This window comes from Maylandia zebra, linkage group LG5 (genome assembly GCF_041146795.1).
Source record: "Maylandia zebra isolate NMK-2024a linkage group LG5, Mzebra_GT3a, whole genome shotgun sequence".
In the NCBI taxonomy this organism is placed as follows: domain Eukaryota; kingdom Metazoa; phylum Chordata; class Actinopteri; order Cichliformes; family Cichlidae; genus Maylandia; species Maylandia zebra.
The window spans coordinates 8,486,104-8,630,282 of record NC_135171.1 but is presented as its reverse complement, the minus strand read 5'-3'; the positions used below and the strand labels follow the sequence as shown (position 1 = coordinate 8,630,282).

Genomic DNA, 144,179 nt, shown 5'->3' with positions numbered 1-144,179 from the left:
CATACTGCATAGAAACGTAAAAACTGTGCTGACAAATCAAGCAGCTCATTTGTCAAAGTGAGCTGAGTGAGTTCTGATCCTTCAGCTCGACTCAACATTTGGTCGTTTTCCATTACGGTCAGTGTTGGGAAGGTTACTTTTAAAATGTATTCCATTACAGAATACAGAATACATGCCCCAAAATGTATCCTGTAACGTATTCCGTTACGTTACTCAATGACAGTAACGTATTCTGAATACTTTGGATTACTTAATATATTATCATGCTTTTTACAACAACGTGAATGTACTATTGCTGTGTGATTTATTACTATTACTGAAAGTCCACGACTCCGAACTGTAGTAAAGGGACCTCTGACTAATACGGCGGGGTCCCTGTCAGCTCGTAGCCGAAAAATAGCTTTACTTTGTTGTCTGGGTCAACTTTTCTTGCGAGAGACAGAGAGAGGCGTTGAAAGGCTGCTCCAACGGAAATTATTGTTTCGGAGGAAAACACGAACACGGTGTACAGTCGAGTCTTAATAGCTTACTTACAACTGGGCTCGTCAGGCACTCTTCTTGGCTGCAGTGGTTATTATTATATTTACATGCTTCCAGCTCCCGTTTTTCCTCGATGACAACTCGTACCTTTCCACTCCCCTTTTTTCTCCCTCCTCGCGCTCACAGACCCATAACGTGTATGGCAGTCCATTCTCCCTGCAGCACGGACTACACTGCCCATGATGCTACATTCTTTAGAGCAGGGCTGCCCAATCCCAGTCCTCGAGAGCTACTATCCTGCAGCTTTTAGATGCATCCCTACTCCAACACAGCTGAATCAAATGAATGGCTTGTTATCAGGCCTTTGCCAAACACGATGGCATGCTGAAGAGGTAATCAAACCATTTGATTCAGCTGTGTTGGAGTAGGGATGCATCTAAAAGCTGCAGGACGGTAGCTCTCGAGGACCGGGATTGGGCACCCCTGCTTTAGAGCTATGCTTGTAGCATTCTGCCTGTTAGCTTAGCACAACAACAACAACAACAACAACGAAAAGGCGCTCTCTCTCACCCAGGAAACACACAGTCGCAGAGAGAGAGAGAGCGTCGCCCTGTAACCATGGCAACCGTAACGCTGCCGCCTGGAACAACAGAACGTAGCTGTCAAACAAAACCCAAACAGTCCTGACCCGCCACAAAGTGAAACAGGGAAGTACCGCCGTGTAATCCATTTATTTCAACAAAGTAACTGTATTCTGAATACCACCCTTTTAAACGGTAACTGTAACGGAATACAGTTACTCATGTTTTGTATTTTAAATATGTAACGGCGGTACATGTATTCCGTTACTCCCCAACACTGATTACAGTTGAGTATCACCTCAGTGTGCAGGGGCTTGTTATAGCAAAGTCTGTGACATCGTATGCATGTGACACAAACACAACACAACACAACAATGGAGGACGACGAGGCGACGGTACACCTGCTGCTCGGTCTTGGTTTGGCAGATTTGGGTGGCAGTTTTGAATTTTCTGGAGTCATTCTCACGACTCATCGACTGACATCTCTATTTGGTCAACTTGTGTCATGTAGTCAGCTGACATCACATTTTTGGATTGACTCAGCTCCTTTGGAACCCTGGATGAGTATGTACTAAAAAGTGCTCCAGGTAATACCACCTAGTGAAAACTGCAAAAAGCTGAGCTGAGAAGGTACTAGTGGAAAAGAGGCAGATGTTATACGCCTGCGAAGCTAAGTCGTGGACATGAAGTGAATAAGAGTGCGGTGTTTTGTTGGGTAACTTCAGGTCCTTGGTTTTACACCTTAACATTGCCGGAGACCAAACACCCACCTTCCAGGAAAAATGTTGCAGAATGGTTAAATTCTAATGAAGAACTCAAAATGGTTACATAATCCATTTGAGCATCCACATGACAACCCTGATTCAGGATCGAAACTCAGCTTCATGATGTCAGAACAGAGGGGAATGCCAACACATGCATCTGTCAGGTTGCTATTCTTTTATTATAAAAATGCCTGACAATGGAATCAGGAAGTTCAAACAAAAGGAAAGCTAAATCACAGATTCTTTTCAAAGGTTTTTTTTGTTGTTGTATTTTTCACTTACAAACTGCGAAAGGGATTTTCCCTTTAGTGTAGAGGTTTTGCTACAGGAGGTTAGGGTTTAGTCAGTTTTACAGCTGAAGTCTTTACTTGCTTTGCCACATTATCTATTTCCTTTATCCAGCATCTGAACCTGCACTTTTTACAGCCACAGGTGACACTGTGGTAACATTGTGCGACCCACATTTTAGTCCCTGACATGTGTCACAGTCCTGAAACACAGAAGCTGTGCATCATCAGTGAAAAAGTGAGTGGACAAACAATAGCTCCCCCCGCATTCAGAGACCTCAGCACAACTGCAGGGTAAACCAGTTCGAGTCCCTCAGTGAATCTGGCATAAAATATCTGTCAGTGTCACTACTTTAAAAAAAGGTGGTGAGTGTGTGTGTGTGTGTGTGTGTGTGTTAGGAGTCTGTGGTTCTATTTGGCTTTTAGTTGACCCTTGGAAGAACATATGGGAGTGCAACGCTAAGCCTTAACCCAACTGCAATCAATACTGATAGTGCCTCACTCCTCCTCTCCAAGGTGAACAACAGGACACTTGGGTTTGCATGCATGAGCGCACGCACACACACACACACGCACACACACACACACACACACAATTTTAGATCTCCACCTCCCCTTTATTTATAGCCTCTTGTTGTTTCTTCCCATCCTTTCATTTTCAGATCAGGTCCTTTCACCCCGAGCAGGCAGCAGCTGGAGGACTGTCTGTCAGAGGGGGGCAGGATGACAGCAGGACTCAAGGGGGGGTCCTGCTGTCTCATATTAACTACTAATTACCCCACACAAACACACACATGCGGCATTTAGCTCTATCAAAACACCTATTATGCAATTTATTTAAGCTCCTTCTCATATTTTTTTTTGAAGCATCTTTGATGGAGAAACACGAGATTTAATTAAACAAAAACAATGCGTGAGTTTCTCACACAACACAACTTGAGTTGTCTCTGTGAAAATCCTCATGACAAGTTGTCTGTTTTTTTCTTGTTGGATGCGTGGCCACAGGTTTGAGCTGACAGCTAACAATTAAATGTAATACTAGCACCAAAGGACACTTTCACACTCTGTGTGTGGGCTTTTTGTTTGTAGCATAGTGCAATATGAGCTCACTTTAACATATACTTTTCATGAGAGAAGAGCATTCATGCATTTACATTTAAATAGTGTTTACTCAGGGTTAAGGCCCACCCTTAAAACCCCCCTTTTATGGTCCCCTTTAAGCTGATTATTAAACACACATAAAAAGTCATTTCTGCATATAGTGTTCTTTTTTCCTTTCAGTTGAACTAAGTAGTGTAACTAGTGTAACTAGTGTAGCTAATAACCAGAATGGGTTATTAGCAACCAGGTTACTAATAACCAATTCATTTATTTCTATTCCATAAATAAAATCGGTGCTGTTTAACGTTTGCCTCAGTTTGTTACCATCATGCATCACACGTGCATCACTGTGCAAAATGAATTATAATGTGTTTCAAGTTTCAAGATCCACAAAGTTTGTTTAAGTCACTGAAAACTTTAAAAACTTCCATCAACGAGGTTTTTTGGCCCACAGATCTGGCACTTGGCGGATATTCTTTTCTTTTTTATACAATTTGCAGCAAGCCCTAGAAAAGCACGTGTGGATAAAATGCCAGCCTGGCATCAACAACCACTTCATGTTTAAAGTCCCTTTCTTACCCATCCTTAACTTAATTCCAGCAAGTTATCTTGACTATATCTACATCACTAAATGCAGTGAGCTGCCATGTGATTAGCTGACATTTGTCTTAATGAGCACTTGAAGACATGTTCCTAATAAAGTATCCTCTAAATCTGTGACACTTGATTTGAATGCAACATTGTCTAGTTTCTGAAAATCTGCTTATTTAGAGTTATTATAACCGTAGACAGTTAGGTAATCAGAAAACAACAACTTTAGTTGTATTATTATTTATTGTTTATAGCTTTTGATTAAATGTATGACAAACTGTTACTATTTAGCAACAGCAATAAAATACATTATTTACAGTTTAATACATTTAACTCTGTGATGGAGGTCTGCCAGCCAACAAAGAGATTATAGCTGCCGGTCTGCTAAACCAGCTAAGGGCCTTTAGCTTGTTGTGAAGATTTCATAAACTTCACATTTTAGGTTTATAGATATAAAACTAGTGAAAAATAAGAAGATGAAGTTGGTTTTTTTTTGTTGGTTTTTTTTTAATTATTATTATTCTTTGACTCAATAGGTATCTTGCTCCAGTGCTAACTTTAGTGACTAGTTTTTCTTTATCTGAAGCTGTGCTGTTAGTTAGTATCTACAGCAAAGCTTTGCATCTATAGTTCAGGCTTGGAGTTCAAATTTGGGGTTTACCTAACGAGATATGATATATAGTACCTTTACTGACTTTGCTTTTTCCACTGTAAAAGTACATGTGTGGTGTGTAAAAGTAATGTGCATTAAACTTGACATTCTTCTTTCAGCTGCTTTAGGGGTCACCACAGCAGATTAACCCTCTTCATGTTGTCCTTCAGTCGTCTTACCCTTCAGTTTCTGCCTGGCAGTTCCATGTTCAGCATCCTTTGTCTAATATCACTATCCGTCATCTGTACGTGCCCAAACCATCTCAGCCTTGTTTCTCCAACATTGTCTCCCAAATAAAAGTAATATGTGCCTGTTTCCATATCAGTAGTGCATGCCCCAACCTTGACTGCCTTGGAAGGAAAAACAATGTTTCTGAGACACAATCAAAGGACTTAAATTGGCTTCTATTATCCTGCATGCCTCCACATGTTTGTGCCTGTGGCCTCAGGGGATAATTGTCTTTTATATTTTCTGGACACTTTTTATTTTTGCCTTTAAATAGCACTGACTGAAACAGAACACCTTTCCAGGGTAAAAGCCTCCGATGAGTCACTGCCGAGCACTGTCAGTCAAGCATTTTCAGATTACAGCTGGAAACCAAAACAGACTAAACAATATCTGGGATTTTCTTGTGTGAGCTTTTATAAGTTCTATTAACACACCAACTAGCCCGTACGTTAGTGTGTGATTTGCAAATGAGAAAAAGTACTGGTCTTTATCTTAAATGGTCTAGGCGTGATGATTCATTTAGAAATATCCTTCTTTAAGTATCCGAGTATTCTTCGTTCCTGTTATGCATAAAAGGTATTTGCGTTCACGAGTCTCAATCCTCTCCTGCAATGTCAACAAAACTCATTTCTGTTGACTTTCACTTTAACAGTATACTTATTTACTGTCTTGTTGAGAGTTAGAGAATAGATTAAAATCACTGTTATGTCTGAAAGCCAAAGGTAGAGATGAGGTGATAGCCAAAATGCAGGATGCATTTGCATTGCTTTGCTAAGCGGCTGAAAAAGGTTTCAGTTAAAAGCGGCTCATAATGTTCTCGTTTGGTCACATTGCCAGATTGTGTGTGAAACATGAAATGCACTCTAGTACAGCCCAACCTTTAGTGGTAAACCATAAGCAAAAATATCTGTTATAAAAGTACCACAACTTGGCATTATGAGTTTCCTAATGACAGATGCTATGGCAGGCCTGTTATGTTAGATTGCATAATGGCAAATGTGTCTCTACACCAGTGACTCCTGAATATCTATGTAAGGATTAAATGTACTGAGAACATGACAACAGCTTCCATCCTGAATGGATCATATTGTAGTTTGAAGAGGTAAAAGGGGAAGGGCTTCTGTTGAGTCAATAAAATGTTCACAAACACAAAGTCGGCTCCATCAGAAGTCTTTTAACACAGCTTTATCTGTGTCTGTGTCGAGCAGCAAAGAGTACTGAGTACAACGTATGTTGAAATAATGTCTGTCTGACTGTGCTTGCATGGAAACGCACTGCTTTTGTCTTTGCTTTAATTGCTGCGTTTGTGTAAACAAAGGGCAACATTTATTGGGAAAAGCCTTCGGAGCCAAACAGGACATCTTTAGATGAGTCTTTGTGAGTAACTAACCAAACACAGAACTCAGTGACCACAGCTGAGAAGCTTTTTTGCTTTTCTGACTGATAAACTTCCTAAATGTCAAACGCATTAATGTTGGTTTACAAATTGTTTTGGCACTAGTTCTGAAGAACTGATTTCTTTTCTGTGTGCCATGTAAGTGCAGCAGAGGAGTGTGATTAATGTGGAATCTGCGCTTTGTGGTGCAGTCATGCCCAGGTAAGTAAACTCAAAAAGCCCTCTTTGTTTTGGCTGTCAGGTGGGTGATAAGTGGTGAGGTCAGGGTGTGGGAAGGTATTTCCGGTTGACGTTGCTCAGCTTCCCAGAAACAAATTCACATTTGACTTCTAAAGGAAGGTATGTTTGTGAGATCAGTGGACAGAAGATCCAAAAGGAGTCAGGTTACTCGTCTTTAACAGGCAGCCCAGTGAGACCGATGCAGAAGAGAAACCCGCCATGACTCATTCTGGACGCGTTGTTGTCACAAAATACCCTGCAGATCACAATTTAACTGAAAAACGTGCAACAGATTCATATATGGAAATCTTTTACTCTTTGTTGAGATTTCTTCTACCTGACATTTGATCCACTTTCATGACAGGCATCAAACACCCGGAATGCTTCGCAGTAAGCGGTTAAAAACACGTATTAACGCACTCACACGCACGCTCATGCGGTCACTGTATGCACACAGAAGGGTGGAGCCCTCCCTTAGTACTTTTTTCCCCTTACCGGCGGGGATCAGATCTTGACTTGATGCGTCGCTGTGAGGAATGTAAAGTGAGGGTTTTCAGGGAAATGCGCAGGGGCACACCAACCCGTAAATCGTCTTAGCCTCACACGTTTTTAGATCTCATCCAGTGCTAATTTCTCCAGTCTGCTTCCGTTTGATAATATCTTTTAATTTATGTGCACTTCACCGGCCATGCAGCGCGTACAGCCCTCACCGCGTGCAGCGCGTAAAAGCGAGTGGCTCCGGAGCGCCCTGGCACATCACCACTGCTCCGATCCTGGAGTGGAGAACGAAATCGTTGTTTTGGCCACTGGAATAGACCAATATCTGCAAGAAGTCTTCCACCACCTGGCCTTCCCCAGCCGGGACGATACTGTGTCGGCGAAAGATTTCACTGCGCTCTGTGCCGTTCTGGGACTGAACAGAGCTGAGGTAGGAAAGAAAACTGCGACCGTAAAGGAAACAGCGGGAGCTGGAGAACGAGAAGAGGAAGATGAAGAGTTTAGAGATATATGCTCTGGGCTTCCCAGCCAGCTCTCTTTCAAAGAATTTCACTCACGGCTCTGTGGGTATTTCCGTGTGCGCAGTGCGCGTAGAGGTACCGGGGAGTGTGCCTTGCGTCTGCCCGTTAGCGAGGATACAGAGCTGGTAGAGAAACAGATCCGGCTTCGGTGGCCGCGAGTTAGGCGGAGAAAGTGTGTCAGTTTTGATCTGACAAAGGACCAGAATGGATCAGTCAACACATCTGTGAAAGATCGGACCTCAGAGCACCGTGAACCAGGTACTGGAGAAGGAGGTCTGTCTTATATGTGCATTTTAATAGCTCGATGATGGAAGCCAGAACATTTCAAATCCCTGTTTAGAATGTGCTCTGCTGTCTCACCTTTATTAAATTGTGCAGGATGACCTTATAATTATATACAACCAAACACTATAATATCACTACTTCATATACCAATTGTTAGTGCAGCATAATCCCAGGCTAATACAAAATGTATTATTACACTATCAAAGACTCTTATTTAGACTTGACATCTAGAAGAGCCCGGTAACAGCTGTCATGGCGGCGGGCAAACTGGGCTTTTGGGCACAAGCGTTTTAAAATTGTTATCTTTTTATATGTTTTACTAAAGAAAGTTTAATTTGCAGCTTCATTCAGGGTTTCCTCCACTGATCTTAATTGTCACCTTGCACACAAAAACTCTGTAACATTATTACAATGTTCATATTATAAATCAGGCTTTAGTTAGCGTAGGAGACATGGTTTATGTTCTGTAATCTGTTCTTAATCTGAGGTACTGGCTCCACAAGACAGAAGATGTCATCACTGTTGTAGATAAGAAGAAAGCATTTATCCATTGGGATGTTTTTTTCATTCTTCTCTTTATGTTTTTGATAAAGTTTTGGAACATTCAGCTTCTTTGTGTCTCAAACTGTTATAAAAATGAAATTATGAGAGAAGTTTAGATTAGATTAGATGAAACTTTATTAATCCCTCGGGTGGGTTTCTCCGGGAAATTCAGTAGTAGTTTAGTAGAACTGTCATCCACTTATCGGCATATAAAACATGACAAGCAGCTCAAACTAGATGCTGAGTATCTAAAAGGATGAAGAGAATCTGTCTTAATAGTTATCATGTTTATATCTTCATTTAAAATCTTCTACATATTTAGCGTTTTTGCCAGACAGGTATAGTGGAGTAAAAAGTAAAATCACTGAAATCTAATGAAAAGAAATATGCAGCAGAATAAATGGTAAATGGCCTGTATTTATATAGCGCTTTTCTAGTCCCTAAGGACCCCAAAGCGCTTTACATATCCAGTCATCCACCCATTCACACACTGGTGATGGCAGCTACATTGTAGCCACAGCCACCCTGGGGCGCACTGACAGAGGCGAGGCTGCCGGACACTGGCACCACTGGGCCCTCTGACCACCACCAGTAGGCAACAGGTGAAGTGTCTTGCCCAAGGACACAACAACCGAGACTGTCCAAGCCGGGCTCAAACCGGCAACCTTCCGATTGCAAGGCGAACTCCCAACTCTTGAGCCACGATCACCCAAAATGAAATAAAATAAATAAAATAATAAAATAAAATAAAATAAAATAAAATGAAATAAAATGAAATAAAATGAAATAAAATGAAAATAAAATGAAAATACACGCATTTCACTTTTAAAGTTCACCTATAAAGGTTATTAATGTAAAACTATGGATATATTATTATGCACATGATCTGGTTTCACTTCACTTGTTCCTCTTTCTTCTTCTCCAGATGAGGTGGCAGCTCTAAGGGAGCTGGTGGAGGACCTCCGCTCAGCGCTGCAGGGGAGCGATGCCCGCTGCCTGGCCCTGGAGGTGGCGCTCCGACAGGAGAGGAGCAGCACCCTCCCTTCTGCATCCTGCTACAACCCTACGGTTTCAAAGCCTAAGACTTCCATCACATTTATCCAGGGAAAACTAGTTCCAACTCAAAGAATTAAAGGACAGTTAAGCAGTGCTGCAGGAGACTCAGCAAGGAGAGTGGCAAGGAAACGAGATATCAGAGACCCACTTCTAAGGGAGCTGAAGCTGATCCGCTCCTCACGTGATGGGCAGCTGGAGGAGGCCATCAGATTCAATAAGCATCTGGAGGAGGAGCTGCAGTGGGCGTACCAGGAGGTGCGCAAGTTGCAGGGGGTGGAGGCTGCACTGAGGAAGGAGAACACTCAGATCAGGTTGGAGTTACTATTCATCAGTGGAAGGTTTTTAAAAGCTTGCTGGATGATATTTGAGTGGATGTAGGAGACTAGTGAGATGATCTTTGGTGATCTCCATCAGGAAGCGGGCAGAGGAGGCCAGGGAGGCTCTGAGCTCGGGGCTGCAGCAGGTTCGGCTGATCCAGGAGCAGGCCCGGTCTGTGCCCCAACTCCAGTCCAGGATCACCCAGCTTGAGACTGAGCTGCACAGATACAGGTACCATGTGTGGTCATGAGCAGGTGAAGGAATTCAGTACATGGGTGTGTTTGTGCATCTATTTACACATCATTTGCTTGTGTACTCTGCTGATTTGAAACTTGATGCCACAGGGTGCCCAGGTTAAGCTGCACACAAGTTTGTGTCTAGGAGACCTTACGCAACCCCTAGAAAATAACATTTAATAAGCAACTTAACTTAGTTATGCAAAACCTGAGCATAGCAATAAAATGGACAGTTCTGATTATTATGGTACATGCATCACTTAGTTATTGCTATGCTATTAAATTTGAAATGTAATTGGTAAAAACAAAACAAAAAAACATTTACCTTAAAAAGGCATTTAAGGTATGGCCTCTGCCTTTTACCACCCTCAGAACCAGCTGCACGTGTGTCCTCAGCCCTGGAAGTCAACAGAACCACCCCGAAGACACTTGCAGCAAAACAGGTGAGTAACTGAAAAAACACAGATCAGTATGAGAGTGTTAGTGTGGTCTTATTGAGGCTCCACTTAAACAGGCCTAGAGACTGCTCAGTAACTCTATGGACATCACTGGTCGCTATGGAAAAGTATGTATTCTGTAATTGTGGGAGGTTGTTTGCTGTCGCTATGTGAAACCGGTCACAAAGAAACCAAAACCTTATTCCTTTAACAGTTGCCACAGAAGAGAAATCGTCAGTATTCTGCAGTCTTGGGCCCTAAGCTGTCTTTGATGACTGAACTATGCAGTTGCTCTGTCTGCAGATGCTGAGTGTCTACAGAGGGCAGTGGAGGGAAGAGCTGCATCTGATGAAGAGGAGGAGGACAGTAGGATGAGAGAGGAAGAACAGTGCTGCCTGATGGAGGTGAAGAGGCACATTGGACGAATGCACGGCTGTAGCAAAGGGTTAGCTAACATCTTGTGTTCATACTTGGCATTTTCTCTAATGTTAATCTGACAAATTGATAGCAAAAACAAAATACAGCTGGCTTTCTCACATCTGTTCTACTGTTGAAGAATTCAAAAAACAGTTTTCACGACACAAAAATGATTGGTTTATGTTTAGGGTTAGGCAACCGAAGTCACCAAAGATGTGTACTTTTTACTTTGCACCAATAAGCTCAAACACATATCTTAACATTCACTCTCTACACAGACAACACTAATGGTAAATGGACTGGTTCACACAAGCACTTTTTCCTATGCAAGTGCTTTTTATCAAACATTCACACACATTCATGCTCTGATGGATGCATCGGAGAGCAGCTTGGGGGTAGTAACTTGCCAAAAGATAGTTAACATGCAGACTGGAGCAGATAGGGATTGAACCACAAACATTCCCATAAGTAGGTGAGCTGCTCCTCCACAGCCTGTTTCTTTGGCTGGATTAAACTTTGGATATCTCAGTGTGGTGTGCATTGGGTCCTTAAAAAACTGAGAAAACTGGAGAAGTAGAGGGCAAACGAAGAGGTGGGAAGCCTACAAACCTAGAGCAGATGAACAGTCTCTGAACATATTCTTGAGGAATAGGAAAAAATCCATCCATGTATGCATCTGGTCCTTCAGCTCATCCATCTGCTTTTTGCTGAAGCATCTCCAGTGGTCTAAGTGGTAGGGTGGGTTTCAAGAAGCCTTTCTTAAGGAAGAGAAAGAGGGAGAAAAGGCTGAAGTATGCCAGGTTACACAAGAACTGGACTGAAAATTATTGTAAACAACTTTTATTAAATGATGAATCAAAATTGAAAATTTGAAATTTTCAGTTTCAGCAGCACTTCTAAAGACAACAGGGGGCACTTCTGTCAGAAAGGACCAAACCAAGAGCGGCCGCAGGGAGGCTTTAAACAAGCGGTGAGGAAAAGATGCTCTTGCTTTTTGTCAGTTTGACATATAAAGTGTCAGAAATGTATTAACAAAAGATTGTCTTTTCCACCGTTTTTTCTTATAAATCATAATTTTTGACATTTGCGTTTCTAGATTTTTTGTTGTTGTTGCTATAAATACACTTTAATGTTGGAGAATATCTTCTTATCAATATAAGTCTTGAATGTCCTGACACATCCTTTTCAGCTGGCTCATACTCATCTAGCTCCTTGAGCCTGGATGTCTCTTCCTCTTAAAAGGGACTTTTTAATTCTCACTGTCGCCAAGTGCTGCTCATAGAGGATCCTCTGACTTTGAGGTCTTTAGCTTATAAAAAAATGCACCTGGAAGCACTGAGCTTTTTTTGTTTTTAAACCCACCCAGTTTGAACAGGATTGTAATGGACGCATGCATTTCGTGTTCACTAGAGTCCTGAGGAAGAGGAGGAGAGGACACAAGAGGAAAATGCGAAAACACGTCTGTCTTTGTTGGAGGGCAAACTCACTGATTCGCTCGCGTTGCTGCTGCAGCTACGTAACAAGGTATTCGTGCATTGTTACACCTCATCAGCGCCATCTAGTGGTTCCTCCATTTCATTTTCTGTTGCTTACATTTTATATGTGTATTTGTGATGCGTTAAAAAGCCTCTGCTGACAGAGGTGCTGCTCATAAAAATGTATATAATAGTTTATATATAAATATTATATTCACTGTGTAATTAAGTTCATTTGAAGTAGGATTTTGGACCTCATATATAACATTACTACGCTTCCACCCCAACAAAACGAGCCTGTCATTAACTCGTGTTTATTCTGTTTAAAATTACACACAAAAAAATCAGGAATCTGTGATTACTTAACATTTAAGTGATTCAGACCAGGGTGTAATCAATGTGCCAGTATACTGTGCTAAGCACTGGTATGACATCATGCTGTTTTGGCTTAGCAGTAGTCTTACAATGAGTGAAAACGTTTGTTTTTTCTTCTAGAACATGTCCAGCAGGGGGCTGGGGAAGATGGTGATGGATACTTTGGATGTGTGCAGCAGGGGTGGAGCTGGTGCGTCTGCTCTGAGCTATCCAGTTTTATCCAAATGCTCTTATTTCTTCATTTTTGTTACTTTTTCAATAGCTTTTATTCCCCTTTCTCCGGGACCGTCCCAGATCCTGCAGGTCGCTGATTCTCTCTCCGTCCACTGATCCACAACTGCTCAAAGATGGAGGAGAAAGGATGACGGAGGAGGAGGAGAGACAGAGAGAAACTCCTGCTTCTACCCTCAGGATATCAAACTAGCAGTGTCAACCCACTGCTCATCTCCTGCTGAGTCAGCTGTAACACATGTGCTGTATTGCATGATTAGCTTGTTTGCACCATGTAATTTTTAAAGTATTTAATAATGAAATAATTTATGTAATTTAGTCTGCTAGTGTTTTATTCCGCATCTGTTTAGGTTGAATGATTATTTGTTTTTACTGGACTTTTCTTCCATTTCTGTGAAGACAGAAATTCCAAGGCCATCTGATCTGAAACACACTCAAGCTGAAAAGAAAAGCACATCCAAGAGACTCTTCAAAGAGACCAGTTCATCCAGCTTTCATTTACTAGTATAGCAAACGTCTACTAGACACGTTTGGTGGAATATATTGTACTTCAGTGATTCTTGTGTAATTATTGTCTCATTAAGTTGTGTTAAAATATATCCAAATACCTTTATTTTTTGAAAAGCTAATGTTTTCCAGGTTTCATTCTAATCAGATAACACTGAAAACCCCCATTAAACTGCACTGCTATCCTTGTGTCTCTTCTAATGTATCCGTTTTGAGTCTAAGCTTTATTTGGATGATTTGAGGATAGTCGGAGAATATCAGGTCATATCTCAGGTTGTGTCAGCACACATGAGGTGTTATTCAAAGAACATCCCTCTATTTGGCAGCCTTCATTCACCGTTTACGTCTGATCAGCCTCCTCATATGTGCTGCTAGGAAGTACCATCATCACGTGATGCCGTGTGTCATTGTTCAGATGTTTTAGGTAGCAGCTGGACAGAAATAATGCTTGAAGTTATGGCTAAAGAGTTTATGCACCAACAGACTTCCAGATGTTTTAAATGCTGCTTGCCAAACTACCAGAGAGCTGTCAGGCAGCCTCTTACCTCAAGGTAAAGCTCAAAGCAATGTAGTGCAGCTGAGATGGGATGTTCTCCGGACACTGCAGAGAACTTCTAAATGTCTGTTAGAGTCATCTTAACTCTCTGTGGTCGCTTCCCTACTTGCTTAGTTACGTTTCAGGCAAAGCGCGAGTACTGTTGGTTTAAACACAATTACTGTTCACAATTATTGATGAACTGTGCTTCCTGGTACGCTGAAAGCTTTAGAAACATTTGAGAGCCTGATCTGATGTGTGATTTGTCACAGTTTTATGGATAGCACCTGCAGACATCATTGGTCTTTATGGCTTAGGTTTTGTAAATTCTTCTTCTTCTATATAAAAGAGCTTCATTCTACACTGTCCAATCAGTCCAGTTCTAATAACAGATCAAGAGTAAATATAGCACCACAATTTACTGCAGCAAAGAGTCTAAATGTTTTTGTTAAGGAGAACTGTGTAACATTATCATTGTAGGCAGTGTAGTTTGGATTAATGTGGAAAAATGTCAGTTTTAGCCGTTTCAAAACAAATGTCTGCAAAAATTGGAGAGATGTAGGAGGTCTGAATACCTCCTGAAGCAAGTATAAAATAAATGCATGTTCCTTGATGGCTAATTAACTGTACTAAATGATATGCTGCAATATTAATAACTGCTAAAAATATAAAGATACACATCAGTGTGTAAAATAAAATTATGCAATTTAAATAGATTTTTGGCCAAGTTTAGCAACCATTATATTGACAATGAATTGGGCAAAAACGCGCGCACACACACACACACACACACACACACAGGGATGGTATGAAATAATATAGTTTATTTATTTCCAGCAATTTACAAAGACCTGCAGGAAGAAAGCCTTCCTCCTGCCTCACAGAGGGAGGCTTTTACAAAAGGAACACACAGAGAACACAAAGACCTCAGACCCAGTAAGACTGTCCATGTGTTTAAAATAATTTTGACATTAAGAGTCAAAAGCTGATATTTAAAGTCAGCGATGGCAGTCTGGGGGTCAGCGTGGTTCCCTGTGAGTTCAGGGGTTCAACAATTCGAAGCACTGAGGTTAACAAGGCAGCAGGTGGGTGGGGGGTTTTAAAGGCTGGATATGTAAGATAGAGGGAAGGATACATCTGGATTCATAAGAAGACAAAGAACCAGAGAACTCTGTGTTTTCTTTAGGTGTGTTGGACTCTTTATTTCTAATCCCAGACTTCCCAGATGCCGTGTAAAGCAACTTGCTGGGGGGTCTACCAGCTTCCGAACTGAACAAGAACTGATCTCCACTGCAGCGTCATATAAAATCATTATTACATTACACATAATCAACATATTGTACAGTTGTTTTTTTGTTTTTCAAAATCAGAGCTAAATAAACAGACACTACTCTGTGGTGAACCTAGTTCCTGATTAGTTATTCTGAATAGAGCTTGGCTCTGATAGGTTAAGGCCATTCTATGTCTCATAAGTATGCTTTCCCTGCGCGAGATAGGGCGCGTGAGCGTGTGTGTGAGGTGTGTAAGGACAGATATTAGGCACTGTGCTAGTCATTAGCCTCACTGCAATTCTATCGCAGAGAGTGCAAAAAAGCTCTACTGGCCTTCAGCAAAGAATAGAACGAAGACATGGTGACCGTGATACTGAGCCAAAATTAAAAATAAACAACCTTATATATAGAATAAATATAGTATGTACAATTTGCTTTGTGTGTTTCTAAAAATAAATAAAGCATTACATGCCCCATTTTTGAAGTATTCACAACTTTCCATTGACGTCGAGGCAGAATGCTGGCACCTGGTCAGTAAGAGAGTGGAGGGTACAGACTGAGTGGAGGGGTGCAACTCTTACAAGTTAAATACTGTAGAAAAGCAGACAAAACCAATGATGTCACTCCAGCTGAGGATGTGAATCCAGAGGACACACACAGGAGATGTACAGTTAGGAGAATCCCTGCAGTGCCCTCTGGAGGCGGTTTTGCAGATTACAGTACAATGTTGCATTTGACCAGCTTGGAGACGTTTACAGTGGTTGTTTGATCAAATTCATGACAAAAAACTATAATGATGAAGCGTTAAGAAGAAAGGAGGCAAAGAATTAAAGGAAAACAAAGAAAAAAAATATCACAATTTTAACATAATTGACACTTTAAAAAACATCATGAGATCAAAGATTTTAAACAGATACAATAATCAAGTTTTGCACATTCACACCATGTTCCCTGCACATGCATTCTGCTGGCCCCCTTTGGAAACAGTTAAGTCAAGCATCACATGCAGGTTTCTCCTGGACTGACACCGGCACTCGATACAGTCTGTCAACATGGCTCACCACTTCCCGTTTCATTCTCCTCCTCACCTGCGAGCCCTTGAATACAGAGTTAGCTGATGGCAGATCAGTTGTGTGGATATGGGGCACACGCTAAAGTTATCTCATTATGTCAATGATGATTAAAATGTGGTTAAATAGTATTCAGTTACTCCTATGAAACACTTTCCTCCCTTATTATCAGACATCATTTCAAAAACAAAAGGGAAAATACACACTTTGGCATAACTGGGGAAAAGTAACAACTAATAATGAATTCTGCCTCGGTGCTCAATCACACCAAGCAGTAGAATGGTAACATTAGTCTGTACTCGAGAAAAAAAAGGTGGAAGAGTTTGGCATTTTGCAAACCAATGCAGTCAAATCAAAAGAAACAGAGCTACTATGTTACAAAGGAGTTAGTCAGTGCAAATATACTGTTTACAAGACCGGAGAAACCTGCAGTCAGCTGAGGCTGAAGAAGTCGCCGTTGATCTGAAAACACTACGTCCAGATCAACAGAATCAACGTTCTGGGATTTGTTAAAAAGCAGTTTCCTATTGGCAATGTGATTTCATACCCAAATCCTATATTTGTAGGAAAGCTACAAGCTATACTTTCATAAAACAGCTATCTGCTTTGTGACTCTGTCCTATATACTAATAACTAATAGTAATAAACATAATTCCTGACAGTAAGTAAACAGGTTCTTGGAAAGGGGTAAAAGTTCCCAGAGATGGGGTTAAGGTTAGTGTACATACATGCAGCCTTATGACCTCACATGTCATCCACGGTCTCTTTCCATCATTTCCTGTCACTTATTACTGACATAGGAAGCTTTTGAGAGTCTGAAAGAATCTGAACTTTCTTTCTTTTAAACTAAGCTAACAATTGCTAACTGACAGCTTAGATGGCTTAGTGAACTTTTAGCATCATGACAATAAGTTAATTAATTAACTTATTGTAGTGTTAAACTCTTTTTTTTTTGTCTTGAATTACTCTTTTTTTTTTTCTCGGGGGGTATTAACCTAACTGTATGCATGTATTTCAATGGAAGGACAAAACCAGGTCTCCTGGTGAAATTTGCCCAAGAACAAGGAGCACAGGAAACTCCACAATGGCCGTATCAGTGTACAAAACCAGTTCTACTGTTACTATTCTATACTACAGAAATCTCCAAACCACATTTTTATTCAGCAATTTATAGTAGCAGAGGGTTATTGCTGGTTAGTGAGCTATGACTCTATCTGGGTCAAGGGTTAGAACTCAAATTTGCTGCACCTGATTATTGCAATTCTGCAGGAGATTTAACTGCTACATGTGGGACTTCATTGTGTAGTCTCACCGGGTTTTCAGGCAGACGAATTTAGAATTACAAAGAATTTGGAAAATTATGTTGACATTTGCATGAATCTGAATTGACTAAAATTCTTCCCCATATCCTCCTATGACCTGACGCAGTTCCTTGAGCTGTCTCTTAATTCACTACCCTAACGTGGCCTAATTGCTCTGTGGGAACCAAACATTTAGTACGGCCAAATATTCACACAAAATATCTGCCATCATTACCTTTCATCTGGTGCCAGACTGAACACGAGTCAGCATAACCTGGCGGCCTGGCTAAGACAACTTAACACACTTTCAGACTCTGTCCCAACTCTGCAGGCTTGTTCCAGTGCACTACAGCGTGTTGAGCCTCTTGTCACTTACTGAAAGCCTGGCTTGGGATACACAGCAACAACCGTTTTGTTTGTTCAGTAGAAAGTTGGCAGAAGCTTACATACAGGGGCACTGGTGCTGTTCTCACCTGGAACCGCTCAGGGTACAGTTCGACCTTTGCTGACTTCTTGGCACCACAAGTGGAGCTCAAGCTCAGAGGGAGTCGAGTTTTGATACACTCCTGACTGACAGTCACACAGCCATTACACACATATTTATTTTTTCTTAAGTGTATTTGCTTGTTTTTTCTGTGAATAAGGATGTTTTATGAGCACAGTTGGCCAACAATGGAAGCAGTGTAACCTGTGAGGACAGCACGGCTAAATAAACTAATTATGTGATTTCCAACACATCATGTTAAAACTAAGAGACGAGTCCATTGTTATAGTGACTGTCTGAAGTGCTGGACTCCCCTCAGGTCTGGTAGTCCTTATTTTAAATGCCAGAAATGGGCGTGAGCAGCTACGGAAAACAAAGCCTCACATCTTCATTTTCATACCCTGACTCAAATGAAGCCATCCACCCATGGAAACAATGTTAAAAAGGGATTTAGCTAGTTGGTGGTCCAGTCTCCTATAGTGAAACCCCCTAAAAGAGCTCCCTACTAGGAGGACAGTCCTATAGGTTCTAGTAAATCAGATTTTCCATTAGATCTCATATAATTATCATTCTATATACGTGAAGTAGCACTTGGTGATTATGCATTCTAGGCTTGTTTGGATGTTTTTTCTTTTTGCTGTCTTTTTTCTGTCAAGGTTTCAAGTGTTAAATGTTTTTAAAAACAAGACGGCGAATGTTCCCATTGAAAATAATGAGGACTGGCCGTGCACATAGAACAAATATCCATTCATATATCAGCTATCAAATGCATCTTTTTGAACAATAACAATCATTGTCAATGGTATGATAACAAAAGTGGCAGGACTCATTAAGTAAAATAACGGTGGAGTAATGAATCCATCACTGGTGGGGTTTTGTTGCGTGGTTGAGGTGAAGACATTCCATTTTCTCTAAGGTGGATTTGTGGGCTGCTGCTGAGCAACAGTGTCCTGATATCCTGAAGATGAAATGCTACGTGCACTATATGCACCGTCAGTCAGAGCCTGACAGGAGTTTAGCCCTTTCGTTGTAGATGTCCAGTTTCAGTGTTCAGACAATGCGAGTGATGTTCGTCACTGCTCGAGCGTGCAAGGATACAGTAAGGATTTAAGTTGTTTTTATGTGTGTGTGTGTGTGTGTGTGTGTGTGTGTGTGTGTGTGTGTGTGTGTGTGTGTGTATCTGTGCATGCATTCAGTTGCCCACGTTAGTGTCTCTGTCCCCGATGAACCAGCGCAAGTGGAAGCACAGGGCTAGGAAGCCAGTCCCCAGCAGGTCACCCAGGGCGGTCAGGTACGGGATGGAAAAGTTGTCAGGGTCCATGCCCCGACCCCACATCCAGTGGACCATCCAGTCTGCCAGGTAGAGGAGGATCATGACCTGAAGAAAGCATAGCCAGATTTAGTGAACAATGATTTTTACATAATATTTGTATGTCATAACCAAGACGCAAGTATCAATATTTCGGAATTCCTCAACGACACCCTTACAATGTTGTAAAATGATGTACAAACATATCTGTACCTGCAGTAGTGCAGCAAACAGGTAGAAGGTAATGAAGATGGGTGTGAGGGTGGTGTGTCCCCCCCTCAGGGAGTTGATGGTGTAGAGGAAGACGAGGTGCCCTGGGGCAACCAGCAGGAAAAGTACACGGGCTGAACGGGAGTTCACAGCTGGAATGGAAAGAGACGAACATGAGTTACATACGAGGCGATAGCATGATGGAAAACGCTGGACAACACTGGAAAAGACTCTCCTGTGAAGCAGGAACAGGACATGCCAACAAGGCTGTGTCATTAAGGTTATTTTTGTACTTGTTTTCTTTGAAATTCTTTAAAATAGTTTTGTTTTTCATAGTTGGTTTGTCTTTTAATGGTTCTTTGACACACTGTTGTGGTTGTTTTGTCTCTGTTGTTGTTTTCTGTCTCTGTTGTCAATTTGTGACTTCGTGGTTGTTTTCCCTTTGTTGAGGCTTTGCCGTTTTCTTTGTTTGTTAAATGTTTGTAGTTATTTTGTCTCGCTGTTCGTGCTTTCTCACTTTGTCTGTTGTTGCTTTGTGGGTTTTTTCGACCTTTCCTCTGTTTTGCCTCTTTGTTGTCATTATTTTGACTTTAAGTTACTTAAAATTTTTTGGTGGTCATTTTATGTCTGCAGTATTTTTAAACTCATTGTTGTTTAATTGCAGTCATGATGCACCTCATTATAATTATTTAATGGATTTCCTGATATCAAATAGTAACATCAAACTGGGCCCTGCACGAGCTGGCTTGAAGGATAAACTATGAAGAAGGATTTCTTTGTATTTGCTGGCTTGATAAAACCTCGAGCCCAAGTTGTAGATGACGGGTATCACAACAGTGGTAATCAGCTGTCTCTGTTAAGCCGGGTTTTCTGCTTCAAGCTCCGTGTGTGTCCATATGAAAACATGCATTTTACAGGTTTTACTCTTGTTTTGCACAAATATCCCCATGAGTGCCACCTACATGAGTAAGATCTAGTAAAATCTATGAAGTCATTGCTGCAGATAAATGTTAAACTGATGATTAACAATTGTTTTATGGCTGACTGCACTGTCTGTGCTGCTGGTTATTTCTGAGCGGATAGACCTGTGAAACTTTAAACTGGACCCATTTAAAGATTAAAGATTACTTTAGTGTGTGAGCAGATGAAAGTGAAATAACGTTATTGATTGATTGATTCCTGGTGTGTGTTTTCTATTTTAGTAGCTGCAATTCCAGCGGTGTAAATAAGACTTAACCGCACATTAGAATAAAATCTAAAATCATTTTATATATTTTCTCTATAACCAAATGAATACATGCACATTCCTGTGACAATGCAACACACGGTTTGCACTTCATTCAGTGATTTTTACTAAGGTAGGGCTTAACAACTTCTACACTTCCCCAACAAAGAATCAGTATTGCTTTTAAAATACGCTGCAAATAAAAGAATCAGTAAAATCGCAGCACCTCCACCTGACTTTAAACTAAACTCTGCGTATAGCCTGCTCCCGCCCAGGTTACATTGTCAGCATAATGTAAAAAAGAGTGGCTCTTATCACACAGAAAACACTTTAAGCTCAATATAGCCAGTAGTCTCACTTGTAATACACCCTCCGTATGGAAAAAACTGTTTGTATGAGATAAAGAGTGGGCGGGGACAGTGGAACATTTATTCCACTGCTGCCTGATAACTTACTGGAACCAAAGAAGGAAGTGCAGGGTGTGGGACACTTCCTGGGGGCTGGGTTGGGATCCCCCATGGGTATACCGTTCATGTGTAGATAGGTGGAGATTCGACTTGCCTGAACTGCTACCAGGTTACCTCCCACACCTGGCACATGAAAACATGACAAATCAACCTCAGTACTAACAAAAACATTTCTCCAGTCGAGTATTGTGGAGCTGGCCTTTAGCCGTGCAAGAGCACGGCGCCATGCCAGCTCCATCGGTTAGTATTACAGCAGTGCACATATGCTTCCTCTGGCAGGCATTAGTCAGTGTGTCACTGTTACATGACACAGATGGGTGAGCACAGCAACAGCTCTAAATACACAATTTAATTGGTTCCAACAGATTTCTCTGCATTTGTTGTTTTACTAGTTGGCATATTGAGGGTTGTTATTTCCACCTCTTTTGTACACTTTTGTTCTCTGACTGCTCACCATTGATGACTGGAGTGAAGACAGCCATGCCAGCAAAGTTTGGGTTGGTGACAGTTTTGTCGAGGATCAGACCACCGACACTGAAAGACACACACAAGCAAAAAAGTGAACAAAAAGTGAACATACTGCTATTTACCATACAAAAACATGGGTAAACTGAGAAGAGAGAACTACAATCAGACATTTAAAACACTTAAGGACCCATCTGTAATCTCGTATACATTATAATCCGTTATCCCGTGGAACACATTGGAGGAATCTTGAGGAAACCCTCGTTGTGATTTAGCACTGTATAAATAAAACTGACTGTAAATGTACTCAAAAACATATTTAAAGTTTTATTTATTAATTTAATATATTCTGATGGATTCAGCCCTGAGCCTGAAAAGAAAACCTAAGCACCCTAACTAGAGGCTTCCTCATGGCCAGCAGGGGGAGACTCCTGCGTGTGCAAAAAGATGCCTCATTGGGTTTTCTCCTGTTCTGAGGATCGGGGTCTAGGATGGTGTGGAGCCTAGGTTGTTGGTAGGCTCTGTGACATCATCAGTGAATACAGCAATAGTAACTGAGAAAAACAAAGGCAGCACTGTGAGTTAAAAATCCACATAAGCAAGCACATCCTACCTGCTGATGGCCATGGCGATGATGACTGGCTCCCAGCCGCAGTAAAGGACCTCTCTGGTGGATGGGATCTTCCTGGCTATCAGCACCCATAGTGGGCACATCGCCACAAAAACTGCACACACTAGAGGGTTGGCATAATCATTGTACTCTGAATGGGGGGAAAAAAAGATATTGATGCTTTAGCAGGAACATCTTTGTCATATTTTGACATAACAAATTTTTCATTTTTTCATTTTCTGAGAATTCTATAAAAAAACCACCTTGGACGTGACTGAAACGCAACATAAATCACACACTGGCAAATTTTGACTGTTTTCATTTGGATTGCCGTTAAATCATGGCCTTTCCTGCAGAAGGCAGTACTGCAGCTTGACTAACAAATGCAGGAGATTACAAAGCACCACAAACAGCACATTAAGTACACGGGCTGGTTACAACACCCAGACACCAGCCGTGTTTGTGAGTGTCTAAGCCAAAATATCCCAAATAAGCTCAACAAGCAGCAGTGAGTAAGACTATAAAGTCTGTAGATTCTCTGACAGACTAAAGAGCTACAGGATTACTCCACACTCTGCGTGTCAGTGTTTGTCACTGTCTGTGGTGTGCAAATGATGGAACAGCAGGGAGCTCGATGGAGCTGGGTGTGCTGCCGGTGAAGATGCTATCACAGCGCTAACAATACAGCCACACAGCTGTGGAGTTTCTTGCCCCGGAACACAGCGAGAGTAGGTGTGGGCGGCTTTCATCCTTATTTACCAAAAGCAGAGCAACATTTCATACATTCTACTCATGCCGCTCCCTTTTCTTTAATAACTTCAAAGGTAAAGAAGACTCTGGAAGCTGTTTGATGGATCTACCAACTATCAAAATAATGTTGAAATGATTCTGTCGGAATTTGGGAGTTACCTTCAGTTGCGAATCAGAGGCTCAGTTTAAGACATGCGAGAATTTGAGACGGCAAGTATCCACTATTCAAACCACCTAATTGAGCACATCCAGGTAAAATAATGGATCGCACACCTGTTTTCAAATGGAAAAAGCAAAAAGATCTGTGGGTATGCTCGTCATTTCCGTTACCTAGCTCTTTGTAGAGTCCTGTTGAGATGCCTGCCAGCAGGGACAGGGTGATCAGATCTCCTAGGCTAGCAGCGATTGGCGTGGCCACATTGTCAGGGTTGATGCCGACTTTTCTGGATGCAACAATCACGCCGATCATGATGAGACCTGTGAGATTTTAGATCAAAGGCATCACAACACAGAAGGCAACAATGCTCTTAACTGTCCAACAGTACTCACTTAAAAAAACAAAAAGAGTTATTTTGATGCTTGATTGCTCAATTGGGATTCTTTTATTTCCCTTAAAGGAACTGACTTTGGCAAATACAAAGCCTGGTTACAAACAGCATGTGGGAGTAAGAGCCAGCACAATGTTTCCGCATATCTAAAATGTTTAAGGTTCTTTCCTACAGCAACCACAGACAGCTCATGTTGGTTTATAGCAAAAACAAAACAGCAACAAAAAATGGTTTTGTCTGAAAAACAGTTTCGAAAACAGCTTCACTCAAACGTAGTTGTTGAGCTGATGAAAGCCAGTAAAAACATGACGACTGCACCTATAAAGCAATCTGATGTTGTCAGCGTGGTTCCAGGAATGTGTGATCAGTCCACCACTGTGGTTCAGACTGAAAGTTCTCAACAACAACTGACATCCGCTGTCCCCAGAGTAAGAAACCTACCGAAACCTATCACCCAACTTGTCAGCTGGTGCTACTTTAAAGTTTGTGGGTTTTACTGAAATGCTCTTATATTTGCTAGATGGAGATTTGTGGTGCACACAGAATGAACCCTGGTGACATATGAGGTTGGACATATTAAAGGTTTTTGTTCAGATATAACAAATATGGATACGACTTCCATGTACCTGGGTATAGATACCTCAGGATGAACTGTCATGTTTGTCACTTAAATGTTGATCTCACCAAAATTTTCAAATGTTTTCCATTTCACACTTTGTGTTTAGTACTAATCTGCATATAGCATGCTAACACACTGAGCCATGATAGCATGTTGGGACTATTATAGCAGCTACATCCAAATATTACACATTTAATCCTACATACTACAAAGGCCAGCAAAACATTGACCAGTTCAATCTATTAGAATTATCCAGATAACTAATACTTTAGTTTTATTTTAGTTTAAGGCATTTCATTGATTAGAGATAAGAGATTCTTATTTCTTCTGTGGATGCTTATTTACACACAATTTATTTGCAAAGCATGTTTTCATTGCACTTTACTAATGCATGTACCATATTATACACCTTAGCCAAAGGCAATATTTTTTGTGAACTTTTGGCACATCATATTAAAGAAAATAACATAAAAAAGTACCATAAACTACTACTAAAGGGGCTAACACTAAAGACATCTTATCTAACTGATAGCAAAATGAGGTTAACTTATTTATCAACTCCTTTTTGTGTAGATAACTATGGTATATGGACTGATTCTCATATAGTGCTTTTCTACTCTCCCGGAGTACTCAAAGCGCTGTATACAACATGCCACATTCACACCAGCATTGTCTTCTAAGTTTCTTAGTGCTTCCTAACTACCATTCATACTCCGATGAACACATCGGAGAGCAATTTGGGGTTAGCATCTTGCCCAAAGATACTTGGCATGCAGACTGGAGGAGCCACAGATCGAACCGCCAACCTTCTGATCAGTAGATGACAAGCTGAGCTACTGTATAGCCACCCTATAGAGTGGTTCACACGTTTGCCTATCAAATAAAGAGCTGAGGTTCAAGAAGGAGGCACATGTGCCTTACGGTGGTGCCACGAAGGGCATCAGGTACTAAAGAAATCTGTCAAATCAAACTCGTGGAGCTACCTGCTGTGGTGACCACTTATGAACAAAGAGGCCGCTAAATGTAGCTTCTTCTTCTTCTAGTTGTAACTATCAAGAGCTTAAACAGCACTTGAGTGAAAAAGACTTGCTAATGATGGCAAATTAGCACTGAGAGTTACATAAAATCCCGACGTGACTGATGAGTAGCACTGTGAACACCCCTCACTTCCCAACTGGTGACCATACCTAGCAGCAGAGAAGCGATGAAGGCGGTGGCCACACTAGAGGCACACAACAGCACTGCATGGCCCAGCTTGAAGTGTCCCTCTGGGATCCAGCCAAAGATCACAGCAGCTATGGAGGCCAGGAACCCCACTACTGTGGCTTGGACCTGGGTGAAAACACACATATACAGATTTACCATAAGATAGTTCTTGTTGCTATGACTCACAGCTAACATGTAAACTCCTGATGAATGATATTATTATGGCCCATATAAGCATATTTCAGTCAGTCCATATACAATTTTTGACCTCATCTTCTTGATACATACAGTAACATTACAGGCTGCTTCTCAAAGTCAAGGAGGGATTCTTATCATCATCACCATCATCAAATACTGTTGAAGGGCTGGTCCATTATCTACCATCTTTCTAATTCAACCAAGGACTGCGTGGGAAGGAAGGTGTGTATTATTACTATTCTTACAGAACAATAAGTACAGTTATCAAAAAAAGAAAGTTTTCACAGACTACACAGGACTATGTAGTCTGTGAAAATCTAAGATCACTCTTCCATAGGAATTAAGAGAATAACTAGCAGCCAAATACTGCCAACAGAATGGACTTGATTAACTGACCATCAGCAAATGTGAAATGTACCTCCATATAAACAGAATCTCTGGCTGTTTGCTGGTTTGGGGCATTCACATGTATGTTAACACAAAGTTATAACCTTCCCAGGAGTGGACGTTCCTGCAAATTCATCCCAAGGTCAGACCGTGCAGGGCTCGAAGAAACAGCAAGAAGCTCTAGAAGGCTTCAGTTTGCATGTTAAATGTTACAGCTCGTGACGGTACAATTGAAAAAAGACTAAATAAGTATGGCTTGTCTGGGAAAGTTGCCAGGACAAAGCATCTTCTCTCTAAAAAGAAAATGGCAGCGTGGCTTAGAGTTGCAAACCTGCATCCAAACAAACCACACAACGCAATGTGCTTTGGACAGAGCAGACAAAAGCGGACATGTTTAGCAACAATACACATTGCTATATCTGGGAAATCTATCTGTCCGTCCACCAGATAAAACTTGGTCAAAAACCGGGTCTTGCAACAGGAAAATCATCCCAAGCAAGCCAACATATCTTCAAGAGAACGGCTGAAAAGAACCCAGTCAGAGCTCAACCTGACTGGATGCTGTGGTGGGACCTTAAGAGAAACGTGACAAAGACTGTAAGGAAGAATGGTTCGTGACAGACTGTTAAATTTACACAGAAAACAGTTACCTGAAGTTTTTGCTGCTAAAGGTGGTATCTTCACAATGCTAGTATTATTGTTAGCGTAGCATGCCTCCCTCTTGTCTAAATATGGTCACTTCTGGCTCCAAAAAAAAAAAAAAAAAGATAGTGACTGCCATAAAGGTAAAGTGGAGGCTTGAGTGTGGAGTTCACAAATCAATGAGTAATGTCACGGCGGCTATGGTGCACACTCGCTATCTGTTTCAGTGTGAGTTCTCAGAATCATATGAAGCAGTTTCCAGTGTAACCGCCTTCAGAGAGCACCACTGTGACCCAGTGTGAGTGCAAGATAACCCTAGATAGAAAGTTGTGACAGCATCGGCCAACACTGGCTTAGTGTTCCAGGAACAAGGACTCACCAGGTATTATATAACTATAAGCTCACATCACTGCAAACTACTAGGGTCGGGGTCTGTGTCAAGAGAGACCAAACAAAGACTTTAAGCAATAAAGAGATTTTCATGCCTTTGTTTGTGTACAATAAATAAAACACACTGCAAACTAATATAAAGAGCCGAGTACATGCAGCTTGGCTGCAGTGAGAGCAAGTAAATCAAGCACAAAATAGACCATACTCGACTGACATGTCTGTTCTGTCTCGATCCTTTTGAACGTGAGGTCAGCCCCTATCTCTTTTACAAATGTTACTATGCTCTGTAGTGACTGGTCAGTGTGTTTACTGTGTGCAATAACTCGTGCAACAAGCTTTTCCAGACAGGCTGGTAACTGGCTTCCTGAAATGCGACATAAATGTGAAACACTGTACATTTGGGCTAACCCTCTCACGGCAGACGATGCAGATTGGCAACAAGTAAAAGCTAACAACCTGATTACCCCACATACATATTTTATGAGGTTTTTTTTACTCAGACGTACCACTGCAGGTATTCTTTTGTGCATTAGCAACAAAAACTTAATTTGAGCCTGAGAGGGTTAAAGGACAGACTGTATTATGGGGACCACAATTTACAAAACGATCATCTTGCTTTATACAGTAAGGCTTTAAATCAGTGATAGGGACCATAAACACATCAGAAAAGGGTTTACTGAGGTAGCAGAGCAAAGTACCTAGGAGCCTTTTTCCTCTGAACTCCCAAATAATTTGACTTTCAAACTTGACGGTGACAGTAATAAAATTTGGAATACTTGCTGAGAATGCAGATTTTGACTTGTTGATTAGGACGTTTTTGTTAATGGGAAAATTTTTTATTCACAAATGCAGATACTTTAAAGCTAAACCATGTATAAACAGATGGCTGAATGACTTTAAACTCTGGGCTAAATCGCTGAAACTTGTGAATAACAAGAAAGCTCATAAACTTGTTGTTTTATTTAACGAGTTTAATCTATGTTAAAAAAGAAACCTCCCTATTTTATAATCATGACTGAACCTTTTTTGTTCATGTTATTTTTTGCCTTTGGTTCAAATTCTTCAATGACTGTTCTTTCTTTTTGTGCTAACTCTTTTGGCTTTGTGTTTATTGGTTTTTGTTTGTTTGTTTTTTTCTTACTATAATGCTCAACCGAGGATATTACATATTCAGATTAATGATGGTGCCTTGTATGTTATACTGTTGTTTGTAAATAAAGTTCTTAAAAATAAATAAATAATAATAATAAAAAAATAGATAAAATTTTTTTTGACCTTCAAGCAGAGAAATCTACCCCCTGGTGGCCATCAGAAACACTGCAAGCTTAACCTGTTAACATCTACCAGTCACCTGTGACCTGTTCTCATCTAGATGCTTATATAGATTTTTTTTCCTGCATGGCATTAGTCAGTGGTAATCCTACAACTTAGTTTAGGTGCATGCAAAAGGGTTGATTTTAAAAGTTACAGCTAGTTTTGGTGCTTGTTTAGCATGTAGCTAAAATGCAAGCTAATCCTAGTCCTACCGCGAAGTGGTTCAGCAGGGACCTGATGAATGTTAAGCTGTTAAGGCAGTGCACTGACCTAATTTTAAACCCATCTTTTATATTCTGTTTCAAAATATTTTGATTTCAGTTTGAGATTTTTTAAAACTTTGCTGCTGCTTTGAGTATTACGACATGATTCCACTAGTACTATAATGCATTTCAGTGGTCTCGTTATGAGACTGGTCTGTTTAATGGATGTAAACATGGTTGAAGATGCTCCGTGACAGCAGTCTTCATTGTGTTTCCTGTACCTGGATGAGGGCCAAGTTCCCCATGATCATCTTCCACATGTCCTTGGCTGTGTCCATGTGCCCAATATTAGCCTGAAAAACACATAAGAACGAAAACGTTATCATGACCATGTGTAAGTAGCTGTGTGTGTTTGTGGGTGCGTGGGGGGATACAGAGTGTTCACAGTCTGTTGCCTCTTGGTCCCATCAGAACAATAGGGCGTCAGTTCTCTGGACAAAGACACTCTGATCTGATCCCCCACCCTGCGGCCGACTCCACTTATCTCATCTCTGCTCTTTCACATACACACCCTTAAAAACACACACACACGCACACACTGATGGTCTTGTGTATCAAGTGGCTACAGTGGGCTACTGTGAACCCAGATCAATGATCCTAATGCCCATCCACAGTGAGAGGACACAAACAGACAATCTCCTCTTCCTCTTTGTCCTCGCTCGTTTGCATATGCAGAAGGAAGGGAGACAGCTGGATACATGAAAATCGCCCGTGAGGATATCACTTCATCCTTGGTTCTTCATTGAAAAGTGTATGAACTGCATGATCCCACTGCATGACTCAAGACAGCTTCCAGAGCTTTAAATATTTTGTGTTACCTAATCTGTGAATTTAGTGTAATGCCACGTGAGATACGGCTTTCACCTTTAATTTTGTCTCTAACGTTTATCCTCTGCTAGAGTGTTTGTTAATCACTCGTTAAAGTGATTTTCCCTGAACTTGTACTAACGTTTCTACATGAATATAGTTAAATGATTGGTGAAGATCCACAGCCGAACCCATAGAGATGCTTTCACCAGTAGGCGTGTGTGTGGTTGGTATTGTGGTGGTTTGATTCAGACAACATAGCTTCACAAAGCGCCTGTGTATGCTCTTCTAACTGACTGATTAACTTTTAGGGTTGTTAGTAGGGGTGGGGGAAAAAAATCGATACTGTGTAGTATCGTGATATTTTGTTTGCTAATAATGTATCGATACAGGGACAGCAGAAATCGATATTTTGTTACAAAAGTTTTTGTGGACTGGAACTCTGACTTCAGAGCATGTTGATCCTTTTTCTGAGCAAGAATCCTGACATTCCTTCACTGTCCAAATGTGTTTAACTTTTTTTTTTGGCAGCAATAAACATGACAGTTTACTTATTTTAATTTAAGACATGTTTTATTTTAATTAAGTTTAAAACTTTTTTATTTAATGTAAAATTATATTTTGTTTTATTTTACTTTCAAATTCTTCAGTTGCTGAAGGGGCTGCATAGTTTTCATAAATTGCATAGTTCAGAATAACTATAATTGTACCAGATGGTTGCATTCAGTTAAGTTGGACTAGACTGTAATACAAACCGTTCAGTTTGTCAACAATAAAACTGAAATGAGAGAAAGACTGAGTGTGAGACTTTGATATTAGATAAAATGAATATTGATAAAGTTTACCTTTATGTACAGAATTTGAATATAGCAAAATATTTTAAAAAATTGCAATAATATCGTATCGTGGGATGTATGGTGATTCCCACCTCTAGTTGTTAGAGTTGTCAGGTATTTCCTTTATAAGTGCAATCTGTTCTACTTTCTTTGTGTCCCGAGTGCGAACTTGTGAGAACAAATCAGAGCTCGGAGATTTAAATAGACGCTAGCTGTAATAAATCTAAAAAAAGAACATTTTCGAAGAGCTACTCAAAATGTTTTTTAACAGAAAATAGCATTGTCCAGTGGCTGGTGGTGTTATTCTGGTGTTGCAGACAACAAAGCACTGTTTTATCAAAAGCATTTGCGCGATTGGTGTCTGTCTTTGGCTAATGATCCACAAAACACCTCACAACTTTTGGTTGAGATCAGGCAACTAAAAGTTCCAAACACCGGAACAACTCTCGTGTTTGTGGCTGCTAGATTATTTGACCTAACAAAACACAGACTGGAATTCACCCGCTCTGCCTATCAAAGGCAAACCCACATACCAAAGTATTTAAATGAAAAAACAAAACAAAACAGCATTGAGAAACAGCAGGATGGTCTCTATGCCTCAGTGCGTACGTGTGAAGCATTACTCATCCTCTTACATTTCACGTAGTCTAGCAGCATCCAGTTAATCTGGCACTAAAACAACTAGTCTTACATGACAATCAAGTGTGCAGCAATGTACGTCAATATAACTCGTGCATCTGCCAGATACAAAGCATTAGAGTCACGCCACGCCCATCAGTAAGTATGTGCGTGCACGCCTGCTGCTACGACAGCCGTGCTGTCACTCAGAGTGGGAAGATTGCCACGAATGCTGATAAGAAGGTTTAAGGGAAACGGATAATACTGAGCCAAACAGCTGTGCAACTCCACATATGACTTTCTTTAAAACCTTGGAGCGTAATATAAGAGCCTCAGTTTCAAAGAATATATCTTGATGCAATAAAAAGGCTTTTGAATTTCCTAACCACATTTCCCTTTAGAACAACATGTAAACTGACAGAGTACACAGACGACACACAGAAATTCTCAGAAACATAGCCTGGCGTTATGTGATGATGTGTGATAATGATGCCAAATCCTTAGCTCTGTGTGTGTGTGTGTGTGTGTGTGTGTGTGTGTGTGTGTGTGTGTGTGTGTGTGTGTGTGTGTGTGTGTGTAGGAGGCTGGATTAATGGCGTTGGGATCATCAGAGAGATGTTGTTAAAGTGATTCATAGATGACATAACATGGATATCCTAAAATTCAAAAGCAGCACCATGTTTTTCAGCTGCTGGCATTCACTCTTATTTAATAAATACAGAGCAAGTCTGCAGTTTCCAGCTCTGAATCCTGAACATACATGAGTTGAGTATACAGGGAAACAGCGACTGTTGTTGCCATTGTAATCTCTGATAACACTTTGCTATTTTTCCCAACTTTCTTTGCAATGCAGGTGGTGCTGGCAATCCATCAACAATCATACATAATCAATTAGGCCCAATTATATTCAACAGAACTGAGAAAACAGCTGCTTATTTCCTCATTCCTTAAACGCCTCAGTAAATAGGTTAAAAAAGTCCAAGGGGAAAAAAATCAAAAAGGAACCACAGTCATGTGAACTGAAAACTCCGACAGCCAGCCAGTACTGGGGATTACATGATTTTTTTCAGTTATAAGCGCATTAGGAAACTTACAGTGGTCTTAATCTGCTCATAATTAGCGGCGGCGTGGAAAGAAACGTGGTCCTGCTGAGGCCAGCCAGCAGAGAGCTAACAGTAATGTCTCAGGACAAGCACCAGGGTCGGGCCTACTTTGTGAAGATGGTTGTGAGAAAAGTGAAAACTTTGCAGACTAAAGAAAGAATTGATGCAAAAGTCTGTTTTATTTATTTCCATATTTCCACGTAGATGCATGTAACGTTATTATGACTAATGCATTTTGTGTTTTCATTCCTTTGAATACAGCCAATCGAACTACACAACGTTGGTTCAATCAGTGCTGAAGCTCTGACAAATCATTACTACTTCCACTTCCCAATCTGACAGTTATTAACCATTATACACTGGGCTCTGAATTAAAACAGAAATAAAATAGAAAGAAAAGCAAATCATTACAAAAATCTGTTGAAGTTTGAACCTTAAATCAGCATCAACGGTGTTTCCTCAAATATTCAACTTTTCCCGTTTGTTTTCCTCTATCGTTGGGCTCTTACTGAGAAAATATGGAAATTATAAATATATAAAATCTCTGCAAAGTGCAGTTTTAAGTAGTGCACCTGAAAATCATATTCAACATTCAATTCTGCATCTGAAACCTTTGCTGTAGCCACCAATTCACAGGTTAAACCAACTGGTGTATTTAGGAGGTGATGACATAAACAAGATTTAAAGATTTACCTTTAGCTTGGAGCAGAATGAGTTGGTACACTGGAGCAATTTTCCAGAACAAATTTGCAAACATATGACTTTTTTTTGCAGCACGGATGAGGAGTCACTGGTTTCACACAGGCTAGTGGAAAGAATGTGAGGATTGGTGCAATTAAGAGCACTACTGGACTAATTAAAAAAAATGTAAGTTTTGTTGCTAACCCCTGGTTACCTGTGCTGTCAGGTCATCGACCCTGCTAGCTATGTACAATGTGAAATGGTATTGTTAGCTCACAGATAGCAAAGCCGTAAGAATTGCCTCTAGTATCAAACTGCAGTCATAGAATCACTGCACCTTCACAAACAAAAGCATGTGACTGTATACATTTGGCTATGAATGGCTAGATGGGTAACTAGCTGAAATTAGAGCTACTAAGAACTTTGGTATCTGTGAAACACTATAAGCAGCTAATAGTTAACCAAATGTTATATGACAATATGTTATTAAGGTTTCATGTTATGTGACTCCTAACAATGTGACGTTAACTGTCGAGCAAATAAAGTAGCAGTCACACAGGCCTAGAGAGCAGCCCATCACCCTCCAGCAACTGCTGGTTACAAGGAGCAAATAAGTGTTCTGCAACCAGTTGGAAAGTGGTTGCAGAACAATCAGTGTGTATTCCTGACCGGTTGGTGAAAACTTCTTACAGTTGCTATCGATTTCCGTGGTACTGACTAGAGATGGACCGATCCGATATTACGTATCGGTATCGGTCCGATACTGACGTAAATTACTGGATCGGATATCGGAGAAAAATAAAAAAAATGTAATCCGATCCATTAAATATCAAAAAAGCACCTCACAAAACTTGCGACATGGCGTAACTCGGCTCATAACCGTAGCACATCCAGCAGTACGGGTCACGTGATAGAGCGGCTGTGTGTATTTGTAGCCTCGCTAGCAATCCGGCATTTCATCTCCGAGGAATTTATCCCAGAGAGAAGTAAAGCAAGTGTGTAAATTCATCTCTGAATGTTTGTAAAGCATTCCAGCGTTAAGCTTAACAACCGATATATGGAGCAACTGCCTCTTCTCTCTCCTCTCCCTCTCTTGCTGCTACTTCAATCGAAACTGATCAATGATCAGCTGATCGGCTTTTCTGTCGCGAGTCCGTCTCTCTTGTTTGTTTATCGCTCACTTCGCGCCAGAAAGAGGAAACCAGCGGCTGAACAACAGCAGCACGTTTAAGCTTGATAAGCTGTTGTTAGAATTTATTTACATTCTACACCAGGATCCTTTTCTACGTAGCTGACGGCTGGTAACTGTGCAGGGGCGGATCAAGCAAGTTTAGCCAGGGGGGCCGATAGGGCCCGGAGAGAACCCACGCAAACACGGGGAGAACATGCAAACTCCACACAGAAAGACCCCGGCCTGATGGTGGAATTGAACTCAGGACCTTCTTGCTGTGAGGCAACAGTGCTAACCACCGTGCTGCCCTATATAGTAACTATATAGTAACTATTAAGTCCAATATACCCTAGTAAGCTATAGTATATATAGTAACTATTAAGTCCAATATACCCTAGTAAGCTATAGTACTTTTTCCTTTGGGAAGATACGATCTGTGCAGTCTGCAATTCTGTTGAAGAAAGATGTTGAATCTATTTAATTATTCTTGAAAAATAACTGATTTCTGTGTATTTGTTTTTCACACTGCATCAAATTATAGTTGATTATGTCAATTAAGCATCATGAGGTGGAGGGTGGGTGGTTCCCTATTTTGTTTTATTTATTTATTGTTTTGCTGGGAGTTTTAGAACCCTATTAGTTAGGTTGCTTAATATTTATTCTAAGTACTCTTTAAAATACCAGAATAGGGAGGATGGAGTAGGTTTAAGTTTATTAGATTGATCAGTATTGCTGAACTATGAAATATTTTGGGTGCAGTGTATTTTTTACATACAGGTATAACAGAATGGCTTTAGTGTTTTTTTTTTTTAACTTGAGTATGAACTTATACAAAAAGCAGCAAGATATTAAAAAAAACTGTTTTATTGATTTAAAAAAAACACTATATCGGATTCATATCGGTATCGGCAGATATCCAAATTTATGATATCCGTATCGGTCATAAAAAAGTGGTATCGTGCCATCTCTAGTACTGACTCTGTGAAAATTGCGACACAAACAGGAAATGAAGACCATTTGCCTTCAGCTTAATTTCACCTAGCGAAAGGCAGCAACCTCCAGCAATAACTCCTCAGACAATTGGAAATACTCATTTTTCCCTCACAACTGGTGGTTTTATGAAGTCCAATATGACAGAAAGTTCATGTCGCATTATGCAAGAAAGCTCTTAAATTATCTCCCAGCTCCAACAGTGATGTGACACTGGGTTGAGCTATACCAGCATATTCTGAGAATTCAATCAATTTTAGCTACTAGATCAAAGGAAAACACTTTTAGTTCAAATTACTTGATATTTGGAGTTCACGTCTTCAGGCAGAGGTAAATAAAAACTTCCATTCACCTTTAAACAACCTGCTAACCCAGGTGAACAAGCTAGATGGGGTCAGTGGAAATATTTAGTGAGGAATGTGAGGAATCAGTTTGTCTGAAACCTATGTCACATAGGCAATATAACCTCTGAACCTACGCACAATCAGCTTTGAGGGGTCTGACAGTGACCATAGGTCTGGCAATAGATTGAAAAACTATTAAAGAAAATTCAATGCAACTTAAAGTAAACAAATCCAAAATTTATACCTCAGTTACTCATCACTGCTAGGACAGCCTTTCAATATAAGATAAAAGGTCATGGAAGACGTGTAACCTGTAACAGGCTAGTAGTCTGACAAGTTTCTTACCGCTGTAGAAAGTCTGGAGGCCAGCGTCATCTCCAAGTTGCCTTTAAGCCCCAGCAGTGCAGGAACTAGGATGAACACCTCAGACACATCGGTGAACACCGTCCAGTGCTGCAATGACATAGCAAAACATTATTATCAGCACCACAACATTAACAGAGCGCACACTCTGCCATACTGAAACTGGTTCACAGCCACACAGAATGCTGTCACCCGCATAGATAGAGGTTAGCTGCAGTTCGGAGCAGACTGTCTCTGGGTCTGTGCAACCTTTAATATTGATTTAGAGGTGAAACCACTCCTGCATTAAAGAGCAGAAAATCTGCCTCTATAGACCTTTCACACTATGTATCATGCCAGCTCCCTCTTAACAAGAACAAGGGCAGTAAAACCTAAAGCTGAAATGATTGATCACTCTCCTACTTTAGCTTGCATTCTGTTTTCCTTCTCTATCACCTTTACCCACCATCTCCTGTAGTGTAAACACAGGGACTGTCTCATGTCTCTGTGTAATCATAATACTATACACATTTATATTTATATCGAAATCTGTACTGTACAAGATATTCCAGAATAAAAGCAGACTGCAATCTCGGTATTCTTTCACCCCAACCGGTTGCAGCAGATGGCCCCGCCCCTCCCTCAGCCTGGTTCTGCCGGAGGTTTCTTCCTGTTAAAAGGGAGTTTTTCCTTCCCACTGTCACCAAAGTGCTTACTCATAGGGGGTCATATAATTGTTGGGTTTTTCTCTGCATCTATTATTGTACGATCTACTGTGCAATATAAAGCACCTTGAGGCGACTGTTGTTGTGATTTGGCGCTATATAAATAAAACCGAATTGAACTGAATAGTTTTTGATGGGCGGAACCAGATCTTGTTCTCCACACGGCCGTTTCCCCATCCAGTGCCACACAAATGGAAACACGGCACAGCTAAACAGCATCAGTAAGATAGATGGGACTGAATATTTAGAAGCCAAGTGAACTAGATGATTAGCAACTCTTAAAGACAAAGCATTATGTTAATTTCCAGTTCAATGTCTGAAACAAGTCGTTTTAGCTCCCTCACACCTAAGCCAACTCTCTTCTCATTGGTTAAAGATACCCAATCTCATTGATATCATCAAGCAAATGCTAAACCTGAACTCTGTTATGGCTTATAGGATTACTTGTACATATGGTACTCTGATTATCTGAAACTTTGCCCATGTTTAATATGAGCATCCACCACTGTAATCTATTATATAGTATGCATACGATAGAAAATAAGGAAAAGCAAAATATTTCTCAGTGCTCTGCCCTCCTCATGGGGACCCTCTGTGACACATAACACAGCATGAGTGTACAAAACATCCGACTGAATTAATAGAGTAAAGCCAAAGCCCAATGCATCATGTACCATAGAAAAAATAGTTTGATATTACTCTTGCCTACTTTAGTGCTTCAGCATCTGATCATTCATTGCCAGGGGTGCGCTTGCTTGCTCAGCTCTTACCGCAGCATAAAAAAAAGCTACATTTTGCTGTACACACTACTCCGAGAAAGTCAGCCAGCAGCTCATCTATCTAAATCAGCTTTGAAGGTAGTGGCCTAGCTGGACAGAGCCACAAATAAGGGAACAAGTAAGGGAACAAGACTGCTCAGCTGTGTATCCAGTAGATGGTCTGAAATTACATTTACAGCTAGTATTATTAGGCCTGACCTTCGATAACCTGGTCCCTGGCTGCTGGCCAGTCCTCGAGAGGTGGGTTCCCTGTAACTCCCTCTGTGAACTTCTCCCTCCATTAGACTTCATGCAGCGATAGCAGATTTGCGGTCTACTGTGGCCAGAAACAAAGCTATTGCTGAAGCTAAGGCCATCGATTTATCTCCAGTCAAAGTGCTTATCATAGGTGCCGGTCCCACTGGCCCCCAGCACTTACAGTCCAGTCTAACCCGAGCGGAATCAATATTCACTGAGGCTGGCACCGAGCAGAAAAGAAAGAGGGGAAAACAGATGCTGAAGCTACAAGACAACACTGCTGGCCTGCATTTCTCACACAGAGGTCTAATGTGTGTGCTTGCTAGGTTGCTCCCACCAGATGTACAGCACTGATAAGGAGTGTCGGCTACACTCGTGTTGTCTTTAGAGGTGGTGGTTGAACTCTTTCTGCCTATCCCTTTAGCTGTCGTTAAGCCAAGCAGAGCTCGTTTCCAACAACCAGCCTCTCAGCTTGGCTCACTGCCCTCTGCCAACCCGACAGCCTTGTGAGCACTTCTCTCTTCTTTCATAGCTGTATGTTTTCAAGCTTTCCTTCTGTCTCACTGGCCTATCTTCCTCTTTGCCTCCCCTGTGGTGATATATGTTGTTGTCTCCATGGAACGCTGGCTCGGAGCCAAACAAACCCTCCCTCCTCGCTTCTAAGAACTCGACTGGAGAACTGCAGTACCTCTGTGTACAGACCTATAGGAGCTCTGGTATGCAAGCCCCGCAAGGGTCAGGATGCCCAGTTGAGAAACGTGACCTTTTATTTTATTTGTGATAATTGCACTTGCTGTGTTGAGCGGGACGCCGAACCCCGATGGCATGCAATGTCAACGCAACTCCAGCAGCGTCACAGACACTACAGCAGGTGGTGTCTGTTTCATTTTTCTGTTGCTGCAGCATGGATGGTACAGTCAGGGTCTAGTTTATCTGTATAAACTAATATCTGCATTTAGATAAGAAGAATATGTAGGGCAAGCTACCAGAGGAATCTGTAGTCTATATGTAGTTTTACCGAGCAGGTTTTGGCTGCATGAATGGAAAGAGTCCAAGTGGGGAGCTAAAGAAAGTCAAAACTCCATCTCAAAACCATCAGCTATCATCACATGGTAATTTACCTCTTTTTAGATTTCTATGAATTTATAAGGAAAATCAAACACTGTCCCTACAGTTCAAGTCGGCAACCTAGATAATGCGTTCGCAGGCCTGAGCCTGGTTCTGCTGGAGGTTTCTTCCTGTTATGAAGGGAGTTTGCTGCTCATACAGGCTTGTATGATTGCTGGGGTTTTCTATCTACTATTGTGGAGGCTTTGCCTTATGATACAAAGTGACTTGAGGCTGGTAATGTTGGGATATGGTGCCATATCAATAAAACTGAACTGAACTGAATTGTTTGGGACCAGATAAGAAGGGCTGGGGTGGAAAGCCTGAACTCTGTGATGAGGGGGCAGCCTAGGATCAAAGGTTCCTCAGGATCTTTCACACTGTGAAAGATTAATCAGAGCATGGGGCAACACAAAGGCACTCTAACCCACTAATCCTGTCCATCCCTATCACTCACATCCTAACCAAGCAGCTATCTGAGATATGGTCACGTTTTAAGAGCTGCGAGGTGATAACATTGTTAATGACCGTCACGTCATCAACGTTACAAGCAGAAGTCACCAAAATAAAACAACTACTCATAACAAGCAGTCAGTCACTGCAATAGGGAGGGCAGAAGTTTAGAAACTTATCCTTACATGGGGTTATTAAATTGTGATTTTTAAGATTTTGGTGATTTTGTTCAGACAAATTCTGGAAAACATGGAAAAATAGCATACTGTGGTGTGAATTTAAGTGGTGTCTGATTAAGCTATGGAAACCAAAGTCTGGGTATGAAGCTAGAAGCTGAAGAGACAATGCAGTTTGAGGGAATTAAGCCCACGTTCTGGTTTGAAAGTGACTCCTGAGTGAAAACCAAGCACGTGGATGTGGTTGGACCAAAATGGTATCTGGTGGGTAGTGAAGGCTTGGCCACAGTTAAACCTTTGTGTGGACTATGATTTCCTGTTTACCGGTTGCTGTATTTTTAGACCGTGTGTCTTTGAGGCTGAAGCTGTGTTCTATTCTTTTTCCTCTTTTTTGGTGTTTCAGTCTACAGACACCGCACACCAGGCCAGACGGCTAACTCTGAGGCAGACAAACACACGCGGATGATTATCATAACATACAACACTGGACACGCATATTTGCTTTTGTCTTTTTTCAGCTTTTTGTTTGTAGATTGATTGCACAAATGATGAAATCTTATGTGACTGTGAGTAAGTGTGCGTGTGTTTCAAAATAACAAAAATCACCCATTTGGCCTTGGACTCCGACATCCCCAAGAAAACTAGCACTGCGTGACCTTTCCAAACCACACGTAACCTTCAGTCCAACTGAGCAGGTCAGTCCTGGGTTCCCGGCCCTGCCAATGAGAGACTGACAGTTTTAGGTCATTTGCCTGCCAAGTCACTAAGCACAACTATGCAGACGTCTCACTCCTCTATACCAGTTGGACAATCCTTTCTGGGCCAACCTTGTGAGGGAAAAAGGCCAGAAAACTCTGTGCGTGTGTGGTAGATGGTCAAAGTGACCAGGATTTAAGAGGTCAAAGAGCCAATATAGAAAGTGACACAGAAAGTCGAGTACACAAGTGTCCAAACCACAGCTTTTAAACTCAGGCCAGGCAGACACATTAACTAAAGGTTCAGGCATCCCAGAAGAAAAGCTTGCTACTGGCTATAGTGCTTTCTTTGTCTCATAACCAACATATCATCTTTGGAACTGGAGATTACTGAGTCCTGACCTTTTTATTCTAACCTCCAGGAGAAATAAGGGGTAAACAAATGAACCAAAAGAACAAACAAATAATTCTGTCTAATTTGAGAACAATCCAAGAAACACAAGAACAGCAAGACCCAAATGACTTTGAATTTTATCCATAGAGAGAAACTTCTGAACTCAGGAGAGCTAGTTAAGTTCTCCTGGATCACTTTATCTCATCTGATAATCAAATAAAGATCTGTGCTTTACTTGTCTGCATAAATTAGCTCCTTATTTAGCGAGACAAATAAAGATCAGTGCAGCAAGAAAACAGACCTGCCTCGTGTTTTAGCATCAAGTTAAAACTTGTTCTATTCACGTTTTGGCAATCAGGAGACAAAAAAAAAAAAAAAATAGAGTTTTCCAACACGAGAAACTACATCTACCTTTTCATCAGCTTCATATACATTAGGTATTGGGGCTCGACCTAACCCTAAGCACGTGACCTCAGAAAGTTATGCTCACTTATAGCCGAGGATCAACTGCAGTCCCAACGGGAGAGAGAGAGAGAGTAAGATCGAGTTAGACAACTACCTTCCTGCAAGGACAGGGGGGATTAGCTGAGTTAGCGTTTCATGGTGTCACGGGGGGAATTAGGCAGCCAGACGACCTGCTGGATGCTCAGCCGACCTCAATGGAACTGCAGTAAGAAGCCTCGCATCTTACTGCAGCCATTTCTTTCAGCTATTTACTCTCAGGTACAAGAGTGCTAGACCAGCAGGGAGGGATACGGCCCTCTACCTTCTGTGTGAGCTTGTTTCCAGTCACACCTCTGAAAGAATGGTGCACTGAGTGTTTTGGAAATTAAAGAGAACGCAGCAGCATGGTGCCTAAGTTGAGGCAGCATGAAAACTTTTTTGACCTCAAACCTCTGCATTCCTGGTTTAGCGAGGATACCTAACCACATGGCAATAGAGGCCTTGGCGCTGAATTGTATTTTGTTTTTACTCCGACTCTAGCTCAGCTGTAGTACGCTGCCATTTCAGGTGCTCAAAGAAAGTAAACTTATTCCCCCGCCTCCCCCCTCCTGTCTGTTCTGAGTTTCTGGGGTCCACCATGTTGGCATCAGCGTATGTGCACACAGTTTGCCCAGACCTGGCGGACTGACATGGCCGGCTTTATCTGCATTCCAAGCGGACTTCAAATAAATATATAACATTTCTACAGAGCACACTTGGATCCTCTCAGAGCAAAGGCAGTGACTCATCAGGAAATCAAGTCCTATTCTCCTTTAAAGGCCAAGTGGATCATATAGCTCCCTGGCTATGCACTGCTATGCAAATACCGTCTATTGTTTCTTGTACTTTATGTGAGATTTTGAAAAGAGGTGTGTGTGTGTGTGTGATGACTCGTTAGAAGACACACCAGTGTGTACCAGTATGCGCCAGCCACAGGGACAGTCAGCCCAGCCGCTGAGGAGAAAATGTTATGTAAATACCCCCATGGTGTCTGATAACTGCCCCATACACACATCCCCAAAGACAGGCAACCAGATAGGCCACCAGCACGATGACTGACACACGCCAAGGCAAACCGGCCTCGGTGCACTAGATCATTCAAATGTTTCACGAGCCTATCCCGTAAGTGTGACTACACATGGCCTGCTTGGTGCAGTGGATCTGCTTAGAAAAACAGCTGTGAAATGAAATGTAAATGCCTGCGAGGAAAAGTTGGGGTTGTGCATTGACACCAGACTTTTTGCAAGTTCCAACAGCCGAACCCCTGTCAATGCAAAAAACAAAACAAAAACTTTTTAAAGAGTAGACAACACAGGATTAACCAGCCTGAGTTCTTTATTCTGAGTTGCCAATTACATTGTGTAAGAAATCTCACTCACCTGGACGATGTCTAGCACCATCCCTGCTGCCACCGTCCCGAACCCGGCCAGCAAGAAGGGGAAGACCACCTGCAGTCCGATGGAAAAGGAGGTCTCCTTGAGGGGTGCTGTTGGTTCGGGGCTCTGATCGGTGCTGGTGTCATCACTCTCGTTGCTCTGGCTTGCATTCTCCAGGAGCGCATCCTCCTCTCGCTGACCTTTGGCATTGGCCCGACAGTCCATGGCCACCACAATCTCCGACCTCTCGTCGTTCTCCCCAGTCTCATTCACTCGCTCGGGGAAAGATGTGACCTCGGTGAGCTCAAACTCATCCCCGGTCACCGGGCTCACTTCTTCGGGGCCCTTTGTCAGGATCACCGGGTGGACGGTGCAGTTGGAGTTGAGGAAGGCGGAAGTGAGGGGGCCTCCCTCCTTCTTCATCTCAATGGCCCCAGAAGACATGTCGATGTCGGGGAGCTTTTCTTGTTCTTTCGACCAAAGTACCATGCGGAAGCCTTTGAAGACAGTGGGCTTGATAAGAAAAGGTCAGCGTGCCTCAGCCTAACGGTTTTATGGGAAAGTCAGAACTGACCACCGGATCTGGTTTTGAACCTGATCAGTCCAACTGATTTATCCCATTAAAGAGGCCGACAAGGTGTGGAGGTCGGTCATAAAGACTGGGAGAAAAACACTCTGCCAGAAAAAACCTGCAGCGAGGCACATGCAGCCGTGCGTCTGCAAAGCCTGTGTTCCTGTCGGTGCTTCGGGAGCAGAACCAGTATGTTCTCCATTCACTGCAAGGTGCTCAGGTTAGGCCGGCAAAAAACAGAAGACATACTGGTTCAACATAGAAAAGGATAGAAAACAACAGGGAGGGGACTCACCACAGAAATCCCCTGCAGTCAGCTGCAAACAGTCCTTTGCAGTTCAGTACAAGCTGGAAAAATATGTAAATCAGAGACCTGCAGTGGCACCGGTCATGCTGTCAGTCTGCTGTCCATGTGAGACTGGTCGCTGCACAGGGCTCCAAACGTCTCACTTTACACCACGTGGCCGCTGGACAGTTTTCAAATGTGATATTTAAAGGTCTCAGTATGAGGATTGAATTACCAACAGTGGAAAAGTATCTCTCCAACCAGAGTGGACCGTCACCTGGGGAAAGAATGAATATCATTAATTATTCAGTCTTAAATAAAATCATTTTCCAGCAGTACCCCACATCTATTTCCAAAAATCTCTAAGTAGCAGGGCAGCTTTTACTGCCCTGATCAAAATATTCATAAATCAAAAATTCCAAAAAGTTACAAACCAACATTCAGATCTAACTGGTGAGAGGACAGAGACACTGTGCGGTGGTGTTTAGGCTTGGATGCTGCAGCTCGTCATATTCAGGTGTTAAAATAAATAAAGAGGACAGAAAATCACTGTTAGGCACTAACTTCACCGTGGGTACCACAAATGCCCCGTCAGCCCTACTAATAGATTAGTATAGCCCCAGACAATTGTTTGCTCTCCCCTCCATTACAGCAGTGCTGAGCAGATCCCAACAGTGAGTTTAAAAACAGTTTCATCCAGCGCCAAATTTCCTCCCGGTGGCTAAAAATATTCCACCATTAACAGAGGCGCTGCGCACATCCTCTGCAAGCACAGCTTCCAACCACAGCAGCGCAACAACGACCACTGTCACAATTTTCAAAGTAAAAAACACCTCTCACTTTACCCGTGAGCCCAGAGTGCCGTCAGCTTAAACCCCCCAACTCTTAAACTCACTGCAGCAGACAGGAGTGTAGCAAACAGTAACACAACAGAGGTCCCCATCACACATCAGAAACAACCTCACTGCAGTCAAGTACCGAGCGTGGACACACATGGTTAGTCATTCACACCGACATGAACTACTTGTATCAACAGAAGTAAGCAGCAGGTAAAGCAAAGCATTCAGTGCTGCTTTAATTAAAACAGTAATGTCAGCTACTGACATAAACTGCTGTATTATTCAACTCAGTGTGGTGATGAAGCCTGTTGAAAAAATACCATCACCAATCTATGACGCGATCCTTGGTGAGATCAGGTCACGGTCCACCCGTTTTTACTTCACATAATAAAGCAGCTTTTACTCTGAAGGCCTTTCTTTTACCTTCCAGTGTTGCTGCTGCTGACTTGAAGCAGCTTTCCTCTGACTGCAAGTTGCGACATCCGCACGGACTTTCCCGGCTCAAACAATCCTCTGCTTAGTAGTCAGGACCAACACCACCCGAACCCAACATGGCAAAGGCGTAAATTAGTGCTCCCCTGGTCAGGGCTGAATAGACGAGCCCTGCTATTCTGTTCTGCTTCTCATTTAAACGAGGGCAGAGGGCTCTCTGTTCCATCCCCGGGCTGGAGCCCATGTCACTGCCACTGTAACCACGAGTGTTAAACTCGTGAAAAATTGTGTCCCCCCCCCACCCCCCTAAAAAAGAGAAAAAAAGTAATCATTCTTCACCATCACCATAGCTGAGGTACAAGTTGCGGCTTTGCAGTTTGAGTCTCGAATGACACATCCCGGTAGAAATGTGCACATTAAAATAAGTAATGTAAAAATAAATACATACATAAAAAAGCTCACGGGTGCTTACCTCTGAGTGCCAGTGGTCCTCGGTGTGAGGACAGACCGGAGTGATGATCTGTATGAGTACAGGGACTCCGTGTGCCCGGCTGAATTTATCCTCCACCTCTTGTTAACGCGCTCAGGCTTGTGAGGCGTGGAAGCCGGTACGCACGCCTTATGTGCGGTACCGGCTCTGCACAGCTGATTTAATGGTTAATGTTAGTTAATGGTTAAGCCCTGCCCTCTGTGCGGCTCCAGTCTGCCTGTTACATTGTAAACATGCAGTGCCGCCCGGCTGCCTGGATGCGCATCTATAATACACCCGCACGGTGCAGGGGGCCAGGAAGCCACTAGGCGGGCCCTCCCTCCACAATCTGGATAGTCGATATAGACCCCCGCCCCACCTTTACCTCCCTCCCCTCCATTACCGACCTTCCACCCCTCTGGTTTCCATTGCGCACAAGCCCCCCACAACCTCTACCCAGTGTGTGCCCATGCCGTGCCAGTCTCTTCCACAAGCCACTAATTTACTACCACCGCGCGGAGACTGCAGTTTTAGTTTAACAGTAGAGCTTGATTTCTCAATGAATGGGCTGGCAGGGGTATGAGTACGGTCTGTATGAGTCTGACCAATCTGGGGCAAATTTAGTCACTGATCCACCACCATGGAAAGGACAGCTTGCATAAGTGAAAGTTTTGAAATGTCACCAATGTGACCTAAAGCAGGAACGGTTAGAACTGATATGGCTGTAAAATGTGTAAAGGTGACACAAAACCCCACATTATTTAAAAATAGACAGAGTACTGCATCATTATTATGATACTACTACAATATTTATTTTAAAACCTGTAATGAGTAAAACAAAACAAAAAAAAGGTAGACAACTCATTTTATTTGTGGGCCAATTTCATTTCAAGTGGGCTTCGGTTCAGTTATATTAATGTATCACTTCACAACAACAGTGTAACATTAGAGAGAGAACCCCAACAATTTCACTGTTATCAGCAAGCACTTGGTGATGATGGGGAGGACGAATGTACATTCTGAAAAGATTCACATGTAATGAACTATCTACACACATGACTGATAGCCTAATAAAAAGGAAAAAAAGATCTTAGGTCTCAAGAAAAACAAGTGTCCTTTCAAGATTTGTGCCTTTGGTCCACAGCCCTGAAACAGAGATGTGTTGAACAAAGTTTCTAAGCTCACCTGTGGAGTTCCGCAAGGCTCCATCTTTGGGCCTCTTTTATGTAACACTAATCCCCATTAGAAGAAGCCAAACTGCTCTAATAGGTTTGTGACCTGAAATGTAAATTTATATCAGATAACCTTTTTGGTCTCTTGTCAGTACACAGACCTGCCAGTTCAACAAAGTTAAAATGTTAAGAAATAATGTTTAATGGTTCTGCTTTCCTCCTGTCATTCAGAAGGTAGTGTACAGCAGGCTTGTTGTTGAAGGCAGCAGCTGCTGTTTATAAGTGTTGCAACACAGAAAGGAAACATAAAGCTGTAGCTCCTCAACACCAAAACAATAAACTGAAAGCTGCTATTGTACTAACAGGATTACACTAGTTTGCCCGTTTAAACTACACTCACTTTGGATGTGTGTTTATGTTATCTGCCTCTTCCTGATGTTCCTGTAGAACAACATCTCTAATAATGTCCCCGGAGAAGCAGCAGCTTTGTTGTGCTGTTTGCCTGTTGCTTTACAGCAGGAGTTCAGCTCAGCAGCACCAGGATCACCCAGCAGGCAAAAGCTGCAATTCATCCACACCCTGCCCCTCTGAGCTGAGCCTGTTTGCACACAGCAGAAACATCCAGTGGATGTGTACTTACGCAGGTTTGCAGGTGAACAGGAAGCTGCACTTTCACTCTGCGGTCAGATTACTCATGCTGTAGCAATTTGGCAATTACAATTTTATTCATTCATGCATACTGATTGCATATTGTTTTCCATGAGCGTCAGGATGTGTGATTAGTTTTGGACTTAGTGCACAAATACATGAGCGACATTAGTCTTACAGCTCTTGCAGGAATTCTTTCTTAAACTTAAAGATGTTATTAAGATTTTATTAAGTCATTTGTTGTTGCTTTGTTTTACTTTTGTCTGTAAAAGGCCAGATGTTGTCACCTTTCATGGCTCAAAGCTGAATTTAACCTTGTTTACATGAATGACTATTTGCTTTTGTTCTGGATATGAAAGATAAAAAACTGACTGAAATTACTGAGCATTATCTTAAGATGTCTAAAGGCGGGGTGGGGGTTTCCAGGAAGCAAATCAGTGCAACTAGGAACAGCTCTGTGATCTAGATATGAGGGGTTTTCAGATAACTTGGCAGAGCGGCTTCCTGGAACAGATCACTTTTTACAGTTTGCACCACAATATTGTGCCAGTGTAAATAAGGCAGCTGCAGAAATTGCATTTAAGCACAATTCACATTACTATTTTCTGCATTTTTCATCTATTCATTGCTAGTGCTTTAATGTGTACATGCAACATACACACTGACATTTTTTGATGTCTCTGCTATGACTGGTGCGCGTGTTGCAATCTGCGTTGTAGGTGGACCCACTCCTCTGTTGCTGTCACTGAGTTTTTCCAGCATTTATGTTTTTATCTGAAATTAACTTAAACTTAAAGGCATTAGTTTCAGTTTACATGAATTCCATGGAGAATACAGTTTATTTTAGAGAAGCACATTAATGCAGATTCCACGGGTAACCTGCACTTCTGTGTAGGCACCATTAATGCTGACTGGTTTCGGAGCGATGTTCACTGCCATCCTGAGGAGGTTGGGTTTTTTTTAAGGGAAGGCCAGTCCATGAAAATATTGCAGTTACTCAGTAGATTTCATAAAACTGGAAGGTCCTTCACGATCATTTCCCTTGATTACCAATATTATACACCATTGGCATTGTCCACAATCTGGTGATGAAAACAGGAAAATTAAAATGTCAAAGAACTCTTTTGAAATACAGGACATTTTGTATGCTTCTGGTCACGGTTTCACAAAAATGCTCATTTTTTTCTCCTCAGAATCATCAGAAAACAGATAAGACAACAAATGTCCCAGTTCTTGTTTCTGTTATATTAACCTAGCGCAGTTTTACTGTGTGTACAGTGGGGCAAAAAAGTATTTAGTCAGCCACCGAATGTGCAAGTTCCCCCACTTAAAATGATGACAGAGGTCAGTAATTTGCACCAGAGGTACACTTCAACTGTGAGAGACAGAATGTGAAAAAAAAATCCATGAATCCACATGGTAGGATTTGTAAAGAATTTATTCGTAAATTAGGGTGGAAAATAAGTATTTGGTCAATAACAAAAATACAACTCAATACTTTGTAACATAACCTTTGTTGGCAATAACAGAGGTCAAACGTTTACTATAGGTCTTTACCAGGTTTGCACACACAGTAGCTGGTATTTTGGCCCATTCCTCCATGCAGATCTTCTCGAGAGCAGTGATGTTTTGGGGCTGTCGCCGAGCAACACGGACTTTCAACTCCCGCCACAGATTTTCTATGGGGTTGAGGTCTGGAGACTGGCTAGGCCACTCCAGGACTTTCAAATGCTTCTTACGGAGCCACTCCTTTGTTGCCCGGGCGGTGTGTTTTGGATCATTGTCATGTTGGAAGACCCAGCCTCGTTTCATCTTCAAAGTTCTCACTGATGGAAGGAGGTTTTGGCTCAAAATCTCACGATACATGGCCCCATTCATTCTGTCCTTAACACGGATCAGTCGTCCTGTCCCCTTGGCAGAAAAACAGCCCCATAGCATGATGTTTCCACCCCCATGCTTCACAGTAGGTATGGTGTTCTTGGGATGCAACTCAGTATTCTTCTTCCTCCAAACACGACGAGTTGAGTTTATACCAAAAAGTTCTACTTTGGTTTCATCTGACCACATGACATTCTCCCAATCCTCTGCTGTATCATCCATGTGCTCTCTGGCAAACTTCAGACGGGCCTGGACATGCACTGGCTTCAGCAGCGGAACACGTCTGGCACTGCGGGATTTGATTCCCTGCCGTTGTAGTGTGTTACTGATGGTGACCTTTGTTACTTTGGTCCCAGCTCTCTGCAGGTCATTCGCCAGGTCCCCCCGTGTGGTTCTGGGATCTTTGCTCACCGTTCTCATGATCATTTTGACCCCATGGGATGAGATCTTGCGTGGAGCCCCAGATCGAGGGAGATTATCGGTGGTCTTGTATGTCTTCCATTTTCTGATGATTGCTCCCACAGTTGATTTTTTCACACCAAGCTGCTTGCCTATTGTAGATTCACTCTTCCCAGTCTGGTGCAGGTCTACAATACTTTTCCTGGTGTCCTTCGAAAGCTCTTTGGTCTTGGCCATGGCGGAGTTTGGAGTCTGACTGTTTGAGGCTGTGGACAGGTGTCTTTTATACAGATGATGAGTTCAAACAGGTGCCATTCATACAGGTAACGAGTGGGGGACAGAAAAGCTTCTTACAGAAGACGTTACAGGTCTGTGAGAGCCAGAGATTTTCCTTGTTTGAGGTGACCAAATACTTATTTTCCACCCTAATTTATGAATAAATTCTTTACAAATCCTACCATGTGAATTCATGGATTTTTTTTTTTCACATTCTGTCTCTCACAGTTGAAGTGTACCTCTGGTGAAAATTACTGACCTCTGTCATCATTTTAAGTGGGGGAACTTGCACAATCGGTGGCTGACTAAATACTTTTTTGCCCCACTGTATATATATATATATATATATATATATATATATATATATATATATATATATATATATATATATATACACACACAGATAGATAGATAGATAGATAGATAGATAGATAGATAATTCAATTCAATTCAGTTTTATTTATATAGCGCCAAATCACAACAAAAGTCGCCTCAAGGCGCTTCATAGATACAGAGAAAACCCCAACAATCATATGACCCCCTATGAGCAAGCACTTTGGCGACAGTGGGAAGGAAAAACTCCCTTTTAACAGGAAGAAACCTCAGGCAGAACCAGGCTGAGGGAGGGGCGGGGCCATCTGCTGTGATTGGTTGGGGTGAGAGAAGGAAGACAGGATAAAAGACATGCTGTGGAAGAGAGACAGAGATTAATAACAGATATGATTCAATGCAGAGAGGTCTATTAACACATAGTGAGTGAGAAAGGAGACTGGAAAGGAAAAACTCAATGCATCATGCACAGCAAATTCAAAAGTGTTAAATGTTTTGGTGTTAATAGTCTTCTTGCAAAAGTAGAGTTAATTTTACTCTAAGCAGAGTCACATTCTTTTAATGTAACTCTGAGGTGTAAAATGATAGTAGTTAAAATCGAGTGTTAAAAATGAGTGTTTCTCTGTCAAATCTGGAGGTGTTACAATGGAAACATTAACTCTTGACCTCTTAACTCTGAACTCCTAGAGGGGCTATGACACCAACAGAGTAAATTCACAGACTCCGCCCCCAGCACGGCTCCAATCGAAGCTGAAGTGAAGCCGTTTCAGAACATTTTGCTCTACATATTTAAGTTGTTTGCCATGCTTGGTAAGTCATTTTTTCAAAGATTGTTTCAATTGTTATTAGCTTTTACTTCTGTGGCTCTTTGGAGTTGAGACAAAGCTGTGTGAAAGGCATTAGCCATGTTGCTCTGTGATAGCATAATATTCTGTTTTAGCTAGCTGAAAGGTATTGTTTGCAGGCAAATACCACAGCCTTGAAAAAAAGCTTGCATGTGAATTTTCAGTCACATTTTTGGTCAAATACACCTAAAACAATGTCTAGAATGTGAAATGTTGGTATAATGGTGCTACTTGAAGCCTGAAAATGAGCGCCCATAAAAAAAGTAAAAAAAACCGAGCAAATAGCAGTAGCTGACGTCCTGACTGGATTCTACGTTAGCATAGATCCCTCCAGAGTTTTGTGCACACGGTTTAGGTAAAAATGAAAAAGGTTGAGGTTTTACATTTAGTTCAGTATACCTGTTGTCTGTGTCTTTGTCTTTTGGGAAAATACTTTACACAAGTAATGGCTCAAAGAGGATTCCTTTTTTTTTTTACTGTGCTGCAATTGTTTACTGGATTATTTGTGCCATTAATTAGTGTCAACTAATTTTTATTCAATCTCCGCACAGGATATGCTTGTGAAGATGGAATATGGGGGAGAGCAGAAGTGCGTTGAAGTTCCACAAAGGGATGAATGAAGGACATGCATATTGTATTGAAGAAATAAGTGATGAGAATGCTGTTATTTGCATTTACCATGTCAGACCTTTTGATAAACAAAATTCTAATGAAAGTGAGAACATGTATACTGTTACATCTTTCAGAAAATGTTTTAAAATTGTGGTGCACAGTTCAGAATAAATGTTTTTCAAAAACCATTGCATCTTTTTAGTAAATGTTTATTTCCAAAAGAAATTTCTAGAAGTTCAGAACAGTAAAATTCCCACTTTTTAGAATGAATTAGAAGATAACTCTTACGTAGTTAAACTAAAATACTCTTTGAGAGTTAATATATAAACTCTTAACACCAAGTGTTAAATTATCAACTCCAGACAGATTTGGTGTTTAACACTAAATCAGAGTTAACGTACCAACTCTCCAAAAAGAGTTAAATTAACACTCTCTTTAATAGTGTTGAAATCAAATCCGACAGTGTTAATTTGGACATGCTGGATTTGCTGTGTGGGAATCCCCCGGCAGCCTACGTCTATTGCAGCATAACTAAGGGAGGATTCAGGGTCACCTGGTCCAGCCCTAACTATAAGCTTTAGCAAAAAGGAAAGTTTTAAGCCTAATCTTAAAAGTAGAGATAGTGTCTGTCTCCTGAATCCAAACTGGAAGCTGGTTCCACAGAAGAGGGGCCTGAAAACTGAAGGCTCTGCCTCCCATTCTACTTTTAAATACTCTAGGAACAACAAGTAGGCCTGCAGAGCGAGAGCGAAGTGCTCTAATAGGGTGATATGGTACTACAAGGTCATTAAGATAAGATGGGGCCTGATTATTTAAGACCTTGTATGTGAGGAGCAGGATTTTGAATTCAATTCTGGATTTAACAGGAAGCCAATGAAGGGAAGCCAAAACAGGAGAAATATGCTCTCTCTTTCTAGTCCCTGTCAGGACTCTTGCTGCAGCATTTTGGATTAGCTGAAGGCTTTTCAGCGAGTTTTTTGGACATCCTGATAATAATGAATTACAGTAGTCCAGCCTGGAAGTAATAAATGCATGAACTAGTTTTTCAGCGTCACTCTGAGACAGGATATTTCTCATTTTAGAGATGTTGCGCAAATGGAAGAAAGCAGTCTTACATATTTGTTTAATATGTGCGTTGAAGGACATGTCCTTGTCAAAAATGACTCCAAGGTTCCTCACAGCATTACTGGAGGCCAAGGTAATGCCATCCAGAGTAAGAATCTGGTTAGATACCATATTTCTAGGCTTTTCAGGGCTGAGTACAATAACCTCAGTTTTATCTGAATTAAGAAGCAGAAAGTTAGTGGCCATCCAGGTCTTTATGTCTTTAAGACATTCCTGCAGTTTAACTAATTGGTGTGTGTTATCTGGCTTCATGGACAGATAGAGCTGGGTGTCATCTGCATAGCAGTGTAAATGTATGCTATGTCTTCTAGTGATACTGTCTAAAGGAAGCATGTATAATGTAAACAGAATTGGTCCTAGCACTGAACCCTGTGGAACTCCATAATTAACCTCAGTGTGTGAAGAGGACTCTCTATTTACATGCACAAATTGGAGTCTATTAGATAGATATGATACAAACCACAGCAGCGCAGTACCTGTTATACCTACAGCATGTTCTAACCACTCTAATTGAATATTATGGTCGACAGTATCGAATGCTGCACTGAGGTCTAGCAGGACAAGCACAGAGATGAGTCCACTGTCAGAGGCCATAAGAAGATCATTTGTAACCTTCACTAAAGCTGTTTCTGTGCTGTGCTGAGCTCTGAAACCTGACTGAAACTCTTCAAATAAACCATTCCTCTGCAGATGATCTGTTAGCTGTTTGACAACTACTCTTTCAAGGATTTTTGATATGAAAGGAAGGTTGGAGATTGGCCTATAATTAGCTAAGACTGCTGGGTCTAGAGAGGCTTTTTGAGTAAAGGTTTAACTACAGCCAGCTTGAAGGCCTGTGGTACATAGCCGATCATTAGAGATAGGTTGATCATATTTAAGATCGAAGAATTAATTAATGGCAGGACTTCTTTGAGCAGTTTTGTAGGAATGGGGTCTAAAAGACACGTTGATGGTTTGGAGGAAGTAATTATTGAAGTTAAGATAAGTCCATGTCTTCATACTGCTGTATCATCACCATCTTTGTTGCACTGAAATGTATCTGTCCCTGCTTAAAAGCTGAATGATAATAGGTACTAAAGAGTCCTTGACCATCAGTAGTGATTCATACACAGTTAATGGGATACAGCAGAAACAGCTGCACCCATAATGATACAGAGATGCTAAGGATGGCTCTGCAGAAAATGCTTATTCACTGCTTACTCCACATGCACACACACGCATCGTGATTAGATTTCGAAGATCAAATTCTGCTCAAACACAAACATAGATACACACAATTTAGACATGATCCAGTCTAAAATTGGCACATTTTACTAAAATGAGACTTGCTGCTTGTTTGGAACAGTCATTCCTCTCTGTGCTTTTTCAGCATTAGCTCAGTCAAAGTGATTGCTCTGGCAAAGCAGCAGAGACACATCGATTGGTAGTTATTAGGCTGAAATAGTGCCTCAGGTACAGAGAGGAATAACAGTACACGACATCCACGACATAGATTAAAAGAAGAATCACTCCAATTTGAAGCAGTGGCAGCAGAGAAAGGTGAACATAGACTATTTTAATAAATCTGTGCTTACAGTCAGTTTCTGTCATTAGCACTGTTATTTGAGCTGAATGAAAACATTTCATGCTATTTAATAAAAACCACCATCTTTAGCTGGTAAGTGTTATTGCTTGTTATGTTTGTACAAGTCTGGCCACCAGTTGATGGCTTTGTGTCTATTTTTTGCATTTTCTGTTTCTGCAGATCCTCTTCAGTCACCACGACCATGTAAACATTTCTATACTGCAGCAATAAATTGCAGCAGCTCTGTGGGGTGACCCTCTAGTCTGTGGCTCATATTTGATGTGAGCACAAGATTTCCAGACCTGTTGCATAATTTATGGAAACAACTTTATTTGCGCAGTACAGAAAAGTCCCTGTTGTGGGTATGTGTGTGTGTGTGTGTGTGTGTGTGTGTGTGTGTGTGTGTGTGTGTGTATAGGTGTGTGTGTGTGTTTCTCAGAAGATGGTAGTGGGCATGAGAGCAGTGAAGTCAAAGCTGAATTAGGTTATGTTAATTGTCATTACCCTCGCATAACTTTATACATCTACTGCTATTAGAATACAGACCTTAGCTACACATGTTTTGTACTTTGGCACTTTAACTATGACACACATTAAGTGTGAAAACTGAGCTTTAATTTCCAACAGTGTAAAGAGAACGAACATGGAAGCTGTAACCCTCTTACAACACACTGTACAAAAAACCAAACAGATGCATTTGCCATCCGGTATAACGCTACATCCTGTCTTTTATCAGCAGTGAAATCTTTATTAATTTCCACTGTGTCATTTCCAGTGCTGTTGCTTTTGGGACTTCAGCGGCAGCTTAGTTTGCCATTTGGTATTCTGGTCCTGCAAACCATACATCACCTTATCAGCTAGCAAGTGATAGTTAGCTAGGTTAGCAAGCTTCTTGGTTAGCAAGCGCATGTGTCAGTCAGTGTAATGTTATTAGGAATGTAAAAATCCCCCTCAAAACAAAATTTTAAAACAGGAATAATCATCCGGAGCAGGTACAAACATGACAATGACTAATGCTGTCCTCCAGCCTTTCATCAACTGCTGTTATGTCATTTTGTTGAATTAATAAATGCTAAACATAAAAACTGCCAAACAAATCAGTCTCTCTGCAATGCGATGAAAAAACTGGCATGGTCGCTTAAGAAGAGAAAGGTTCCACAGATCTTCTGACCTGACATGAACTATTTTTGTCAGCGATTTCCAGTTTTCTGTCTCTCCATGATGTGATTTCTGTTTTCTTTAATGAGTGAACCAAGTGCTGACTGCAGGAGGTTACTCTTTACACACCCATAAGTCCACACATGTTCACAGGACAAGACAGTTAATGGGTATGGCTGTTTGTTACTGTCTGTTCTTCTACTTATAGCAAGTCTTGTTGTTGTTCAGATTTTGTCTGTCTAACTTTTTAATCATTGCACTGCTTCTTTTAACACTGGTTTCATCCTGCACTTCTCTGTTGGATCAACCATTTGAATGTTCGGAACTCATTTACTAGAGTTGGTGATCATACATCAAGACACACGCTTTCCCTTTACACTTTGATCCCAAATTAATCCAAGAAAAGTCAAATCAAGCCTTTACATTCAGCTGAATGACAACAGCTTTGTTGATCCCATTAAATGTGTGTGTGATGTTTCAGTGGGCCATACCTTTTTCAGTTTTATCATTGTGTTGATAAGTTTTCTCTCATGTGATGAACAGGATCACATAGCTAAACATCAGTCCTTATCCAGAGGAAGGTTCAAAGATGAACCTGGTACGATATACCATGAAGCCAGTTCAGCATAGCCAGGCTTTTTTTGCATTAATTTCCCTGACAAACCCTAAAACCCCAGTTGGAGACACTGATTTATTACTGATTTATTACTTATTATAACAGTCGTTATAGACTTTCCTAACTCATTATTTCTGCTCCAGGCTCTGTGTGCATATGCATGAAAGGGGTTATTTGACATGCTTTTTGACTCTTCTTCTACACAAAATGGATTAACTGAGTACTGCCTGTCAGAGACTTTATTAGTAGAACAGGTGACAGAGATCCATAAAGAATATAAAAAATATAACCATAAATTGCAAAACTCTTGCTGCAAATATAAGTCAATATTTCTCCAAATGATCGCTAATTTGGTAACTTCATCACCACAAGCACACAGAGCAGTAAAAAAAAAAAAAAAATCATATATTTATTTTACTGCTCAGCACACTCTCCATCCTTCTGTTTATATCCAAAGTGAGAATTGTGTCTAAGAGTTGTGACTTTATAGACTTAAAGCTGGTCTCCTCCCCAGCTGGACCAATAGTGACACACTTAGCTACATGTTCTCCTTAAACTGCTGTCTTTCCGAGTGTCCAATAATGGGCTTGACAGATAACTGGAATATTTTATGGGAAAAACCAGATGTTATAAGGACAGATGGCTTCAGAATCACATCTCCTTTTGCAGATGATTTGATTTTGTTCGTTTCATCAGGTGGTGGCTTCCAACACGCACTGGAGAGGTTTGCAGCTGACTGTGAAGCTGTGGGAATGAGAATTAGCACCTCAAAATCTGCTGCCCCTACAGGAGGAGTTTAAACATCTCAGGTTCTTGTCCATGAGTAAGGGGAGAAGGGTGGGAAGATTGACAGACAGTTTGGGGTGGCATCTGCAGTGATTCGGGGACTATATTGGTCTGCCATGGTGAAAAGAGAGCTGATCACAAAAGCGAAGCTCTCGATTTTCTGGTCGATCTACGTCCCTACCCTCACCTATGGTCATAGACTTGGGTAGTGACCAAAAAGGGACAGAATAACTAAGCGACTATAGGACGTCTGGGAGTCTGTTCTTAGGCTGCTGCCGCTGAGACCTAGACCCAGATAAGCAAAAGAAAATCAATGGAAGGATGGGTCTTACTTGGGTTGGCTGTAACTCAGGAGGTAGCATAGCTCATCTATTAGGTGGAAGGTTGGTGTTTAAATTCCTGGTTGTTCCGGTCTGCGTACCAAGATTCCTTGGGCAAAATATATTGGCAATATTTATTTTACAAATATAAGAGATCTGTTTTATGACTAATCCAGATTTGTGTGATGATAACCTAAATATGTGCATTTCTCACACGTTCTGTCATCTTTTAGGGCATCTAGTTTTACTCCAGATGCCAGAAATGAACTTTCTGAGTGCAGTGTTACGATTACAAAGAGGGATAATGATGAAAACCTAAAAATGAGTCACAAGTAGTGACTGTGTCCTTCAGGAGAAATACTTTGATGGAATGAAATGATTGGATGATGGTAGTGATAGAGCCCTCACCATTGGATGTAGTGAGGAGAAGAAGGCAGCACTCCAACTGAAGCCTGCCACAGTTTTCTGCTTCTCCCCTCAGAGTAGAGGAGGAAGGTTGAAGGGGATGGGAGAGAGTGCGGGGGACAGCCATTCATCCTGAACTGAGGGAAGCTTTCCAAATCTCCCCCCTGACATTCTTCTGGGCTCAAAGAAGCCCAGGGACAGAAGTGGGCTAAAACTGGCACAGACCGCCTTGGTGTTGCCAAGGGCAGCCACTTTGCCGAGACGTTGCTGGGGCCCAGTGATGTTTTGTCTTCCCTTCTCACCTCACTTCCTGGTTTGGAAGTAGGCTGGAGGATCATTAACCGCCAGAGGCACCACATACTATACTGTATGTCCAGACCAACACAACTTCATTCTGTTAGCTCTTTATTCTTCACTGGCAAACAGCGGTGTGGCTTTTCTTATTTCACTAGAGACAAAATCTATTCAGGTTTGTTCTCAGGTTGTAACCTGAAGCAAAGAATGTTCATAGCTGACGTAGTTACACACACCTGTCAGTTAATAAACAGGGTCCCACTGTTCCATGTGTGCGCTCCATCGCTACAGTTTACAGAATACTTTTGCGATTAAAATTGTTACATTCTAACTAGTCACTGAATCAGTGGTGTGTTTTTATGTATGAAAGGTGCAAAGTGCAAAAGGTGTCACCCATCAGATTTTATAAACAGTTATTGGGAGACCTGTGTAAAAATCAAAACATTTATTACCGTAGAATCAAAGTTTTACCGTAATCCTCGGTCTATCTCTGCATCATGCTTCCAAGATCAAGTAAACTAACACCTTTTAAGACTTTTTGACTTTTTTAGTTATCGTGCCTGTCTATACCATGAGTAGGCATTTGCAGAATGAATTATTTGATTATACTGATATCTGAAACTTTTTAGAGTACAGGGTATGAAGGATCAACAGAGCTGGAAGAAAAGAATCAGACACTATCACAGCCAACTGTCTAACATACCACTGGGATCAGTTTGTCAAAGACGATTAGCTCAAATGTGTTGCTAATTGAGTCTGATACTGAGATTATAAAGATAGTGTCTGCGTGGCTGTTTAAAATGTGAGCCTAAATCTTATTCATTTATACAAAGTTTTCACAGTTGACAACCATGCACCATTCATTTTACACTTACACATTACACAAAGGCATCTTATTCATATGTCTGTGAAGGTTCTCAGTTATCCAGGTCATCGTAGTCAAAGGAGCTTGCAAAGCGTCTGGACTTCTTTAAGTTACTTGAAGACGTTTCACCTCTCATCCGAGAAGCTTCTTCAGTTCTTTGCAAGCTCCTTTGACCATCTTATTCATAGTATAGCTCTAAGTTATATATTTACACGGTTCTTACACAGCATTTAAACACTTGCCAGATAATGTGTAGGACTGCCTTACAGTTTCAGTTGCTTTCCTGTGAACATGGATATAGCACATCTAAACACGTGCTGTGGTTTCCTGTATTGGGGCTTAGGCAGAGGTGCCTTTGGGTCTTCAGGTTCCCGTCACAGTGTAGTAAGGTTTGGTACCAAAACTACAGGGTATGGTTTAAGAAAAGTTTATCCTCCATTCTACCACATTAACCATATCTCAGTACGTGTCTTTGATTGACTGAGAGATAGATGAATAAAGTCATCTACAGCTAAACTAAGAACTACAGGAAAAATGAAAAGAAGGCAATAACACGCATCAGAAAATAACAAAACGCACAAGCACAAAGGTACAAAATAACACCCCAAAGAAAACTATAAAATAATACAGAACATGAATTTTAATCACTTCTCAAAACCTAAAAAGAATTGATGAGCTAAGAGAAAACCAGAAAACCAAGGGCCCCAGACTCAGGGACCATGACAGTTATGCTCTGTGTAAATCTATGCATATTTTAGGTGGAGATAATCAGTGACGGTCAACACAAGTTTCTGAAATCTGCTTTTCCCTCACAGAAGCATCTGAAGCTGCTGCACCAACACAAATGAACTTTAATGCCTTTCATCATTTTGTTCTTAGACTGCACTATGGCAATACTGACAATATAAAGTACACAGTTACTACAGTTTAACAGATAATAGGCTGCATAGCACGTTCTATTAGGATATATTTATGTTTGTTTTTGTTTTTCAGATTTGTAGACATTTGTTCTGACAAATCTCTGTCTGAGCAATTTCAGGTGTTGAATAAGTGTTGTCACATGATTCTTTGTCAGTTTCTCTTCAAATACCAAGGCAGAGTCACCGAACATGACTCAATGTGTTGGCCTACACATCTTCACTGTAATCACATAAATATACAGTCTGCCATTCTTTAGAAAACATCTTTAGATTCACTGTATTAACTCAATGTTCTGCATCATGTGAACTAAATCTAAGAATGAATCCTCTTAGCTCCAGAATCCTCTTAAGAAGTTTCCATTCTCTCTGCCTGCCTGAGCAGCACCAGACCATTGCAGTGTCAACTCCACTATAAGCGATAAGAGTTCAGTATCAATTTCAGGAACCTTCAGGAGGTTAATAGGAAAGGAATTAAGGAATCAATTTAACAGAAAACCAAATTTACAATTAAGAAACATTTCCCAGTACCACAGTCTGAACTGTCAGTCCTACAAGAATAACTGCCTTCTGTATGGATCCAACTTGAATTGGTTTGTTTCTAGTATGAAATTATTTTTCAGATAGTTGCTGTGTTAAAATGCCTGTGATAATGCCTTCTGAAGTCTCCTATAGTTCAATTCTGTTTTATTTATATAGTGCCAAATCACAAGAACAGTTGCCTCAAGCTGTTTTACATTGTAAGGTAATAATACAGAGAAAACCTTAACATTCAAATGATGCCCTGTGAGCAAGCTCTTGGTGAAGTGAAGGGATTTAAACAGGAAGAAATGTCTATAAGTCATCAGAGCATTTTGTAAAAGGAAACAAACGAAGCCTAAGCTCTGATTTTCAACTCTCACATGCTGAATCAAAACTGAATTCTAATAGAAAATAGCTGATTTTCTACTTTTTGTTGGGCACCAAACACAAAGGTTACATGTATTTCACTAGTGTCACTTCAATGAGACACATTCGTTCAACAACTAATTGTGTCAGAAAAGAAAAAATATCACTTTCTTTAATCACGAACTGGAATATTTTAATACGCCTCTCTAAAATAAAAAAAAGTGTCACTTTCCTTTGCTGCATCAGTAGAATTTCAAAATGTAAAAACCGATGGGCTCCATCAGCCTGATGGGCTCCATCAGTCAGCCTGTGACCCTGACTGATGAAGTGATAGAATTTAAAACACAGCAATGAAGCGTGACATTGAACCACTAAAGGTAAAATTTCTGTAATTTGAAATAAAATAACTGTAATTGTAAGATTCTTGGTTAACAACAATAATTAAATTTTACCATTAAAAATATAATTTTGTTTCCTTGTGTAAGGAAGCTTGTGCTTATTGGTGGATTAGCCATTACAGAAACATAGCAAACTATTTTAGTACTTATCAATGCTCTGCACTAAACCTTATATTAAGCAGCGGCCTGATACATTTTTTAATGACTCTAATGTGCCACTTTTTAAAATGCAATACTCGTGAGTGCAAAAAGCTGACTGACTTTATTAACCTCTAAGTGCAACTGCAGTGCTGAGTGATCATTCTGTGAGGTCTGATTATTGTTAAATTTAAAATAAATTATGCAAGAAATGTGTCAGACAGTAGTTAGACACAGCCTGTCTGTTTTAGTGTTATATTAATTTAACAGTGTGTTAAAGAAAACGGAAGCGCTATACACTATCCGGTTGTTCAGTCTGACGTCACTAGCCGTGTCTGGGCCTAAACTCCGCTGCAGGTCCATATATCAAACGATCACTATGGCATTACTGAGAGTTGAAAAACTGTCTAAAGTCTTTCATCTTTAATAAAATGATCAGCGTTCTCCTCTACCAGGTGTAACAATTGAGTTTAACATCCAGGCATCCATGAAAACGGAATTTATGACATTTAACGGAGTTAGAAGTTAGCAGGAAGTTAGCTCGCTAGCTTCTATCTAAATACAATATAGCATGTCCTGACTGCAGGGTTTTGGAAACAAATTCAAACGTACTGTTATCACTTCCAGCATAAATGAAGACAGAAAACTAAACAGCAGTGATGTTTGTAGGGTTACTGAAGTTTGGCTAGCTGGTATATAATGATGTGCTACGTGACCGCTAGCGACACAGCTATGTTAGCATAATATAAACAAGCTAACTTTTTTTCCACTCGATAAAAGTTAACGTGAGTGTTCTCGGTGGTCAGGAACAAATGTAATCGCATGGCAGGATGCTGTAAAAGGACCAAACTTCAGCCAGGAGAGCAACTGAGATAATCCATCCACAATACGAGGTTAGTCATTCATATACTGCTGCATGGGCTGGGCTGTAGTTACATCCTAAGGTTTTAAAAACTGAGCTTAAATAAATGGTTAGCGGTAATAAAAGCTGAGGCAGGTCAACAGTGATCACTGACTGTTTTAGGAGCTTTTTGAGATTAAATAGAAGAAAATACAAAACATTAAACATGTTAACAACACAAAAGCCATATTAAACGCAGACTACTTTAGACCCGGAAGTAGGATTCGTCACGTCATCACTTAACAATTGGATACACAATCATCCACCCATTCACACAAAAATGTAGTTTAACTTTAAATCACTTTTTTGTAAAACAACACTTTTCATTGGTAGCCTGCCACCACAACATCCTGTTTGATCAATGAATAGATAGATGCTCAGCAAAAACTTCGCTTGACAGAGAGAACGTGTGTGCGTGTGTGTGCGTGTGTCCAGTCTTGAAATGGTAAATCTGGTGATTTGTATTGTTTTCACTATAAATAATGTAGTGGCCAGAATCAGATACAGATTATTGTATAGAGCGCTGTTGTTGTCTGACTATTAAATTCATGACATAGTTCCAGTAAATCCCAAGGAGACCAGGTGAACCGATAGTAGGAAGTAGCTTAGGCTTCATGGTGTAAACTGCTGAGTAGCTGTAGCTTAGGAGGTGGAGCAAGTCATCTACTGATTGGAAGGTTGGTGATCCAATTCCTGGGATCTCCCATCTCCATTCAAGATACTAACCCCATATTGGTCTCAGATGCATCTGTTGCAATGTGAACGTTACATAAAAAATACTCATGTACAAAAAGTATAGAAAGAATATCCTTTGAGTTCTCAAATAGAATATAAAAGTCCTATTTACTGTTATTTTATGATATTCTATTGGAAAACCACATGTAATACCCAAATCATATGTTCCATCCATCCATCCATTCGCTACCGGTTATCCTTTTCAGGGTCGCGGGGGGTGCTGGAGCCAATCCTAGCTGTCATAGGGCGAGAGGCGGGGTACACCCTGGACAGGTCGCCAGTCTGTCGCAGGGCTAACACATAGGGACAGACAACCATTCACACTCACATTCACCCCTAGTGGCAATTTGGATTATCCAATTAACCTATCCCCACAAACTGCATGTCTTTGGACGGTGGGAGGAAGCCGGAGTACCCGGAGAGAACCCACACAAACACGGGGAGAACATGCAAACTCCACACAGAAAGACCCCGGCCTGATGGTGGAATTGAACTCAGGACCTTCTTGCTGTGCAGCAACAGTGCTAACCACCGTGCCACCGTGCTGCCCCTCCAAATCATATGTTACAGAACAAAAACATGGTAAGGACACCCCCAGCAGGAGTGGTCTCCCCAAGCAGGACAATACTGCTCGACAGTGTACGAAGGCAACTGCTCAAGAACATCTTGGACGCACAACAAAGAAGCTAAGGCACTATGCTGACATTCAGAATTGTAATATTCTGCTGTGACTTTGCATCTGCTGGATGAATAGGAACATGTCTGATTCACAGAGGCCCGGCCCCAAACCTAAACAAACAAAAGGTTCCACAAAGTCATGGTGTCGAAAAACACCGGATACCTATCAAATCTTTTTCCATGCCCCTATGGGTCTGAGCTGCTGACATGTATATAAAGCAAGGGTGTGCTTTAATAGTGTGGCTAAACAGTGTGTCTTTATACTGCATAGCTAAACTATAAGCAATATATCATTTGTTAAAGAGCTGTCTACAACATGTTTAACAGTGTAAATCAGTACAATGACTCTTTGGAACTATTAGTCTGCATCCTTAATAGTTACTCACCCTCACTCAAGCTTCTATTATGAAATCAGATTGTTTTTAACACAAATTCAACTCAACCAAATGATGTGTGAGCATTTGAAGGTAATGGCTACAATAAAAAAATGTGTCCTTCATGGGATAAATGCTATAAACCAACAGCTGCTTCATGAAAATGGAAATGAAATGTATGCGTCATTGCTGACAGAGGGACAAACACAGGGTTGTGATTTCATTTTTCAGATTTTTTAACATCTGAAAAATGAAATCAGATCTGAGTTCTGGACTTTTGGTAGAAGGAAATTATCCCATTTATGTTTTGATCCAGGCTACAGTTTAACACTTCTGTGTCTTGTTTGTCATATTTTTCTTTTCATGAGGCTCCAAATGTTTTCAGTTGGTGAAAGGCGTGAACTACAGGCAGAAGCTCGACACTTTTACCTACAAAGCCATACTGTTGTAACAGATGCAGTATGCAGTTTAGGATTGTCTTGCTGGAATATACAAGGCCTCACCTGAAAAAGCATCACCTCTAAAAACCTGTCAGCAGTGATCCTGTCAATTCTATAGACATTAATGGATTCTTATACTATCAGAGATAGAAGATTTAGAACTGAGTGCTGATAACAAGCTGGATGATCTCTCTGGTCTCTATCATATTGAGACTATCTCTGCAGTCTGTTACATTTTCATATGTATGGGGAATGACACCCCCCCCCCCCCCCCCCCCCAGGTCATGTCGCGTGGATATTTCTCCTCCTAGGACATGGCGTCCACATATGGGGACATCACATTTTGGGTTGTCAAGATAACAATACTCAGTTTTGCACTTTCAAATTTCTTTCAATTGAGCCATATTGCTCAAAGGGACACAATTGTTGTTTCTCATTTTGTTTTTGTACTCAGGAAAAATGCTGCTGTGTTCAGACACCAAATAAAAAGTTTTCCACATGATTACTCAACTGAAATAGCAAAGAGAAATTAAAAATGCATGCCATGAAAGAGTTTGGGTCTTAGGAGGCTAAGACACTTGATCTGCACTTGTTCCAGTGAGTGGTTGTGTACTTTGTGCGGTACAGGGTTTGGTACAGTATGTGGTTTAGTGTGTGGTGACAGTGTGTGTGGTGGGGAGCCTGTTTCAACAGTCTCGCAGGATTTCTTTTACCCCTGGCAGGTTCTGGAGACCCCAGCGATATAGGCAATCTGCAGGTGCCTCTGCTCACCTGGCTTCCCTCACGAAGGAGCCTGCTATCGCTACAGGTAGTGCCTTGGCCTCTTTGTGGGTGCTGCGGTGCCATCTTTGGCTCTCAGTCCCAGCTCCAGCTGGACGACCAGGACTTTCTGATGAGACTGTCTGTCGACTCTGCAGTCATGTTTGGCCCAGGGACAGCCCAACTCCTGCAACAGGCTCGAGACAGCCACGGTGTTGCACAAGAGATAACAAGTGGCCTGCTCAGGCGCTCTGCAATTAGAAGGGAGCCCAGGTCTTCCACACACCAGGTGGCTTCTAAGGTTCCAGCATAGGGCCCTGGGGACCTCAAAGGTGGAGATCTTTTACAGACATAGCATCTGCATGCACCAGAAACAGGGAGGCATGTGCAGCTGAGGCTCAGCTTTCCTCTGGCCGTTCCCTCTCTGCCGGGCAGCACAGGGTGGCTTGGTCTGCTCTGGGGGTGTATCTCGCGTCGTGCTCATGACCCAGGGCATCCACCTGCAGTTTCCCTCTGCTGGGAGGCCGGGCCTATTCTCCAGTGGCCCCTACCTTGCCCCTGTCCTTGGGCAGGAGACAGTAGGGTGGATATCAGGAGGAGGATGCTGACTCTGGTCTCCACTTCCCTGACATGCCTACGGCAAAGATGGGAAAAGTGGGTGTCTCACAGGCAATGGTGGATCAGCAGGATGGCTGTAGGACCCTATCTATCCAGTGCCCCCCCCCTGGCTCCACATATTCTCTGTTTCGGCGTTCTGTTGCTTTTGGCCGGGACATTGTGGGAGCTCCCAGTTCGGAAGGACATATTTGTCCCAGGCGAGCGGATCTCTGTCCTATCCCTTCCCCACAGGGCTCTGGCAGCTGCCTAGCCCCTGAGAGGGTGAAATTCCATACCCAGGGCTGCCAGCCCATGTGCTAAAGCTGCAGGAGCCCCGTGCAGATCCACCAGGGCTGCCTACTCCCTCGCTCAGGATTGTTATATTCAGGTGCACGGTCCACAATTGGACCCCCAAGAGACTACAGCAGATGCCATCCTGCAGTTCCTGCAGTCCCAGCCAGAGGCGGGCCGTGGCCTCGGTTTCCCCGTGGGACCTAGGCTAGGTCCTTGACGCCCTTCAGCACCCTCCTTTGAGCTGCTGAGGGGCACTGGACTGAAGTCGCTGTCCCTGGTAACAACCTTCTGCTGGCCATACTGTCTACCAGATGGATTAGGATCACTGCAGGTGGTTTCCAGGCACCTGGTCTCCCTGCTGTCCCCTCCCACCTGTCCCAGTCAGTGAGCAAAGCTCACAGTTTTTGACTGTTTTGACTGTTTTTCTTGTGAAAACAGTCAAGATATAAGGTTTACCTTTTACTTTAACCTGAGTTCTAAATCTAAAGCCTAACTGTATTTGAAGACAGGCAAAACAGACTCAACCAGACTTAATCTTGTTTGTCTGTGAGTTTTTAATTAGACTGATTATTTCCTTTGTTCCCTGATTGCCAAGACTTGGGAGAAATATTGGCAATCAACTAAAATGACATCCTCTGATTGGTCGGGGATAAAGCTAGGGTCGACACCTTACACTTCATATGCTAAAGATCTTCTTCCCCATGAATCACCGTATCAGACTGCTGCTGTCATTGTTAGTCCAGTGGTGCAAAAAACTTGACCTGAGTCTTATTAAATATAGTAAACAATATAATATATAACTGTATTTCATTATTTTAGTTACATAATCACAATTACCTATTTTATTACTTTTCACACAAACACATGGAAATATTCAAAGAGGCTCAACAGTAATTGGAATCATCATACAATAATAATAATAATTTAAAAAAAAAACGCATCTCCACCAAAACACAATGAATTTCAAGGCATTTCAATGGGGGTTAAGGATATCTGCACTGTGGCTGTGCAGCAAACATATGCACGTCCACGTTATCAACAGTGTTTCTGGTCATTTTAACTGAACAAAAGTGAAATAGATTTCTTAACAGCAATTAAATATTTTTTTAAATGTCAAGAGGCTATTAATGTGTCTCTATGAACAAATGGACCTCGACCGCCTGTGATGCAGCTGTAATGTGCTGTGTAGGCTCAGAATGATGTGTCACCACTGCCATCTTGTGGGGAAAAAGGTGTAATACAAACTTTTATTTCACTGAATATAACAATATGACATGTTTACACTATAGTGTGGCATGATCGGGTGTAGGAACGATGACTGATCATGATCACGGTGCAGACTGAGATAACATTTTGCAAAGGCTGAACTGTCATCACAATTAATATAAAAACTCCACAGATTAATCATCTGTCACAGAACATAAACCAAAGAGATGATTTTGTTGTTAGCTACAAGAACAGACAAACAAAAGTCAACCTAGAACATAACCTGAGTGAGACGACTACAATATTACTGCACTACACAACATTATAAAACGCAGAGAAAGTGTATTGCTGCAGGAATAAAATGTCTACAATCATCCTGTAAGTCCCACAGGATTCCTTCCTTTGCTTATAACAGCAATTCAGTAACTAGTTTAACCACAAAAAACACGGTTATTTAACACAAGTCTCATTTCATGGATGCAAAGTGTTACATTTGGCCACAAATGTGCACTATTACAGCACGGAGGAGTTTTATTACAGCATTCTGAGTGTAATTACTACAACACATTACACTAGAAATAATTGAAGGCAAAGCTCCCACTCAGTGTTGACTGATTCAGTGCAAATGTTGTTACTGAATATTTTATTAACCAAACACTCAACTGTTTCTAGATCATATTAAATTAGAGATAAGGATTGCAGTTGTGTCATTTAGCTAAATTGAAATCTACCCTTGCTCAATAGTCGGCAAGCTACACGTAAATCAAATGAATGCAGATATGAAACCGCTATATATGCAATATAAATACATCTTCCACGTATCTTCTGTCCACAGGAATAGACACGATAGCTACAAAATAGTTCCTTCCTCAAGTATGCACTACAGTGTACAATGTAGAAGTGTTGCATACATAAAGGTATCAAGGATCAGCTCGGTAAAAAGAAAGAGCCAGCTCCTCCATTGTGCATCTGTGTGCTGACATGTGGGGCTCAGTGCCAGTTACGCCCAGCAGGGGGCAGTCTTATCCGATACATTACATCAGGCAGTCAGACTTGCACTCATTTCTCAGTGTTTGTGATGGTTCTTAAATATTGCACTACAGTCACAACGGGTGTTCGGGAAGGAGGAAGTGGAATCACGGCTCATCTGCGATCATCTGCGATCATCTGGGCGTCAGTCGCTACAGGCTACAGATACTCTTCTTCTTTAATGTAGAGGATCTCGTGTGCCGAGCTGGGAACCTGAAAGAAAAGACTGGCCGTCAAAGGCTGAAGAGATGTCTCCATAGAAACTAAATCCAGATATATGAAATAAATTAAAATACACATTTGGTCCCTGACTTCAATGTAATAATTTACTTTTCTTCCCATTCTTAGTAAATATGTACAGCATTTTAATGTAATATGATCTTTTTGGATGTGTCACAATTTCTAAAATGTCCAATATTGTCTGTCACGTGGATGAACCATTTGCACTTTCAGGTAATTGGTAGCTAAACAGAAACAATGTTTAGCTAAGGCTCAGCTTGCACTTACAAAACTGGGAAAGAGACATTTTATACACAAAACCTCTCCAACAGTTTTACACAGTGCTCCATTTTTCTATGTACAGGCTGACTTTCTTAAGCCACTCGAATCTGTCATCAATGACTGACAGCGTCTGGAAATGTGTGAATGAATTAATCTCTAGACTGGTCCAAAATTTCAACACAGCAATAAAACCCTCAGTTTTTAGTGCTAGTAGCTAAAAACAAAACACTAAAAATGAAGAAAATAAACAAAAACTAGCTAAGATATGTGCTGCTGTTTTAGTGAGTTGCGTCAGCCAGTCTAAGGAGTATTTATTGCTTATTTCTGTGACTGTGTATGAAGCACTTGTGCTGTTGTGTTGTTTCATTGTCAATCTCTTCATCTATTAACTGAATTGGAAGCATACATTTAAATCTAAACCTTCAGTACGTAGAATAGGACAGGACTTTACATTGCCCCTTGGGGATAAATAAAGTCTTTTTGACTTTGACTGAAGCTCCTCATCAGATTTGGTGATACACGGACTGTTGAAACAGTTGAAAGCATATATGATGCTGGCTTGAACTTTGTGTATGTGCTGCTACTGAAGCGTCGCTCGTTCTTGCCAGCAGATGGTGCAGCTTGGACTGCAGGTATGAAAGTGCTGATGATGTGGCTCTGCTGTTGTCGGCCTGCCTTCACTGACATAATGTGCCCCTTTTCCATTTAGTGATGCTATGTTTATTAAATGTACTCTTTCCAGATCCTATCTCCTCCATCCAGGATTTAATCAAATGGTCAAAACTGATCAATGTCTGTACCTACCATGCCATTCTGAGTCTAACCTTTTCCAAGCGTAACCTGGAAACTGGGCATAAAAATAGATACGACTGTGTTGACTATAAATTTGTTATTGACTGCTACCTGACCCTCCTCCTCCCTCACCTGAAATAAACTTACTACCTTCAGCGGACATGTCCGCTCCTCCTAGCCTGCTGGTAGCGCGGTCCACTTCAGTGTTGACAGGCTATCACTCGTGAATTGGAGCTGCTTTTACAGAGCAGGTTACTGCTCAGGACCACAGACAAAGCAAGAGATGGACTTATTTTAAAGGTAAATAGAAGTAATACTGTGGCCTTTTTCCAGATCGGACTCAGCCTTCCGATGGGGCTGGCGGGAGCGTGACTGCACATGCAAGTCAGTCATTTTGCGTCGATCAGTGAGTGTATTACTTTATTTAACAGTTCTATGTGTCTCGCTGTCTTTTATACTTGAATACATCAAGAGTACGATTTAAAAAACTGGTTATTAAAAAAAACTGTTGGTGTTTTTTGTTCTGCTAAAACATCTTTTAGGTCTTTCTCTACGCAGGAAAAACACTGCACTGCTGTTTAATTGGAAATAATTGGAAAAATGCTGAATACTGAATCTCACAATCTGCTCCACTGACAAATGGTTCCCATTAATGTGCAGTGTACATTTGCTTATTATCAGCTAATACTATTTTCTTACTCATATTAACAGAGGTTGAATGATTTGGAGTCTACATATATTCTCAGACAGATTATTTAAAAGTCAAATAAATACTAGTGGAGTACGTGATGTAATATAACACCGCTAAATTAAAACTACATTTAAATGCATGCTGCGGTTAATAGATTTGTGGTGTTTGAAAACGAAACCTTTTCCTTGTTAAATACAGAGTTAGGCCCCGGTCACACAGGCCTAGAGGTGGGTCAACCTTTTCACTACCGAGGATCCCAACCCCAAATGTGGATGACAAATCCTCCAATACCTCTGAGATGGTGACATCAGAGAAGAGGGGGAGGGAGGATGGAGCAGTGAAACAAAAATAAATGGACGTTAATTAATAGATGCATCATTCGAAGTAGAGTGTTTGGAGGGCAGCCCAGCTCCTGAAATTCAGATAAATGATCTGCAGTGAAAAATGTTGGTTTTGCTTTGTTACTTTTACACTGAAGTTCTACATGCTCTGTTTCCGTCGTGTGTCAAACATCTTCAAGTTCCAATACAGCTTGAAGAGTAAAAGGTGAGTCCGGTCTGCATCTTTCATGCAAACTACAAGTTAACACTGCAGTCTTATAACAACCAAAGCAATCAGATGAGGGATTTTATTTGGCTGGTCTCTAGGCCTCTAAGGCAGTGAGCTCGTTCACTATGAACCTGATATTAAACAGTATAATTCTGCTTTCACTATTTAAGCAGTGGAGTTCCTGCCAGGGGAGCTTTTGCTGCTGTTTGTGGATTTGAATTCAGAACCTGACACACAACAGAGATCTGCTTGTTTTTCTGTTCACATTACTTCAAAAAAGGCTTTTTATAAAGTGCGCTCGAAGGGAAACTCCAGAGCTTTTACACATCAAAGTCTGTTTACAGGTAACAAGGAGTACTACTGCATGTGTGGAAAAACTTTGTAAAAAGTCATTTGAGGTCCCAGAGGGAGCTGCGTGAAGTCTGACAAATGTCCTCAGGTGATGCCACTGGAGCAGGAAAAGCAAAAAAAATATGGCTGCATTGTGGGTAATGTAGTCACCAAGTTTTGACAAGAAGAAGAATGCATGGAAATGCAAATAAAGATCTTTTTAACTGGATAGGGAATCTGCTAATAATACCAGTGTGAGCGGGGATGTTATTTTCAGCCCACTTACAGCTATTTTGTGTAAAGCAGGCTCAGATCAGCAGAGGCTCTATCTCAATGGGACAGATGTGCAGTGAGCAGGTAGTCAGACTGTTAAGGTCCTTTTCAGAACGTATTACTCACTAGTCCTTCACCACAGAGTGCCACTCGGCATGGAATCACAGCTGCTTGCTGAGGTTTAGAAACAAATAAACAGGTGAACTGTGGGTTGCTTATGAGAGACAGCATCTGTCACTATGGATACCAACAGCTGTCCTGATTGTTCAGCGGTGAGGTAATGCAACTATTCTCTGGTTTACTCTACAGACTATACATAACCCTTCCACTTATACTAAGTCCATGTGTACCTGGTTGACTCCTCCCACTACCAGGAGGCGGTCTCTGATGACGATAAAAGAAGCGGAACATCTGGGGAAGTTCATTGGAGCCAACCTTTCCCACTTCTTCTTCTGAGCATGAAAGGCCTCCACAGTGTCTAGTGCTGAAGGCTCATGACCTAAAGAATGGAGAAGAACAGCTCAGCTAATAATCTCTATGCTTTATTCTAGTCCTCTATACATCCAGTTTACAAAGCTAAGACTAAAATGTATTTAGTCTGCAACCCACGTCCATCCCAACATGTCCTTTCATTCTGTTTCTGACTGAATGTCTTATCTGTGTCACTGATGGCTGCTCTGTACTGTGTTGGGATCTTCTTACTGCTGTCCTGGTATTTGGCTTTTCATGTATGCATGTGGAAGGGCATGGAGGTCCCACAAGAGAGCTATGCCAGTATAAATTACAGTATACTTTACTGCAAATGGAGATAATGATCTTCTCTTGATTGTTACAGTAAAATGTATCAAATGTTTGAACTTGCTTGTGAGGCCTTGTTATACTTGCTGGTGTGCAGGAGATTTCTCAGGGGGAAGCTCATGTTTACAGAGAAGTTTCAGGATTTTGCTTAGTTAACAAAACTGCCACTGATAATTTATTCAGACTATCTAAAGCCCAGCAATCCAAAGTGTTCAGGCAGTAAAAAGTGATTACAAATCATCAAGTCCTTGTGTGTAGGTTTTTCAATCAAGCTGATCAGCAGAAATTAGTTTGCAGTTCATCTCTCTTACCAAGTCCTCCTGCGACCACCATCCGTCCACGCAGGAAGGCAGCAGCAAAGTCAGCTCTCTTTGTTTTCATCGCCACTGTCTCCTCTGACTTCAGCCAGGTGCCTGAAAAAAGGGAAAGGATAACAAGCGACAGCTGGGGTGAGCATGTTTGTGTGTGTGCACAAGCTCATAAAGTAGATGAGGTGAAGTCTGGTGGCACCGTAGTCCACCTTCAGCGAGATAGGATGCTGCTGAGTTTTCAGAGGATGACCTACCCAAACAGGTCACCCACAAGGCAGCTGCAGCCAGGACAAGGATCGCACACACACAGGCAACAAGGACAGAAAAAGGTTATAACGAATTCAAAGTACAGGAAGGGAGAAAAGGAGGGTCAAAATAATGTTGGGAGGGAGTCTAGTTGAATGTGTGTTAGGACACTGAAAAAGTCAACAAGAAAAAACATTTATCATTTGGGCTGACGCTGCCGGAAACATTGTCATAGCCGTCATATCATCATATTTCACTGCAGAGCTGGTAAGGTACGTTGCCAAGCTTTCAAGTTGCTGGGAGACTTTGTTCTGTTTCAGTCCTCAGTGCATCTAGGAGGCCTTATCGGGCTGTAGCTCAGGAGGTTGGTGGAGCAGGTCATCTGCTGATTGGAACATTGGTGGGTACATCCCTAGCTCCCTGCCTGTATGCCAAATATCCTTGGGCAAGAAACTAACCCCAAGTTGCTCTCCAATGCTTCCATCGGAGTATGAATGTTAGTCGGAAGGCACTGAAAACAGTGATATGGCATGCAGTGAGTAGAAAAGCGCTATATAAGAATCAGTCCATTTACCATCTACACATATATTTATAATTGTGGTTGGTATGATCTGAATGTATACTAACCATTCAGACCATTTAACCAGATCCTTTTTAAATTTAACACCTATTACTTGTGTAACAAAATTACATGTAATCAAATGACTTAAAGTCAGCATTTTGGACACATTTGTTTGATTGTGTCAATAACACCACTGCATTCAAAACTGAAGCCTCACTGCTGGGAATTGAACGCAGGTGCAGGGTTAATTGAGCGCTAATTCTTATCCACCATCAAACAGCTATTGGCAGCTTTAATCCTAAAATATTGGTAACAACATTAAAATCATCAGACAGGTGGGAAAGACTTTATAATTTAATCTCCTTAATCACCAACACTTAAGACGGACAGTGTTTTCTTCAGTGCTGTCTGATGTGGTTGTCACGGGGAAGTGACATCTGCGGCACTCACGATGATAAAATGTGTAGTTGATAGTAACAGGAAATGGAAATTCAGCCCTGAAAACAATGTTTCTCTTTCCCCAACAGATTCTGCAAAAACTTCTCATTTTACTTTCAGGCTTTGTTGCTGCCAAGCTTTGTTTATCTGAAGAAAACCCAGACAGGAGAAAATCGTGACAGAGGAAGACAGATAACTTCATTAGGGAGTGAAGGAAAGCGAGGGAGAATTAAAAAGATAGAGACAGAACAGGAGAGAAAAGGAATGTCTTACACTTTATCTTTGTCTATCTCACCTTTCTTCTCTCTCTGCTTTTTCTTTGCACTTGTTTTTCCCCCCATTCTCCTTCTTTACCTTCTCTTCCGCATTGCCTTGTTCCTACCATTTTTCTTTCTCCTTTCTCTCTCTCTCCCTTTCTTCCTACTCAATCTTTTTAAGAGGTAGAGACAAGGTCGAGAGCGACAAACAGAGGTAGAGAATGAAAACGAGATAAGAAGCCAGATGGTGAGTCTTGCTGTGTGTTGCAGCAGTGTGTAATGAAGAGCCGTGCTTCTCTTTCCAGCCTGGTTAAGTTAAACTAAAGGGAACAGAGCAGAGATCACAGCTGGCCGTCCACTCTGTTCTGTTTTCTCCATAGCAAAAAAATCCTGTCTTGGTGTTGAACATCATCTGTGCAATTCAAAAAAACCCAGAAGTTATTTATAGTTAGGAATCAGGTTAGACCACCAAAACATGGTTGTAATGTTGAATAATGTGATGCATAATAAGCAGATAAGCTTTAGCTTCTTTATGTCGCTTATTATCAAATTGCTTGTTAAAAAATATTCACACACAATCACAGCTTTAAGGCTGTATGTGAGTCATTTCATAACACTAATGTCCAACAGACTTGGATCAGATGTTAATGGAGCTTTAGTGTTCCAGCTCTACAGTACAAAGTCAGTGCAAATTTCAATAGTCTGACTGAGCTTTCTTGCTGAAACCATTGATACTCAGGTACTCATCACGACTAAAAACAGCTACTGGATTAAATACTTATTTGCAACAGTATTGATATCAAGAGTGGCGCCTCTGCCTCCTCCAGCTGACATACAAACACATAAACAGTAGCCAGCAATTACTGACAGTCACAATAGCAATCTATTATTATTAAAGTAGTACGATTAATAGACGGTGTTCATTAAACAGGATAATACAGTTATATGTGTCTACAGTGTGACTGAGGCAGGAAAAACTCTCCCAGCCACTAACGACAGCCTTACCAACTCTATTTGATCAGCAATGAGACATGACGAGCGCGGGACAACCTCTGACAACCTCACAATATTGTTTTCAATTTGTTGTTATTTTATTTTATTCTTTTGGGCTGTACTTATGTTACTGTATTTTTTGGCACTATGTCAGACAACTTAAGTACAGTCCTGTGACTGACATTGTTGTTATTGGTGGTTTGGCTGTATTCAGGAGGTCGAGCAGGTCATCCAGTGATTGGAAAGTTGGTGGTTTGATTCCTGGCTGCTCTGTGGCAGCATGCCAGAGAATCCTCAGCCAAGAAACTAACCCAAAGTTGCTCTTCGATCATTGAAGTGTGAACGTTAGATCGACAACACTTAGGCATAAAAAAAAGTGCTTGTATGAATGGGTGAACGAGGCATGGTGTAAAAAGTGCTTTGAGTCCTCCACGAAAGTAGAAAAATGCCATATAACATCCAGACTAGTACTATTTTTATCTTTGTATTAAGAAAAAACATTCTTCCCCCGTGGTGTCAAAATGGCATCAAGTAGTTTAAGTGTTGGTACTGGGTTTGATATTCTAGTATTGTACCAACCCTACCAGTGCAAAGACATCTCAAGCAGATTATTTCCTGCTGTTTGCTGCATGTGAGAAAGGACAGTTGTGGAAAATGACCTGACCTGATTCACCAGAAATTGTCCAAAGCAATATCTAAAAACTGCTTGATTTTTGCATTGTGAAAGATTCTGGATGTATGCTCTGAATCATCGACATTTAAGCTGCAGCAACAGAGTCTTTTGATTAAACTAAACCTTAAGAAGATTAGTTATTTTGGGAATTGATGGTAATTTAGTCCAGTAATACTGGGTCATTTTTGTAGGATGTATTTTGAAATATTATATAACAAAAGTGCTGTATGACAGCAAAACAATCTCATGTAGTGATATGTAAATCGTCTTTACAAAACGAGCCACTTCAGAGCACAGTGCATTTCCTGTGTCTGCTTTTTATTTTTAGCGGTTGAATAAAAATATCTCTCGTCACTGCACTACATCGTCTGTTAAAGACTTCATTACAAAAGGGCAGTTCTATAACCTCGTCTTTGATGTTTTCTTCTATATTTGTATTCATAAAAACAGGCATCAATCTAGAAAGAATTCAGACAGTAATAGCTGATTTTCAAAGAGTGCTTACAGTGTTGCAGGCTGGGTTTTTGTCTTTAAATTACAGCTGTGTCAACACATCCTTCTACAGACTTGTGGTTCAATCCTTTGAGACTGAGCTGCAACTGCAGGCCTCGTTCCTATTTGCTTTGGAGGGATTACACAAGTCTTCACGCCAAGATTTTCTTTGTAGGATGCGGGGAAAACACCAGCATGCATTATTCTCCTCTGGTGGGAGACTGCAGAGGAGAATAAAGAGGCGAGAACGAGAGAGAAAACACAGAGAGAGGATTTCAGATAGAGAGAGAGCGAGACAATGGAATGAAGGAGATGAAGCGATTCTCTGAAGACTGGGCTTTGTAGTCTGTGTGGTGGTAATTTCGTCTGTGGCTCTCCTCTGTAATTGTCCCTCATGATTAAAACTAGAAAGGGATGGTGATTGGTTCTCGCTCTTTGATAGCTTGGGTATGTCACGTTTGAAATCTTACAGACTGCTGACCGCACAGATGATCCTTTTGGACAGAATGTATCTCACTATGATGTTCTGTCATTTCTAATAATTACAAGCTGGTCTAAGAAGCCAGTCCACTTTTGCTCTATTCTCATTTCTGCTTCATTCCATCTGCTTTGTTATGTTTTAGTCCCTTCTGTTTTTTTAAATTATCTCAAGCGGGACATAAATCACAGTCACAACATGGGAGTTCGTTTGTTATAAGTAGGTCTCGGGGGGGACTGCATCATTTGTGGTTATTGTTCATGTTGCCTGAGCTGTACGAGCTTTAGCAGAACAAAGGAAAGTGCTGCTTTGTTAGATGCAGTAAAAGCAGCAGAATTCATTATTCCAGCTGAAGGTTTGTAACAGAAAAGCAACTGAATTTGAAATTTTCAATCACACTGAAACACCAGCTGAGGTTTATCTGTAGCTCACAGCTTTTGTGCTTACTGAAGATTTAAACTTTTACCATTGGTGAAGACTCAAGCACAAATCTCGACTTATTATTTGGTTAATTTAGGAAGAATCAAGAGGTTTATTGTCATGTATGCCGCACAGCAGTGGTGCTTAGCAATGACATTTTTACTTTATGAGTTCCCCGCACACAAATAAATGAAAATAAATAACTAAACTAAACAAAAAATAAAATAAAATTCAATACAAAATACTATACACACAAGGCTAGAGTGTAGTCAGAATATAAATTGCAATTAGTATGCAAACTACTTTAATTCAAAGACATCCAGAATGTTTTAGCGTTGTTATATAAACTGTATTATTTAATAACATTTTATAAGTGACAGTAGGAATCAAACAAACATAGAAAAAGGTGTAGGCCACACCTACTACTACTAGAAATATTAATCTCAGTTTTTTTATGCCCTCTTTTCTGTCTCCTTCCACCGTCTCTCCTCACCGTTCTAACTGACCCATGGCAGATGGCTGAGCCTCCCTGACCTTGGTTCAGTTCCTTTTAAATGAGAGTTCTTCCTCCCCACCATTGCCAAGTGAACAGGCACCTTACAAAGTTGTTGTCAACTGATGTGATATAAATAAAGCTGAAGCTGAAAAGCTGATTGGATGGTTCATATGCAGGCTGAGAAGCCCACAGATGTTGTTTTTCCACCCAAAGTAACTTTTTCCCTTCAGGTTCTCGTATGTCTGCATTTCTACTGCAGTGAAGATCCGTAAAGATTAGACAAATTAGTCAACTGACGTAGTGACAACTGTGTTTACAAGCAGGATTATAAAAACATAACAATCACATTAAATCTCAGCTGTCTGCATCTCTTTTTCTGTTCTCCAATTTCATCACTTTTTTTTTGTTAACATCACTCTCTCTCTCTGTTCACTTTCTAGCTTGCTTAACCACCGCCACTCATCTCTCTCTTTTATTTTCACTCACTCTCTTTCTCTAAAGCTAAATCTCTCGGGATTTGACCAAAGTCATATTAAGCAAAAAAACAAGAAAGATGACTCGAGTCATCCAGCACAACAACACTACTGATTTACCACCGGGCAACAAACTGTTTTGAAAGCTCAGTTGCTGCTAACCAGCTAGTTCTACATCGTCCAAAGTAGGGAGACATGAGATTCAGGTTGGTACTGTTAATGTTCCTTGTGTTGGACTGAAGTCATTCTTTTCCTTTGGAGAGCCACTGTTAATAGGGGACCAATGCTGGAGCTCAGTGGGAATGCACAGCAGGAGAAGCACTACCACAACCTGCTGCAGTTCTAGATTGTAACGTTGGGGTCCATCTATAGTATAAAGAACGTACTGGAGAGGCATCTGCTCATCATTCTGTTACATACTGTAAAAATGTTTTGCTTATTAATAGGTTTTAAAAAACATGTTAGCCTCACTGGGTTGCACAGTGGTTAAGACTGTTGCCTCACAGCAAGAGAGCCCTAAAGGCAAAATGGGGTCCAGGTTCGTATTAGCAGCTGATGACAGGAGGGTGACTGGAATTCTTTGGGAAATTGTCTTGTTTCTGTAAGGTATCTGGATATTTTTAATTGCATCTTGGAATGGATGTTTAACCAATCATCCTCAAGAGTTAGTCTCAGAGTTTGTCACCTTTAGTTTAGCGTATCTTTGCACAAATCATTTATTTGAACAATTCTGTTTCACAGAGCTGCTGTTAAACGATCTCCGATAGCTCGCCATCATCAGCTGCACCTCACCTCAGCACATCTCTGCTGAAGTTCAAACACCAGCAGCTCTGCAGCCAAGTATCACCTCACAAGCAGGGATTGTAAGAATGCTACATAAACTTAAGTTAGAGGATATTTTTCAAGTTGAATTCCATTAGAAATTGCTCCAGTAGCTCCAGGACCCTTGCAAAATATTTAAACAGCTTTTTGTCCAGTTTCTAAGACATGAGCCTGGGCCTTTACCCTTAACAACACTGTTAAAGTGAGATGAACGGAATTTTCTTTGTGTGGTGCACAACACTGAAATCAACTACTTTGGAAACTAAACAAAAAAACATGAAAAAACCTAAACTTCGAAAAATAAACTGTCCATATCAGGAGTTACCACTTGAAGAAAGTGGGAAAAATATTTCCTGAGTAATTTGGGTGCAACATTACTCAGGCAGCATGGTTGCCTCACAGCAAGAGGGTCCTGAGTTCAACTCCACCATCAGGACGGGGTCTTTTTGTGTGGAGTTTGCATGTTCTCCCCATATTTGCATGGATTCTCTCCAGGTGCTCCGGCTTCCTCGCACAGTTCAAAGACATGCAGTTAGTGGGGATAGGTTAATTGGAAACTCTAAATTGCCCATAGGTGTGAATGTGAGTGCGAATGGTCGTCTATGTTTCAGACTGGTGACCTGTCCAGCGTGTACCCTCCCTCTCGCCCCAAGACAGCTGGGATAGGCTCCAGCCACCCCCGCGACTGAAAAGGATAAGCATAAGAGAATGCATGGGTGGAATTTGGGAGAACTGACACCTTAAATATTTTTTCTAAAACAAAAATGTGTCATTTTCAGGCAGTTTTCTTGCCACAGCTTCGTTCTTTGCATTTCCTTTGTACTTGTTGCGTCTTGCCCACATTGCGACATTCGCTAACAGGCGTGTGTCTTAATACTGGCAATATGAAATGGAACAGTAATACAATATCACTGTGTGACAGCAGATTGCATGGTGTGTGTGTATGTGTGGAGAGATACTGCTGCAGATGGATGATAAAGCAATCTGTTTCTGGATCTTGTAATTTAAAGTGCTTCTCATCCCCAACCCTCCCTCAGCAGCTCATCTCCCATCTCATCTCCACCAAAATTAGATTGGAGAAACGGGGTATGGCTGTGTGTGTGTTCGTGTGTGTGTGTGTGTGTGCGTGCACGCATGTCTGCCTGGATCAGTATCAAGCGTTTGTGTGTGTTGGAAGTTATTTTATTTTCATCTTTCCTCTTCTGTCACACATAAGGCAAACTTTCTCCCCATTATCATACATTAACATTATCACGCCCATGTTCTGCTTTATTTGGCTTTCATTCGACCGATCCCAAAGTGTGACCACTTTTCCAGCTGTCTAAAATGACTTATTGATTTTTCTTCTCCCTTTTCTCCTTCCGGTCTCTTCTCAATTTGTTCACCTGTTACTCTGGGGTGCCTTTGCTGGATAGAGGGATAAGTCATGTCACTGTGTTTAGGGACATGGAGTGTGCACAGAATTAAGCAAGGAAAGAAACCAGCTATCTGCACGGTGAGGTTGATGTTAATCACTGCTTTGTAAGAGAGCAGGGTCTAATTGAAGAGGGACGCAATTGCAAAAACGAGATAATGACTTTTATTTTTAGGTAGAAGACTTGATGAAACCTCTGAGTGCTATGAAAACATCCCTCACGTATCAAGCTGAAGTCAAGCGGTGCTCAGTCCTCCAGTCTTCATTGTGCTCTGTAGGAATTAGCATTTCTTTTCTTTTTTGAAAAGCAAAATAAAGACAGGAAATGAGAGTAGAAGGATGGATGGAAGGTAATGTTTGAATGCATTACATTTTTCAGTAATGCAGTAATGTAACAAGTTACTGTATCGAAGTAACTGAATTACATTACAGCTACCATTATTTTAATTGTGACACAGAGGTCCTCCAGAAATTAGCTGCAATCAGCTGATTTCAGTTTGTGTGCAGGGAGGACAAACAGCATGATAACACAAAGCTAACAAAGATCCCAGAAGAATGTTAAAGCTGAGCGAATACTAAATTGAGCCTAGGAGCCGGAACCTTCAAAGTCTGTGTGTTCTGCCTTCAACGGCTTTCACTGGTTTTCTGTAGACACTATAAAATATCCTATGTGTCCTCATTAGGATAGGGATTTGTGTTAGCGTTTGGGACTGTAGCATTGGGTTTATATTATTAACTCTTCATTATATGAGAGTGCAATGTGGAAATAAGTGAGTAGTGTAATGAATTACTTTAATAGACAGATACCGCCTGACTGTTAGTTGTCAGCTAGCAGTCAGCCACTGGGAGTCTGTCCTCTTATCTACTTTCCACTTTAAATACGTCGTTTCACTCAGTTGCAGACTAGAAAAGTTAGCTATAGATGGTTTACTCAGTATAATTCTAGAGTCTTTACCTAATATATATATAAAGCGCATTAAGGCCACTGTTTTGATTTGGAGCGATATAAATAAAACTGAATTGAATTTCATATTCTTTTGCTAGGTTTTGTTGTAAACCTCTTCACCGATTAAAATATAAAAACTTTGATTCAAGTTTTGAAAATGTAAAATAAATGGATAAAACTTCACAGTCAATTTGGGCATCATCATTTGCAGATCATCAAAACTATTTCCAGTAAACAGTTCTTCAATCATCCATTTCAATATAATCTAATAAATAGATGCAATTTAAAAGAAAATTAAATACACAGATGTGCAGACGTAGAGGTTAATTAATTCTGAGACAGGCTTTATGAAGGTGTTTCTTTGGACACTGGCTGCTTTGTAAAGGATTTTCAGTCCCGTTCTTGTATCTTAGAGGGGAATGTTTTTTTCAAGCTCTGTTTTAACCAACCATACAAATTAAAGTGTATTCAACCAGCGTTATTGTGATAGATATGCGTAGGACAGCTTTTTGGGCAGAGTTTGATTGAGCAAATAGAAACAACCTGTCATGGTCCTGGGTCGGTGACCCAGCGCTTTTAGTTATCATTTTCTAGTTTATGATGATGATGATGATTATTATTGTTTGAGTTCTGTGTGTTATATTTGGTCTGCCTTTGAGTCTGTGTCTCTGTCTATGGGGTCACCCCATCTGTTTGTGAATCTGTCTGTTTAGTTCAATGTCTTGTCTGGTTCCATGTGTCTGAGTTTCCTGTTTTATTGTGAAGGTCCGTGTCGTATGTGAGTGTGATCAGTTTACGTTTCCCCTGTCCCGTCAGCCCAGATTCCTCCCAGCTGTGTTGCCCTCCTGTCTCTCATCCCCTGATTACTGGTGTGTGTATTTAAGCCCTGTGTGTTCTCCTGCCTGTTGCCGGTTCGTCTGTATTACTCAGTGTCAGTCTGTGTATCCACCGTGTCTTCTCCCTGTTGTTCATCATCATCATCCTCCTCTGCTCGTTTTCATTCAGGTTTGTGCTCTGTAGTTTAGTTGTTTCCCAGTTTAGTTTAGTTCGAGCCCCGTTTGCTGTTTGTCCACATTCTTTTGTGTTCAATAAATCACCTTCACTCCTCTACGACTGCCTGCGACTGGATCCTCATTTATTCCACACGGCTCGCCTCGGCAGCCGTGACACTCGGCAGCCTTTGCGAAAACGGGACATTAGAAGACTACCAAAAAATGCCATCCATACTATGTGAATTCTATAAATTTATGGTTTTCCTGATATTCAGTTTTTGTTGTTTCAGCTGAAACCGTCAATTTCTTTCAAGGAGGAGATTACATGCTCTCACAGTTACCACAAGATAAAAGAAAAAGAATGATATTCTTTTCAGCTGTGCGCTAAAAAAGGTTTCTCTGACTGAGTGACCTAAATAAACTAACCAGGCATGTTCTGGTTTGTCAGATCATTGCACCAAGTAAAAATTACTTCTATATATTTTTAAGTTACACTCTGTTAGAAATTCAAAATGATGTCACAAAGTTTGCAGATGTATTACCACAGTTTTAGTACATATTCTGGACTGTATACTTTTAAAAACAATAATGTAAAAATCGAAAATCTTTTGTGATTAATTTTATTAACGGACAAAACACATCAATGGCATTCACTAAGAAAGTTTCACAGACAGGCAGAGACGGGTCTTGCTGCTTGTCTGTAGAAGGCTATTTGAGCATTAAGAGGTGCCAATAATTCCAGTGCCAATGAAGAGCGGCAGCTGAACAACAAGCAGTATAATAAGAAAAGCAACAATCCCTCATTTAAAGTTTGTATAAAAAGTTTGTGAACATACATTGAAAACGATGTAACTTTCTGTCAGTGATTCCTGGAATACCGCTTACATGTGTTAAAATCACGGCTGGCACAGAGAGGGTTATTTGGTCTGGAGGTCGTTGTCCTTCTGTGGGGAGAGATGTTTGAGCGATCACCTAACGCGTGACAAAGGAATCCGCTGTAACGCTAATGACGGTCTGCACTCTCTTACCTGTCTGTAAAAGTTGGTTTGGGCATTAAAATCACTGCAGCAACTTTTGAGAGATGTGCAGAGCACGAAAGGAGAGTTAAGAAAAAATCCAAAGAAATTATATAGAAACTGTATATAAAAGGATCAGCTGTGGAGTTTTTCCACCTATAACTAAATAAATAAATAAATAAATACTGCAGGTTGGATCTATTAGCTGGACATGTACTCGTTGTTGGATTTGAAGTGTCCCTTTCACAGCGCAGTATTTTTGAACCAGAGCATGCAGGCATTACTGCATGCGTTTAAATTTCGATTTCACATTTTATATAAGTACATTAGCAGTGCAATGAAATCATTGTTTTATGCCTTCATGTTTAAAAACACAAGCCATCAATAATCACAGAATGCAAGAAATGACAGTGTGAAGATGAGAGTGCACGCAGGGTCATGTAAATGGAGACGAGTGTGGTCAAAAATATGAATTATGATACGTTCATATTTTCCAAGAGGCTCTGTTCAAAAGTCCAGCAGATACTCTCCTCAGGTCGCTGACATTCACAGACTGATGTTACTTTTGTGTGCGATATATATAAGTCTGGTGACAGTTTGGCAGTCAGAGTGACTGACGGAATAAATTATAGCGTTGGGATAAAACAAAGCAAAAATGCCTGATTGACAGAACTTTATTTCTATACTTTGTGTTTTAATAGAACAACAACAATTTGTTAAGCTAACAAAAGAAACTAATCAAAACCCAAATGGATTTGCAGATTACATGGAGTAGTCTTGTGTGTGTGTGTGTGTGTGTGTGTGTGTGTGTGTGTGTACATATGATCTATATCCTGCATGTGCATGCAGCCGAATTTGTGTAGGTTCACCATTACAAACAGTTGTGTTTTAGAGCTGTCCATGGTGCTGAAATTCAAATAGTTTGAGTGCAATAAAAGTTTATGAAGGAAAAATGTGTTATTTCACGCTCCTGCCTGGACTTTTACGTGACTTGAAATTGATGTAAGTCTGTGTGTGCGTGTGTGTGTGTGTGTGTGTGTGTGTGTGCGTGTGTGTGTGTTTGGGTCTTTTTTAGAACCAGAAATTGGAATGGCACTATACTTAGGGGGCCCAACAGTCACTGTGGGGATCAAATGCCAGTTCTCATGAATTTGAAGGCATTTTTGAGGCCTAAAATATGGTTTTAGGGTTAGGTTACAAATAGGTTAGGGTTAAGCATTCATTTCTGGTGGTTAGGGTTAGGCTATAGAGCTGAGGAAAGCGTTTTGTCAATTCTTTGTCCTCACTAAGACATGAAAACGAGTGTGTGTGTCATTAAATAATAGAATGATGTGAACATTTTCTATCATCAAGTGATAGAAAAGAGGAGGTTATTTAAATTACAGTATTATGTGATGATCTTGTTTATTTCTTCTTCACTTTTTTCCTGCTGAGTGTTTTTGACAGCGAAAATCTCTGCTGTATGTGGGGAGGACAGTAAAGAGTGGAGCAGATAAACAGGAGATACTTTAAACACACACAAAAAGACTGGATGAGTTAGTAGAACTGCTGGTGTGAGCTAAAAGGGTAAAGACCGAAAATGTGTGACTTAACACTGTTTCAACTGTTCAGCTGAGATTCATCCACTTATGCTAACTAATTACAGTTAAGCTAAATCATTCATTTTTTGTGTGTTGCTCCTTCACCTGCACACTACTGAGTCTTTTAGCTTTTGAGCCCAATTGTGTGCAGTATGGAGGGTTGATAGCACTACCCTGGTGGGCGTACATTAACCTCTGGAGCCCTGGTGGCAATTCTATCAGTCAGTCAAAAAAGCAGGATGACTGGACTATAGTGCATATCGCCCAATCCTACTGTGTGTGTGTGTGTGTGTGTGTGTGTGTGTGTGTCTGTCTGAGACACCAGATGCAGCTGACAGAACAGTAGTAAATGATGCTCTGGAATGACAACATATTGGTTTAAACATGACTATAGGAAGTAGCATGCTGGAAGTATTTCTTGGCAAACATTAGCTTGACACAGTGACTGCATGCAGGAGTCTTGCTGTCAAGCTGGAGTTAACAGATTTCTGATATAATGTTGTTCGTTAAGAAATATTTCCCCCAGTCATAGTCATTTTGACATTAGGTTCAATCAAACGTGAGATTTCACACATTTAGCTGTCAAATGTTTTTAGGTTAGAAAATTCTTTTATCCATTCTATGCACGCATAAGGGAAATGATAACGGAGGCAATGAAGGGACTTGAGGACAGATTGGAATTGCTATTTCAACACTGAACTTTTCATCAGGCTCTCAGAAGGAAAGCAAATATGTATAATTTGCAGAATGTTGAATTATTCTTTCACAACCTGATAAGTTTTGGATACAGAGCTGCATGTAAAAGAGTATGACGCATACTTGCCTTTGAACGCCTCAGATCTGTTTCATGTTTTGCTCTCTGTTCAGCTCTGAAGTTGAGCCCCGCTTAAGTTTAGTGAAAGATTCAAACTTGAGCTGGTGTGTTCTGGATGTGCAGTTCTAATACGATTATCTGTCCTGATATGCAATGAATCCTGATATGCATATGGCAAGAATTCTTTCTACTTTTACTACATGTGAAAAACAAATTAAAAACTAGCATACAGGTTAAAATCATTAAGCGCTGTACCTTGGTTGGTGTCAAAAATATTGACGTTCTTGGTGAACTTGGAGCTTTGGTGTCCCCCGCCCTGCCGCAGTCCTCCTAACAGGCACAGCCTGCCAGCTGGGTCCCATATCACACCCCCATAGGAACGTTTGCATGGCATCATGGGTAGCGTAGTCCAAGATCGCGTCTCTGTGTCGTACACCTCAAAGGCCTTTAACGGTCGCTTACACTGACGGCCACCTTAAGGGTAAAAAAAAAGTTGTCTACTAGAGTGACAAATAAAGTGCAGACATAATAGCTGTGCTCGTGTGTTAGTACCTGCCACATAGAGCTTATTGCCAAGCAGATGTGTGTTAGCATCGTAGCGTGGGGTCGGCATGGAAGGAAGTAGCGCCCACACGTCCTTTCGAAGGTCATACTGCTGCAGGATACTACGGGGAAGCAGGTCTGCACACATTCCCCCAAGAGCCAGAGCACGGCCATCTAGACACATGCACAGAGACAGGACATTTCAGACATTATATCACGATGATTACAAAAGTGGAGCTACACTTCTCCACCGCATCCTAGCTGATGGAAACAAGTTGTGGGCACTTCATGAAGTGCTAAAAAATCTGCTCATCCACAGGCAGACACGGATGAGAAGTTAGCTTGTGACAAGGCAAGAAAATCTGACAGACGAAGGACAGAAAGTACAGCAGTAGAATAAAAATGCAAGAGTCCACGTCTGGCACTTTGGCATGACACCCCAAGCATAAGAATCGAAAGCGAAGGCGAGTGTCGAAGCGTGAGAAAAGCAGCATTAATCGTCAAAATGAAGAGGAAAAGAGCTGCAGGGAAGCAATCTGCATTTTTATTGTGTGTTTACTTTAGTCAAGTGTTTCTTTACAAAGCCACTTGACTTCAGATTCTAACCTCAATGCATCTGCATTAGTGACAAGAGGGGAAGAAAGTTTGCAAAAACACTTTATATTCATTTGGGGAAAAGAATGTCTCATTACCACAAGTTCATTATTAAATATCCAGAAAATAACGATCCCACAAACGTCAATAAAAATGGCATCATTTAGTCAATGTGGTGGCTGACGCTCCATTCAGAAATACCAGATTTGTTTTAATTTGCTATTATTGATTATTTTGTCAGACGATCTGTCTCTTTTTCAGCTGCTCGGGATGAGCTGGGGGATGAAAGTGCGAGCAAAGGGCAGAGGATCGAAAAGTGGTCAGGGAGATAGAGGGAGCACAATGGAGCCCATACACAGCCAATAAGTCTATGTGTATACAGCATCTATCTGCGTTCCCTCGGACACTGACAGATGCACCGGAGTCATAGAGAAGCTCCCTGAGAAGACCGGTCATACTAGCTGCAAAATGTAGGAATAAATCAGAGCCCCCAAATATCGCTCCAATGACTTCAGACAGCAAAACAGAGCCGACTTTTTGGTAAAAATTAAAGTGCACCCAAGTGTTGTTCTGAAGTTCACACTGGAGAGCAGCTACTCTGATTATCTTCTTCACACTTTGCACAGTTAATTCTTGATGGATGCATCTTGTTTGTTTTTATTGCTCTCATTTTTAGGCACATAAAATTAGCCATAACTCTTTTATTTCCTATGAAATTTCAGAGTTTGAACTACACATGGGCACAGAAAATGTATGGTTTTAATTTTGACTAAAGTTATTCTCCACTGATGACAATAGATAACGTGACAATTGGGAGATTAACAAGGTGACAGATAGCTATTGTATAACTGAGCTCAGGGTGGCAATCATACATATGGACCTGGCATATGTGTGACTCACTCAACACCAGGAATAATACCAAGCAAGCACCACACATTGATGGAAATAGTTTTTCTGTCCTTTATTTACCCCAAATTACTCATTGAAAACTGGGTTGTTTAGTCTGAATAACGCTATAAATAACGGCCTACATTAGACATCAGTTTAGACCATATATAACCCAATACAGCCATAAAACAATCACCTCCAGCCAAAACCTATTCAAAAGATAACTTCACCAAACTGTGACTGATTCCCATTCATGCACTTAGCAACTTTGATATGTTTCCTTGATTGGCTGATGATGACCAGTGCACATTACAAAGGCTAAAATTGGGTTAAATTTGTCTTAAATGGAACGTTGAGTGGTTATTTTAGCCATTGTTTCAAAAATATAACTGTATCTTTCTTTGTTTCACTTAACATGATTAATTTTTTGCCCACATGCTAATGCATTCATATTTTCTGTGAAACAGCTGTGATCAGACAGCCGCACGTGAGTGATGTTTCTCACGGGTTTGTGTTTCATTGTATGTTTCAGGGAGAGCGTATTTGTCCTGAGCTGAGCCTCTGGACATCCATCATCCAAACACTGATGATATTCATTCAGACCTGCAGTCGACTTAAAATTGCCAGTTAACCTAACGTGCATATCTTTGGACATGCATGTGCGAGGAAGCCAGAGTACCCGCAGAGAACTCATGCAAACTGTGAAGCCCCAGCCGGCTTTGCTGTTAAGCAAAAGTTCTAATTACTGTGGTGTCCAGCCTGTGGGTAATAAAACTGTACCCACGTGCTACCGGAGTCAGATTTGAGTAGTCTGCAGAGTTTCTGGAGGTGTCAATGTGAGTGTGAATGGTTATCTGTCTCCCTCTGTGTACACTCTGAAGGAACAGTCTCATGTCCCCAGGGATTAGCTGGGCTGAAACCCTCCAGCTATCACGAATGTCTTAAACAAACACTGTCATGGTCCTGGGCCATGTGGGCCCAGTATTCTTAGTTTCTTGTATTTTTGTATTTCGTTCCCTGTTTAGGTTCTGTTTCCTGAGTTGCCCTGTTATGTTGTTCCCTGTGTGCTTTCCCTTTGTGACTCTCACCCCCTGTGTGCCCCTGTATGTATTCATGAGCCCTTGTCCCCTTTCGTGTTTTATTCCATGTTTTCCCCAGCCTGTTATGTCTGTGTTCTCCCCGTGCTCTCTCCTCCTGTCTGAACCTCTGTGTACTTCCTGTTTGACTCTGCCCGTCTCCCGTCAGTGTTATGTTCACCCCGCCCTGTCTTGTTATGGTTATCTGTGTCAGCTGTGTTCCCCGTGTGTTCCCACTTTCCTCGTTAACCCTCTGTGTATTTCTGTCTGCGTCTCCCTCTGTTCGGCGTCGCGTTCTCCCTCATGTTGTGTGTGTTCCTCCCTGTGTCTCTTGGCGAGCTTTGTATTTAGTTTTCCCAGTTTAGTTTTGTATTTCCTACGTTCTGCCTCTCCAGCATTAAAGCTGTGATTTTTTGAGTTCATCCCCGTGTCTGTGAGTTTTGCATTTTGGGTCCTCCTCCTGCCTGCCACACAACGAATCATGACAGAAGAACGCGACCACGAACTGGACCCAGCAGCTCACAACCCCTCCGCGGACCTCCAGGAAGACTTGGTCTACACGGTGGAATACCACTGTGAGGAATGGGCGACGCTGCCTAGAGGCGAATACCGGGAGACCGTAGCCGTCCGTCTTCAGCGGATGGTGTCCGGGCTCCCGTGGCTATTCGGCGCGCTGCGCCCCCACATCCGGGACTTTCTTGTGTCCGCCGTGGGCATCCGCCCGGGGCAGCTGTCCCAGAAAGAACCGGAAACGGTCAGGATCGGGACCATGGGGCTCACCACCGTTACGCCGCCTGTTCGCTTCTCATCGGCTTCTACATCTTCGCCACCGCCTGTCTACACTGCGTGGCGCACGGAGATGCCAGAGGCCAGCGACTTCGGTGAAGAGGAGCGGCAGCAGGTGTTACGGGCGTATCGGGAGGACGAGCTCCGTTGGAAGCCCTGGCTTATCACCGAGGAAGAGCTCTCGTCAGCTGTCCCACCACAGACCGACCACCCACCCTCGCCGCCGCGATAGGGCTACTCGTCTCCTGCTTCCTGCCTGGCACGAATGTGGTCTGAGGGCGAGGAGCCGGTCGCCACGGAAGGCCAGGCTGAGCCCACTGCTGCCCCTAAGAGGAAACGGCGTTCCCGCCGCTGTCGCGCACCGCCACGGCCCGTTCTGCCCTCCACTGAGCAACACGAGGTGGCTGTGGGGGGCGCGGATTCCGACCTCGAGGAGCGGCAGCGCGCCGTATGCGCGCAACTGGAGGAAGAGCTACGAGGGGAGCCATGGCTCGCTCCCCCCTACGATGAGGTTTTCCGCGGGACACGGCTAGCCCTTGGGGACCCCGGAGTTGCCTGGGACTCCCGCCTGCCACTCCGCTTACTACCGCCTCCTCAGCCGCTGCGACGCCTCAGGAGCCTCCATCTCCCATGTCTACGGGGCCCACGGCCAAAAGAAAACAGCGTTCGCGTCGTCACCGCATCGCCCGACGCTCGGAGGTGAGTGAACCTGTTCTGTCACCCCAAGTTTCCTCTGAGCGGACGGCATGTGAAGTAACTACAGACTTAGCCGGTGATATGGCTAGCAATGAGCTATTCACCAAGCCACAGGCTAGAGGCAGTCCTTCTCAGTCGATCATGACTGCTTCACTCAATCCTGCAGGGACCACAAAATCTACACATAGACTGAAAGAGGCTTCCACTGATTCTCAGGGTAATCGTGTGAGTAGTGGGGTGAAGGTGTTTCCTTTTGTGTCTTTTACCATGTCTGAGGTTCCATCCAAGTCTGAGCTATCTGTTTCTGAGCCTGACCTCAAGAACTGTGTTTTCTCACCTCCGGGGCCCTCTGAAGCCACAGTAAGCAAGGATATTGCAGAGTTGGCAAATCATGAATTAAAGTGTAACATGACTAGTGATCCTGTTTTCCCTGCTACTCTTGTGTTTAATGAACTGAAAACGGTGAATGCCGATCATGAACTCACTCTAACCTGTCAAGATGAAAACATAAATGCTGATCATGGTAACCTGGACTGTGTAACGTCACTATATGAATTCTGTCTTCCTGAAGGTCATACACAGGGTTATTCTGAACTGTTTTGCTCCAGCACCAGTACCTCCACTCAGGAGATGGAGGCTGAGATCAGGGTTAATGTGACACCGTTTTCTCCTGTCTCTGTAAACTCATCACTGGATAAGATTTTAGCCTCGAACAATGGTGTAACCACTCACTCTCAGCCTGAAGTGTCACCTGCTTCAGTTAATGGTTTACGTACCGTTTTACCTGTATCTGTCTCTCCACTCAATATAGTCATCACTCTGACGCCACAGATCACTGCGGGTGCAGGTTCCAACAAACACATCCATCCAACACACCACAGTCATGCTACCACGGTGACATTGGTTAGGTCCATACCTGTGTATTTACTGTTTTTTCAGGAGTTAGCTCCTGATGATCTAAGCCTTGTTTTTGTGGATCGAGTGGCAATTCTTGTTTTCCGTATGGTTGAACCAGCTCCTCTGAGCCGCACACTACCATCGGTCAAGTCCAACCAGCTTATGTTGGCCTCTCCTAGGATTACTGAGACTGGGCCAGTAACCTGTGAGCCACCTTGGACTGATGCAGACTCTGGGAACCTAATGATTGCTGGCTCAGAACTGGTGGTCCCTACCACTGTTCACTTCATGGTTTTTCGTGCCAAGATGTTAAGCCCTATAGACTGTTTTCTACCTGCTTTCTCTCTCTCTGGGTTTGTGCCTCAGCAGCCTGTGTTTCCTCAGCTCCTAGTCCAGCCAGGGGCCTACATAACTGTTTGTCCTGCAGCTGCTGTTGGACTCCCAGGTGTGCCTATCCGGCACCCTGCGGCGACACCACCGCTTCACGTCACGTTAGCTGGAGGGTCCGAGGGGCCCGTCCAGCCACCCGTCTCCGCTGGGGGGTCCGAGTGGCCCGTTCAGCCTCCTGTCTCCGCTGGAGGGTCCGAGGGGCCCGTTCAGCCTCCTGTCTCCGCTGGAGGGTCCGAGGGGTCCGTTCAGCCTCGCGCCACGTCAGCTGGAGGGCCCGAGGAGCCTGTCCAGCCGCCACCTGCGGCCGCCTCATCCTCGCCTGCTGCAGCTCCAGCCGGTGCTTCGCCTGCTGCAGCTCCAGCCTGTGCTTCGCCTGCTGCAGCTCCAGCTGGTGCTTCGCCTGCTGCAGCTCCAGCCTGTGCTTCGCCTGCTGCAGCTCCAGCCTGTGCTTCGCCTGCTGCAGCCTCAGAGTCTTCGTCCTCGTCTGGTCCTGCCTCGACTGGTCCTGTGCCCACCGGGCCATGGCCAGCACGCCTAACACTGGAGAGCCGCCGCTGCCTTCCGCGCGGCCGGCCTCCTGAACTGCTCCGTCATCTCCTTCGCCGCCGCCGCTGCCTTCCGCGCGGCCGGCCTCCTGAACTGCTCCGTCTCCTTCGCCCCTCCTGAACTGCTCCGTCGTCTCCTTCGCCGCCGCCGCTGCCTTCCGCGCGGCCGGCCTCCTGAACTGCTCCGTCGTCTCCTTCGCCGCCGCCGCTGCCTTCCGCGCGGTCGGCCCCCTGAACTGCTCCGTGTCGCCGCCGTTGCCGTCCGCACAGTCGGCCCCCTGAACTGTTCGGACTCTGGTGCTGCTGCCCTTTGGGTTGGCCCGCTGGACTGATTTCTGGACTGTCCCCTGTGCTTCTGGTGGTAGTTTTTGTTTTGGCCTTCCGTCCTGGGCCCCCGCCGCCCGCCCTGGGTTGTTTTCCGTTTGGTTTTTTCTGTGTTTTGGCTGTCTGGTGCCAGCCCTTAAGGGGGGGGGGGGTGATGTCATGGTCCTGGGCCATGTGGGCCCAGTATTCTTAGTTTCTTGTATTTTTGTATTTCGTTCCCTGTTTAGGTTCTGTTTCCTGAGTTGCCCTGTTATGTTGTTCCCTGTGTGCTTTCCCTTTGTGACTCTCACCCCCTGTGTGCCCCTGTATGTATTCATGAGCCCTTGTCCCCTTTCGTGTTTTATTCCACGTTTTCCCCAGCCTGTTATGTCTGTGTTCTCCCCGTGCTCTCTCCTCCTGTCTGAACCTCTGTGTACTTCCTGTTTGACTCTGCCCGTCTCCTGTCAGTGTTATGTTCACCCCGCCCTGTCTCGTTATGGTTATCTGTGTCAGCTGTGTTCCCCGTGTGTTCCCACTTTCCTCGTTAACCCTCTGTGTATTTCTGTCTGCGTCTCCCTCTGTTCGGCGTCGCGTTCTCCCTCATGTTGTGTGTGTTCCTCCCTGTGTCTCTTGGCGAGCTTTGTATTTAGTTTTCCCAGTTTAGTTTTGTATTTCCTACGTTCTGCCTCTCCAGCATTAAAGCTGTGATTTTTTGAGTTCATCCCCGTGTCTGTGAGTTTTGCATTTTGGGTCCTCCTCCTGCCTGCCACACAACGAATCATGACAAACACAGCTGAAAGCAAGACAAATGAGCAGCCCGCTGATCAATGAGGTCCATCAGCAATTTGACCTATTAATGTATGTTTATATACAAGCTGTCAGAAAAGGTTTTAAATGGCTCTTTGGCACACACACACTTATACACCCCAACTAAGGATGAGGAGTATGTCTATGTCTGTAACAGATCTTATTAATGTTCCCTACTTCACTGTGAATGCTCACTACTTGTTTTTTTCTTTATTTCTTTTACAGTGTAGGGATATACTAAGAAGATCAAAAGAAAATACAGAACAGTGAAAGCAGAGAGAAGAGTAAACAAACCTAAAAGCTCTTTTATATTATATTTCAGATTCTTCAAAGCAGCCGACTTTTGCTTTGAAAACATCTTTGCACACTCTTCAGTCTCATGAGGTCATCATGTGGAGCCTTTCCAACAGTCTCCAAGTTTTCTACATATGCTGAGCACTTACTGGTTGCTTTTCCTTCACTCTGGACTCATTAAACTCATTCTGAAATGTGTTAGGGCAGTGGTTCTTAACCTTGTTGGAGGTACCGAACCCCACCAGTTTCATATGCGCATTCACTGAACCCCTCTTTAGTGAAAAATAAAATATGATATTTTTTTTGAAATTCAAGACATAGATATGTTTTTTACTGGTGCACAAAATGAGCCATGCATGTCACGGCGGAGGCTCTGCCGAACCCCTGAGACTGACTCACCGAACCCCTAGGGTTCAATCGAACCCAGGTTAAGAACCACTGTGTTAGGGTTTCGAACACTTGTTTGTGGCAGCCAGGTGAGCTAAAGCTGCTGTTCATCACTATCCTACCTGTCCAAATGGCCCTGAGAGTATTTTGGTGATGAGTTTTGGTTATTGTAATGTTAAACCACATTGCTGCCTGGAATGCTGAATAAATCACCAGATGTGTCACCAGTGAAGGGCTATTTGCTGTACAATAACACTACCTAAGCAGAATACAACACATGAACACAGAAACATTAAGAAGCCAAAACTTCCAGGAGTTACTGTTAGCTTATCTGTCTAATGGTAGATCCGTAAGATAGCTTACCTGTTAACTGAAAACTATTAGGTGGTAACCTGATGAAACTGGTAAACATAAGGCCAGCTAGGGCTAAACTGTCATCAAAGCTAACAGTGGCCACTTTAAAAAACAGCAGCTAATCAAAAATATAATGTACGTTTTTACTTTCAGTATTTGGTTTGACTCTTTGTGCAGCAAAAGTTACAACTAAATTTTTCCAAGAACGCAGTGTGGCCTGGCAGCTTGGAGGAAATTTAAATGTGTTAAATGTGTTCTGAATTCTGTGTTCAGAACACATTTAACTCCAGGATGGTGTTTGGTGGTATTCTTCACATGTCTGCTCTGCAGCTGAAATCAACAACACTTACAGATTTTCTGAGTGGGATGGTTTAGTATTCAAATGGCATCATTGTGTTATTACAGTTCTACAATATCAACAATTCCCATGGACTGTACATATTCTCACAAAGAGATATAACAGTACAATCCCGACGTATGAATCTTGATTTTTTTAAAAATTGTTTGTTGTTTTTCCCTCAAAACTGCTGATTTCATTTCATTTCACAATCAGTCCTGATCAATAATACAACCTCTACTGCCAGTATGTAGTCACAACGTAGCTATGAGATGTTTACCAGTCACCATTAAACAGAATCCACAGAAGAACATGTTGGGTAATACAACACAAAATGACAAACAAGCAAAGCCAAAGACCTTTACAGAAGTCAAAATCTCTTAAAAGTATATGAAACTGAGGCCAAGTGCAAACTCTGGAGTAAAAGCTAGCATGTTGCAAGTCTACCATAACTATGAATAGTTGTTTGTAAGGGGGCAATTAAGGAGGAATATTCTAATTATTTTCAGTAACCATTACAAAGTAATTTTGCTTAAAATGCATAATAGAAACTTGCTATAGAAACAGAAACAGACGCAGTGTGGTGCATACAGTTTATGTATAATCCATACCTTTCACTGTAATGGATACACCCATCAGTGCCTCCCGTAGAGCACTTCTCTTCCTCCACCTCCCCTCCTCTGTGTTATACATCTCCACCACCTTCAGAGGGCTCTGGTCCTCTCCCACTCCTCCCACCACCAGGATCTGCTTTCCCATAACTGCCACAGCTGCCCCAGCACGAGGAGTGGGCATAGGGGGCAAGCTTATCCACCGGTCCCCCTGAAAATTGCGAGGAGGAAGACACGTCAGCTGTCAAAGAACTGGGTTGTATTTAACTTTTTAAATTAGAGTTCTGTGTTCAGATAAAGTCCATGGCTCCTTTAGTTCAGGGTACATACACATCAAACAGATTCAATGCTTGCGTGTTTCTTATAAATTCATATCTGTTTCATTTCTAGCTTAAAAAAGTGTATTTGTGTCTTTAACGGACTGAAAGATTTTTATGTTTATTAATTCCTGCTCAGAAAACAGTAAACTATCAGCTCCGCTGTCCACATTGTTTACCTCTGGGGAGTAGAGCTCCAGGGATGGACATGGCCTTCCTGCAGCGTCACAGCCCCCCAGCATGTACATCTGCCCCCCCACTTCAGACAGAGTGTGATAGACACGGCCGCTGGGCAGTCGAGCCAGGCTCTGCCAGTGAAACTCTTGGGCACTGGGCACCGCCATGACATCGGCACCCAGTCGGAGACTCTCTGGGGAGCTGGGGAGCAGGTAGGCGGAGGCCCAGATCCAGAGAAGAGTTAAGGGCAGGATTATTCAGGGAACGCTGAGAAGATGAAAGGTGTGTTTCCTCACCTCTGGATGGTCTTCCACCTCACACTGGGCCCTGGAGCGGAGACAGCATCAGGCAAAAATGGTTTTAGTAATGCAACATAGCACAGCATAAAGATGGGAATCAGTGGCAGTGTTTAATGGTAGTGTACATGTAGCTTTCAGTTGAGTTACCAGAATGAATGTTTACAACAACATGTTAATTTTAGCGTCTAACATGTTAGACGCTATCTAAAATAAGTTAAGGCTTTCATGCAATCAGAGTCAGATCTGTTGTCATTGATGAACTGTACTTATCATGTTTTCATTTTTCTCACCCCAGTGGGGGAGTATGTAATCGATTCAGTTTGTTTGTCTCTCTGTCTCTGTTAGTGTCAGCAGTGCAGTCGTCCACAGTTTTCAAGAGAAAATAGATGCCAATAACAGCTTGAGTTTATTTAATTTTGCTAAAAAACCGGTCAGGTTCAAGGTCACACCAACTGTGAAAATCAGTAAAACTTTATATTACCCACAGTTCGTTATGGACCGTCATCAAACTTCACAGCAATACACAAGACCTTGGGGGACATGAATACCTCTGTTGGCTAAGCATCTGATCTTGTAATATATCATATGAAAGGGCATTGACAAAGATGTACAACACACTTAATATTTTTTTAAAATGACAACCTATGATGTCATATGATGTCACAACGACGCCATAAAGTTTTTTTATTTGATAAAACAAAGTTTAGTGAATGGAAAAAGAAAAAGATTGTTGTTTACATTAGATTAGTGACAAGAAGTTAAAGTCAAGACACACAATTTAAGCAAATGTTATGAGTTAAATTCATTCAGGGATATTTCTTGCAATAGAATTTTGACATTTTTCATAGATTTATTCTTCCTTCTGCTCCTCGGTTTGTGTGTACTGTGTTATACTTAGGCTGCAACAAAGAACGAAGTCACACTGCCAACTGAATAAAGATTTACAAAGATTTATTAAACTTTAATTATGATGTGAGGAAAAATGGATCACTTGTGCAAAGAAGTCCATGGATAAATTGGCAAATGTATTGCATGTGACATATGTGCAAAAATCAAATTAAGATAATTAGATCAGGAAGAACAAAACAGTCGTGCTATCATGTAGAGACGGTGCAAGCACCTTCACAGGGAGGAGTAAAGTTGCAGCAGGAGAGGAGATGGGGCCACGGCCTTAAAAGGAAGAATTTAAATAGCCATGCATCACCTGCATCACACATGAAACTCTTGTAAGACTAAGCGCACACACATAGCAAACCCTGCATTAAGGTCTGAAGCCGTAATAACTGACATAGTTTAGAGCAGGGATGTCAAACTCAAGTCCTTGAGGGCCGGTGTCCTGAAACTTTTCCATGTGTCCCTGCTGCAAGACACCTGAATAAAAGTAGGTCAATTCCAAGTCTCTACAGAACTTGACTGCATGCTGAGGTGGCAACCCCTAACCCTGCTCAAGTACATTTAAATAAATGTAAGTGTTTGAAAAATGTACTTTTATTGCACCATGTTCATTCACTCATGAGCTGCTGTAACATGAATCAAATGGCTGAATCTTGCTAATGACCTAATAATTTTATTCAGCTGTGTTGCAGCAGGGACTCACGTACAAGTTTCAGGACACCGACTCTTGAGGACTGGAGTTTGACACCCATGCACTAAACAAAGTCTGTTGATGGGAAGCAGAATTTGTGACCTGGAGTCACTTTAATGTGTTTGGCACCCGATTGTTTTTGTTTCAGTGTACTTTTTGCCTTTCAATTATCCTTTCCACTGAGATGGACCCAGCAGTAGGTGGAAGAGTTTGGTTCACCTTAGATGGATTCTAATGGATATAGGCGGTATGCCACTGCCCTGCCAGCTGGACTACATAATGTATATGTATATATGGCTGGTTTCAGTCATTATGCAAATGTACTGTTTATAAGATTGGGGAAACCTGCAGTCAGCTGAGACTGAAGAAGTCACTTGGATGAGTGACGAAACGTTTCTCCCACAAAAAGCTACGTCCAGATGAACAGAATCAACTTTTTGGAGATACATAATGTATAGTTTTGTCAATTATGGGAATCCCTCTGTTTAATGTTGTGGTCAATATTCAAATAGGAAGATTGTAACCTTCATTTAACTTTATTTTTTTAACCTATTAATGCTTTTTAAGGTTTTGCTGTTTTCACTGACACTTCCAAGTGCTTCCAAACACGTTATGATAAATACCTAAAAAGCACACTTTGCTGATAATATGCTCATCATAGGCTATTGTGAATAGAATTTTGAGCTGAAAAATTAATTTAATCCATTTTGCAACAAGGTTTAACATGACACAATGTGGAACAAGCTGTAAATACCTTCCATATGCACTATAACAAGGTGTTGATAATCAACTTAACTTGATTAATTAATGATGACCTCTGAGAGCCTATATAAAAGCACAAGTTATAATAGTTTGCTGATGTCTTTCCTTCTTGGCACTGTGCTTACACAGGCCTGAATGCTGTGGACTAACAATGAGAAGCATCTGCTGCTGCTCATTACTCTAGGAAGGGTTACAGGGCCATTACCAAACTATCTGAAGTCCATGATTGTATAGTGAAAAGGATTATTGTCTGAGGAAAACAACATTCCAAATAGTTGCCAGTCTGCCCTGGAGCCGATGTCCCAACAAATTCATCCTAAGGTCAGACCACTGAATGCTCAGAGAAACTGTCAAAAACTGAAAGATTGTCAGGTAGTGGTCAGGTCACCACGGGGTTTGCGTTTAAAAGGGAGACTGACCCACCTGTTCTCCGCTCAGACATTGGTTCCCTCATGTCAGGAGCTCTAGAACCCTTGCCACTGTCAGCCAGCGCGCGCCTCAGGTGCCATAAGTGTTATCCAGCTTTGTTTATTCTTCCATCCTGGTTCCACCGCTTCCAAAGCCATGATCAGTGCACCAGGAGTTAGCCTAACTTCCCTCTTGTCTGCCTGTGCCCAGGAATGGGCAGCGGCCCTTTACAATGCCAAGTCCCCAGCCTGCAATGATTATGCCCTGTTTGCGGAGGAGTTAAAGAAGACCTTCGATCCCCCTTGTAGTGAAGTGGAGGTGGAGTTGCAACTATATCATTTACGTCAGGGTAAGCAATCCATGTGTCACTTTTTCTCAGAGTTCCATATTGTAGCCACTACGTTAAACTGGGGCAATGCTGCTCTCCTTTCAATATTTATGGAGAGTTTGACCGATGACATCTGAGATAAGATGGCAGGACATGAGGCTTCCAAGACTCTTGATGAGCTTTGAAGATAGACCAACCAGTTATGTCACGACCTCGTACTTCTCTAGAACTCTTCCAGTTCCAGAGAGGTACAGCTCAGCCGCTTCACGCCTGGTTGACCATTTCATTCTGGCCACTTCAGTAGACGGCCACCTTCTCCAGTCCTACCCTATCTGGTTCCAGACCCAGCCGATTCGCAAGTCCATCAGGGACCACCAGGAGGAGCCAGATCCTGGGCTGGGGTACTCAGTGTCTACAGCAAAATGGATTCCACAGAACTCCCACTTCCGGAGTCCATTGATTTTTCTACCACAATCTCTCTGAGGTCGGGTGTAAAAAGGGATCCTCTAATCTACCCCCACATCACTCCTACAACATGCCCATCGAGCTCCTCCCTGGAACGGTGAATCTCCACGTCTCTCTGCTCTTCATTCTCTTCACTCATCATCCCTTGTGTAGCCCCCTTGTGTTTTTCTCTGTGTGTCATTCTGTGAGTTTTGGTTTCAGGTTTTGTTTGTTACTAGTTTTCCCAGTTTAGGTCTATGTTTAGTTCTGTCCTCGCCACTCATACCATCAGCCTTTGCCTGCATTTTGGGTCCTCCTGCACTAACACAACATGGCTTGCCCCGCAAACCGTGACACACATTGGACCAGGAACTATTCCTACGCGCCCCCATTGGTTTTCAGCACCCTTTCGCTGGCCCCTGGTGGAATCCATTTGTGCTGCCCTGTCTGCCGAACCAGCACCTCCACACACCTCTGCAGGTTGGCTTTACATTCCCTCCAAATGTCGTCAGGAGGGCATGGTCTGAGCACACTCCTCCCTGCTTTTGGGCCATCTGGAACCCAACACGACCCTCCAACTTCTTTGATATGCCTTCTGGTGGATCTCTATGGGTTGGGCCATCCGTGAGTTCGTTTCTGCTTGTGACATCTGCGCCCGGGTCAGATCCTCCACCCAACATTCTGCTGGTGACCTTCAGCGCCTCCCTGTTCCCAGACATCCGTGGTCCCATGTTAATGATTTTGTCACTTCTATCTGTCTGTTAACAATCTCAACACCATCCTTACCCTTGTGGATTGATTCTACAAGGCGGTACATCTGGTCGCGTTATCCGCCCCCCCTTCTACGAAATGGACGGTCAAACTCTTTCTAGAACATGTCGTCTGGCTACATGGGTTCCCCAAGGACATCATCTCCGATATGGGGTCCCAATTCACCGTCAGGTTCTGGAAGGCCTCTTCCAGTCTCACATCTGGCTACCACCCTCAGAATAGGCAATATGGGCCAACCAACAATTGGGATGCTTTTGTGATGCTTCATCTCCACCTAATTGTCTCTTTGGCCATGTTATATACTTTCAGTGCTCAATATACCAAACAACATCGCTGTCAACATTTCCTGGACCATTCATTTCAACCACAGGACCGGGTCTGGCTCTCCACAAGACACCTGAATAGACATACCGAATCCAAGAAGCTCAATCCAATGTTTATTGGCCCATACGAGATCGCAGCCAGAGTCAGTCGGGTCATTTATCGGTTACATTTTTTATGAAGGTCCACTTGTCACAGCTTAAACAACACATTACGTCCCCGCTGGCACTACGGTCTCCAGCCCCCACCCATCCAGAATCATCAATTGGGGTTAAACTGTCCGTGGAATTCTGGACTCTTGTCGCCGGGGCCAGGTGGTTCAGTACTTGGTGGATTGGGCTGGCTATGACCAGGAGAAATCCTTGTCAGATGCCTGAACCCTCAACTGGCTCCTTTTGATGTGAAGGAGCAGCAGCTATACTCTGAGCCTCTCCCGGATAGCTGAACTCCTCACCCTATCTAAGGGAAAAGCCAGCCTTCGGAGGAAGCCCATTTCCGCCTCTTGTATCCATGATCTCGTTCTTTTGGTCACTACACACAGCTTGTGACTATAGGTGTGGGTAAGGATGTAAATTGAGAGCTTCGCTTTTACACTCAGCTGTCTCTTCACCACAACGGACCGGTACAGCATCCACTTCACTGCAGCCACAGCGCCAATCCGTCTACCAACCTCCTGTCACTCGTGAACAAGACTCCAAGATACTTAAACTCCTCCACTTGTTCCTAACCCAGAGTGCCCACTACCCTTTTCCACCCTTTTCATCTTAAGTTGTATTTATTAAAAAGAACCATCCACCTGTTCTTATCTTCTTACATAGTAAAAAATATTAATTGCTTGCTTGAGTCATCTTGTCATATAATGTACAAGCCAATGACACAAAATACCTTGCTTCCATGACAGACTTTTGCAGAACGGGGATAACTGACTACAAGTCACACACCTTTCCCTGCATCACTTTGCTCATGTGTAACTGTGAATTTAAATATCCACCTCTTACAGGTATCCTCAGATGAGCAGCAGCTGTAGTCTGAAGTGAGTCAGCATCTCTCATGTTTAACTTTCCTTCCTTGTCGTTGTGAAGCCAGGCCCTGCTGTTGTTTTTTCCTATGTCATCCCTCAGGAGCTTTCTCTTTCCTGCGTGTAACCCACTTCTCCTGCCTACACACAGTTTCCAGCGAGGAAAGGGGGAGGAAGTCTGTGACAGACGTGGGAGGAAGCTTTCCAGAATAAGCCCACGATGCACTGCAAGGCTAATTTTGACTACATCACAGAGTACATCACCTTAAACGCACTCTGTCTCACAGACCACAGATGGTTATTGCTCCCAAACTCAGGTGTTTTGAGGTCACACAAAGGCAACTGTTAAATTATCCAGCTGTGATTAAACACACTCTCTAAGCAGTTTATCCTTTAAAGCTTTACATCTCCTTTTAAAAACATGCCCCCTCACCTTGGAAAGGTACACTCTCCGCCTCTCTGTCCATTTTACTGGCAAGCTTTATCTGTCACACCTTTGATCACCTCACAAACAGAGACGATAAAGGACAAAGGGTGAAAATACAGAGGACCATCCTTCAAAATAAAATCTCCCACATTTTATTGTGCAGGGATATGTTGCCATAGCAACAGTTAGGCTTTTCTCAAGAGGTGCTGCTTTTGTTTTTTGGGGTTTGTTTTTTTTCAACGTCGTTTGCCTGTGATTGCTTATCGCTTGGTTTGCTGTTAATAATAGCTTATGAAAACGGATGAAAAACAAATAAAAGCGGTTGTGTTCCTATAGTCTGACCCCAGCGGGGGGCGAGGGGGATTTGCTAACAAGGCTGGGTAGTTTTCATCCAGCCCAGCTCACAGAGTGCATTAATTGCAATCTGTAACCAATTTGGTTTGCCATATCGTTTTTGTTTTTTTGTTTTTCAATTAACTGCTTGAACAGCTTGAGATCAACAGTAAGCCTACCAGCATCATCTGAAGTCATTTACAATCAGCATGCCTCCAACTTGAAACTTTTAATTAGGTTGCCTTCCTACTATCCCTCTGCTGTCACTGTGCAGGGACTCTAATCTGAATGTAAAACTAGTGAAACCTTCATTCGTTAAATGAAACATACTGAAATGCATTTTAATGAAAAATTGTGTCTTACGAGTCATTATTGTGTTATCAACCATCCATCCAAGTTTGAATGACAATGAACATAATTTGTGGCAAACAGGTTATCACGAAGGAGAAACATCTGAAGTCTCTCCGCTGGTCGTTCTGCTCATAGACCTCAGAAAAATGAATATGCAAATACTGAGATTGCAAAAGCTAACCTGAAGCCAAGGCATGGATCCAACTGCTAATAACATTTGATACAACAAATTAGAATACTTGAGATGACTAAACTGGATCCAACTGTGCCGCCATGCGAGTTAATCCCTTCTTAATCAAACTTGCAAGGAAGAAATCCAGCATTACTTTTCCTCAGGGACTCTACTCACTTTACTTACACATTTATTTTCACATTATTTATTTATTTATTTCATTTTTGCTTTAAAAGATTATGTAAATCATTGATTTAATTATGTCCTGTTATTGAACACTGGGGCGAGCTCTTTATTCTCTTGAGGACAACCAAGGCTATGTGGGACCCAGCCCAAACATGTTCACATGTGTTTTGTAGACTTGGAGAGAGCATTATTACTGGCTATGGAAATCGTGTACATCATTGTTCTTTGTATGCTGCTGCTAAATGTCCATCTTTGCATATTCGCAGACTCTTCCATTGGTTGATCTTTATCTATAAATCTCTCCTTGGGCTGGTTCCATCTTATTTATGTGTTTATATGTGTAAAAACCACAACCAATACAACCTTCGTTCGAACAAAATCATACAATTGATTGTCCCAAAAATCAGAACAGAACTGGGGAAAAGGGCTTTTAAATACGCTGCCCCTGCTTCCTGGAATAATCTGCAGAAGGAACTGAAATTATCAGAATTGGTTACCTTGCACACTCAGAAATTAAAGTACAGAAATGTACCTATAGGGGTACAATGGCTTGTCACTGGGGTGGTACCCTCTAAGGTACCGTTCTGTACCCTAAACTGTGGGTACTGATTTGTACCCTTGTAATTTGTACCTTTTACACGTCAAACCTGTACTTTAAAGGGCAAAGTTGTACCCTTAGTATAAAGTACAAAAAAGAACCCTTAAAAGGAGTACAAAAATGTATTTCTAAAGGTTCAGTATCTACACACAGATTTCCTATATTTTTCTTCTCAAGATTTGAAAAATTGAAGATACAAAGTCAAAAATACTTGTCACATTTATTACCTTCTTAAATACATTGCTTAACTGTTACATACAAACTGTTATCAACAGAGTATGTGTCATAAGCTGCAACATCAATTTCCTGTCCAGGTTTTAGCAACGTCCATTCACTATCAACTCTAACACTGTATGAATGAAAATGGTTGTCATATAACAGGAATGAGAATTTTTCCACAAAAGACCCACATTGTGTCAATATTAAATATGTACTTAATTTGCCAGAACAGAGGAATCTTCTCTGAATGCAGTACATCAATGACAAACACATCTCTTACACAGTATTTGACACTGTTCACAATTACTTCTGACACGCTGGAAAACTTTCTTAGCACTATCAACTTCAGAAAAGCCACAATAGACTGTCAGTGCTTGTTGCAGTTCCAGTGGTAATGACAAAAATGATGTAGTCACACTTTTTCCAAAAACATTTTCAAATTCACCAAGTAAACTTTTGTTAGAAAACTCCCAGCACTGTCTGAACTGATGTCTGTTGCTCAAAGTTGTAGCAATGTTCATAAAATTTCTACAATTGCGGGACAACGTTTTGAAATACTGGTGCTTACTTTCAAATCTCATACACCATAACAAACGTAGAGGGCCGAACATTTCAATCAGTCTTGCATAGTGGATTAAATAATGACACTTTGGTGTAATTACATCCCCAAATACACTTTTCAGTTTTGTGAGAAACTCATGGACAAGCAACTTCAACAATAAAATATTCTCTTTTCGCACTTTTTTAGCCATTACAATCTCTGTTATTTCACGACATAGAAGAAAAACATGCCAATATTTACAATTAGGTGGCACACGGTCTGCCATCAGAAATGGCAGCAATCTGAACAGGCACCACTTTTGAGATGCTGATCCAACAATACCAACACTCTGAAGTCTCTCTGATAACTGTACTGGTTTGTTTGTTTTGTCATTCTGACCAATGGACATTTTTTGCAATTCTTCATTGATCTCTCTAATTGTAATATGCTTCTCAGTGTGGGCTTTACAAATCACTAGTTTCATAACTAGAGGAACTACACCTTCCAACAGATCATGCATCACATCAGGTGGTAAAGCTTGCGTAACACTGAAATAACTCAGTCTGTCAAAAGGACATGAACTATTTACACCATATATTGTTTTATCATCCGGAAATTCTTGGATTCGTGCAAGATGATACTGGTGAACCTCTGATGTTCTTAAAACAAAGCTTTCTTCCTCAAAGGATTGTTTCATATCTTCATAAGAAGCCATGCAATACCGACAAATTCTACCAGTGTTAAATGACATAGAAAAACCACCAATCATGTGAGCTGATAAATTATCAAAATTATAAAAAATTATAAAAAATTCATTTTCAGTACAAAATAACAGTGTCCATCCATCCATCCATCTTCATCCGCTTATCCGAGGTCGGGTCGCGGGGGTAGCAGCCTAAGCAAAGAGGTCCAGACCTCCCTCTCCCCAGCCACCTCCTCCAGCTTGTCCGGGGGAATACCAAGGCGTTCCCAGGCCAGCCGAGAGATATAATCTCTCCAGCGTGTCCTGGGTCTGCCCCGGGGCCTCCTCCCGGTGGGACATGCCTGGAACACCTCGCCCAGGAGGCGCCCAGGGGGCATCCTTGCCAGATGCCCGAACCACCTCAGCTGGCTCCTTTCGATGTGGAGCAGCAGCTGCTCTACTCTAAGCCCCTCCCGGATGGCCGAACTTCTCACCCTATCTCTAAGGGAGAGGCCAGCCACCCTTCGGAGGAAGCTCATTTCCGCCGCTTGTATCCGCGATCTCGTTCTTTCGGTCACTACCCACAGCTCGTGGCCATAGGTGAGGGTAGGGACGTAGATCGACCGGTAAATTGAGAGCTTCGCTTTTACACTCAGCTCCCTCTTCACCACGACTGACCGGTGCAGCGTCCGCATTACTGCAGCCGCAGCCCCAATCCGTCTGTCGATCTCCAGCTCCCTTCTCCCATCACTCGCGAACAAGACCCCGAGATACTTGAACTCCTCCACTTGGGGCAGGAACTCATCCCCGACCCGGAGTGGGCACTCCACCCTTTTCCGGCTGAGAACCATGGCCTCAGATTTGGAGGTGCTGATCCTCATTCCCGCTGCGTTACACTCGGCTGCGAACCGCTCCAGTGCGAGCTGGAGGCCCTCACCCGATGAAGCCAACAGAACCACATCATCCGCAAAAATCAGAGATGAGATTCTGAGGCCACCAAAGCGAAAGCCCTCCGCCACTTGGCTGCGCCTAGAAATCCTGTCCATAAAAATTATGAACAGAACCGGAGACAAAGGGCAGCCTTGGCGGAGCCCATCACCCACTGGGAACGAGTCCGACTTATTGCCGGCAATGCGAACCAAGCTCTTGCAACGGTTGTATAGGGATTGAATGGCCCGTAGCAATGGGCCAGACACCCCATACTCGCGCAACACCTCCCACAGGACGCCCCGAGGGACACGGTCGAATGCCTTCTCCAGGTCCACAAAACACATGTAGACTGGTTGGGCAAACTCCCATGCACCCTCAAGTATCCTCGAGAGGACAAAGAGCTGGTCCAGTGTTCCGCGACCAGGACGAAAACCGCATTGTTCCTCCTGTATCCGAGGTTCGACTAGCGGACGAACCCTCCTCTCCAGCACCCTGGCATAGACTTTCCCGGGGAGGCTGAGGAGTGTGATCCCCCTGTAGTTGGAACACACCCTCCGGTCCCCCTTCTTGAAGATGGGGACCACCACCCCGGTCTGCCAGTCCACAGGTACTGCCCCTGATCTCCACGCAACATTGCAGAGACGTGTCAACCAAGACAGCCCTACAACGTCCAGAGCCTTCAGGAACTCGGGGCGGACCTCATCGACACCAGGGGCTCTGCCACCAAGGAGTTGTTTAACTGCCTCAGTGACCTCGCCCCCGGAAATCGGTGGGTCACACCCCTCATCCCCAGACTCTGCTTCCTCCCCGGAAGACGTGTCAGTGGGATTAAGGAGGTCCTCGAAGTATTCCTTCCACCGCCCGACAATTTTCTCAGTCGACGTCAACAGCGCTCCGCCAGCACTATACACAGTGCAGGTAGAGCACCGCTTTCCCCTCCTGAGACGCCTGACGGTTTGCCAGAATCTCTTCGAGGCAGTCCGAAAGTCTTTTTCCATGGCCTCTCCGAACTCCTCCCACACCCGAGTTTTTGCTTCAGCCACTGCCCGAGCCGCATTCCGCTTGGCCTGTCGATACCTGTCGGCTGCCTCCGGAGTCCCACAGGCTAACCAAGCCCGATAGGCCTCCTTCTTCAGCCTGGTGGCTCCCTTCACCTCTGGTGTCCACCATTTGGTTCGGGGATTACCACCACGGCAGGCACCAACCACCTTGCGGCCGCAGCTCAATGCAGCAGCTTCGGCAATGGAGACGCTGAACATGGTCCATTCGGACTCAATGTCCCCAGTCTCCCTCGGAATGCTGTTGAAGCTCTGCCGGAGGTGTGCGTTGAAGATCTCGCGGACTGGGGCCTCTGCTAGACGTTCCCAGCACACCCTCACTACGCGTTTAGGTGCACCAGGTCTGTCCAGCGTCCTCCCCCGCCACCTGATCCAACTCACCACCAGGTGGTGATCAGTTGACAGCTCAGCCCCTCTCTTTACCCGAGTGTCCAGAACATATGGTCGCAGGTCTGGTGATACGATTACAAAATCGATCATCGACCTACGGCCTAGAGCATCCTGGTGCCACGTGCACTTATGGACACTCTTATGTTCGAACAGGGTGTTCGTTATGGCCAAACTGTGATTAGCACAGAAGTCCAATAACAAAGCACCGCTCGGGTTCAGATCAGGGAGGCCGTTCCTCCCAATCACGCCCCTCCAGGTCTCGCTGTCGTTACCCACGTGAGCATTGAAGTCTCCCAGCAGGACAACAGAGTCTCCAGGTGGAGCACCTTCCAGCACCCCCCCCAGGGACTCTAAGAAGGCTGGGTACTCCGAACTGCCACTCGGCGCATAAGCGCAGATGACAGTCAGGACCCGTTCCCCGACCCTAAGGCGCAGGGAACAAACCCTCTCGTCCACCGGGAAAAACCCCAACGTACCGGCAGCAAGCCGAGGGGATATAAGAATACCCACCCCAGCCCGCCGCCTCTCACCAGGGGCAACTCCAGACTGAGACAGAGTCCAGCCCCTCTCCAGGAGACTGGTTCCAGAGCCCAGACAATGCGTAGAGGTGAGCCCAACTATATCTAGCCGGTACCTCTCAACCTCACGCACCAACTCAGGCTCCTTCCCCACCAGAGAGGTGACATTCCATGTCCCTATTGCCAGTCTTGGCAGCCGGGGGTCGGTCCGCCAGGGCCTCCGCTCCTGGCCGCCACCCGGCTCACAATGCACCCGACCCCTATGGCGCCTCCTGCGGGTGGTGGGCCTGCGGGAGGAAAATAACAGTGTATGAAAATGAAATAATCTAAAGTTGATATTAATTATGTATGGTGCTGCATAATTTTTTTTTTTATAGAATTTAACAACAATACTGTAAGAAGTTACATGAACATACAAAAAAAGGAAAGAGGGACAGATGAAGAAAGCAAGGTCAAGGGCAAATAAAATTTACTACTATAAACATGTTAAATGTGACAGCTATTTCCAAGTTCAATTCAGCTTTCTGACTTACACCAGTAGGCATCCCTAAGAAGGGGTACTTCTTCAACACATCTTCCACAGGCATACCATCTGCAATTTCTTTTTGCCGCCAAGCAAACGTTTGCTGCATACGGTTATGAACCACCATGGTATCTGGTTGCATCTTCTGATATTGGCACTGTAAGACCTTTAAGTGGGCGTCTATGGATAATAAATCCTCTCCTTGGACACATGGTCCCTTGAAAGAAAGCAAGAGTGAGAAGAGAAAGTCAAAACAGATTAGAAACCCAACATAAGACTAAATATACAATTAGAGCTGACACGATCTGTGCATCACAAAGAACTCGTATCGTTTAAAGTTAACCGATACCATGAACCAATATTTAAAATATGGAAACTCTGAAATAATTTCACATAAAATCTTAATTGTTAACTTGAAATTTTAGTTTTGGAGTCATATTTAAAATGTTTTTTTAAATCTAGTTCACCCTCTTTTAGCGCCTTCCAATTAATAATTTTTTGTGAGGTAGAAGTATTAGCACTGGTACTTTGTATTAGCAAGTGCTCTAATCCAAGTATTGGTATTGTTTCGGTTTGAAAAAAGGGGTACAGTTGCATCCCTAATCCTTAGTTTTAGATGTAATAACAGAGGCAAGAACATTTTATAGCTCAAGATGTCCCTCACACCAACCTGACAAACATTTCTCTGACTTGTTCGTTGACATTTATTAGGCTGCCCTCTCCTCGTAGAACCAAACTTCTCCTTACAACGCCTCACTGCCTCACTGTCGACTAGTGGTGCCCGCTCTGATTTGAATTTACGTCTCAAAGACATATGCCATGTGTGCTTGTTGAACAGAAACATAAGTTACTGTAAAAACAATCTACACAAAATACACCCAACAAAGAATCAGTAAACATACTTCATACAAACCTACTGAGAGGCTACAGATTGTCTTACTAACAAAACAAGATCGAAAAAAGCTTCACTTTTACTTTGTAATCTTGAAGGAACCTTATGCAAATTTAAAATTTAACTTACATAACCATTTCCCTCACGATCCTTGAGGAAAGGATACTTCATTACCAGCGTCTTCACAGCTTGCACATATTCAGAATTTGTGGGATACCTGTAATATAAGAAGAAACATAAGTGTTAGAGCAACTGCTGACAAACAAACTTTATCAAGTGTGAGTTTATTTTCAATATGACAGATTCAGCTTTTTCTAAAGCAACAAGCTAACATTACCCTGATTAACTTACATAGTATACTGTGCCACAGCTTCATATAGAACTCTGATTATTGTGTGTCTGTCCCTTGGATTTTTATGGCACGGTTCTTTGTTGTCCAGTTTTAGTTGCAGATTTTTGGAAAATCTTGGAATTTCAAAAGAGGCTGGCAGTCTCAAAGTATTTTCATTGCTGTGAAAACAGTTAAGTGTTTGTTTTTATTGTATGAATTGAAGTATAAAACACTACAGTAACAATACATATGGTAGAAACAATGATCATATTAACTAAATCCTAAAAGTGCATAACGGCCAACATGTATGCTTCAGACATACTAACTTCATTATAAATAAGAAAATACCTTATTGAAGTTGACGAAGTAGATGGTTGCCAGTCTTCTGGAGAGACAGTCTGTAGAGTCAGCGTCACTGAAGATTCCTTCATCCTTGACACAAATTGGTTGAATTTAACCTGCTTTTTGAAGGATCCTTGGAAAAGGTATGCAACCATAGTCTCAGTAAGACCGCAGTCAACTGTGTCACCATCAACCTCATTGTCTGCAAGATAAATGGTAGTACAAACTTTAAATTCAATGTAAGGATATTTATCACCACATTTTTACATGGGTAAAAACCGTATATCACACACATTAAAACCTTTTGTACAACTTCTTTCAGTTCAAAGAAATATTCATTAAAAAAATCAGTAAATTAAATAAAATAAACCAAATTTTTAGAGTGAATCCTCTCGATATGCAAAGTTTTCATTTTTAAATTTAGATGTTTGTTTGGGACTACTGGACACAGGAGAGCAGAGTCCTGCATGCTTTTGTGCCCTTTCAAGTTTGGAAGAAAAAAAAAAAGACTAGAATGCTGTAATGTGTTAATATTCACTACTAGGGATGGGTATTGATAAGATTTTAACGATTCCGATTCCATTTTCGATTCTGTTTAACGATTCGATTCTTTATCGATTCTCTTATCGATTCTTTTTTTTTTTAAAAAAAAGGAGAACACTAAGGTCGATTAGCTCAGAGCTTTGTTTTATATCTTCTCTTTGAACAAGATAGAAATTTAGGAGTAACATGGCCTTACAAACCCAACAGTGAGATCTTGAGAGATCCAGCCTACGGCTCTTCAATGGGGTGTCACAGGGTCCCCAGGAAAAAAAAATTGTAAATGTAAAATAATAAAATAAATATTCTTGTGAGACATATCACATATTGACGGGGTCGGGTTATGTTAAAAAGTATAAATTGTTATACTTTGTTCATTGGTTCAAAGGTACCCCACACTTCTTTTTTTGTTTGCTTGTTTGTTCTGGTGTATTTTTCATTTGAACTGTTACTCTGCCAGAGTACTCATATTTACAAGATGGCATTGAACGCCCCATTGGTGTATCAGGAAAACTATTTTGTACGTATGTTCCTTGAAGGGGATTGAAGTCGTTCTTTTTTCCACCGCAGCGAAGGGCTAGGAGTAGGAGAGGAGCTGCTGTATGTTTTTGTTATCGAATCGATCTGATTGTGAAATAAAGCATATGCAGTGAGAAAGCAACTCCAGGAGTCATCCCTGCCTTAAAGCTGCAACATTCTTCTGTAGCAATAACAAAGTATAACATAAATTGTTCTGTGGCAATTACACAAGAATATCCAGTAATGTCCCTGCCTACAATTAAACACATTCACTTACCAAAAATCGGGGGCATCTGCTGTGGCAAATGGGTGCAAGCCTTTGACCACAAACTTAGACACTGCTCGGTGACATTAGTCTATCCTGGCCTGAAAGGAGACGCTACCGGTAGACTGCAGCGAGAACTGCCAGCGAGCGCCAGCCAGACTCTGTCTGTCTCTCTCATCATGGTCACCTACATGTACAGTAATGGCAGGTCTTGTAATAAGGCAGATTGCGCTAACATAATATGCACTGTTAGTTGATTATTTACCTGCCGCATTAACGGGAGAGGACGTGCAAACGTTAGCGCTGCTGCTGGGTTGAGAGTCACGAGTCCGGAGCGGAATTAAAAACGCGTGTCATCGCGTGTTTTGTGAGTAAATGCTTTTGCATATTCGTAGTGTTTCCTCCCTTAAATGAAATATCTACTTTGCAAGTTGCCCTGTTGTCATCGGTTCTCATAAAGTATAATCAAACTTTTGAGCGTTTGAGCCGCTTAGGCGCCATGTTTCCTGCCAGGTAAATGACGCTCCGCAACGTGGTGACGTCATTCGGGGCGACTGGAATCGATAAGGGAATCGTTTGCAAAAATGGAAAACGATTCCAAGGAATTGAAACAGTGGGAACCGGTTCTCAACAAGAACCGGTTTTCGATACCCATCCCTATTCACTACTAAGGTGACTCCTTTCTCCAGATTTCCGACAGTTTTTGCCGTCTGTTCTTTCAGACCGATTACTTATAGCGATAACACCCGCAGGACCGTATTACAAGCTCAGATTACATGCTGAAAAAGTTCCCACATTGCTTAAAACGCGACTATCAAACCCCAGCTGCAACACCCTTGTTATATTTTAAACAAGTGCGGCGTCAAGATATTTCCTTTAAACGTTATATTCAGCCGCCCATGTGTGTTGATGGCCTTGGAATGGATGTAAAAACGTGATTTTATTAAACCATTAATACACTAATGGTAAACTGCATTCAGCTACCAGGGAATCAAATTTCGCGCCGTTCCGCTGCGCAGGGGTTACCGAACCCATAGACTGTGGCCGAACCACATATATAAGTTCAAACTTATACAAATACTATGTGTACACATTTTTCATTTTTCAGAACTGTGACCTCAACTTTACACATGAAACGTTTGTAAAAACGTTTGTAAAAAGACATAATTTGAGCTAAGAGAGTGCCGAAACTAGCTAAATTGCTAATATACGTTAAGCTAGGCTAAACCAATAATTAGTAATTACGCTACATTTTTCTTTAAATAAAACTTACCTCTGAAACGCTGAGCTTCACCTTCGGTGACATCTAAGCCCCACTCTTGTATTTTTGTTAAGAGTTCCTCGGTTGAAAGTGAACAGAGCACACCAGGACTTGCAAGTTCGTCATCCATCTCCGTCCGTTGATAAAACAAAATGGCACCTGCTGCATTTACAGAAAATTCTAGAATCCACCAGCTATTCGTTGAGTTTCTTCTTCTACTTTTTGTTTGATGTTGTGAGGATGGGCTCAACTCGCACTTCGAGTTCAATAAGGGTGCTTTTTTGCAATTCATCCAAATAATTATACTTTTAAAAAAAACACTCTCTTAAAAAAATGTTTAAATGCATTTTTACTTTTTTTTCTTTCAAATAAATTCATCGTTCTTAAAGCAGCTTAAAAATAAGGGGGGTTCAGGGAATACAAAAACAACAACAGCAATGAAAATAATAAAAAATAAAATAAAAACACTAAAATATATGCTTAAATCAATACAGTTGCAAATAAATTACTGTCAAAAAGAATAAAAAAAAAACTCTAATCAAAAAGAGCTTAATCAACCTGTACTTTATCTTTTGAAAGAATGGGTACAAATAAGTACTTTTCACAATTAAGGAACATGTATGTACCTTTCAGATGCTAAAAAAGGTACAGATAGTTCCCCCGAGGTCCAATATTTGTCCTTAGACTGTATTAATGTCATTTTTGTACCTTGGGGCACAGTAATGTACCCCTTCCGTACCCCTATTTCTGACTGTGCAGTTGTGTGTCTTATTTTGAAATAAATATTTACGTGTTACCATAGCAACCAGAGAGCATTAAGGGGCAGAGAGGAGGATGTTATGCTCAATGTTGTTGGCGCATTTCCGGAGGACACTGCTAATAAAGTTACAGAATTACACAGTGAATTCGCCTTTATTATTATATTTACAAAATAGCACAGTTTTTGTCTTGGTCGTATCATTTTATTTTGTTGGATTTATCTGCAACACCCTAAAGGCTGGTCTGTGAAAATATTGTCTGACATTAAACCGGTACGTGGCGCAAAAAAGGCTGGGGACCGCTGGTGTAGAGGGTTGCTGCGACCCATGAAGATTCTAGGAGTAAGGTGAGATGAAAACACAGGATTTGCTGTTTTCATTATTTTCAAAACTAAAAAAAAAAACTAACTAAAATCTAAATTCTACCTAAAACACTTTAGTAGAAGTTAATTAAAATGTTTTATCACTCTTAATTCTAGTTTTCAGCTTGGTTTCAGTTAATTGTAATAACCTTGGGTGTTAGCCAAGTAGATATGTATGTATCTATATGTATCTATAGTAACAGTTGACCACTGACCCTACCAAGCAGTTCCTTCCTGTCTCTCTCTCCATCGCTCTCTCTCTCTAAACTCTCACAGTTTTCAGCTATTTTAGGGCCAATACATCAGGACAGTCATTGGGAGTTTATAGAAGTGTACCTACTTACTTACTTATGTAACACTCTCATTTTAACATTTAAGCAGACTGTTCAGAGCTTACACTTCACAAACCATTTTCCTTTAAAGCTTTTAATATTCACTTCTCATGAATCTCCACAGTAAAGACAGTAGTTCATGCAGAACTGATAGAGGGAGTGAAAGAACAGTGTATATGAATGAATGTCAAAAAATAAGGTTTAAATATGTTACAAGCACAACTCTTAGTGATGGAGGAGGTAGTTGTAGAAGTAGCAATAAAGCAGTCAAGTTTCAAAGATGAAAGTGCCTACTGAGCAGCAAATGTTTCCTAGGGGAATTTTACTTTTATGTTTTTGGGTTACTGCAATAATATGTGTACTGCATTTGACTGCTGCAGATGTTAAAGGTTCAGTTCAATTTTTTATTCCTCTCACATATTTGTTACGTAACATTTTTAAAAACTGTCTTATCTGTCAAATTACACCTATTAGTATGACTTAGGCAGATGTGAAACATCTGGGTCTAAATCTTACAATGACACGTTTCAGGCATCAGTAAAGTTTTTTTTAGGATTTTGCATTAGACGGACTGATTTCCTCTTATTACTTATGGTGAGTAGTGTGTCAGCTTCTTTAGACTACATATTTGCAGCAGCATCCAACAAGCAGGAAAAGTGGCAGTGGAACAGCAGAAGTAACTACATAAATGTTGTATTTGTCAGGATGGAAAATAATGTTCAAAGTTCTTTTACACATTTGACACAGGCTTCACATTTATATGGTGGACTTACTCGTAGTAAAGCAGCCCTCCTTTGGATGAATCCTGTGCTCCATCTCAGCTGTCAGGATTCATCCACGCTGCCCTCACACACTGACGGGAAACAGGTAGGATAAAAATTTCATCTCAGTGTCTGACTGAAGTTTTTGCTCGTGTATCAGAACATATCAGTTCTTTTTGGCTGCCCTCTTCGTCTGAGTGGGACAACAAAATACCCTTAGTCTGTATGATGTTTGCCAGATTAAGCAACAAGCTCTGTGTGTGTTTGTCGATTATTCGCACTCTGCTTGTTTGCAGCCCACATATTTGTACTGTCTTGGTGGACGGTGTTGGTGATTTCTGATCTAGCTGTCTAGGTTCATATACTGGTGACCACACACAAAGTCTTTCACACATACACATATTAGTGCTTGGTCTTTTTCTTAGGCTAAACTAACCACATGAGTTTCAAGCTTTGACGGTCTCACTTCTCATTCACCTGATTTGGTGTGACACTTGCTGCCAACCTGAAATTTGCATGTAAAAGGCTTAACCTTTCAATCACCACCACAGGCACCAGCTGGTACAATCCACATCAGATCATTTAAATACTCCAGCTTGGTCACTTGATGAACAAAGCATTCTCTAAGAGAGAGGGTTGCTTCTGTAAGCTGTCATTTAACATCAAAACAAATGACAAGTTGATCAAAAGAGTGATTAGCCTGTTTCATATGGTCAAGGACAGCTACATTAACGTTAGCCGCTAATTGAAGCTTTGTTAGCTTACCTCTGACTCTCCACATGTTGCTGCCATTGTCCGTATCTCCAGCACCTGTGGTACCGTTAAAAAAACAAACAAGCGCTGCCACACTTTCAGAACTTCGTCATCAGCTTGGTACCAAAGAAGCAGTTCCCTTATCCGTGTTATCAAAAAATCCTGTGTTCGACCATATGTCTTTCACCCAAGAATCAAACCACACATTTTAACTGAACCTAATGGTTGTAAACACACCCATGGATACGCTGGCATCCAGAATCCAATAAGCTCAGAATAACAACTGCCTAAACACGTCTGTCACAGAGACACTCCTTCACCGTGACAAGGTGCCGCTAGGACAGACTGACAGGACACATTATCACTATAGACAGCGGCATGTTGTTTCATGCTGTGCTGGGAAATCACAGCAGTTAGCATGCACACATACTATCTAGGTTGTTACCACAGTAACCAATGAAAATAGTTACACGATGCCTGAACAATTGAATCTGACGTGATCGCACGCTGTAATGTGGCACGGCATGCGTAATCACATACAGTACATTCACAGCTAAATGTATGTGGGTGTGACATGCAAATTAGATTAGAAACTGGTGTTGGGGAGTTTGTGTTTACCAGGGAGAAAGGGTCTAATAAAAGAAATGCATTGAAGGAAATACAGGATGCAACAATCTGGTGTTTAAAAGTCAGGGATCTTGTGGATCCTGACATTACATAAATGCCATGCTGAATTACTGGAGTACCATGTTAAATGTATGTGAAAATGTATGTGAAAAAGCCAACTGGATGCCAAAACAAATGCCAACATCAAGCAGCTCCTGTGCCTGATCTGCATAAATATGTTTGCTTCAGCTTGTTTTTACAGGATAATCTGCTTGGGAGAAATCCTGCAAATAGACTAAAGACATCTATATTCATCACCATCATGGTCCTGCAGATTACAAACGGGTTGTACATTTAGAATGAAAGAGACTGTCATCTTGGCTACTGCACCAACAACATTACAAGTGAAATGCAGCAGCAATCTTTGAATGTTCTGAAAAAACACATCATGTGATTTCTGCTTTAATCCTCCTTTCAAGTCTGTCTTAGAGGTTGGGCTAAAATCTGGGAAAAGGCTTCAGTAACCTCCTACACCAGGTTGTTTTTCAGTGGAGTAACCTATTTTTCATTATTTAGAGGTGAGATCAAACACATGGTGTGTTTATTCTGCTCTACAACTGACCCCGTGTGTACCCTCCCTCTCTCTCTGTGGGTGCACATAGGCATTTAAGCAAGGCATTGTTTATTGGCCAACAGCTCTCCCAGCACAGTCTGAATCAATCAGGGTTTGGCTCAAACAAGCCTTATCTGGTAAAATCCTCTATTGATATGCATGTTTGAGTTCAGAGAAGAAAAGACAAAGCAAAAAGACACCTCAGGAGAGTACCAGCTATTAGCAGGAGAGCTAACTTAACATGGAGGAAGCTAACAGCAAATAGTCAGTAGTTTATAAGTATTTCACCCGCTGCACAAACAGCTTTTCCTTCTATCCTCTCAATACTGTTTGAAGGATGCACAAACTGGACTGAAGTGAGATGATGCAGCTGAAAAGGGTGGATTCAGTCGCTGCCCTCTGGAATGCCCTCATGCTAATGTTAAGTCTAATACTTTCATTACACTCATAGTGCCTTAATTTGCTGTCAGTCAACTCAATTAATATTATTTCATTTCATCTCTCTTGTTAGCTCCGGTGAATACGAGGACTGCACTCACAGTGAGACTGAGAACAGGGAAATAGTGTGGCTATGCTCTGAAACCCATTCTTCTATATAACTCGGGCCACACAATAACAGTTTAGTGCTAGGGGTGGGTTTTAATAATCGATTCATCGATTAAAATCGATTCTGGCTTGGATAACGTGATATCGATTCATTAAAATCCTGAATAGATTTTTTTATATAAATGTATTTTGCGCAGAATTCCAGAATCTCAGGTGAAACGTCACAAATTTTTGACAACCAAAAAACATTTAAAACAGTAAATAAGAGCAGGAGCACGGCTTCTGCACAAAGACGTAAACACAAAGCGTGGACCTGCGGATCAAAATCAGTGAGATGTCGCCTTTCTCACCTGACAGCACGGACACGGTCGGGGCTGAAAGCCGACAGCTCGCTGATTCTGATGTTTCGGCGGGTCCGTGCTTTGTGTTTACGCCCTTTTTGCACTGATTCTAAAGCTGTTAGTTTGATCTCTCTCCAAACAATATTGATTGAACCAGCAGCAAAAGAAGATCCAAACTAAGCTTCACATAAACATTGTCATGGACTCCCTCTGACTTTTGCTGTTTTGCTTCCACCACAATAAAATCACACTTCATGCACAGCTCTCTCTCTCTCTCTCTCTGAACAGTTTCCCGTCTATCCCCGAAATCAGTTTTCTGCATTATTTTCTTGCTTGTTACGCACAAGTCTACCGTTCTTACAGCGCTGTCGGCCGCTTTTTTTTTTTTCCTTTTACTTACTTCCGAAAAGAAAACCTAATTTCTCCCGTTCAACAGGCTTCTGAACAAATTTAAACTTTTTAAAATTATGCAAAACGCTTAGCTGTGTCTCTAATAAAACTGCTGTAACTTCAGAGGTAATATTCATAAGTTGATTAATAGTTTTCTTTCGTTTTTGATCTACTGCAGAATATTTTTATAAAATCCCAGAACAGGAAAACCACCTTCATGTTTTTCTGTGTTTTATCTTCAGCTACTTTGACACAAAGGCATCTGCTGTGATGCTCACACCTTTGATAAAGTCTTGCGTGTGTCAGCTTCCTTTTTATAGATACAAAAATATGTAAATGTACTGATCTGAATTATAATATTTCTGACTGTCTGAGGCAAAATTTCCCAGATTAAAATCGAATTGAATCGAATCAAATCAAATCGAATCGAATCGAATCGAATCATGGATCGAATCGATTCAGGACCATGTGAATCGGAATAGAATCGATTCTAGAAATCAGTGACGATACCCAGCCCTCTTTAGTGCAGCGTTGAGTGCAAGCACGTTTTTGGGGAGCACTCCTACATACTGTGAACTTAATGACACCAGTTCACATGCTTATAGGGACAGCAGTACTGGTGAAACATTTTCCAGTAAATTGGGCGGGTTTTGTTTAAACAGAGATATAGCTTGTTGTATCGTAGGCTAGTATGTGTAGTTTAGGTTTGTGAACTCAAATGACACTTAAATACTTTGGTTGATATTTGAAATAATATAAATGTTACAATGTTATAATGAACACACTTTTTTCAGCTATAATAAAAAGACATGTCAAGAAGGCCCCAGACATTCAGCATCATTCAGTGGTTCCAAATTCCACCACCAGGAAAAGGTAGCTTGAATTCATAACAGCCAGAAGCACTATCGAGTATATTGCCTTGTAATTAAAATACTGGGAAACCTGGGTTATGTGGTGCTTGGATCACTGCATGTTTCATATCTATTGCCCCATCACAGTTGGGGAGATTCCACTTCTCTCAAAGCCCAGAGCAATCTCCTTTCAATCAGGAGCTTTTGGCACAGGAAGACATTCGTCCACCAGTGTCACAATGTTTGAAACGGACTCAGGCGCAGACCAGAAATCCTTGGCAAAAGAGAGTGCGTTTATTTACAGTGAGACACCAGGTGCAAATATATATACAGTGTGGCAGGGAAAGGGATCCGGGGCTCCAGGGTCCAGGGGAAACAGGGATTAATCTTATACAAACTCCTCTCCTCGGCAGATTCCAAAAACACACACGCTCTCTCGGGTCCAGGGCAGATCTATACACACACACACACACACACACACACACACACACACACACACACACACACACACACACACACAGAAAGTCTCCAATCAGCTGGGATTGGCTGCAGGTGTGCCGGTGAGCACAGGTGCGTGGGCCAGGGGCGGGAGCCCGTAATGAGCACCGCCCCGGCAGAGGAGAGAGAGAGAGAGAGCAAAGCAAACAAACAAAACATGTTGCCTATCACAGAGTCAGCCAGCGAGGCACGGGGACCATGATAGCCAGGCTTTCCTATATCGCCTTGGTGACATCTGGCACAATGTATATCACAGTGGAGATGCCCACCCCGTAACTGGAGCCAATCATGTTGAAGGAGTCACCAGACTAACAACATCATTCAAGTTCAAGTTTAAAAGCTTAGAAAATTGTTACTTTGTTATACCTGGAGTCACCAGTATTATTACCTTAATAGTATCAATGAAACTGACTCCTACTAACCACAGTCATTTAGTAGCGTTTTTATATGGGCTATTTTATTTAGGCCTATTAAAAAAATAAAATCACAAACAAGTGTAACTGCTATTAAAACAGAGCCAGAAAGTCTTGGTAAACAATTTCAATTCATGAATAGCTTCTCAGTCGCCTAATGCTAAATGCATTGCTTTATTCTAAACAGACTTAACAGGAGTGTTCGCTTTTCACATTTTATTTTTACATAAATTACCCACCTCAGAAAAATTGCTGAACGTTTCTTTGGAGAAATTGCCTCTCAGAAATTTGACCGATCCCGACAAATCCCAGTCCAACTCTCACCAGCAGAATGTTTATTGAATCGCTCATTGCTAAGTCGAGAGTACACTCGGAACCTGTCGGAGCTCCTTCACAAACCTGAGTGGCTCATGCAGGAGCTGCAACCTGTTTCTTGTAATTCACCTTCTTCTTTATAGATGACAGGTTCATGTTGAAAGTAGTGGTTGTTCTCTTCAATATTTCAAACTTCCACTTTATGTCCTGGTAACAGATGTTTTTTGACTGTACTTAAATACCATGAGTTTATTGCTTTAAGCTTCAAACTGTCATCCCTCACCGTGAGTGTCAGCATCACAGCTGCTCTCTGTTTCTTTTACCTGATGTTGTCATGACTATTATTTCACATTTAGCTCAGCAGCTTGGTATGCCTGCTGATCAACATGCCAGGTATAAGTAACAATCAAACTTCCATTTTTTGTCCATCGTCTGACAACCGAAACGGTAAAATATGTTATGAGAGCAACATCACCGTGAATCGGACTCCATTAAATGATTTCGTAAATGATCACAGAGCTTTGGGACATCTTACTCCTTCACTTTTCTGTTCTTTCGTATTTATTCTGCTATGTATGTAGAAAGACATAGTCCCAAACTAATGAGTAGAATCATTAAGATCCAAATACTTCCTCAACCATACTTTAATTTTAAGTCCAATGCCTACAAAAGGGAGACAGTCGTCATGGCCCAGGTTGGCACACACTGGCTAGAATGGCAGTGCTTATTTCCTGTAGTGCTGATTGAGTCTGCAGATATATACAGTATCCAAGATGTAAATACAGCTGAGCATTTTGCCATATCCATCTTGGTGTTTTGAAACTGGATATCAACTAGAGCAGGGCGATATGGCCAAAAATATTTATCACGATATATATTTGAAAATTTGCGATAACGATATAACCGACGATATAATTGATGCGAGACAAAATACAACTCCACAACATTACTAGCGCAAAAAGACAACCTTCCATTTATTTTCACTTAAACAAGAAGCTGGTTTTTATGTACATTAAAGCTTTATAAAAATGTAACAGTGCAAATGCAAATTCCTTGCTGAAAGTTTAACCAAAAGGCATTTCCAGTAGAAATGGGCTGACATATCCTGAGCATAACCATGTATAATATCCACTGAAGTTAAAAAGAGGTGCTTTGCAACATTAAACTGCAGTGTGCAGTACGCATTTTTCGGACCATAAGGTGCACGGGATTATAAGGCACATTAAGCGAAACAAAGCAGTCAGATAAATCAAACTTTATTAAACTCATTCTTCTTGCTTCCTCCACTTCTGTACCATTGATTCATTAATGTTGAATTCTCTGGCAGCTGCTCTATTCCCATGTTGTTGCAGTATATTAATGACTAACCTCGTATTGTGGATGGATTATCTCAGTTGTTCTCCTGACTGAAGTTTGGTCCGTTTACAGTATTCTGCCATGCGATTGCATTTGTCTCTAACTATCAGGAACCTTCACGTTAACTTTTATAAGTGGAAAAGTGTTAGTGTTCGTCCTCCAGCTTCACTGTTTATGTTATGCTAACATAGCTGTGTCGCTAGCGATCACGTAGCACATCATTATATACCAGCTAGCCCAACTTCAGTAACCCTACAAACGTCACTGCTGTTTAGTTTCCTGTCTTCATTTATGTTGGAAGTGATAGCAGAGCTGTACGTTTGATTTTTTTCAGAAATCTCTCCGTCAGAACATGCTATATCATGCTTAGGTAACTAGCGAGCTAACTTCCGCTAGCTTCCTGCTAACTTCTAACTCCGTTAAATGTAATAACTTTTGTTTTCATGGATGCCTGGAAGTTAAACTTCATAGTTACACCTGGTAAAGCAGCAATGCTGATCGTTTTATTAAAGATGAAAGAATTTAGACAGTTTTTAACTCTAAGTGATGCTGCAGTGTTGTTTGACCTGAAGCATACGGAGTTTAGGACCCAGATTACTCCCAGATTTAAGAGCATCTTAGTCCGACAAATATGACAATAACGACGGCCGCTTGCATGTTCTGCAAAAAAATGTGCTTTGTTGTGTATCTGACGGACAAACACCAAACCAGTTCCACATCACGGAAGTTGCACCATTTTTACAAACCAATTCTGGTTCATCTGTTTCACTCAACAATCGGCCATGTGCGTATGAAAACAAAGGCACTGCGCATGCGCGTTTTACTCCCATTCTATCGCGATATTTCATTTTCCTATCGTTGCCTAACATTATACCGGTATTACCGTGAACGGTATAATATGGCCCAGCCCTAATATCAACAGACAAGGTCTGACAAACCCACAGACACTGCACACTCAAATGCAAGCTAGTAGATAGAGTCACCCCAAAGCACAGCCTGCTTTAGCCTCCTTTTTGACCCTAATGGGACCATCAAAAACATTGTGCTGTATTAAATAAGCCTTGCGATTGATACCATTAACTCATCAGAAAAGGCTTCATGTACATAAGGGTTGTGCTCTCACACACTTCTTGACAAAGACTATAAATAAATAAATACATTCAATGTTTAATTTCAATATCCAGCTAATATTCATTCGCTGTTCCTTGATTATGCTAGGCTAATCATTAACCACTCTCCCTCTCTACATGCAGTAAGAGCTGCACAGGTGGATACAGGTGGATGGTGCTACGTTAGCCTCACAGCAGTGCTGGCTACTACAACTTTTCTGGTGGGAATCCAGCTGATTACAGCTGAACAGTTTTTAAAATATTCAACTTTACAATTGAATTTTGAGTATCAGTTGAAAGCACTATTCGGCACACCTAAAGAATAATCTGTGCATAAATCATTTGCTACTGTAGTTTATACATAAGATTCCTTCTTTTCTTGCATTGTACAAATGAATAGCACCTTCCTTAAAATTTCACTAAAATAGTTGTATCAGTAAGTCAAATATCTCATATACAAATTCTGAATGATAAAGAGTTCAACCAAAATTGTAGTTAGTCTCTGCTGCCTTTACAGCATAAACTGTGACAGGATGGATAACTAACCTGTGATTGGGTTTGAAAAGCAAGAAGTGTACCTGATAATGGTTAACAACATGTGACGTGATGTTTTTGTGTAATGTATGTATGGTCGGAGGGTAAGATGGCGCCACCATTGCGTGCAATAGGTCGGCAGCCTTAACCCTCTCAAGGCAGGCGTTGCAGATTTGCAACAGTTAAAAACTAACAACCTGATTACCCCACATACATATTTTATGAGGTTTTTTTACTCAGAAGTATCACTGCAGGACTGTGCATTAGCAACAAAAAGTTTAATTTGAGCCTGAGAGGGTTAACCTGAAATTTCCCCTGTGGGACTAATAAAGGTATATCAAATCAAATCAAACTCTTTCTATCCATTTATAATGCAGCTGGTGACATCCTTCCTGTCTTCTTACACCTATCGTCTAACTCAAAAGCACTCTGTGTGCTCACTGGATGAAACTGAACATTTAAACGCAGCAGTAGGGCTGTGCGATATGACCAAAATCTCATATCCTGATATAAGACATCTATCGTCCTGATAACGATATAAATCACAAAAAATTTACATTTTCTGAAAGTTCTGTGAATCTCGGGCAGCTCGACTTGCGTGAAGTGTTTCCAGCTGGGCGTTGTATACCTGGAGTCGAGTGTTTTAACCGATGCATGAAACTATACATTTTTAGACATAAGTTGTAACGGCCGCCGTTTTCTTTGTATTTATTACACGGCGTGCTGCGGGGAAAAGCCTGTTCTAGCGTTTGAGTCTAAGGTTTATTTTTTGGCACCTGGCGGCTCTTTTTTACTTCTCATCCGTAAACACTCTGCATCTTTCACGTAATTCAGTTTATTTTGAAAAGTCTCAACAGGATCTTGAGCTTTATTGTGAAAGGTTTATGTGGAAAATAAACAAGCGGACACGCGATGGTTTTACGGTCATTGTTGCAAACTACAACCCATAAAAACAGGCGCTTGTCCGTCTGTAGTGTGGTTATATTAAATATAAGAGAAAGAGAGAACTTTAAGAAATTAATATAACCACTACAGTGACCATCAAAACGATGAAAAAATATTGCCGTAAACAGTTTATTTTGCGACACCACAAAACAAACGATAGTATAAAAAGAAACGATAGATGTTTTTATATTGTCATCCGATATATATCCTTATATCGAACAGCACTGCACAGCAACACACAGTTCTCACTGTGACATTTTAATAAAACCAGTGCTGTTCCATATTCAACTGCTAAACTTGAGCAGCACACTACCTAAAAGCCTCTTTTAGCACTTTAAGTAATATTCTGAGGATCTGGTTTCAGAAGCTGATAATGGGTTTTATGTTTGTGGCTCCTTGTGGGATGATTAGAAGGACTGGCAGTAAGAGCTGCCATAGCTGAACTGACACTGACAGAGAAAGCTAAAGAAGCTCAGACTTCACATGAAGAAAATGCTAACACAAAGTGTGAAACACACTGACAGGTAATGTTTGGGGAGAGCCATGTAAAACTGCCATATTGAAGAGAGGTGCACACTTTGGAAGGAGTTAGTTAAAGAAAGTTAAAGAGGAACTTCCTTTGGATAGGAGTTTCCGGACAGCAGGGCCTTTGTCTGCTTTACTTCAAGCCAGCCACAGTATACTCTATCTGACATTTACATAGCCTCTTAGCTGTAATAGCTTGAGGTGCAATAGCTCTTCTCAAGAGAACATGTGGCAAATTCCAGTCTTACTATATTCAGCCTCTCCGGCTGACAGATCCACAGCTCAGCTCCTCGCAGCCGGCTGAATCACCTTGTTGTTCCCAGCTGAAACCCTGCCACTGATCAGCCTGAAGATTAGATGGGGCTCTGGCATTCCTGGCTGCCCAGCTCCATCTGATTTAGTGCTCCAGACAATAACAGGCAAATGTGCTTCTGCACAAAGCAGGGAAAAATGAACATGTCTGATGGCTTATGGGTTGCACTCTATTGTGTGAATCTGAGCTGACCTCTAGATCAATAGGCCAGGAGGAGGAGAGACTACATCCCTCAGCCTCCAGAGATGCAAAGGCTGCTCTCTTCACTAATCTTATCTCTGCTGTATGCAAACAAACACACCATGAGCTATCATTATTAAAATGCTTTCAGCAGACAGAGACTTTGTGGTAGGAAATCACAATGAGGTGTAATTATCTTGCTGCTGTCACCAGAGCTTCTTTAAACTATGCTGCTGCTTGCCATCATGCTATGCTATATTAGCATTTACATATTTTACACAAGACTGAAATTACAAAATGCTCCAGCGCAGCTGTTCCTGTGTCTGTGCTCGCACCCATGAAGTCAACTGGCAGCCTAAATCTGCCAGCACAGGGTCCAGGTCCTGTAATGAGCGAGCAGAGACTAAATCAGTTGTGGCTGATTGTTGGCTGAGGCTGTTGGGGAGCAGTTGGCGTCTCTCTTATCTGTATTTAAAAGGCAAACAGATCGCTTGTGTTTCCCTCCCTCTGGCTGTCCTTATGGTTTTTATGTGTCATTTATTCGAGTGTGTTTGGGCGTGTCTGTGTGCTCAGCTGGCAGATGCAGTAAAAGTGAGAACACTGCCGCTTTTAAGGGGGAGAAAATAGAGCACCTTTTTCTTTCTCCTGCTCTGGCTTTCACAACACTCCACCGGTCCATTAAAACCCAAACACACTGACCACCTATCAAGCAGGAAAAAGCTGCTCCATTGTGATGAATGGAGAAGTCACCTAACGTCAGGTTGCCTGCCAATTTAACCTGTTTAACGACAAAACTAATCCTTAGTGTCAAAGCTGAAGTAAATCCTTATGTGTGGTCGACAACATGACAAGATGCTCTTATATCAGGATGCAGCCATTCACAGCATTTTCCAGTATAGTATAACAGCTGGTTATAGCCAGTATCCGGTTGTTCAGTGATGACGCGACGAATCCTACTTCCGGGTCTAAAGTAGTCTGCGTTTAATATGGCTTTTGTGTTGTTAACATGTTTAATGTTATGTATTTTCTTCTATTTGATCTCAAAAAGCTCCTAAAACAGTCAGTGATCACTGTTGACCTCCCTCGGCTTTTATTACTGCTAATCATTTATTTAAGCTCAATTTTTAAAACCTTAGGATGTAACTACTAGGGGTGCAACGATATTCGTATCGATATTGAACCGTTCGATACAGTGCTTTCGGTTTGGTACGCATATGTATCGAACAATACAACATTTGTAATTTATTTTATCAACTTTCCTTCTGACGATGCTGTCTGTGTTGAGCGCTCAGTGAATCTGCGTTCGACTACTCCGCCTAGGCTGCACTGTCGAGCGCAGATCCACTGAGCGCTCAACACAGACAGCATAGTCAGGAGGAAGAGCGCAGGGCAAGCTAGCGAGACAGAAGTTAAGCTCTCCTTGCAAGATGGACCTCCCCCACCCTCATTCAGATCTGGCGTTTGGAATTATTTTGGTTTTCATGTGACGTATGACCCTGAAGGTAAGCGAGTCATGGACTAAAGTAAAACAGTATGTTGGATGTGCCATGCAATGCTTAATTACATTGGTGTGAACTAGTGTGTTAGCGCAGTTAGCTCGTTAACGTGTTGGCCGTCTAGCCCCATGCACGGGGCGATCGGCGGTAGCTCGTTAACGGAGATTTGCCGTGTTGTGGCGTTAAGGTCATTTCAACGAGATTAACCTGAAAGCACTAGTGGGAACACAACGAATATGACTGCACATTTACGCCGACATCATCCTAGTGCAAAGACAAAAACAACAAGCATGCTACTAACTTTAGCCGAGTCATTTAGACAGCTGTTTAATATGCTGCTGAGAATATAGCCCAGAAGAAGCAGATAGTATAGCTTTTATTTTGGAAAGAGACATTTCTCTGTAATAAACTCTCTTTTCCAAAGATGAGTGATTCCTCAATCAGATACAGGGCTTGCAAAATCGCTAGCCCGACGTCCCGGAGCTAGCGATCTTTCCAGTCGGGCTACAAAAATCTCTCTGCCCTGCCCGTCGGGCTATTGTAGGAAAAATATATGTCAATGCTTTTGCATTCTTTCAGAAATGTAGCTGGGTAATTATGTCATTGGCATCGGTGAGCCACTGTCAATATGTGACATATTGAAATCGCGTTTGAATTTGCGCTTGTTTTTTTGCTTTCACTTTGCAATGACAGCACTGATCTGTGAGTGATGATAATTTGCGCACCAATTCCTCTGACATCGTCTTATTAATCGTTAGCTTACTATGCAAACATGACAAGTGAAATCTCCCGCAGCAAGCTTAAACATGTGAGAGGCTGATCGCGCAGAGAATCGCTGAGCTTATGTGAGTCCGTGTGTAAAAGTAGCAGTATATATATTTTAGTTCTGCTGAGCCAAATAAGACAGGTCGGGGTGAAGAAGTGACAGCCAAAGAAAAGCTTACCACAAAACGGAGAAGTTATGACAAATGAGACTATAAGGCAAAAAGAAAGTGCAGCTTTATGGTTTCATGGACAAAAGAATTTCTGTGGCTGCAATATGACGAGCTAAATAACCAGGGGTGCACATAAGTGGTCCGCAGGTGCGCATTCGCTGTCAAAATAAAAAACGCGCACAAGGGTTAGGGTTAAATTTAAAAACTGTACTTTTGAGTTAAAATATATATTTATAATTTTAATAAATGACAAATTAAAAAGGCATGAACATTTTTTTTGTATCGAAAAAATATCAAACCGTGACACCAAAGTATCGAACCGAACCGAACCGTGAATTTTGTGTATCGTTGCACCCCTAGTAACTACAGCCCAGCCCATGCAGCAGTATATGAATGACTAACCTCGTATTGTGGATGGATTATCTCAGTTGCTCTCCTGGCTGAAGTTTGGTCCTTTTACAGCATCCTGCCATGCGATTACATTTGTTCCTGACCACCGAGAACACTCACGTTAACTTTTATCGAGTGGAAAAAAAGTTAGCTTGTTTATATTATGCTAACATAGCTGTGTCGCTAGCGGTCACGTAGCATATCATTATATACCAGCTAGCCAAACTTCAGTAACCCTACAAACGTCACTGCTGTCTAGTTTTCTGTCTTCATTTATGCTGGAAGTGATAACAGAGCTGTACGTTTTAATTTGTTTCCAAAACCCCGCAGTCAGGACATGCTATATTGTATTTAGATAGAAGCTAGCGAGCTAACTTCTAACTCCGTTAAATGTCATAAATTCCGTTTTCATGGATGCCTGGATGTTAAACTCAATTGTTACACCTGGTAGAGCAGAACGCTGATCATTTTATTAAAGATGAAAGACTTTAGACAGTTTTTCAACTCTCAGTAATGCCATAGTGATCGTTTGATATATGGACCTGCAGCGGAGTTTAGGCCCAGACCCGGCTAGTGACGTCAGACTGAACAACCGGATAGTCACAGGATTCCATGAGTTTTGTCATTTCTTCTTATTTTGTGGTCTGCTTCCTTAAGAATTTGGCTAGGTGCTGGTCACCAAAAGGTGGTGGATTTTCTGTTAAGCTGTGTTGAGCAACAGTCAGAGCTGCACACAACCATCTGGACACTGCTCTAACACAGAGCATCATGTATGACTAGTAAGTGTAGCGTCATGTAGATCTAGTATCACAGAAAAAGGACATTCTTGTGTTGGACAAAAGGTTGAGCTAACTTAGCTAGCTGACTGTGTTTGCTAGCTCTTTACCAACACCAATACCATCACTTAAACTGACACATTACAGACTGGAAACCGTGCTTATTAGCATATTTTACCCTCACTTTTTGTTCAATTTAAAACAAAACGGACTGTTGGACTGACAGTGGCTGGTTCAAAACTGTGAACATAGTCTTCAGTTTCCAGTCTCATTGCTACAAAATTAAGCACCTAGTGATGCAACAGGTTCTCATCCCAACGCGTAAAATAGCTACGATTGTGACAAATCGTCACTATTTTACGCATTGGGAATGAGAGTAGGCGGGAATAGGGCTGGGCCATATCATATCGTTCACGGATATCGAATATCGGTATAATGTTGCGCAACGATAAGAAAATGAAATATCGCGATAGAATATGGGTAAAACGTGCATGAGCGCACTACACATACTCGTTTTCATACGCACATTTTCGCACATTTTCATACATGCATGGCGGCGACAGAGAATGAGAAGGGTGAAAGCAGATCGTTGAATGAAACGGATGAACCAGAATCGGTTTGTAAAAATGCTGCAACTGCTGCTGGAACTGGTTTAGCTTTCGTCCGTCAGATACACAACAAAGCACTATTTTTGGTAGAGCATGCTAGCGGGCCGTCGTTATTACCGTGTTTTTTGGAAAATGCGGCACACTTAAAATCAATCCTTTGATTTTTCTGAAAATCGGCAGTGCCCCTTATAATCAGGGGTGCACATAAGTGGTCCGCAGGTGCGCATTCACTGTCAAAATAAAAAACGTGCACAAGATAAGAAGTTGCAACGCGCGTTTGTGTACATAAGATTTTCTGGAGGAGGACAGACATTTGTTTAAAACTCTTAAAGATGTCGAAGAAGCTCCTTTAAGCAGTTACTTTGGTGTTCCTCCACCTCCAAAGAAATGTCAGAAGGAGTCCGAACCACAAAAGAAGCGCGTATTCTCGGAGAAGTGGTTGCAGGAGGTGAGCTGGCTTCAAAAAAAATGATGAATGCACAGAGATGTGGTGCAGAATATGCCGTGAAAATCCCACTCTAGCGGACAAAAACAGTGCCTTTTATGTGTACGCAAACGCGCATTGCAACTTCTTATCTGGTGCACGTCTTTTATTTTGACAGCGAATGCGCACGTGCTTATAATCCCGTGTGCCTTTTGTATGAATTCTGGTTGTGTTTACTGACCTCGAAACAATTTTATGTACACGGCGCTCGAAAATCTGTCAAATGTTTTAGTACGACTTTGCTAAGCTACAAACCCGCACCGCTTGATGGATTGTCGGAGCATTACGGCTATCGTAGGCAGGAGCCTCGCGGAGTGATATGTACTGTGTTTCAACATAATATTACCGTATTGTGTGTGTATAACCTCTTTGTAAGTTTTGTGGATATTATACATGGTTATGCTGAGGATATGTCGGCCAATTTCCACTGGAAATGCCTTTTGGTTAAACTGTCAGCAAGGAATTTGCATTTGCACTGTTAAATTTTTATATAACTTTAATGCACATAAAAATCAGCTGCTTGTTTAAGTGAAAATACATTGATTTTTTTTTGCACTAATAAAGTTGTGGAGTTGTAAAGTATTTTGTCTAGTGTCAATTATATCGTCAGTTATATCGTTATCGCAAATTTTCAAATTATATTTGAAAAAAAAAATTTTTGGTCATATCGACCTGCTCTAGGTGGGAATGAATCTATACATGAGAAATAAAAATAATAATAATAACAAAGCACTATTACCTTAATCTGTTCACTTTCAGATCCTGAATCAGCTTGGAATACACTTTGTAACGGCCACAACATGAAGCTATTTTACTGTTGATTTATCATGTGTTTGTGTTGGAATGGACAGCTTGAGCCTCTGCTATATTGGAGTATAGTGAGAACCCAGGGTGCTTTATAAGGACGTGGACGGATACCTTTTGCGTTACTATGAGACGCCTCGGGTGTGACAAATCGTCGGTATATTACGCGTTGGGAATGATAATGCCCTGAGTCGTGCAGTCTAAAAACTGTGAAAGAATGAAACTGCTTATGAAATGATTGAGGGTGAAAGACTCCTGAATACCAGTAAGTTGCAGTGAAGTAGAAATTCAGACAAGGAAAATGTCAGTCAAAGCAAAGTAGAGAGCAAATGAAAAGAATGAAGGGATAATTAAAATGTACATAAAACAAATGAAAACAAAAAAAAACAACAAATAAAAACAAACACAACCCTAGAAATCGGTACACATTTCCTGCTTTTTCCATTTTTAGGGTGTTTTTTTTCCAGTTACAGAGATAGAGCTACACAGTCCTTAGAAAAGAATACTTTTCATTATCTTCATAGGTCAACTAATAAAGATGTTTGTTTTTAACTGAGCTATCAAGACTCAAATACAACAAGGAACTGTTCAAAAGCCACCAATAAGGAAACAGCGGACTATGGAGTCAACAAAGAACAGGACACAGATCCCAGGGGACGTTCATCACACATAGTCGTGCCTTGATGCTCAGATGCACAAACGTCTCAATGTGTTTTCAGCTGAGAGTTGGAGTACGCTGAAGCTGTGGATCAACTCATCTGAAGATGCAACTGCATTTTGTATGTGGCTGCGACAGGAGCCATGGAGACAAGACGGAAATAGACGCAGGCACTTAGGAAACAGCAAACATGATCAGAGCTGAGAAAACGAAGCACGATGCATGCTTGGACATGATGTGCCTGCACCGAAAAACGTGGCTGATTACGTAAGGCCAATGCATATTGAATTATCTCTGTACTGTATTGTGTCAGTGAAGACGCACCCCCCACCCCGAACCCCCACTCCCCGAACTCAAACACAGGTATATTCAGGGCATTGTGGTTCTGCTTCCTTTCACTGCTGTGTAGGAGTAGAATTAGACCAAGCTGATGCAGTGTGGCAGTGGTGTGAAGGCTTGAGTGAAGAAAAGAGCAGGAGCGAGAAGCACAAAAACAAGACAGGAAAACTGAAGGAGAAGCGAGAGGGGGGAGGGGTTAGTAATGGTGAGGAGTGGGTGAAGTGGGCTAAGTTAATGGTTGGAGGATATTACATACAGCGATAATGAGAGGGAGGGACAGCTTAATTAGGGGGATGATAGACACTGGGAAGCAAAGCTAAAGGGTTATATGGAGCAAGAGCTCTATTACAGAGGGGAGTTGGGGACATCATAATCCCTGTGGCCTTATAAGTAATTACTATGTGATAGTGAGAGAGAATGGTAAAACCTATCTACTGTCAGCAGAATTGGAATTAACTCCCTAACGGTTCCTTTACTGCAGCATCGTTTAATATGTGTGTGTGTATGTGTGTGTCCGTGCGCGTGTGTTAGCTGCACTTCTAGCCTTTAAAGATTTAAGTGGGTGACTTTCAGAGTGAGCGCATTTGTGCATATTGAGGGCATTTTTTTTCAGGCTGCACTTCTATAAAGAGTGAAACGGTTTAGGTGTAGGAGATGCGTTTAAGGGTGCAGGACTGTGTAACACCCCTCCTCTGGGCGTATGGATATAAAATCAGCAGGAGGTAAGGTTAGTGTACTTGAAAATTTTAACCCAGCAAGCAGGCTGGCATGTTTTTTCCCCCTGTCCCACAGACCGATGCGCAGTAACACGCTGCTCACCTGCTGTGGTACAGCAACATTCACCTTGTTAGGCAGAAGAAGACTTAGACTAACATTACAGGTCCCTGACGATCACTAGCTCCAGTGCTGCACACAGTAATTTAGCAAGCTGTGTACTGTGAGTTCAAGCAGACCATTTTTACTCACCAAAGTAAGTCTCTGACCTGACCTGAAGAAATTCAAATTTCTTCCACTTCGTGTTGCTGTGGCTGAACCAGGTCAGATGTAATTACGGACCTGCTGAGCGGCAAAAGATTTATCAGCCACCGACTAAGTGCAACACCCTCCACTGAAACGCTCGGAAAAGAAGTGAGCAACACAAAAATAACGTGAGACTGTGTGTGTGTGTGTGTGTGTGTGTGTGTAACCGCTTTATCAGGTGTGTTGGGTGTGGCACCGTACAAAGTGTTGCATTTAGAGTACTATATCCTTTCTCAATGAGCTGTCAAGCCGAAAGTATGGGTTTCACGCCACAGGGTAAAAGACTCTGAACAAACTACACTACAAAGTACTCTAACAGGTTACCTGTGGTAAAGTAACTACCACTGCTGTGGTTGAATAAATATCAATTTTTGAAAGCAGTAACACAAGCTGAGCACACCAAGCTTACACAGAACTACTGGCATCAGCTGCAGTCCACAACTGTTGATTGCTCTGTAAGTAATCTAAATATCTATTATTTTACTTCATAATTCATTAAATAAAGTACGCTGTGTACTTCCTGGGTTATTTCTGGCTTACTACCATGCTCAGTCACCACCGAAACACTCAGAATTACAATCCAACAGCAATGAGTCTGTGTTGAGTAAATAGACAGAAATTTGCATCGTTCTGCTATTTGTGACTATTACTGAATAGATTATACACAAACTGCACCTCATCAAACACAGGAAGCTGTGGTACAACTTTGGTAACGATAAAAAAGCATCTTTGTCAGTTGAATAAACAGCTGTGAAAATGTATTTATAACTAGAAAAGTTACATTTTAGAGTTTTGAACACACTTGTGTCTTTATACTGTACATTGCTGCAGGACCTTCATTCAGCCTCTGTCTGAAACGCTCCATTTTAAACTGTTACTCAGACAGTTCATGACCGATGTAGAAACCTAAAGAACTGTTGACTACAAATCGTCAGTACAGCCGCTAACAAGAAGTTTTATCCTGATAGGACTTCACACTGTGCCTCTGAGTGAAGATTCAACATGTGAATACTGCTGAAATCACAGAATCACCAAGACTTTAAAGTGTGGCCGGAGATTTTGTCAGTGAACCTCTTTTTGTTATAAAATCAGGATTTAGCAGTGAAAAAAAGAAGCCTGGAAAACGGTGTGAAACTAGAGAGACTATTAGTCTTCAGTTCAACATTTACGATGTTACGCTGGTGCTGAAACATGGAGTTTGACATGAGTGCGTGTTGGCCACCTTGTAATATACTGCTGGGAGAAGCTGGGCTCTAGTGTTTCTAATGAAGCACTCAGGTCACTATCAGTGTAAAAGTGGGACCCTGTCAAAACCAGATCACTACATCTGTGCTTGCTGATCCACCAGCTGTGGGATAAAGAAGAGCTGGCCTCTAAGAAGACCAACACACCAAGTATGTGCTGCTTGTTGAATGATGTAATTAAACACATCCACACACCGCTTGATTTTTGTTTGTTTTTTTCATTCTAAAACATCACTTTGCTGCTTGTGAGTTTTCTTTGGTGCTGGTTAAAATGCCTTTGGCAAGCAAAATTATTTCTCTACAAAGAAAAAACCTTGACCTCTTTTTGGGCACACACACTCCACACTCCACACATGGACATGCACCACAACTAAAACCACCAACAGAGCCTAACTGTGGGAAATATAGACTCAACTGTGACCCCATGACATTATTTTAAGTGAATACAATACTGTTGCCAGCCATGTATTCAACAAACTAGACAACTACCATAGGTGGAGACACTACTTGTTTCCATATCACCGCTAACTCAGCTGCCATGCTACTCAGTATGAAGACAGTGCTGAGAGTACAGTAATCAGATATACTGACTTGTATACTGGCTGACGGGTATACAGTTCGGCCTGAAATGTACTCGGGCACAGATAATGAGGACAGCAACAATGAGCCAAAAACAGAAGCAGCGCAGGTGCATGTGAGGCTGCAGCAGAAAAACAGAGTCATGTAAGCCAGGCTACACTCTGGTTTCAGTAAACTGCATACATAACAGAGCAGAACGAGGCTACAGGCCAATATTACAAAAAGAAAAAAACAAAAACTCAAAAAAGCAACCAATTTGTGTCATCAGCAGGAAAGATCTAACCTGGGGACTTTTGTGCAAACACACACACACACAGTTCATTACCTAGTGTTTGCTAATCCTGCTCCCGATGCTTCGACTGTTTAGTTAAGATAAGAACCTTTTGTTAAAACATGTGCAGCCCTGCAGTTTTTCCCCTGCTTATTTTCTGATTTACTAAAGAGATGTGAAAGAATCCTGCAGTTTCACTTTATATTTCAGAAAATCATTCACAAGATGAGTGAACGCGACATGAAAATGTTTCTCCCAGACACAGTTTGTGAGGCATTCAAGGCACTACAGGACTACACTGTAAAAAAATTGTAATATAAAAGTATTTTATTGTGCATTTTACAGTTTTGTAGTGTTTTTCTAGAATATCATTAAATTTACATAAATAGACAGTGATTTTACATTTCAAATGTAAATTAACGTAAAATCACTGTAAATGTAATAAAACATAATTTTCTTGTTTTTTAAATATATTTGTGTGTACATATGCATATTTAGATTGTTAAAATACATTCACAAATGTATCATAATTTCACAAATATTTGTCCGTTATTTGAAAGATTGAACTGTTAAATTCAAATGTAATGCTATGGAAAAATATATAAAATGATTCTTATGAACTTTTTTTACATCAAATAATGTTATTTAGGGTGATCGTGGCTCAAAAGTTGGGAGTTCGCCTTGTAATCAGAAGGTTGCCGGTTCGAGCACCGGCTCAGACACTCTCGATGTATCCTTGGGCAAGACACTTCACCTACCACCTACTGGTGATGGCCAGAGGGGCCGATGGCGCGATATGGCAGCCTCGCCTCTGTCAGTCTGTCCCAGGGCAGCTGTGGCTACAGCTGTAGCTGCCTCCACCAGTGTGTGAATGTGAGAGTGAATGAATAGTGGTATTGTAAAGCGCTTTGAGGGTCTCGAAAAGCGCTATATAAATGCAATCCATTATTATTTAAACCAACTGTTAACTGTATATTTCTGTACATTTAAGTATTATTATTCATATTGCCGCATTCATTGACCTTGTTTATAGGTAATTTCATTGTTTAATCACATTAACATGTTCCTAATTTAATGTTTAAAAGCACTTGAAAAGGGCAAAATCCCATGTAAAATTAGGGCAACAAACTGTATTGTCATTACTGAAAATAACCGTATTTTCATGGGAAAGTTATTTTCTGTTATTTTATGGTATTATTTTGGCGCCCCAGCTGCCAGAATATTACTGTTTTTGTAGGATTTTTTTTTACAGTGTACAGTGTCCTTACTGTTACTATCAAGTTAAAGAAATGTTACCTGCAAATGAATTTTTGTTTACTTCACAGCAAAAATGACAAAAAAGACTGACTCTGTGCTGAAGTGCATACAAACTAAACTAATGTGACTATTCACTGTTACATTGATTTTAGGCAAAATGTTATTATCTGTTGTTCATTTGGTGAGTTTCTTCATACAGCTGGTGAACAATGTAAAATAGTTCACTCTGCATAGACATACATGTTTACTGTGTGTTTTGTAACACAACCATATCACCCAAAGCATGTGCTACCAGCTGTCAAACAAAACTGTGACTTTGGAGACCTACTGCCAGACTGATATTTTTAAGTGCCATTTGCCTTGTCAGGCTGTTGGGATGATGGCTCATCATCCCAACAGCACTCACTGACTGACACACACACTGACGCACACATGTGTGCACACACAGTATTATCAGTTGTAAATTTCTTGCTAACATCAATAGGAAGGAGCTCTGTCCTTAGTTTGTCTTACGAATAATGGGTGTGCTGGTGTTACAGCGAGGCAGGCATTGATTTAACATAATGCACCACTGCGAGCTATGCACAACAATTGGCTGAAATGCTATTTATGTGTGTGTCTGAGCATGTGGGTGTGCGCACACAAGGAACCAATCAATGCATGTGTAGACAGGAAAAGATGCGAGCAGGAAGAGAAGGTGTAGTGAAAGAAAAGCAGAGGTGTTGGAGGTGAGGCCTTCCAACTAGAAGAAAACTAATGGCACTACCTTCAGTTTGGAATCCCACAGAGGAAGCTCTGGGTAATCTCTCAGCCTCACCTGTGAAGTCAAGAAGTTGGCACTTTAAAACTCTGCACCTCACTGTCTTATACAATCCTCAGATTTCATGACCTGTTCAAAGATTGCACCAACTCAAACTCGTTTGTCTGTTTAGTAGGGACCATGGGACCATTAAAATAGCATGTTAGGCAAGTGGACTGACCATTTGCAGGCCATTTGGGCATGTGATGGGCTTTCCATTGATTAAGTTCACTGGTCCCTGGCTGGCTACAATAGACACTTACAGATGAGTTGTCAAAAACAATCTATGCTCAAATGTGAATCAATGCTAAAATTAATATCAAATTACTATTTTCATTTGCAACAATATTGATGCTAACAGTGCCATTTTTGCCTCCTCCAGCTGACACATAACTTTACAGCACTGCTGCACACAGACAGGCACAGAGTAGTTAATATTCATAACACTGAACAACACAGTAGCATTAATTTAAAGAGGTCAGTAAAGCTCCGGTTTCAACAACATTGAAGTATTAAACAGTAATCAGAAATGTTAACCTGGCTGATGCACACATTTAAGTTAGTTTTTTAACTATTAGCAATTATCCGATAGCAAAATTAGTCATCAGTTATCACTAACGTAGTAGCTAGTGGACTGCAGGTCGCAGATGGAACATTGAGCCGTGACAGAGCAGATTAAAGACACACGAAGGACGTGTGTCTTTAATCTGCGGTGTGGTGTGGTTCTGGCTCTGTGGAGCAGCAAGGAAAACATAGCTGAGTGTGGAGAATTGATCTGAGCAAATAAAGAGTAAAATGCAGAGCAGAAATCAGATGGGTTTCAGGCCTGAAGAGCAGAGCTGAGGAACTGAAAGGCTGCAGATTCAGGGAGAAGCATGACAGGTGGATAAGAAAGAGGTTGCAGGCAGATGTTAATAAGATGATAAACCTTAAATTTTCAGTTTTAGAATGCAGTAAACCTGTTTATTTTAGTGTAACTAAAACTCATTTTTAGTCAAGTTTTTCCATAATGTTCTTCTTCGACAGTATCTTAATACATGCTCATCCAGGTGAGTTAATCCCAAAAGGTTGATTCTGTTCATCTGGACGCAGCGTTTTCAGTGGGAGAAACGTTTCATCACTCATCCAAGTAACTTCTTCAGTCTCAGCTGACTGCAGGTTTCCCCAACCTTATAAACAGTACATTTGCACAATGACTAAAACCAGCCCCCTGAATGAACAATGGGTTGTCATGACCACTGACTAACAAACACTGATCAAAGATCACTGATCATGTCCATGGGGAAATCAGGTTTCCCCAAACTGTTTATAAGGTTGATGAAACCAGCAGTCAGCTGAGACTGAAGAAGTCACTTGGATGAGTGATGAAACGTTTCTCCCGCTGAAAACGCTACGTCCAGATGAACAGAATCAACCTTTTGGGGTTCTTCTACAATAATTAAATAATTAAATGTATTGTGTTGTTTGCTATACTCTTAGTTTATTAGTAGATTCTAAAATATATTTTACCTTAAGGATGTGTAATGAAATGTTCTATTTTCTTTCTTATTTTTTAAAATCTAACTTATAATTGGAAGAATTAGTTGAAAATTATGTTAATTTTGGAAGAAATTATCTCTTTACTATAGTTTCTCTTGTTACAGGATGGGGTCAAAGTCTTACTGTGGGATTGAAAATGGTATTGTAACAAAATAATGGCCTAACCTTTAACAAGCTGTAGCTAAGTGAAGGGCAACTGGTTGGCAAGTGGTTGCAGGATGTTGCTGGCAGTTGATAGCTGAAATTGGTCACGAAAAGGTACAAGGTCCTGCAACAAAAACCACCTTGCAATTGCTTTGGTCATTGACTGGAGTGGTTGCGCAAACCGGAAACTGAGAATGCTTCCCTTCAAACTAAAAGTTGTAAGTTGAAATGTGCTGATTTCTTTAGTAAGGCACATTTGTACTTTGACGAGGAACAGTCTCTGTTTCAGGTTTGCAATATAATACACAATACAAGATTCACTACACCTCTGTGGTTAGTTTTTGAGTGTTTGCAGACAAGTTGGCATCTTCTACGCAAACTATCGGCAACCACTGTAATCTGCTCGCAACCAAAGCAATTACAAGATGGTCTTTGGTGCAGCACCTTTCTTGCAACAGATTTTACCTGGCAGCAACCAGTAACCTCCAGCAACTACTTCCCAACCAGTCGAGGAACACACATTTTTCCCTAGTGTCTGGGTTGGCAGGGTTCGTCAGCTAGTCTCTGGGCCCATGTGACCTGCGTGACCAAGTCTAAACTTGCAGCCTCTTCAATGGCCACCAAGGGGTGATCACTCTTTAAATAAATTGTCTTCTGCCAATTGACATGGTAGTTGTTAGACTTGAAACAGTAGTTAACACTGAGCAAAGGGACCAATGTCTCTCCTGGGGTTTTTCGACATTTATGTAAGTGTAAGCTGAGCTGAGAATTTCCAACTTTGGAGCAAAGAGTAAAATAGAAGAGTGACAATCTCCCTGAGGGAGAAGGGAAGCGAAAGAAATGTCATTCTTCCTCCTTTACATCTGTGCTGAGCCTGAACCTAGACAGACTGAAGACAGACAAGCGTGGTGAATATTGAGTAAGTGACCTTTTGAGATAAGGCCTGGAAGGTCGTTATATTCACTGTCATCACTGTCATGAGGACTGTAACAATGGATCCATCATCATCAATCATTATTTCACAGACTGTGGAAAAAGTTTGGGGAAAGAGAACTAGTGAACTTTGAAAAAACAGGTAAACAGTCCAAGTCAGTTACAACTTTATGGGAACCTAATAATACCTCAACATTAACCATACCTTGATGGAGGTTTGAGTGTACAGCTTTAGGTTAAAACTAATTAGAGAAGTGCAAGAGAAGTGTACTATTAGTATAGTAACATTTCATCCACTAGTTATAGCCATCTATAAGAATCCCCAGTCCATACCCTCATAACCTTTAGCTTGGCAGGCCTGTGTGTGTATGACAACTCTGTCTGAGTAGGTATTTGTCTATGGAGAGGGGTTTTCCAATGATGCAAACCTGCTCCTGTACAGTTCTTCAAAATCCCCAAATAACTCCCAGTTTTTTATCTAGCATGTTTATCTTGCACTTGATGCTACTTCATGCATTATGCATATTATTATGTGTAATATGAAAACTGTTTGTTATGTTTACATGTGTTTATTTATTTTACTGCAGCAAATAGGAGCAGAAGTTCAAATTTCATTGTATTCCTAAATACAGGGACAGTAAGGACTTTCTGATTTTTGCACTTTGCTAAACATGGATGATGCTGTGCAGCTGTCGAACGCTGACTGGTTGACAAGTGGGCCACAACAGGGAAGGGAACAGCAGAGTTCACCAGGAATGGGAGAAGCACACAAAACAACACATCAAAGATTTAAAAAATACAGTTCGAACACACTGTGACTGCACTGGACACTTTTCATTGTTTTTAACACTTTGTTTCTCTTCACCCCTTTGTAGGTTATAACTTTGCTCTTCTCGCCGACTGGCTGATGGCCCAACAGCAGCACAAGCAACAGTAGCCCACAGACTGCTTGTACCACATATTTTTTACACTGGCCCCATTTGACAACAAGTAAACAGGCTGTTCATAAATGCTAAAGAAACCAGGCACCACCACCTCTGAACCACCGCTTCTTCTTTAGCCTGCATCAGTTCTAACCAAGTTTATCCAATAAATTGGCAACTTGGGGTATATTGTTGTATGAATGTGCAACTTACAGCACAGGTTTCCACTCTGCTGCCCATGGCTTCACTACATTACTTTTTAAATAATATTGGACTCTCATTCACTGTTACTCTGTGCTATTCTTTAGTGCTATATCACCAATATCTCCCCTTTCTTCAAATCTCTGGACAACCATTAGACAAGTGCTGTTTTTTAGCTTAAGGATGTACAAAAAACTATATTTCAATGTGTAAAGTCAGGGTTTGGAAGAAGTAATAAGTTTGGTATAAGACATAAAAGCACCTCAGTTAACACAACAGTTACTCTCAAGGGACAATGAATGTGTGAGGTTCTCTTAAAATAGTTTTTATGTTAGCCTACCGGACACTATGGAGCCGCTAGCCTACTTATACCCAAGTCACAGCCACTAGCTGAAGTTAAGAGCAGGTAACTTTCTCGAGGTTTCCATCGTGTCGCCTGAATAATGGAACGAGTCCTGAAACGGCGCTAGCTAAAGTACCAGCATTACTTCCCAACTGAGCCGGGAGTCACGTCTATCAGGGAGAGCGATAACGCTTCCATTCATTTCCCCCTCCGGAGCTACTTACTTTTCCCGTTTCCGTCGCCCCTTTTCCCGGCGTGTGTCGCTTCAGTTTTTCCCTCCTCTCCTCCCTCTGGTACCGAGATGGAAAGAGGGAGAGAGGGAGAGAGGATGGAAGAGGAGAGTCAGGTCCAGGCGGAGGAAGATGAGAGACGAGGCGCGCCGCTAAAAGCTCCCACCGCACCGGGAGCTCACAGCGGAGGAGCAGGCGGTAACACGGCTCAGATCCGTTTACCCAGCCTGATATATCGCCATTATGTGGGTCAGAGATGAAGCATTCATCTCCAGTTTTCATCGCACAAGTTCATATTCATTCCGTGTGACGGTATAATCCGAAAGGGGGGGGGGGCATGTGTGTTAACCTATATTTGGTACAGGAGAGCCCACTGACACACTTGAAGTGTTTGAAGTGGAAGAGAAAGACATTGCGTCTCTTATAGACAGGAGCAGAAGATTAGCTGAGATGAGGAGATGGTCTGAATACTTTATGGACGTGGCGCTGTTATAAATTAGGAAATGCAGTTTCCAGTTTCACTGATATCTATTTGATCTCCTTAAAGCATACTTAGATCTTATTTTCTAGAGCAGACATAGCCCTGCACAGACGGACTAACATTAGCTGATCTTTTTTCTTATGATATTTTACATCAAAGCAGGAAATGCAGAGCTGGAATCAAAATAATGAATGATGGCTGCTTTCTGTTTAGGTGTACTGAGCTTCTGCTCAACTCAGATAGGCTTAGAAGCAACGCGCTACACTTTTGTGCTGCTATTGATGTTATAATAAAAGAAATGCAACACAAGATTGTAGGTTAGGTCACAATATCTTATTGCACCAAATATATTGACATTTATCACACTATACTTAGCTCATACTGAGTTAGTTTCAGTACTTGAGGCGTTTTCACACCTATAGTTCATTTAGTCTGGTCTGATTCGGTTTTTACTGTGATTTGGTTTCTTTTCACAGCGAGAAATCCAAGCAAACCAAAATGCATCACTTAAAACTACATTAGAAATTCAGTCTGGTTTTTGGGACAGATGTGTCTGGGGCAGGAGGAGTAAAAGTGAAAACAGGAAAAAGGTGTTGTGTTCAGAACTATCAGAGAACATGGAGAGTTTAAGTTCATTTCATGGCTTTTTGCTAGCCCAACAGATCTTTTCATGCATGTAGTACCTTGCTGAATCCCAGAATACAAAGCATGCACAGCATATGGGAGGTTGAGGTCTGCAACTGTTTGAATCAGTTGCCAACTTCAAAGTAACCTTGCTGCATCGAGATGGCGAAAGAACAGCAATGCGAATGACTCAGTCGCCTTTCGGTCTGCGATCAGTTTGTGATTGAATGGGGTCAAGTTGGCAGTTACATTAAATCTGTTTGCGATATTACAGTAATTAACTGATAAATATACCAAAATCACAAATCTGTTACACAGACATTCACGTTAACTGCTTACATTCAGAGTCCAGCCAGAACCTCAGAGATCTGAAATATAAATTCCTTTTTACAAACAGTACAGTCAAAGACCTGATGCTGTGACAAACACTGTGGTTGCAAAAGCTTTTTTTTCCCCTGTAGTCGAATAGAAAAAACAGTTTCTGTCTCTATCTCTATAAAAACACTTTCCTGATGAATTTATGGGCTCCGTAATTTGTTTTGGGTCAAGTTGAATAAAAAATAAATAAATAAATGCTTAAATCTTGGTCATATTATGTTTCAAGAATTGTCTGAGAATTGTCTGTGGCATAAAACCACATGCTCTTTGGCTGATGACTTGCCAATCACAAGTCATTAGTCAATAAATATGCAGTTTCACAGTTAGACCCACTGCTCATCGTCACGTCTGTGTTATCTGCTACTAAGATGGGGACAGCACATCCGGAGAATTTAATACTGTCTATGGTTGCCTCCCACCAGAGGGTTGACAGTGTTGCATGCTCAACATCTGGTCTCTGTAAATGCTTGTAATTAGTGAAAAAAATGAAAGCAGTCACCAGGCAACCACCAATTTTTCCTAGTCACAAGCAGGTTACCATCCTATTTTTACTCTAGTGTCACAGGAACTAGTGAAGCCCTGTTGAGAAGCCTTGAGCTGAGAGTTTTCACTGTTGCCATCTTGCATCTTGGTCAAATGGATATTACAGGTGACGTGTTTAGCTGGATGTCCAGGATGTGGTGCAGGGGTTGGTCAGCATCAGTTAGCTATCCACAGATTTCACTTAGAGCTACAGACAAAACCTTTTCATCAGATGATGGAGGAATCTGAGAGAGTGCAAAAATGAGTTTGTAATTGTTTTAAATTAAAAACGGTGACTCTCCAGTCACCATACCCTGATTTAGCTTTCTCCTTGACTATAAACAAGATCTTATATAAAAGAACATCATATTGTGCTTAATAAGACTTAAAACTACTGACTGAAATCTGTAAGAAAAGTGTTTCTTCAGATTAACTATCCAGGGTGTCGAGGGTCATGTTCTCATAAATTTCTGTACATCCGCAGGTCTTTTATAAAATGAAGAAGTCATGTGTTGCTGGTGTAATCCGATTACTTTTTTCAAGTAACGAGTAAAATGAGGTATTACTATTGCAAAACAAGTGATTAGATTACTGTTACTTTCCCGTAAGCGTGCTGCGTTACTGTGTTACTAAACCATAATTTTGTTTGTGCGACGTCCGTGGTACCAGACGTGTGCAGATCAACAATGGGTAATATGGTGTGCAGGAGAGAGTACGACCGTGCAGCATTTAATGCTTGGAAGTACTGACATTACTTTGAGTTTGACTCTGTAAAAAGTGACAAAAACATCAGCGTCTGCTGTTCACTCTGCGTGGGAAGAAAACTTTTTTCTACCGCGAAAAATTTAACTTCAAATCTGAGCGAGCACCGAGCACACTGCCATGGGAATGTGATGTTCACAGAGAAACCCCCGGATCCTCCCACTGACATGACTGCTGTGGCACCGGGCAAACCTTCACCCGCCCCACTCCTGCTAAACAGGTGACAATAGATTTAAGAGACAGGACTTAGTGCTGCTCAATCTTTGATTTTATTTATTTTCTGCTGTGTTTTACTTGAATCTATTTGAAAGAGTGAATGTAAACATAAAACATAATTTTAGTTTATAATCTGGAATATGCAGAAAATAAGTTTAACAATGTTCAACAGAGAATGTTGCATAAAATTAAATTTTTACTTAATGCAATGTGCATAAAGTTAAAAGATTCAGACTAATAAAAACAATTTCATATGATGGATTATGCAGAAAAATAGAATTGGGCTGAAAGGTCTGTTGCTTTATTATGTATTCAGGTTGTGTATCATGTTTTTAAAAAGTAATAAAGTAAGTAACAAATTCTCCAAAAGTTGATTCTGTTCATCTGGACGTAGCGTTTTGTGGGAGAAACGTTTGTCACTCATCCAAGTGACTTCTTCAGTCAGACTGAAGTCAGTGAAATCAGTAAAGTAATGGGATTACTTTCTTTGAGAGTTAATCAGTAATTAGTAACTAATTACTTTTTTCAAGTAACTTGACCAACACTGGTCATCACACAGAATGAAAGTTTAAGGTTTTGTGGCTTCACTCTCTGGACCAGGATGCTACATGCATCTTTTATACAGTCTGTTCTGTGAGAGTGTGTTTGTACAGTTGGAGCCAGCGCACACATACCTGCTGATGCTCCCAGGAAAATAAAATATTAAAGTTGTTTGTTTTTATCTGTTGTACAAATATGTACAGTAGCCCTGACCAAACTCTTTTCCCTGTAGACATGAGCCACTTTTTGTGATTTTCAACAATATACCTTTTTAAGGTATGTTACAGGAAATCAAATTTAACATGAGATGAATTACGAATGTTTGAACTTCCTGTTTTTTCTATAATTAATATAGTGTCTTCAAAAATTATGTTATCACTAAAAATTGCAGACATGTAACTAGAAAACATTTGTAAAAAGCAGTGAGCATGCAGCAGTGTTATCCTTTGTGAACAGACCTCCTGTCCTGATGCATTATGATCAGCAGCTTCACCAAAACAATATGGAGGCTGTGTACATGTGGGCTCACTAAAAATACTTTCACGGAAGAGCGCTATCGTTAATGGTTTATTTATGCTGTGGTACAGCCTAATGTCTAATAAAAATGCTCTGTTTCTAACTTTTCCTTCTATTTCTTGCTTTACCTTTTTTCATGCTCCTGTTTTAATTTATGTTTGTTTTATTCATATCCATGTGACATAGAAACCTGCTTAGTCCCTTTGAGTCATGCCCAGCTGCGTGAGCAAATGAACCAAGACCACAATGGATCAAAAGATAGGTGAGCAG

General features: G+C 41.7%; 4 protein-coding genes across 13 annotated transcripts; 1 reads left to right on the top strand and 3 right to left on the bottom strand.

Annotated features, from left to right (window-relative positions):
• The first annotated feature begins 6,205 nt into the window (after positions 1–6,205).
• si:ch211-112f3.4 (EF-hand and coiled-coil domain-containing protein 1) lies at positions 6,206–13,383 on the top strand. 5 transcript variants are annotated; one of them, XM_076883685.1, is made up of 9 exons: positions 6,436–7,591; positions 9,072–9,513; positions 9,617–9,751; positions 10,129–10,199; positions 10,497–10,638; positions 11,493–11,580; positions 12,021–12,134; positions 12,581–12,650; positions 12,755–13,383. In XM_076883685.1, the coding sequence occupies exons 1-9, from the start codon at positions 6,970–6,972 to the stop codon at positions 12,769–12,771; spliced, it is 1,701 nt and encodes a 566-aa protein (XP_076739800.1). In that variant the 5' UTR covers positions 6,436–6,969; the 3' UTR covers positions 12,772–13,383. The 5 variants fall into 5 exon arrangements, 4 of the variants coding, with proteins under 4 accessions (XP_076739801.1, XP_076739799.1, XP_076739800.1 ...); XM_076883686.1 differs by lacking the exon at positions 6,436–7,591 and adding an exon at positions 6,206–6,281 and having other exon boundaries at positions 12,581–13,383; XM_076883684.1 differs by having other exon boundaries at positions 6,435–7,591; positions 12,581–13,383.
• A 1,160-nt stretch (positions 13,384–14,543) lies between these two features.
• On the bottom strand, positions 14,544–44,691 carry slc41a1 (solute carrier family 41 member 1). 3 transcript variants are annotated; one of them, XM_004559898.6, is made up of 11 exons: positions 44,380–44,691; positions 41,783–42,913; positions 35,358–35,465; positions 28,684–28,755; positions 25,250–25,394; positions 23,226–23,372; positions 22,149–22,296; positions 21,525–21,604; positions 21,059–21,193; positions 19,382–19,530; positions 14,544–19,237 (listed from the first exon to the last, which is right to left on the bottom strand). In XM_004559898.6, the coding sequence occupies exons 2-11, from the start codon at positions 42,266–42,268 to the stop codon at positions 19,052–19,054; spliced, it is 1,656 nt and encodes a 551-aa protein (XP_004559955.1). In that variant the 5' UTR covers positions 42,269–42,913; positions 44,380–44,691; the 3' UTR covers positions 14,544–19,051. The 3 variants fall into 3 exon arrangements, with proteins under 3 accessions (XP_004559955.1, XP_004559957.1, XP_004559956.1); XM_004559900.5 differs by lacking the exon at positions 44,380–44,691 and adding an exon at positions 43,899–44,164; XM_004559899.6 differs by lacking the exon at positions 44,380–44,691 and adding an exon at positions 43,071–43,162.
• A 20,924-nt stretch (positions 44,692–65,615) lies between these two features.
• klhdc8a (kelch domain containing 8A) lies at positions 65,616–140,190 on the bottom strand. 4 transcript variants are annotated; one of them, XM_004559895.2, is made up of 10 exons: positions 139,865–140,190; positions 135,525–135,575; positions 94,679–94,709; positions 94,385–94,583; positions 93,889–94,099; positions 84,933–85,097; positions 84,636–84,854; positions 71,269–71,370; positions 70,510–70,658; positions 65,616–67,236 (listed from the first exon to the last, which is right to left on the bottom strand). In XM_004559895.2, the coding sequence occupies exons 4-10, from the start codon at positions 94,547–94,549 to the stop codon at positions 67,183–67,185; spliced, it is 1,065 nt and encodes a 354-aa protein (XP_004559952.1). In that variant the 5' UTR covers positions 94,550–94,583; positions 94,679–94,709; positions 135,525–135,575; positions 139,865–140,190; the 3' UTR covers positions 65,616–67,182. The 4 variants fall into 4 exon arrangements, with proteins under 4 accessions (XP_004559952.1, XP_004559954.1, XP_076739797.1 ...); XM_004559897.4 differs by lacking the exon at positions 135,525–135,575; XM_076883682.1 differs by lacking the exon at positions 135,525–135,575 and having other exon boundaries at positions 94,385–94,709.
• On the bottom strand, positions 98,088–111,526 carry LOC143418705 (uncharacterized). The gene is made up of 7 exons (XM_076884423.1): positions 111,409–111,526; positions 108,818–109,013; positions 108,268–108,355; positions 107,917–108,072; positions 107,257–107,463; positions 98,681–98,966; positions 98,088–98,176 (listed from the first exon to the last, which is right to left on the bottom strand). The coding sequence occupies exons 1-7, from the start codon at positions 111,524–111,526 to the stop codon at positions 98,088–98,090; spliced, it is 1,140 nt and encodes a 379-aa protein (XP_076740538.1).
• Positions 140,191–144,179: the final 3,989 nt, after the last annotated feature.

Coding starts and splice junctions, on each gene's coding strand:
- si:ch211-112f3.4 (XM_076883684.1), top strand. CDS start 6,970: ATGTGCACTTCACCGGCCATGCAGCGCGTACAGCCCTCACCGCGTGCA. Junction 9,514..9,616: donor AAGGAGAACACTCAGATCAG/GTTGGAGTTACT, acceptor GATCTCCATCAG/GAAGCGGGCAGAGGAGGCCA. Junction 11,581..12,020: donor AGGGAGGCTTTAAACAAGCG/GTGAGGAAAAGA, acceptor CGTGTTCACTAG/AGTCCTGAGGAAGAGGAGGA.
- klhdc8a (XM_004559895.2), bottom strand. CDS start 94,549: ATGGCGGTGCCCAGTGCCCAAGAGTTTCACTGGCAGAGCCTGGCTCGA. Junction 94,100..94,384: donor TGGAGCTCTACTCCCCAGAG/GTAAACAATGTG, acceptor CGCAATTTTCAG/GGGGACCGGTGGATAAGCTT. Junction 71,371..84,635: donor TATTTTTGACACCAACCAAG/GTACAGCGCTTA, acceptor CCCTTTTTTCAG/GCACCTGGCTGAAGTCAGAG.
- LOC143418705 (XM_076884423.1), bottom strand. CDS start 111,526: ATGGATGACGAACTTGCAAGTCCTGGTGTGCTCTGTTCACTTTCAACC. Junction 109,014..111,408: donor TGAAGCTCAGCGTTTCAGAG/GTAAGTTTTATT, acceptor TTTATCTTGCAG/ACAATGAGGTTGATGGTGAC. Junction 98,967..107,256: donor TCTTAGGGATGCCTACTGGT/GTAAGTCAGAAA, acceptor GATTGTTAACAG/ACAGATAGAAGTGACAAAAT.
- slc41a1 (XM_004559898.6), bottom strand. CDS start 42,268: ATGGTACTTTGGTCGAAAGAACAAGAAAAGCTCCCCGACATCGACATG. Junction 35,466..41,782: donor TGGTGCTAGACATCGTCCAG/GTGAGTGAGATT, acceptor ATGTCATTGCAG/CACTGGACGGTGTTCACCGA. Junction 21,194..21,524: donor CTTCACTCCAGTCATCAATG/GTGAGCAGTCAG, acceptor TTCATGTGCCAG/GTGTGGGAGGTAACCTGGTA.